At 40.8% G+C, this 108,839-nt stretch overlaps 2 protein-coding genes across 7 annotated transcripts; one reads left to right on the plus strand and one right to left on the minus strand.

Annotated features, from left to right (window-relative positions):
* The first annotated feature begins 326 nt into the window (after positions 1-326).
* RPS6 (ribosomal protein S6) lies at positions 327-6,512 on the plus strand. The gene is made up of 6 exons (XM_060237228.1): positions 327-464; positions 844-975; positions 3,478-3,688; positions 4,697-4,843; positions 5,642-5,799; positions 6,370-6,512. The coding sequence occupies exons 1-6, from the start codon at positions 459-461 to the stop codon at positions 6,463-6,465; spliced, it is 750 nt and encodes a 249-aa protein (XP_060093211.1). The 5' UTR covers positions 327-458; the 3' UTR covers positions 6,466-6,512.
* Positions 6,513-9,762: 3,250 nt separating this feature from the next.
* DENND4C (DENN domain containing 4C) lies at positions 9,763-100,369 on the minus strand. Of its 6 annotated transcripts, none has more exons than XM_060237232.1 (33): positions 100,157-100,369; positions 75,545-75,866; positions 72,578-72,830; positions 71,395-71,464; positions 68,020-68,189; positions 64,454-64,695; positions 58,205-58,271; positions 56,990-57,048; positions 56,532-56,676; positions 54,190-54,365; positions 45,258-45,358; positions 44,020-44,238; positions 42,393-42,538; positions 41,525-41,560; positions 41,025-41,155; positions 40,316-40,448; positions 39,872-40,078; positions 36,385-36,513; positions 35,374-35,518; positions 34,971-35,117; positions 32,774-32,899; positions 30,842-30,985; positions 27,660-28,825; positions 22,916-23,096; positions 20,930-21,039; positions 20,476-20,651; positions 19,661-19,840; positions 17,433-17,628; positions 16,729-16,974; positions 15,206-15,323; positions 13,473-13,623; positions 12,446-12,510; positions 9,763-11,796 (listed from the first exon to the last, which is right to left on the minus strand). In XM_060237232.1, the coding sequence occupies exons 2-33, from the start codon at positions 75,847-75,849 to the stop codon at positions 11,660-11,662; spliced, it is 5,877 nt and encodes a 1,958-aa protein (XP_060093215.1). In that variant the 5' UTR covers positions 75,850-75,866; positions 100,157-100,369; the 3' UTR covers positions 9,763-11,659. The 6 variants fall into 6 exon arrangements, with proteins under 6 accessions (XP_060093215.1, XP_060093216.1, XP_060093214.1 ...); XM_060237233.1 differs by having other exon boundaries at positions 17,433-17,622; positions 30,842-30,988; positions 100,157-100,368; XM_060237231.1 differs by having other exon boundaries at positions 17,433-17,625; positions 30,842-30,988; positions 100,157-100,368.
* Between the last annotated feature and the right edge of the window lie 8,470 nt (positions 100,370-108,839).

Consider the following 108,839-nt stretch of genomic DNA (forward strand, 5'->3'; position numbering starts at 1 on the left):
TGTTGTAAATCATTCTCAGCCACAACTGCTTCCTTCTACTCCAACTTGCTGTATAGCGGCTGCATCAACGAACTACGTTCATACCAGTTTTGAAACGGGTTTAAAACATTTTTACAGTCAAAACCAACTTAAACTAGAAACAGCATAAATTCCCGTTTTTATTTCTACTTCAAGGGAAGCCGCAGCTTTGATCCAAACCGACCCTACTCAACTTTTTACCCCGCTAGTGTCGGAACAAAACAGCGTTCAACGTCAATAGCAAATCTTATCTCCATACAAGAGAATTGCCGCTCTCTCTCTCTCTCGGCTTGCCGCTCTAGTCCTTTTAGTTATGTCTATGGGCCGACGCCAGTCTTGGAAAATCTCACGAGAGCGCTTGCGCCTATGTGACTTCCGGCGGAGCGGAAGCGCGGCCTCTTTCCCGTGGTGGAGCCGAAGCGAGCGGTCTCTTCGGAGCCATGAAGGTAAAATTTTGAGAGTAGAGACTGGCGGCAAATTCTCTCGGCCTTCGCAAATACTGGCGCGGGTAGTTAGAGGAGCTTTGCGCGCAAGGGATGAGGCAGGAATTGGTCGGGGGGACGCCGCCCAGGGGACGGATTGAGCTGGATTCGGGTGCGGGGGGCCGACAACGGGCAAGAGAAATGGAGGCTTCTTGAGCGTTTCTCCGGAGCCGTCTTGTGAAGGAGTGCGCCAAGGCTCCCCCCCCCCCCGGCGTGGTGATACTGAATATTTATGCAGTGTTCATAATAATTTCTAAGCTTGATGGAGGACGCTCTGTTGTTATTACCGCTGGTACTCAGGCTCCTGCTGATCTCTTTTTCCCATCTGTGTGGTTGTTTCTAGCTGAACATATCTTTCCCAGCCACTGGCTGCCAGAAGCTTATTGAAGTCGACGATGAGCGCAAGATCCGCACTTTCTATGAGAAGCGGATGACTGCCGAGGTCTCTGCAGATACTCTGGGTGAGGAATGGAAGGTAGGTGCGGTGTCTAGTGTGGGAGAGGGTACTGTATGATTGAAGTTGTGGTACTCTTGGAATAAACTCGGGGAGGTATTAAATTGAATGGGGAGGGCATGTTCTTGAGGTAGATGCATTCTTTAGCCCCAGAATGGACCAGTTTGGGGAAAAGTTTGCTTGTCAGAACTAGAGGTTTGAATTGACTAAGTCCTGCTTTCCTTGGGCTTAAAGTGTTTCTCGTTATTCTTGCAGAAGTGCCCATTTCTATTTTACTTGTGACCAAAGAGTCAATACCAATAATAGTATGGTGCTGCTAGTAGTATTTAATGTACTGGAATCCCTTTTGTTGTTTGTTTGTTTGTTTGTTTGTTTATTTATTTGAGATTTATATCCCGCCCTTCCCACGAATGGCTCAGGGCAGCTTCCAACAATTAATCAAACATAAAATTTAAACAATTTCAAGTATAAAACAATTAAATATTTAAACAGTTAAAACTTTAAAACAGAATATTTCAATTTCCTGTAAACAGATGGCTGGCCAGTTACATCAGTTGTCATCCTAGCTAGGTATAGGCTAGCCGGAAGAGGGTCGTCTTACAGGCCCTGCGGAACTGCGCCAAGTCCCGCAGGGCCCTCACCTCTTCCGGCAGCTGATTCCACCATACGGGGGCCATAACGGAGAAAGCCCTTTCTCTGGTGGCTTTCAGACGGGCTTCTTTTGGCCCGGGGATAGTGAGGAGATTTTGTGTTCCTGACCTCAGTGCTCTCTGGGGAACATGTGGGGAGAGACGGTCCTTCAGGTAGGCAGGTCCCAGGCCATATAGGGCTTTAAAGGTAATAACCAGCACCTTGTACCGGACTCGGTATATCACTGGAAGCCAGTGCAGAGTCCGGAGACCCAGCCGGATGTGTCCCCACTTTGGGAGACCCAATAGCAGCCGGGCCGCGGCATTCTGCACCAGCTGCAGTTTCCGGGTCTGAGACAAGGGCACCCCCATGTAGAGGGCATTGCAGTAGTCCAACCTTGAGGTGACCGTAGCATGGATCACTGTTGCTAGGTCGTCGCGTTCCAGAAAGGGGGCCAGCTGCCTTGCCCGCCTAAGATGAAAAAATGCGGACTTGGCAGCGGCTGCTATCTGAGCCTCCATCTTTAAGGAAGGCTCCAATAGCACCCCCAAGCTCTTGACCCTGTCCGCCGCCATCAGCGGCGCACCGTCAAAAGCCGGCAGGGGGATCCCCCTCCCCGGGCCGCGGCAACCCAAGCAAAGGACCTCTGTCTTCGTAGGATTTAGCTTCAGCCCACTCAGTCTGAGCCACTCAGCCATGGCCCGTAGTGCCTGGTCAAGATTTTCCGGGGCGCAGACAGGCCGGCCGTCCATCAGTAGATAGAGCTGGGTGTCATCAGCATACTGGTGACACCCCTGCCCATACCTTCGGGCAATCTGGGCAAGAGGCCGCATGTAGATGTTAAATAACATCGGGGAGAGAACCGCCCCTGGGGCACACCACAATCGAGTGTGCACCTCCGGGATAGCTCCCCCCCAATTGCGACCCTTTGTCCCCGACCTTCCAGGAAAGAGGAAAGCCACTCTAAGGCCAACCCCTGAATCCCCGCGTCGGCGAGGCGGCACGTCAGTAGCCGATGGTCGACCATGTCGAACGCAGCCGACAGGTCTAACAACATCAGCACCGCCGAGCCACCCCGATCCAGATGCCGTTGAAGGTCATCCACTAGGGCAACCAACACTGTCTCCGTCCCGTGTCCCGGGCGAAAGCCGGACTGAAATGGGTCAAGGACGGAAGTGTCCTAGAAGTGTTGTCTTCTAGGCAAGTGTTAAAGCAGCAGTGACAACATGTCTTCTGCAATTATAATCCAAATGATATTTATAACATAATTTCCATAAGCATATTTGTGGGAGTACAGACAGAATGAATGAAAAAATGCTTTAAAATGAGCTCTTGAGACATAGGTCAGAGAATCCTGGAACTGGAAGGGGCTTTATGAAGTATCTATTCCAGCCAGCTCCCCAATGCAGGAAAGACCTTAAGGAGGGAGAGCCCTCCCCACAACTGGTCTCACTGTTGAGACATTTGTCTTATTGTGCAACTTCAGTCTGTTCTTCTGCAGCCCATTAGATCTAGTCTTGTCTTCTTATCCAGCAAAGAACAGTGTCTTTACCATCTCCCGTGGGATAGCTCTTCAGGTATTTGAAGAGTGCAGTTCTCAGCCTTCTCCCCAGTCTTTTTTTTCTGGGTGAAGCAAACCCAGTTCCTTCAGTTTGTCTTTTTGGTTCCTGACCATTTTCATTGCCATCCTCTTTACTTGCTACAGTTTGTTTACATCATTTTTGGAAGTGAGGTACTCAGAGTTGCGCACTGTATTTCAGAGAAGTATTGCTAGTGTAATGTGTGTGATTTTTCAGAATTGGATGCTCTGCTCCTAAAATGTTTAGTCTGTGCCTGAGATCCTTTTAATGTGTAGTGCTGCTAAAACAAGATCTGAACTCCTTTATTTAACAGGGATATGTTGTTCGCATTAGTGGTGGCAATGATAAACAGGGCTTCCCCATGAAGCAAGGTGTCCTGACTCACGGACGTGTCCGCCTGCTACTCAGCAAGGGTCACTCATGTTATCGTCCTAGGAGAACTGGAGAACGGAAACGCAAATCTGTTCGGGGCTGCATTGTTGATGCCAACCTTAGTGTCTTGAATCTGGTCATTGTTAAGAAAGGTGAGTGTCTGAAGTTATCTGCTATGGTCTCAAAAGCTTGCTGAAATGATCGCTCCTTGGCTTAAACTAAAATGTCCTACATTTTGCCTAGGGTTAATGGGATGTTCTTGAACGCTCTAGGTTACTTGCATATTGCCAACAATGTATCTCAAGCTTTATAAAGTAACAGAGAAGAAAGGTCCTTCCTTAATAAGCTTACTGTGTGCAGGTGGGGGGTTATTGAAAAGTCCAAGAATTTTATGTTGATGCCAGTATATTCAAAATGTATGTGTGTTCTGGAGTGTAAAGTGCTATTTTTCCATTTGAGGCAGTGTTTACCTTAATTTTGTAATACCTCACCATCTGGAGAACACCCTGGGAATTGTAGCTGTGACCGTGTATATGTCTGAAAAACATACATATGCATAGGAAAATGTCATTTGGGAAGTAAAACTAGTAACATGGCTTGGTGGGTAACCTGTTCTTTCAAAGTTATTAGCAAAAAAAGCATATGTTGTGCATTGGCCAAAAAACTTTCATCCATTCTTTCTTGTGTGATTCAGACATTGATTTGTATCTAGTTTTTACTTGGCAACTGACCTTTTTGTGAAACTTCCCTTGATAGTTGTTGAGCAACTGGAGGATATGCTGGTTTGGGTGTCAGATAGATTACTAATCTCCACTAAGTCATGAAGTTGTTTCACTGATATTAGACTGGCCATTTTCTCTCTGTGAACTACCTAGTAAAAGGAGGCAGAATGGTATAGGGAAGAAACACTTCCTGTAGCTCCTTGGAGGAAGGGCAGGTTAAAAATGTGACACTTGAATTTAAAGTTGCTAAATAGGAGCTTTTATTTGCTAAGAGGCAGAAGCTAATGTGAATAATGAAACTTAGACAGCACAAGGTTTTGCTTACCTTAAGAGAAGACCTGATTTTGTAAACAGTTAAACCTTCTGGGCTAGAGTCCCCAAGATTGAGATATGAGAATGGTGTTTTAATTGAGAATTATACATGCCGCCTTTCAATAGGTGAAAAAGATATTCCTGGACTAACTGATACCACTGTGCCCCGTCGACTTGGTCCAAAAAGAGCCAGCAGAATTCGCAAGCTGTTCAATCTCTCCAAAGAAGATGATGTTCGTCAATATGTTGTGAGAAAACCATTGAACAAGGAGGGTAAGGATATAGAATGTTCTGGTATCTCTATCATGACAGATCCATACAGTAAAATAGTAGTTGGGCAGAGATCTGCTGTCCTTCTAGTGGGCCTGGATTTTTCTATAAAAATTAAGCAATGGGGAGGGGCACAGGGTTTTGATCCCTGTGTAAGACACTGTCTTCAGTGGCTACTCTTGGGACATGTGAGGCAAGAAAAGGATAGAGAGTAATTATTACATGGTGCATCTATTGGGTGGGTGTCTGAGGTGTTGCTCTCAGGTGGCCAGAGTTTTCTGTATATAAGACAGAAGATTATTAAGGAGTGATATAATAGGTTTTCATTGAGTTACACATTAGTCAAGGACATTATGAGGCATTGTCTGAACAGGAATTGACTTTGATTTCAGAAAATTACAGTAAAAGGATGCAGATTTGCTCCTCACGTTCCACGCTAGGCCTTGTTCTAGGCAATCTTGTATTCGAGGTTTCCATGGGCTACATGCTATAAAGGAGCTCCTTTAGTCCTTTCGGATTACCACTATTTTAAATAAACGGGACAACTTGATAATATCATGGGACTTGGGTTTCAAGAGATTGGTTTGAATGTAGCAAGTTATAATGGAAGCATAAGCAAAGACGATGTCAAACTTCCTATCTTTGTGTTAGGAGGAATGCCTAACCTTTAATTTAAGCTTTGGATCAACAACATATATACTTCATGCAAGATTTGGTTTGAAGGATAGAAATGTTGTTATAAATTGCTATGATCTAGGCTTCAGAATAGCTGTTGGTAACACTCTAGTCTGTCTGTCTTAGGCAAAAAACCCAGGACCAAAGCACCCAAGATCCAGCGTTTGGTAACTCCCAGAGTTCTGCAGCACAAGCGCAGGCGTATTGCTCTAAAGAAGCAGCGTACTCAAAAGAACAAGGAAGAAGCTGCTGAATATGCCAAGCTTCTGGCTAAGAGAATGAAGGTATGTTCCTTTTCATATGGAATACATTTTAATAAATCCACATTTTTATTATTAGAGCTGTCAGGGCAGATTCTCTTGATAAAACCCATGAATACAATATTGGAAGTAAGCAATGCCAAGTTCATCCTGATCCAATAAAACCAACCTGAAAAAAAATTTCCTACCATGCTGTTAGAACATGTTTGGATTTTGATGAGCAAGGAACAACTGAAGCCATTTTCTTATGTATGTCACAGAAATGTGCTAAAACTGTTAGCATTTTTCAAAAAAAATTTTTTTTAAGTAGATTATTATCTCTATATGGTAGAGGGCAAGGGGAATGGAACTTAAGTTGAGGATAAGAGAAAAGATTTAGCTAGAGATTCTGCTGTTCACATATCTGCCCACTAAGCTGTGCTGTTTCTTTGGCACTAGCATATTCTCCAGCTGATGCACCAAAGAGAAGCAGTGTTATGAGAAAGTAGAAGCTGAAGCTTTGAGTGTATGACTCCATAAAACGTAGCTGTACTACTTACAATACTATTGTGAAGTGACGCTGTGTGGTGGTGGTCTTTTTGTTTGTTTTTTTAGGAAGCAAAAGAAAAACGACAAGAGCAGATAGCCAAGAGACGTAGACTTTCTTCCCTGAGAGCCTCCACATCTAAATCTGAATCAAGCCAGAAGTGAACAATGAACTTTGGGCATAAAAAGATTAAATAAATCTTTTATGGTGAGCCTGTACTGTCATTTCTTCCTATCAGTTGCGCTTTAAAGAAAACCCCTTTTGATTAAAGAGTATGGGTCTGCAGTAGTTGCTTTTTCCTAATAGAGGGAGAATGGGTCACAGTTCTTCGTTTCTGTAGCCTTTGAGGTCGCTTTTTAGTTGCAACTCTCCTTTGGTTTAGATATTATTTACAGTCCACCTTTCTTACTGGGACTCAAGGCAGGGTTGTACGGAGTGAGTCAATGAGCAACACCTCCTGAGGCAAGATGCTCCTAGCCTCTTGAAAAAGAAAGAGCTGGGTACAACCTGCCTGTTCCGATTCTGTACTACTTGTACTGTCAAGATTTTAATCTGAACAAATGTAAATATGTTACTGATGTACTCGGTAACAGTGTACTAACTGCCAAACCTATTTCTTCCCTATTCCTGATTTTTGCCACCATTGTAATGGTGCCTGTTTCTCAAACTAGGATCCTTGGTGATAAGACGTATAGATGAGCTTCACTTCTCTCATCTAACTTTGAAGGGAGGGGTTGTATTTTTATGTGCATGTATTGGGAGCTTATGCACCTGGAAGTCATGGCAACCTCTGGTGACTGACCCCTACTGGGACATGGATGATATTCAGAGAGGTGGCTGAGTAAAGCTTGCCCCACCTCCCAACTGCTGGTATTCATGGTGGTCTCTCATCCAGGTACTTGCTAGAGGTGGCCCTGCTTAGCTTTTGAGATCCGATGAGTTTGGGCTTGCAAGTTTTACGTATTAGCCACAATTTGCTTCAGGCGGGGTCAGTAGTTTCCCCGCTTCCCTTTAAAAACTCAATACTAGGTTGCCCCTAAACATTGCCCAAGAAAACACTGCCAGAAAAGTTCTGTTTGCACATTTATTATTTAAGGTACATTAACAAATAGTTTCTAAACTACCTAGGGTACCTATACAAAAGTCAACAATAGGAAATAAGAGTGCCCATTTACTTATGTACAAAAAAACCTATAGAACAATGCTCGGTATCAAAAGCACACTGAATTTGTCAACAGTCCATACAACCTTGAAACTTTTATTGCATTAGAAACACAACATTCCCCTCTAACTTTATTCAGTCTCCCCACTCCCCCATTACAATATGCAATTTAAGCTCCCCAGTGGGGAACTGTTGCTTGTAGCAAAAAGAAAAATCATCTTTTTTTATACTTACATCATTGATAATGAAGGACAAGTACACTTTTCTTAAATTTTATAACCAGTAGGATGCATAGCATAGTAGGAACGGAAGTGCACTCAACTGTGCTCTTTGTTATTAGTTTGTAATATGCACTTTTTAAAAGGTCTTAAGGAAGACGTGTAGAAGGCACCATAGGCTTCAAAATGTAGTTCAAAAGAGCTTGTTTCTGAACTGTTACTATATATGAAGACCATAATAGTAATATAGTTTTTTGTACTGAAGGGGTTTGAGTATTTAATACGTGCTTTAGAAGCATCCTGAATCATGTTGCCTTGAAATACTTTGAAGCCAGATATTATACTCTTGATAATGTTAAGTTATATATTCATAAGACCATGGTCATTTAGAGGCTGTCATTATTCATAAGACCATGGTCATTTAGAGGCTGTCATTATAAAAGTATTTTTTTAAAAAAAAAAAGACTGAAAAGCTAAGGTGAATATATTATTAATGCTTGTGGCTATGGAAGACCAAAGCTGTGCTGAACAGAGGGATATAATTCATGTTACTTTTTTTTGTTTGGATTCACGCATACTACCTTTTAGAATTCATTTACAGCAATAAGTTTGTTCCAATCACTACTGTACACAAAGATGCTTTTTTTCTTAAAACTGAATATGCTTACAAGTTCTGTATTGTCCGCACAGATATTTAGAGTTGAACTTGAGTAATTATGCATCATTTCTGCAGTCTAAACCCATTCATTTCAAAAGACTGCGTAGGATTACAGTAAGTGAGCTACAATACACGCAGTGAAATTCTATGTGGCAGCTACTTGGCAAATTAAGGCTACAATCTGACATGCTCTTACCCTCAAGTTATTCTTAAACAATTGCATAGGATCTGGCTACACAAGTACAATTTAAATAATTTTGTAAAGCTTTCTCTTTGTGATTAACACTTACCTTCATTTTGCTCTCCCTTAAATGATAGTAAATAGTTCAGCTGCTTGAGCAAGCTCATGTTATTTGCCTTAGTTTGCTTTGATAGGAGATTCTGGTTCAAGGTTTTAAAAAGTTTCTCAGGGATTAAAATGCCAGGCTGAGAGTCTTTAGATATTTACTGTATTTTGAAATACAGATTCCTAATAATTGCATACCCTATGGATTGTATTCTAAGAACCTCAGACAGAGCTCTGCTCACACAAAGAGGATTTTCCACTGTAATCTCTTCTGAAGGCTTACAATACAGTGGGATGTAGTCCAGGGGACAGCATCTGGAAGTAGGAATATACAGAAATCCAAGATCTCCAGAGTGGAAATGCTTTCTACCAGTTTTAAGAGTCTGACTAAATCATACCTACAGTCTCAAATACTTGATAAATCACAACCACCACATATCCTAGAAGCAAAATCTTTCTGCACATGTAAAATGGGTGGTGTCAGTCTCAACTGAAAAGCAAATCTTTGGAAAGGAAATAACCAATAGTGTCCATCGGTGTAAATGGCAAGCCAACACGACTATGTTCAGATTCTCCCCTACCCCCCAATTGTGAGTAAGAGACAATGTATATTAATTTCACAGTTTTAATTATACTTTTAAAGAAGGTGATATATCTTGCCAGAGTACTTGTACAGGGGACCAAGACATTCAGCCATAAGGATAGTTCCTACCCCAAGAGTTGAGAACAACACTGATGTCACTTGAGCAGTTGGGGACTGGTATGCTGCTCCCTCATATGCCACTGAGATAATTTTAGAAATCCCTGAATGCACAGGAGGAAACCAAGTTACAGTCCTCCCTATGCCATTATCAACTTCTGTTATAACTCCATTTTTGATCCTGCTAATGTAATGGGAAAACAGCCTTTTACACACAGTACAACAATTTTAAAATATTTTGCTTCTTTCTATGATTCATGAGTATGAATTACAGTTGAAACATTTGTCTATAGGTTCAAGAACTAAAGTTACAGGCAACTGCCCTACGAGTTGTTCCTGGTATATCAACTTTCATGCATAAACAATGGAAGTGGCAAGAAGCCTTCTTAAATGAAGTGCTTATTCACCATGATTATGAAAGCACAAACATACAGAAGTGTATTTTCAAGAATTTTATTAATATCATTTTGTTATCTGGGGAAGAAATGTGGAGGTGACATATTTTTAAAAAACAATTCTATAGGCATGTCAGACTTGTCCCCACCCCTGCTTTCAGCAACAGAACAGGAAAAGGAGCATTTAAAGTGACATAACATTGAGACATTGTTTTACTGTGCTTTGTAGAGGTATGGCGTTCACATTAAAAAATTCCTAGTAAATTGAATTTGAAACCTGCTTTAATATCAACAGTTAAAAAGTTTATTTGACTTAAAACACCAAAAATGTGCTCTGTGAAGTGCAAAACTCATCACTGTTGAAAAAACTCAATCACTACTAGAATGTTCAAAATCCTGCTGTGCTGTGTGGTACATGTTCCTCTACTGACACTAGTGAAATGTGAAAGATTACTGTGGACAGAATACACTGGGAACAGGTTTGTTGGATGCTGCAGGTTGGATTTATTTGTTCCATTAGAAGCAGTGCTTTCTTCAAGTGGAAGGCTCCTGGAACAAAACACCTCTGCTAGTGGAACTGATCCACAAAAACCAGCCAGTTCTCTACAAATGCTTCCACGTAGACTAGCTTCATAAGACTGTGTTAAGCCTATTACTGTCATGCTGGAGAGCATCCAAGTTTCACTTTGCAAATGGCAATGGCTTGGCTCCATAGACACAAGAGGCCTTACTGTGCTGCATTCTAGGCCACTATTGCCCCGAGTAGTCATTGCAAAAACATGGGGGCTGTAGAAGGGGAAAGCCAATCATTGCACAAGCAAAATAATCACTGCATGAGCAATGTTTTCCAGATCCATGCCAATATCTACTACAGTCAAGTGAAGTGAGCTGTTAATGCAAGTCATTTTTTGTATTCAAGATCAGTTTAACAAGGGGTATTAAAATCATTAAGACTTAAAATCAGCTTTTTTCACTCTTGTGAGAGTATAAATATATTCATGATAGAATTATTTAACTTGGGCAGTGCAAAAAAGAATTGTCCCACAGGTTAGAAAGATGAGCAGGAACGGGGCATTGAAGCTTCAAGCTTTGCCCCATATATAGATATATATATATGCATATATTTCTTTTACACAAAATGCTAAAAATGTATATGATCAACATTTATTTCACACCATTTTATGTACCCTAGATTAATTTATATTCCCCATTATAGAACTGCCATTCTATAATGAAACTCTTCCATTGTAGAATGGCAACTACCATACAGTTACTCAGGGCAGGAACCCGTCATTGTTTGGGAGAAAACAATATTGTATGTACAGTTTTAAAACTCTCTGAAGTAGTAAACTATGAACAGAGAAAATACTAAGTTTTACAAACAACCAAAAAGGCTGTGGTTTTTGTTACTAACTTGGACAGTGATGGTAAGAAAAGTATTACCTAAGATACAGTTTGGTCTTTTGACCCAAAGGAAAAGATTTTCCATTCACACATCAAATGAACAATAAGTATATATATGTACATGCAAAACACATCCCTCTTTGAACAGGGGTTGCTCCATAAGCAAGAGATTAATTTAAGATGCTCTTAGGTCTATTATAAAATAGCCCACTGCTTTGAGTCTTTATAGAAAGGCATCAAACAAATGCTAGTAGCCATTCTTCTCTCTTAAACTTGAGGCTGAGAAGGGTTAAAAGGACAAAGCAGCACTGAAGGTGGGCAGTCCAGTCAGGACTCATATATTTCACACTCGCATACTGACTTCAATTCATTCCCTGGTACATACATAATCAGCTGCTGTAGAAAAGTGCCACGATGACTCCTGAGCTGGATTGTATATCATAGTTTCAGCTGGGGTTGTGGAGCCTGCATCAAAATCAACATGTTGCCAGCTTTGCCCCTCTCCTCTGTCTTGTTTGCCATATCTCTGTGGACTTTATATGACAGGTGCTCCAAAGCACTTCCTACACCACTCAACACTGCTGCTGGGGGGAGCATCTATCTTCTGCATCTTTTCAACCACTTCGCTTGGTAGGCTTTTATATGCTGCCCTGTATTCATTGTCAAAGGCCTCTGCAAGGAAGGAGAGCCATACTTGAGACAAAACTTTCCAAACAGCCCTAGCTCATGTTTACACCAGTGGAAAAACTGGGAGCACTGAACACCTTGTTTTATAGCTTCTCACAGGGTATCAAAGATCTAGCAATTCTTTCAAATAGCAGATGCTAAAATGCCAAGCATTATCTCTTCTGTTTATTTAAAACGTTTATTAGCTACCTTTCTTCCTTACAGAGTTCAAGGCAGCTTACAACATAAACATAACACATTAATTAAAAACAAAAAAACCACCCAAAATTTAAAATCACAACTCAGGAAAACTTAACCAAATATAGTTCTAAATAAAAGTGTCTTCAACTGCTCCCTAAAGCTTGAAAGTTAAGTGGCTAGCACACCTGCCCCAATAGGTTGTTCCACAATCATGGGGCTGCTAGTAAGAAGTCCCTCTCTCATGTACCCACCAACCAAGCTTCTGTGACTGATGGGACAGCCAAGAGGGCCTCTCCCTGTGATCTCATCTCAGGGGAGTTGTCTCTTTCAAGGTGGAACAGTAACTTGGAAACCCATGAAGAATTAGTTACATATTAGCACAATAAAGCCAAACATTTACCTTAACTCACAAAAGCACACTAGTAGTGTATGTGCACAAATCCATATTGCTTACCAATGTCAATGTTCTCCCTCCCAAGGGACACCAGGGACAGAAAAAGGATCTCTCTGTAAAAACTCCTGTAAAATATTAATTTGGAATTTAAAGCAAAGTCAACATTTTCTGTAAGCAGTGACACAAGTTTCTAGCCACTATACCACATTGGTCTTCACCAATGTTCCCTCTGAGTTAATGTGAGCTAAGTCACAATTTTTAGCCTCCAGCTCACACATGTTTGTCTTAGCTCAGGAAGAATGGCCCTAGAACAAATTAATTTATGCAGCAGCTCACAACTTTAATGCCAGTAGCTTACAAAGTAGAATTTTTGCTCACAAGACTCCATAGCTTAGAGGGAATATTGGCTATGTATCTTTTCCTTTGGGGGATTACTTGCTCACCAGTAGCTTTAGCCTCTATCTCACCCTATTAGTTTTCAGAATTGGCAGCTATTATCTCTGTTGCTCTGTTCTCATTTTGGACCTTCAGTCTCTGCTCCACTACAGCTGATAGATGCCTGAAGTAACCAGCTCTTTAATAGGCATTTGAAAGTACCTGACTGATTGAGACTTCCTCTAATTCCTGTGCCCAGATAAAGGTTTAAGATTCTCAAATATTTCCAATTTTCATTCTATTCAAGTCTCATCTCAAGTGTTCCTTTCAAGCTTGCAGATTCCCTTTGCCACCACTGTGCATGGTAACAGAAGTGCTTAGAGTATTAACAATACTTGAGAAATTTGAACTGTCTCAATTTGAATCCTCACTCACCCATGAAATTCATTGGGTGACCTTGGGCCAGTCATTCTGTCTCAACCTAGCATGCCTCACAAGATTGCTTTAAGAAGAAAATGAAGGGGGGAGAGCTATATGCATCACCTGTAGTTTCCCCTCTCCCCAAAAAGATTGTTGCTGATTCTTGTTTCTCTTTGAGAGTTTGGAACACAAAAAAATAACAGCAGAATGTTTCTTTTGTGCACGATGCTAGGGGATTACAAGACAGCAGCTACCCTTGAGTCTATTTTTCAGATACACCACTCCCTTTTACCTTTGTCGTTTGCCATCACGCTTCTGCTGTTCGAGGAGATTGATGGGTTTAACAACATCATTGTGCTGAATGCTTAGCTTGATATTTTCAACTAAAGTGCTTATTGCTTGCTGCTCTTCTGAAGCTATTGAGGATTTCTTCTCTGTGGAATCTGTAAGAGGAAAATACCAAAGCGCTGGAAAAGACGAGGGGAACAAAGGGATTCTTGGGATCTAGACTGCTGTGCAATGTGTAGCATGTGCAGTAGGTAGTGTTAATATGTTCAGTAGGTGCAACTTCAGCAAGAGAGATGAAACAAGGGGAAAGATGGGAAATAAAAGGGTAGAAGGAAAATACATGGAAGAAATCAAATGGAAATGGGAGGAAACTATTATGACAAGCACTTTGGGTTAGAACCAATAGATGCTTTCTGCTAATGGAGGTGGATGAAGTCTTCAGGGATGAAGTCTTCCCTGAAGCAACATGCTCAGAAGGCCACCAGAGGAGAACACCTCCGCTAACACAATAGATTTATTTTACTATTCATTTATTAATTTAATTTCTATCCTGCTGTTCCCGCAATGTGGGCTCAGGGCAGGTCACATCATTGAAGGTCTCACAACAGACCAAGTTTAAAACCACAATACAATAAAATCACAAAACAATAGTCAGATGACATTACACCCAAATCAGGTTCTGGCTCTGGTCAATTTAAAATATAGGATGATATAGGTCCAATACAATGGGGTCCATGTAATGTCTAGATCCCTGCCAGCACCACTCCAAGCTGGTTTGGCAGGCAGTTGGATCTGTGGAAACCAACTCCTGGATGGCATTGGATGAAGCTCCTGTGCAAATTCCACTACTGGTTGTTCATGTAGCACTGCAAAGTTTGCACTTTAATACCTTTATGCTTTGCCACAGCAGTAACTCTGACATCAATCACTATCAATGCATTTTTACAGATGAAAATGGAAATGGAAATTAGAATGCTCAATGTCAGGTCCAGTCTAACTTTATCTCAAACGGGTGTGAGTCTTAAAAGGTAACTAGTTCATGAATTCAAAACAGTTACAGAAAGGGGAAATGTGAACAACCTGAACAACTAAAAGGTAAAAGAGGGGAACTAAAGAATCTCCTGATCTAATTCCTTTGCATCTCTGGGTATTGCTAAAATGTTCTCCATCTTTGTTCTCAGAAGCTCAGCTGAAAGCTTTTTTGATACAACTACAATGTGCCCCAAACACATACAAAAATGCCTACTGCTCTCCACCGTTTTAAGTAGAAGAAGCTACTTCTAATCAGTTAGGTCTAGACTGAGAAACTTCTGACCCAGATGGCTGCTCTTCCTTCCCATCCTTTCTTATTTCATTAGAATCTCAAGAAAATCCATTTTCATCCTTTAAAAAGTAAAAATTCTAAGTTCTGGTGTTGAAGAGACACAAACTTGGAAACTTCCGATGTCGTATAGCTTAAACTGTTATCAGCATAAGAAATAAGCTTCCTGACTGTCAACTAAACTGGCTGCTTTCCCATGTCACAGCAAGACTATTTCTGGAACAGTGTGTGACATCAGTGCACACAGGACACACTTGCCCTGCTGTGGGTGATCAGTTTGGGAAGAAGTTCGAGCTTCTATCAGATGCTCTTTAAGTGCTACCAAAGAGATAATGCTATTCAGAAGAGAAAAGATTTTCAACAGCATAAGCACTTCCAGTCCATTGGCCCTCTTTCATCATGAACACTTTACTCACTGAGATTTCTCCAGGATATATACAAGGGCTCCCCAGGCTCTTGGTGAAGATTGATGTTGTCCCAAAGTAGCTGGATATACACTAGCTTGCTGTCTTGCGATAAATTGGACAGAGGAAGCTAGATGGGAGGAAACAAACTTTCTTATCAATTTGCCAGCAATTTTGCAACACTAAATTCAACGTGTTAGTGTGGTGTAGTGGTTAAGAATGTTGGGCTATTATCTGGGAGACCTAGGTTTGACTCTACACTCATGCCATGGAAGCTCACTGGGTGACCCTGGTCTAGTCACACTCTCTCAGCCTAACCTCCCTCACAGAATTGTTGTGAGTATGAACTGGAGAAGAGACAAATGATGTAAGTCACTTTGGGTCCCAATTGGGGAGAAAGGCAGGGTATAAACAAATCAACTAAATAAAGATTTCCATTCTGGACTAGTTGAATTACAAGCAATTGCCTCAAAAAAATCAGAATGTACCTTTCAGTTCAATTCAAGCCAAACTCTGAAATGATCTGCATCATGTGCAGTTCATTTATACAAAAGACTGAAGAAACCCACCGACTTATGTTATGACCATTTATTTGGAAGCGTGTCTCCAGAGAAACAAGCCACATCCCTGGTAACTGCATTTCTAAACTGAAACATTATGGACCACCACTTAGGGCCAACCAAACACTACACTGGAAATCCATGTTTGGATTTCTAGACATGTCACTGTACTGTAAAAGAGCAGTTGTGTAAGCCTGAATTTGGAGTAGGACTGTGGCATAAAGGAGGGATTTCATTCTTCTCCAACCTCATATCTTGCTGCTGTAAGTCCTGGGAAGGAATCTGTTTTTCTCCCCTTCCTGGGACTTAAGGCAACTTGGGCAGGGGTCTTCACCAAATTACAAAATGGCATAGAAAGATCCCCTCCCCCTTTACCTATTCTGATTTCTATTTGCCCAGCTCCACAGCTGAAGTTCAGTTGCACATCTGGGGGATCCAAGCATGGATCCCAAGCATCACATGCCCTTAAAGATGGAAAACCATTCCAAAGACACTGTTATTTTCTGACTGATCAAGTTATTTAATGTTAAAGTGGAGGGACAGCATCCAAACTTTGAATGCTATCCTCCAAAGTTAAACAATTTGGTACCTTACTGATCTCTACAGAAGAATCAAGCACATGCTTAGATTTCTTCTCTGGAAGCCATGAGAACCAAAGTCTTTAACTCTGGCTGAATCATGCTCTAAGCTTGTTAGCATCATTAATCTCTAAGCTTGTTCTCATCTTCGATAAATCACCCTTTAAGTTCAATGTCCTTTTCATAACCAACATTCACTTCAGCAATTTTAGAACACTTTTAAGCGATGCCATTTACTGTCATGTGGCTATTCAGTATCACTGGTATTTTCTACATTGGTGCAAACATACACATGCCAACCTCCTCAATGTCTGCCTCAAGACTGCCTCCTCTTTACATAGTCACAAACTTCAATCCATATACCAGAACATAAACTCGGGCCTTGAAGAGAACCTACCTGCATACCCTCATTGCAGTGTTCTGAAGTCAGAATGAGCCCTGGCAAATTACTTGGGAGATCCAAACGCCGGAAATACCATACTAAATTCCAGAAAATAATGGGATGTTGATTGATGAATGTTGAAGCATGGATCACCTGCTCTCCTTCATTCTCCAACAAAGATTCCAACTCTTTTCGGAGTACCAAAGGGCTCAAATAGGGCACAGATACAGGTAAAGGATTTGGCCTTTTTGCTATGGGATCCTGAAGAACATTGGCGATAGTTAGTTTCTCTTATGGTGCCTCTAGGAGCCAGTAAATCACATTACTCTTGGAGCAGAACACAAGCTATAATGCAAATTTGATTGTAAATAGCACTATACTGATTTTCCATATTTTTTCTTTGTAAAGAAAGAGAAAACAGGTACTTACTCAAACAGTAGTTATGTGGTATACTTGGAAACTACGTTATAATTAAAGCTTAAACAAACTGCACAAGGAAATCTCTCAGACATGCCCTTTCTGCATCTAAGGACTTTCCTGTATGCTTATTGCAAAAATCCCTCTTGATTCCTAGGGGCCTCCCCACCCCCCCAAGGATCCTTGCTGTGCTAATGCTCAAAGATGCTCTATACTACAAAGGCTGACTGATGGCACCTACACTAACTACCCATTAGCAAAAAGCGAATTAGATTAACAAGGAAATATTATAAAGAACTTGCCATGGCCTCCTGTAAACTGTTAGGAAGGCTAACTGTTGAAATGCAATGAGATGGCCTCTGCAGGAGATCAATATTTTGCAGGGGGCCACCAACACTGTGGCTCCGAGTCAGAGAAGCTCCTCGCTTGGATGTGTTATTTGCAACTGACAGCTGTGCAAGTCTGAGGTCCCCACTCTCTTCTTCTGCTATCCTGCTGCTTAAACACAGTGCAAAAACATACTAACATTACACACAGGTGGTAAAATATGAACTTCCTCATGCTCACAATGAGAGCCAGTTTGGTGTAGTGGTTAAGTGTGTGAACTCTTATCTGGGAGACCCGGATTTGATTCCCCACTCCTCCACTTCAGCTGCTGGAATGGCCTTGGGTCATCCATAGCTCTTGTGAGAGTTGTCCTTGAAAGGGCAGCTTCTGGGAGAGCTCCCTCCGCCCCACCTACCTCACAGGGTGTTTGTTGTGGGGGAAGAAAATAAAGGAGATTGTAAGCTGCTTTGAGATTCAGAGAGAAGGGTGGGGTATAAATCTGCTGTCTACTATTACAATATCTTGACTAATCTCACTTTATAGAAACCACAGCCCAGCAAATGCCTCAGCTATTCAATGTTGGTCCCAGCCTTGGTCTCTGCACTAATTGAGCTTCTTTTACACTAGAAACACAATTAAACTGGCAGTAGCGAAGAAGGCAAACTTCAGGCCAGGCATTATCAGGAAAAGAAAGGAAAATAAAATGGCTAATATTGTAGAGCCCCTGTATATATTTATGAACATAAGAGCAGTCCCGCTGGATCAGATGAATGGTCCATCTATTCCAGCATTTCACACAGTGGCCAACCAGTTCCTCTGGATGGCCAACCCAAAGCATTGCGACCAAGACCTTCCCCTAATGTTGCTTCCTGCCTCTGGTATTCAGAGATGTAGTGCTTTTGAATGTGGAGGTTCCCCCCAGTCACCAATGCCACTGATAGACCTATCCTCCATGAATATATCTAATGCCCTTTTTTAGGTGGTCTATTCCTGTGGCCATCACTACATCCTCTGGCAACGAATTCAACATTTTAATTACTCTCTGTAAAGAATTATTTCCTTTTGTCTGTCTCGAATCTACTTGGCCATCAGCTTCATTGGATGCCGTCATGTTCTAGTATTTGGGTAGGGGGAGAAAAATGTTTGTCAACTCTCTCCATCTCGTGCATAACTTTATAAACCTCTATCATGTTCCCCCCCCTCCAAAGTCACTTTTTTTTTCTAAACTGAAAAGTCACAGGCTCTTCAGTCTTTCCTCATAGGAAGGTATTGCATTGCAACTCTTAGAAAATAAGGATTCTATGATGTTATATTTGAGACTGAGACGAGACTGCCAATTTAGTGGTACACTGGACATTGTAAACATATTCATTAATATTGAAGAATACACATAGACTTTTTACGACAAATTCTTTATTGTGGAGTGCCTGTTAGTCATGGTTTCTGGATTTTTAAATTGGACTCTATTGTACCGTGTCTCCCCTTACAGTGGACTAAAGAGAACAACCACATACAGCAGAAGTGGACATCTGCACAACAGCACTAGGAGGCAGCATCTTCAACGCACTGTTTGTTGGCCATCCGGAGCAAACTGCCTGGCCACTGTGTGAATTAAGATGCTAGACTAGATGGACCACTGGTCTGATTTATAAGGGTTCTTCTTATGCTGTTTAAAAGTTAGGTATTCTTGAAGAGATTTATTGATTTATTATACTTGTATCCCACCTTATCCCATGGTGGGCTCAGAGCAGCTTACAACATAAATACAATGCAATAAATATATAACTAAAAACTAGTTAATATAAAAACAAGATGGCAACAAATAAATGTACATTGTTCCAGAGAAGTCCAGTATGCTTCCTGTTAGACTTTAGCATCTGTAGGGTAAATACGAGCAATGTTTTGTTAAATATAAGTTTACTAGGGAACCAAATATAGTAGAATAGCCCCATATGCAATACTGAAAAAGCATGGCCAATGGCTGGGGATGATGGGAGTTGTAGGCAATAAAACATCTGGAGAGTTACCGTTGGCCACCCCTGGTATATGGCTTCAAGTCTCCAAAACCTACAGAAACAGTTTTTTATTTTTACATTCCGCTAAGCATGTTACCATTCTAGCATAAGCAACAGTCTTGAATGTCATTCTTATTCCTGAAAAATCAGAGTCCAACAAGTTTTCCCAAACACTAAGATTTCCATACCTTTGCATAGCTATGGTGCTGTTTTCTTCAGCAATGGCTGGGTTGTTTTTTGAGGGTTCTTCAAAACTGATCAGATCAGTTGCAGGGACAGAAACAGGCTTCTGCTCCAGAGAATCAGTGGTTAATGGAATGTTACTGCTGTGTAAACTATCACCAGAGGTACTTGGTTTCAAAAATAAACTAGTAAGATAACAAAAAGAAGGTTAGAATGCATTATTCTGGTTTTTGCCTTATCTAACTGTACTTTCAAACAGACTAGGAACCAATTTATAAGTGTACAGAAGATCATAAAACAAAAGAGGAATGTCAAACCAAAATGAACTACAAGCACTCCCTCATAGCATTGTACAAAATAAAAGCTTATCTACCTTCAGAGACATAACCAGGAGACAAACAACTTAAGTGGCATTACAAAGTTTGAATTCTGTTATCCCAGTTACTACCCAAGTTATCATGCCATTAGCTAAGAACATAAGAGAAACCATGTTGGATCAGGCTAATAGCCCTTCAAGTCCAACACTCTGTCACACAGTGGGCAAAGAAACAGTGCCATAAGAAGGTCCACCAGTGGAGCTAGGACACTAGAAATCCTCCCACTGTTGTGCCCCCCAACCAATAAGAATACAGAGCATCACTTGCCCCAGACAGAAAGTTCCATCTATATCTTGTGGCTGATGGACCTCTGCTCCATATGTTTATCCAATCCCCTCCTGAAGCCATCTATGCAGTTGCTAAAAGTTGCTAATGACAAAACATGCAAATACAAAATCAGCATTTAACAGCAAGCAATGTTGCCTACAGCATAGTCTACCAACCTTGCATATCCACGCAAGTCTTTAAACTCCACATTAAGAAGAGGTAAGAAAGTGCTTTTGCAGAAGGGGCAAGTAGTATTCAGATTAGAGTCATCTGCTGTCCATCCTGCCATGATTTCTTCATCATAAACAAGTCCTCCACATACACGACACTGAGAACAGCTTGACATTAGGACCTGCCAGAAAAAAATTGTACACACAGAAAGAAGCTATTCTGTTTTTTAAAAATAGCAAATTCTACAGAAAACATTTTCAAAAGTAACTGTTTAAAAGATAACACTTCTGTACAGTTTTTTAAAAAATTCCAGGGAAGAATTTGAGATATGTTCAATTTTTTTTAAAAAAAATTTAAGGGCATTCTTAATTTGTATAAAGAAAAATGAAGACTGATACTACCAGATACCAAATGGTTCTTGCAAAATATAAAGTATCTTCTTAAAATGATCAATTTTACCTCCATTGCACAGTTCTGGAAGATACTTGACAAACTGGTGTTCTGGGAAGAGCCATGTTCAGACTTTTCAGAATCCACACCCTTCATACTTCTAGAGAATTGAGCTTCACCTGTATAAAAATACAAGGCAACTACACCTGAAGCTTAGGTAGCAGTAATGAAGACCATGTAAACCTGCCTTAACAACACAGAAATGAGTGCAGCCACCATCTTTGTGAGAGAAACAATCACTTAATTTTAATTGCTTTCATTGTTTAAGATTTAAATGAAACTCTTAATCTCTTGGCCTATTTGTGCTCATAAGACATGATTTTAAAACACACTGAGTGGGACACAGAGAGCATTTTTCAATCTCACTCAGCTCTATTCCTTACCACCACCCCATTCCATTTATCCACGATCCTCTGATCCCCAGCACAGCCAGTTGGGTACTCAAAGGACACTCCTTGATGCCTTTTTCATCAATGGAAAAGATGGTGAAGGAAACTAATTGTTCAGCATTCCTGAAGGGATCCTGCCTGCCAGTTGCAACCATGTGAACTCATGTGTTTTCCTCTCACAAAGAAGCATTTTGGGATGGTTTCATGCCATTTCAAATTAAACAAATTTCTACCATTTCATCTCATTATAAGAGCATGTTTGCTTTCTACATTTTTCATTCACAGGAGCAATCTACTCACTAAGCCTACAAGCCAGCAGCTTGTGAATCTCAGCAAGAGCAACATACCCCAAAATACATTTTGGAGCTTCAGAGACAGTAGACATCCATAGCAGACACACTGCTTATCCAAGCGGAGTTTGCCATGAATGTAAATCAGCAGTCTACAGTTATGCATGAATTTGTATATCAGACAGCATAACACTGCTGAGGAACTACGATCATTATAGGATCACTGTCAGAAGAAAGAAAGATCCCACTTATACTGAACTTGAACAGCACCTAAAAATGTATTTTTGTCATTTTATCGTTTTACATTGTAATTGTAAATGTTTTTGAATTGACTGTCAGCCGCCCTGAGTCCACTTGCGGAGAGGACAGGATAGAAGATTAAAATAATAATAATAATATCCACAACTTTCAGAAGATTACTTTCTGTTTACTTAATGCCAATGTATATAATGTACATTATTTGGACAAGTCCTCTTCCCTCTTCCTGGGGTATATCACTGCAAATACCATGAACAATCAGATCCCACAGTTATTTGAATGAGGAACTCCTCTGAGTCTGTGAGATAATCAGACAATTAAAATCATACCTTGATTTCTATCTACATTTTCAATTCCACTGTTCCTCCAAGGAACTCAGGGTAGCATACATAGTTCTCTTCTCCTCCATTTTATTCTAACAGCTATATTAGGTAGGTTAGACAGAGAGGGAGAGACTGATCTAAGGTCCCTCAGAGCAGTGGCTCCCAAACTTTTTGGCAACAGGGACCAGTTTCATGGAACACAATTTTTCCACAGACTGGGGTTGGGGGGGAGTTTGCTGCCCCAGGCTGTCCCCCTGCCCCCTATGGGGGGGTCTTTAAATGGGGGGGGAGACTAGGGCTGCTTCTGCCACCTCCCTGCTAGGCAGCCTGGTGACAGAAGCAGCCGATTTGCCTCCCTCTCCCATTTAAAGTCTGCACTGCCTCTTTTGTCCGTCCAGGTCCCAGGCAGGCAAAGGGGTAGCAGGGTTGTTCTGCCTTGCTCCGAGGTGGCCTCCCATATAAGGAGAGGCAGCTTTGGAGTGAGGCAACACTGCCTCTTTCATCCACCCAGGCAGGTGAAACAGGTGGTGCTGTGCCTGGTTGCTAACAAGCTACGGACTAGTACCGGTCCGTGGCCCAGGGCTTGGGGATCCCTGCCTCAGAGAGCTTCATGGCCCAGTTAAGGATTAGAACCAAGCCCCTCCCCCAAGTCCAACACTTCAAATTCAACAGACTCTTCCAACTTTTCAAGCAGAGGATGACTCACTGTAGTCCCAACAAAGGCAATGTCCATACCTGTTGGGTAGTGTTGTTTCCCTGCATCTCCACTGCTGCTGCTGCTGCCAAGACTAGTTGTACTCTGTGCAAGTTCACTGGTTGTCAGTCCTGCAATGCCTGGTTTTTGCGACTGATTGACACCTAACATTTGGTCTTCAAAGCCAGCAGGAAAGGTAAAATCAGGTCGACTCCCTTCATCCTTCAATATAAAAAAGACACCAAAAAGTTTTATTTCTCAGTTATCTCCTATTTTGTTGACATTTACTTGTTACTATTGAGAAATACATAAGCAGAGTGTCTTCTGGCAATGGGTAAAAGCGCTTAATAAATTTCAAGTTATACCCAATCAACAACAACAGAAGTTAAAGAAAGCTATCAGTATGCTCCACCCTCGCCCTTGGAATTCCCTCCCCACCCCCCAAGTCTCCCTCCATATTTACAATATCTTACTGTTCTTAGCAACTGCTGCACATTTATGCTAGGTAGGCTAAATGCTTTGCTAACAGCTCAGTTGAAGGGGCATTTTGCTTCATTCTCTGGCTGCCCTTTGTTGTTGTGCCTCTGGCATGACTGATACCACTGATCACATGGTGTTATTTTGTAGACAACTGTATTCATTGTGAGAACTTTGGCTTTCCCCCATTTTGAGCAAATACCAACTTGCTATTGAACCTCAGGTAGTTTTGTTGTTAACTATTAGTCCTGCAGATACATGATCTGTGGCCAAATTTGTGTCATTATAATATCTTTGAGACACTCTCCTGCTACATATTAATATGACAATCTTGAGATTTTACTAGTGCCATAATTTTCCCTTATCAAGTATTCTGTAATTGTTATTGATGTCTGATTTTATTGTATGACAAGTCCTTTGGTTGAAGCAACTTATTGTTAGGAAAGGGCAGGAAAGGACAACTGCCATGAGAGTAGTTGGGAAATTCTTGGACATTTGGGTGAGGTTCGGAGAGGGAAGCAATCTCAGCAGGTTATAATGCCATAGACTCTACCCTCCAAACCACCATTTTCCGCAGCAGAACTGATCTGGAAAGCAGTTGTAATTCTGGGTGATCTGCAGCCCCCACCTGAAGGTTACAACCAAAGGAACAATAAACCATGAACATATATAACTAATACAATTCCAAACGCTGTTTATGAATAATTTGCTAAGCAACCCAAAATACAGATTTACAGAAATTCATATATCACTAGCACAGAATATATCACTAGTACAATTCATAAAGTCTCTTTTAAAGTGCAATGCTTGGAAAATTTTAGTTCACAAAGGGTGATAACAGATGGGCAGTTTGAACCGCCCCAGGGATGGGAGACAGATGGATCAAAAAAGCGTGTAAACATGCGCACATCCCGCACACAGCCTGTCCGGGGCCGGATCAAAGCAGTCTCAGAAAGGTACTATTTACAAGGAAAGGAAACCAAGGGTTGCTTTCTCAACTCTCTGTCGTCATTCCGACAGAGGTGGCCTAGCTTACCCAAATTTATATTTATTTTATTCAGCGACGGTACTTTCAGGCTTTTTAAAAGCAGTTTATGCTAAAGATACTCCTGATTGGGTGATAATAGAAGAACAACATTTAACCCCACTGAAATACCATGAATATATGTGGCTGGAAAGGTCATCTAGACCAAGCTGGCTGTTACAGAGCCCCTTCTTGAAAGAAATAGTAAGTATATGGGATAACAATCGCAAGAGATTGGCCCCTCCTATCTCTTTAATTGCTACCTTTTTGAGGCAACCCTGGTTTGCTCCAGCGGCAAAACAGGGCTCTTATGGTTTTTGGAGCAGAAACTCAATAAAATTTTTGTTTCAATTAATCGTTGGGAGCTCAATTTTGTCAATGGTTGAACTGGGAAAGAAACTAAATTGCCTTCCTTCTTGGTTTGAGTATATTCAGCTAACACACCTTTTAAATTCCCCAATGTTGTTAGCAGCTAAATTATGTCCTAAAACTGAATTTGAACGATTGGTAATGATTTTTAACCAAAACAGTAAACATACTATCTCTAAATTGTATCACATGCTATTGTTAGATCATTTTAGACAGCCACCTTCTTATGCTGTACGTTGGCATAGAGATTGTGATATGATTCTTGATGCAGACCATTGGGATTCTATATGGTCATCAGAAGCTTTTAACACCAATTCACTTAATACTCTGCAGTTAAATTATAAAATACTTTTAAGGTGGTATTATACTCCTATACGTTTAGCATGTATTTTACCAGACTGTTCCTCTTTGTGTTGGAGAGGGTGTGGCCAGAAAGCCTCCTTTTTCCATTGTTGGTGGGAATGTGAGAAAGTCGTAAGTTTCTGGAAATGTATTATCCAAAAGGTGTCAGAAACCACGGGTGTTCGCATTCCATATACTCCAGATTTCATATTATTGTATAACTGGTTAGATTCGAAAATTCCATCTAGGCATCACTCATTGTTGGTAACTCTGCTGACAGCAGCGAAATCTGTCATAGCTACCACATGGAAAAGCCTTAGTTATCTAAGTGTTGATCAATGGTTTTCCAAAATTTGGGACCATATGGCCATGGAAAAAATAGCATCAGGTCTTAATTCTATAGATCCCTACATGGCCCATGAAAAGTTAATTGCAAAATGGTTTCCAATAATTGAGAAGTTAGATAACGATCCTTGCTATGTAAATTCGCTCTTGAAATGTGAGAGTTATAAATTTCTGTTACTATTGTAAATATGGTTAGTTTTGGGCAGGCCTTTTGGTTTTAATTTGAAATATTTGGTTATAAGTTGTCTATCAGTTTCTGAGGATATATGTATACATATATTTAAGAATGATTCTTTTGACTATTTTGTATGTATACAACTCTATTTTATGTTCGTCTTTCTGTGGTGTTGAATAAAAATTTGTGGTTGCTGGGGAACTGCTGTTTGTTTGGTTTGAATGGGCTGAAGGTGATTGTTGCTGATTGATTAGGAGTGGCTGTGTTCCTGGGGCAGACTGAGGTCCCACCCTCTTTGCATTATTAAGCTGTGCCTTGCCAGAGGCACGAGTCGAAGGGCAAAAGTTAAAGGGCTCTTGGCCTGCGGCTCTTAGCCTGTGGGCTGTGTAAGGACCAGGAACTCAGATTCCTATTCTCCTTGTGTTCCCAATAAGGTAAGTAGACCCTCCATGAAGGTAGATTGCCAGTAGGGGGTGGGGGCTTTCCAGTGTTTTGCACTGAGTGTCACATGTATGACTATCTGCCCACAAGACAGAAGTCCTGGGTGTGTGCTCGATGCAAGCAGCTCCTGGTACTCAGGGAACAAGTTCGTACCCTTGAGGCCGAGGTGACTGACCTGGAGAAGCACAGACAGTCAGTTAGGCACTCGGAGAAGACTCGGGATGTATTAGATGAGCCCCACTCTGAACATGGCAGCCCCATTGCTGCCAGGGAGCATGAGGGTCGAGAGGGAACAAGGCACTGTGCTGAGGATAAGGGGAATGCACCCTCAGAAGGGACCTCTTCTTCAGTTGGTGAGCAGATATCCTTTTGCGCCAAGGAACCATCCCTGGGCAGGGAGGAGGGGGTCTTGGTAGTTGGTGATTTGATCCTTAGGCAAGTAGACAGCTGGGTGGCAAAACTGAGTACTGACCATATGGTGACTTGCCTGCCTAGTGTGAAGGTAGCAGACATTACACGTGTTGTAGATAGGCTGATAGACTGTGCTGGGGAGGAGCCAGTGGTCGTGGTGCATGTTGGCACCAATGATGTGGGGAAATGCAGTCGTGAAGTCCTGGAGGAAAAATTTAGGCTGCTAGACAGGAGACTTAAGGCCAGGATCTCCAAGGTAGTCTTCTCAGAAGTGCTACCTGTTCCATGTGCAGTGCTGGAGAGACAGGCACAAATTAGAAGTCTCAATGTGTGGATGAGACAATGGTGTAGGGAGGAAGGGTTTAAGTTTGTTAGGCACTGGGATGCTTTCTGGAACAAGCGGGAGCTGTACAAAAGAGACGGTCTCCATTTGTCCCCAGATGGAACCAAGCTGCTGGCGCTTAAAATCAAAAAGGTGGCTGAGCAGTTTTTAAACTAAATCTTGGGGGAAAGCTGACAGGAGATTAAATGTCTCTGGTTCAGGAAGACTCATCTCAAAGAGATGAAGGGTTAGCTGTTACTTTTCTACCGGGTAATGGATCAGAGTTGTCCACTGAGATGGTGACAAACAGTATGGAGTGTCTGCCAAAGTCTCGAGGCAGCAGGAGAAAGGTTGCGGGCCTAATTTGCCTGGGAAATTATAGATGTTTGTATACAAATGCTAGAAGTATTCGAAATAAAATTGGTGAGTTGGAATGTTTAGTGCTGGGGGAAAACACAGACATTGTGGGAATTTCAGAAACTTGGTGGAATGAGGAGAATCAGTGGGACACGGTGATTCCTGGATATAAGTTATATCGGAAGGATAGGGAGGGAAGGGTTGGAGGTGGGGTGGCTCTGTATGTCAGAGAAGGTATACAGTCCAGTAAGACTGAGGTCAAAGAATTAGATTCCCTTCTAGAAATGCTTTGGGTCGAAATAGAGGGCCCAAAAGGAAATTTAACTATGGGAGTTTGTTATCGCCCACCAAATCAAAAGATAGAGGATGATTATAATATGATGGATGGATTAAAGATAGCGGCTAAACGTAAAAACTATGTCGTAATAGGTGATTTTAACTACCCACAGATTGATATCCCAATTTTGCTATTATAACATAAGATTAAACCACCTGAGAGAAAACATTTAAAAGAAGACTTGCCTCATCATCTGAATAGCTATATGCTGATGCTACAGCTCCCCACATCTTGCTGGCAACATTAGCTGCTTGTTTCATACCAGATTTCAGAACATCTATTTTAGGTCCAGATAAGATGTGATCCAGCTTCAGGCCTGAAAAGCTTGTAACTACCGAACCAAATGCAGCCTGTGGCGAAGAACGGCCCAATCCTGTTAAAGATGTAGACCGTTCTTTTTGAGTCCGTGAAATGGCTAGTTGCTTTGGTCTTCCAGTAAAGGTTTTGGATCGGGAAACAGCTGGACTTTTACGAGCGACATTCTGAACTTGGGGCGGTGGAGTGGAATCTAAAGGTAGGCTTGACCGCCTGTCTAAAGGAGGGCCAAGTGAACTAGGAGAGGCTTTGTCTTGGCTGCTCTCTTTCTTGTGGAGTTCCATGCTGAACGATTTGCTGCCCAAGGGACTTTTCAGATTCATGTAGCTTTCAATTTCATCAGCTAAATTGCGTGCAACTACTGGTGACATTATCTTTTCTTCCTGTTCAGGGGGTTTCGGCTCTACTGTCTCTGTTGCCAGCAAAGATAAAGGGTCCAGGCCCACCTGAACATCTTCCCTTTCGACAGGCCTGACAACACCATAAAGGCTATTTCTTTTGTTCACCATCTCTTTGAGTTCTGTCTGGCTAGTTGTGGACGGAGAGGCATTAAGGGTGTTGGAGTTAACGTCCTCAGCTTTGGCTGCACTATTGTCATGCCCATTTTCAAGCTGTTCATGTCCTTCTTCCAGTTCTTCCAGAACAGGTGGTGACCAAACCTCTGCATCCCAAGCATTTTCATTCTCAGAAGTCCTAGAGGCATCTGAGCCAGAATGGTGCTGATCACCACTTACATTGTCAAAACCTTGGGATTTACTTGTATGGGGCGGTGATGGCTTGGCCCCAGACAGAGCCGCTGTGAGGATCTTTGCATCTGCTCCCATCATTATTGCGACTTCACTGGAGTTCAAGTCTAAGCTGCTTTTCTTCCGCAACATGCCTGCTCTGCTTTCAGTGCTAAAGCTGCAGCTCCTTTCTGAAAAAAGCTTCTGTCTCTTCTTTCCTTTTTCACCAGTTCTCTTGGGAGAAGTATTGTCATCAAACACTAACTCTTCTAGTGGATCCTGAACCACAAACAATGGGCTGGATGGAGTTCCTTTAACAGTAACAAAAAGAGCTGATATACTTACAGAAAACCAAAGTAACAAAGCACAGAAGAATAAATATCTTGAGGAAAGTGTAACATAGGTATATGAAGTAATTCTATAGAGTGCAGGTAACTTATAGAGGTTTTTGATAGTTCTTTGAACTCCTCTGTCTAGCAGACTGCATCTTCGCAGCACTAACACAGAACTTTATTTTCTAGCTAGGAATTTTATGTTCACATGTTACATCTTGATAACATTTATTCCAAAGAATTAACTCAAAAAGTGGTGCATTCCCACTGCAATGATCAGCAGCACTTCAGAAAGCCGTATTTATGATTTTCATAGCCAGAAAATGCACTACAAAAAATAGCTGTATCTGTGCTTACAATCAACCAGAAATAATGGATTATGGCTTGCTGACACAGAAGTCTAAGCATGGCAACTATGAGAGCTATGGCTCAGTAACACAGCATCTGCTTTGCGTGCAGAAGGTCCTAGGCTCAATCCCTGGCACCTAGCTCTCAATCAGTTAAAAGGATCAAGTCTCTGCCTGAGTGCCTGGAGACTTGCCACTCAGAATAGAAAAGAATTACTTTGATAGACTCAAGGTCTTACTCGGTATAGGGCAGCTTCATGTGCTTAATGAATTAAATGACCTATGTTCATTTGGAATTGTTCTACCTGTGTGGCATTTTTTGGGTGTGTGCTGGGTTGTTTTAGCAAGAGCCTCTCCCACTCTTCATTATGGATTCCAAACATCCCCCAAAAGTTATTTGTGTGGATGTTACAGGTCTGCTGCAGACATAAATCAAATTCAACCAAGTAATGACAACAGCGTCTTGAGTATTATGTATAAGCCTTTACATAAAAAGACAGCTGCCATTTGTTTATGGTACTAAGCAAGGACTGATGTTCAGGGAAAATGGCATATTTGCTGTCATGCCTTAGATCAAAAATACTCAGCCTTTCATTTTTCCGAAGTTGGTAAAATGAGTACCCAGCTTGCTGGGGGGAAAGTGTAGATGACTGGGGAAGGCAATGGCAAACCACCCCGTAAAAAGTCTGCCGTGAAAACATTGTGATGTGATGTCACCCCAGAGTCGGAAACGACTGGTGCTTGCACAGGGGACCTTTTCTTTCCTTTCCTTTACTAATCCATTCTGAATAAAGAAACAATCAACATCATCCTACTGGAAGAAACAAGCTTTGCCAAAGTTATCTTAGTAATTGCCAGGCCTCCTTTTAGACAGGAGTGGAGCTCTGGAACCTCTAAATTTTGTTGTGCTCTTTTCTTTTTTACCTCTCCATCCTTCCTAAAAAATACTTGCTTCTGGGCGCCATTGTTCAAATCCCCTGTGAGAATTTTGCTGAACTCTATGATTTGACAAACTTTCTAATATTTTTCCCCACAAAAAATGGGAAAATAACCAAAACGTATCAAGCAGGCAGATGGACATCTACATCATGCCACTGTGGCCATATAGGATAATGTAATTTAAAAAGTATGATGGGAGTAAGGTTTTATTATGACAATTATAATTCAAGAAGCGTGTTAGGGTAGATGCTGAGCTGATATAATTTAACACACCTTCCGGTGATATCAAGGGTGTGTGGCATATGCAAATGAGCTGTGCTAATGAGCTCTGGCATCTCTTTTTCTACGACATGACCCCTGGTAACTGCAATGCTTAACTTCAAAAACTATATTATTTATTTTAAAAATCCACAATGGGAAAGCTATTGGATCAAATGTTCATTCCCTTCAAACATCTGGTATGGGCAGAGGAGCTGGAGAGATTATGTCATGGTGAGAGAAGAGGCATCTTATATCCTCTCAAGAATACTCTCCTTTATTATTTCTCTACCCATTTCCCAGGCTGAACATGGCCACACTGAAGACATGCGTAATGGGCTGCTGTCTGCTGTCATTACATCAGGCATCTCCAGCCACAGTTTTATATCTACAAGCCAGATGTAAATCCAAACTCTATGTTTCAGTGCACTTTCTGCATTCAGTAACTCACCACTGCTGCTCTTCCTGCCACTACTGTCAAAAATACCAGAGGGAACTTTTACAATGCTGCTTCCAGGCTGTACTGGGACTTCTCCTGGGCCATGGGAGTCTGGATTAAGATGCTGTTTTTCAGCAGATTCACTGACACTGCCAACTTCTGCAGAAGGAAAAATATTTTTTGAAAAGTTAATTGATTTACAAATGAAGTGCCTCCAACGTCCTACATTGCCCTCCCCTGAACAAAGAGAAAATTAAACGTACAGTCTATCCAAAAATCAGCTTAAATTTTTAGACAGGATGGAATGTGACATGGTCTCCAGCTTATAAATATGATTAATGTAGTTAAATCAAATTAAAAGTAATGTATGGCTTGCACAAGCAAAAAAAAAATAAAAAAGGAGGCATGAGGAATCCTGGGCAGAGAAGGTCAACAGAAAAATCAAGAAAGAGGAACTTCACACGGGTTCAGACTTGGAGCAACACAACTGTATAGCCTTGCAGCTTTTCCCCTCAGAAAGGACATCTAGCTCCCAGAACAAGACGGTCTTGAGAAACAGTTTTCAGAACAACAGGAAACAAAGGCCTGACCAGTTCCTGCTCCCATCACAGAATGATTGACCAGGCAATTTTGAGTTTTGCTGACCTCATGTTTTGCAAGAGAGCCTGAAAAAAATCTGAGATCATATGAAGATGAGTAGACCAACAGTCATCCACTAAAAAGGAAAAGGGAGAGGCAATACTGTTTACCAGAAGGGGAGAGCGAGCGACCTTTAAGGAGGGTGTAATGATCTCAAAGTGAACTATACAATCGTGAAAATTCTCCAGCTCGACAGAGGAGACCAACAGGGCAATATTCAAGGCAGTAGCCAATAGTCTGGATTCCTGCCTCTTAACAACAATAGCTACTGGTCAGCTTTGGCCACATGATCGAGTGAACCTGATTAAGTGCAGAATGTGAACTTAGTAAGAGGATGCTTAAGATGTAACATCATCCTATTGACTTAAAATATATTTTTTCTTTAAGGACATGGTCTGCTGGTTCTTTCTTCAATGATCTGCTCCCTTCAAGGCAGTGGTCTGATCACCCACTGGTCTTAGAACATGGTTCATAACTAACTTGCAAGAAGTGATTAGCATTTTTAATTTCCCTTACAAGTGCTTCCCCCCCACTCCCAGGAATAATCTTATTAACCTTGCCCACAGTAATTTCCAATTTTTTATCTACTAGAAATAAGTGTGCAGTAAAAGGAAGCACCACATTCCAAGTAGGTACAGCTTTCTTTTTTTTTAAAGGAAGACTACTGGTATCAGATAACCATGAAGAATCTTACTGTGCCTTTAAACCATCTTTTGTAGACTGGTTCAGCATATTATAGGTAGAGAGAAAGAGATCACAATGGCTAAGTTTCACCTTGCTGTGCTACCACTGAATGCACAGACTATTTTCCTGTCTCCCACTGTATCCTGCCTTTCAGCCAAGGAGCACAGAAATACATGGTTCTCCCTTCCACTACTGTTATCTTCACAACTATCTCATGAGATCAGTTAGGCCAGTCATGCTCTCAAAGCCTCAGATCTCTCAGTGAAACTCATGTGTGCAAGTATATTGTCTATGTATCAAATTTCCTTTGAATGATAACAGAAACCACTGCAGAGTCAGAGCCCACCATTATCAGGGCTTGGATCTACCCAAGGATTTCCATGGATGCAGAGAGGATTTTTGCTGATTTATCCATTATGTTGGTCTTGGTGGTTGGGATCCCCTGTACCCCAGGAGCAGCATTTCTGGAGTCTTTTGGAGCTACAGTAGGGGAGGAGGCAAGAAAGTGGTGCTCCACTGGTTAAAAATTTCTTTAGTCATGGAAATTTCCAGTGAATCCAACCCTAGAACTGTATTTGAATATTAAAAATACATATATATAAATTAATCAATATAATATACCTCCAATTAGATCTTCATCTTTAGCAACCAGCTCTTTTTCTGCAAGCATATCTGATGTATGAACACTATCGCCGTCATCCTTTATAAGTTCATCTTTAGAGCCATATCCTTGATCAGACTGACCACCTGTTGAAAAGAATGCAACACATTCTAGCAGCTTTTTCTAATTACAAATTAATAATACAAAACAAACTTGTTTATACATTTTAATTGAAAAAGGAAAAAAAAACTCCAAGAACCAAAGTTGGAAATACCAGTACACAAAATATATACACATACAGAGTATCTTCAGTCTGTTGGAAGAAAAGAACAGCAGCTGAGATTCAAAAGGCTTATTAGAGATCTGATATGCAGAATATTTTTAGCAGGACATCATCGTAAGTTCTAACAGTGGTAAGTTCTCTATAGAGGAATAAATATAATTCCCATTTAAATACAACATGCATCTTCCTATTTCTTTCATATCTCAGATACAAGTTAGTTGTTACCTCACTTGTACAGATATCCCCTCTATACACATGCTCATACACTGCTAAATTAATTTGTTAGAGGCATTTCTGCTGCCTTGTCTCTAGGCCTCTCTTGGCTGCTGGTTCCTGTTACCTCTAGTTCTCATTAGTGTTGATCTCCTTTCGAGTAAGCAGAAACTGAGGCTTCAGTAGCTGCCAATTCTGGCAGCTCCACCTAATCATAAAACCCAAGTAGGCTCAGGAGATTTTTCACTGGAGTCCCTTCATTAAATTCATTAGGTACATAAGGATGTATTGGAATGGTGGTGGGGGGGGGGGAGCATGCAGGCTGAATGACAAGTTCTTAAGTAGTAAAATGCTTATTGCCAATCTTGATCCACTTTTTTCCCCCTGCCATTCAAGAGATAATATGCAACACTAAACGATCAATAATTACACAGGGTCAAAATGGGCTTTTACTATGGCCATCAGCTATTTTTTACAGCATCAAGAGAAACCACCTTTCCCACTCCTGGCTCATCAAGTGACAAAAACCTATAAATGGGAAAATTACCTGGAGCAGTTAACATTCAAGAGCAGAAATAACGCCTACGTGCCTCCAAGGCTTCACGCCACACAAGTCTGCACCCCACACCATGACAGCACCAAGAGACAGCACAGAGCAAGAAGCAGAGCAACAGAGATCAAAGAGAAGGAATCTTTAGTCATCTACTAGACAGCAGGCCATCTACACATCAGAGAGAGAGAGACTCAAACGCTTAAAAAAGAAAGATATCAGAAAGTTTAGTAGAGGAGGGGACAGAAGAGGGAAAATATTTAGATCTACAAGCTACAAAAGCAGGGTGTTTATTGTGGCAGCCATTCTTCAGTATGCTTTAATAAAAGATCTTATGTGCGTCATAATGAACATCTTTAGAAGGCCAAGAGAGTATTTTCATTTAAAGTAATACAGGGAAAATATAAAGTATACTAAAATCTCTTCCTGCAGATATATGTCACACATCAACTTCATGCAAGTTCTCACTGTTTGTGTAGCTTCTTGGTTATTTCACCCTTTCCCAGTTTCATTATCATTCTTTTATGCAAATTTAAATAAGCATAAGCATTTAACCTAAGGGATTAAAGCACAATGCATTCCTCACCAACTTGCGATTTGAACAGCTTGCAGGACTATTAACAGACTATGCATCTGTAGAAGAATGTGCATCATGTCCACCAACTGACAATAAAAGATCATGTTACAGAATTGTGGAATGAGAGAACACAAAGTTACTGGGAATTCAAACTGACCTGAATCTACAGGTCATACTACAGTAATTCCAGTTCACAAGCCCCTTGGCCCCTTTCCAAAACAGTTAATCCATGAAACACAGGGCCACCCTAAGCAGAGTTACACCCCTTTTAAGGCCACAGAAGCAGGGATTCACTCTGTTGGTTCTCTTTCAGGGGCCACAATGTGATTTCCAGACATAGGATAATGCCCCTGACAGACATATGCTGAAAACATGAGTCCAGTGGGTGATTTGCACATGGAATTTGCCTCCCAGTAATCCTGTGAACTGTATCCTTGATTCTGCTGTTCATGGGATTGCCACAGACAAAGCTGCATGTATGAGCCATTTCTCCGCCTCACCATATTCATAGGAAGAACAGATTTCAGGGAAAATCAAGTCAGCAACATATTAGAAAGAGGATGTGCAGTTAGTGAAACCCAGCAGATCTAGTACCTGTGCTAGAGTGATTACCAATGGAATCAAGCCTGACTAAGTCTCTGACGAAGAGTGTGTGATCCCCACTGTTAGCATCATTAGAACTATCCACACTACCATGGCTCACCGTGTCCCCATCACTTCCACCTGCGGTCATCCGAGGAGCTGAAGATGCAAACAACAGCGCATTAGTTGCAAAAAATGGACATTTTGAAAAGTAGTTCTTAGAAGCCTAAAAGATCATCATACTTAATTCTATGATTACATTTTCAATTTCATTTTAGAAATATTTAAGAATTCTCCCCTGCCACGTCCAAAGCTACCTTCATACAATTACACATTTTCCTGCAACAATAAGACAGCTCTCGTATCCTAGCTCTGTAGAAGCTGGGCCTACAGACTTTAGTGACTGCAAAATTACCTGGTACTGAAGGGACCTGTAAATTGCGTGTAGACTTTTTGAGGCATTGTCTAAATTGTGCCATGCCATGCACCATATTCCGCACTTTTGTCCACAGAAAAATGCCACTGCGATTACTGCTAGGCCATGGGCTCTCCAAAGCTGCCTAGAAAAGTGAAATTGCTTATTTCCAGAAACTCAAAATGCTCTATATCCAAGCAAAGTGCATACACACACACACCCCTATACCATGTAGTCTCAGCCATGCTATAGTGCTGTATTATTTTTGTGTTATGATTTACACTTTGAAATTCACATTCTTATATATGAAGATATCTACTTTTTTGTCAGATCCAGAAAAAGACAACCTAGAACTTGGTCAACAGGTTCAAATGCAAAACGTTTAATTGATTACCAGTGTTCCTCAAGCATGAAAAAGCTTGAATAGACAGGATCTAGCCCTTCTCTTGTGCAGTTCTGATGGCCACTTGAGTTGAACAGGGGAAGCAGGTCCAAGAACCTACTCTGCTCCCTTTAGGGCCACCCTGACATTTGAATTCTGGCACTGCCCAGAGAAAAAGCAAATTTTAAAAAAAGCTGGTGAGACACTTTCCATTTAGCTGGAAAGTTCCCCATGTATATGGTAGATTCTGAGACATCTGGGACTCAAGAGGTGACAAACCACTCTGACGGACAGGAGAGTATGGGTTAGGAACAAGCAGTCAGAAAGCCAGCTGGCTAAAAACATTACCCAAGATAGTATCTAACATGGGTCAATCCAGACTCAATAAAAAAGTAAGATCAGACAGCTATTCATGGCTAGCCACAGAGAGATCCAGGCAGGGAGGCCTTTGAGTAGAGGTGGGCAGCAAATCCCCACCCTCCAGCTTTCTAAAACAGTAGCTAAGGAAGATAGACCAGGCAATCCTATGGCTAGGGTAATCTTGGCGCTAGTTCAAGATTATCTCAAACAAAAGCGATGAGCACAACTTAGACATACTTAGTTGACTTTTTTTTCCACATCTCACTTACCTTGTTGTAGTAACCATAGGTGATTGCGTTTGGCTGTATGCCAGCATTTTTCATTTCAAAAAGGACTCTCACAGCCAGAACAGGGTGGCCCCAAAGTCCACAGAGCTGCATTACAACTCTATAGCAAACCTAATAAAAATTGAAGGTTTGTGCAATCAATTTTGGCAAGCACTCTGTAGCAGTTTACATTATGTAAAACAATGGATGTGAAAGGACACAGAAGATGGAACTACACCATACATACATCTCTGTAACCAGTAGAGGGAGTACATGTTAAATCAGAATAATGAGAAAAAATTTCCAAAAGATTTCAGCATCTGCAAGCCAGTTGAGGAGTTACTATTTGTTCTAACTTGAAGAAATTTTGTTCTGGCTTAAAAGATTCTTAAGTCTAATTCTATAAACTGCTGTACTAAAATTAAGTGTTTAGGATTAGAAGCAGATGTTCAGTAACTGCTGTGCCATTTACTTTGCAATAGTAATGTGTCTTACTACCTAAAATTAGCAAAAGCTTAAACATCCTGTAAGTAGGTTAAGACAAAAGACACTGAAGTTCCCAGTACTGTGGAGTACTGAAATTCCCAGTACTGTGGCTGAGTGTGTTTTCTGAGTGTGTTATGGTGCTATATCAACTATGGGAGACGGATTTTCATGAAGTCTATGAACTATGGGAAAAGGATTAGCATGAAGCCATTTTGCATACGGCAAAAATAGCAGCAAGTTTTAGCTGTTACCAACCTGACATCAATTTGAAAGGGGGTAGAAAAAATAAGAAAACTGAGCTCTTCACATCTTGTTATAATGAACATGCGATGTTTGGAAACTCAATATTAATATGTGAAAAGTGAAAATCCCAAAGAAATGTTGAGAACATCAAGATATATCAGTGAATCATGACAGCCAAAAAAAAAGTTGTCTGACTGCCAACATATGAACATTCACAAAAGTGTTTTTATAAGATTGATTGAGAAAATTACAATAGACAAAAACCAGTAGCCTTCCCAAACCTAACCATTTGCTACACGGAAAAGAAAAATGAACTCCACATTCAATATTAGCATATGAAGTATTAATTTCAGCCAGACAACATTATGAAAGAACTGTTTGCTTATTTAAGCATCACTACTGTCTTTTCTCAAAACAGCTACTGTAGGACAGTATACATCTATAGTTTACAGGGCCCTTGCCATAGCAGAAGACTTCCTGCCAGCAACTCCTGCTGTCTGCCATTGCTCTGTCAGTTAGTGGGAGAAAAATAAATTAAGTAATTGCCGTTACGTCACTTCCAGATTCAAGAACACTCAGAAGAGAGATACCACAGAAACTCTACCACAGAGTTTCTGGTGATTCCTAGAGTGGAGTGATGTCACTTTTACATATTCCCTGGAAGTGACTTAATATGGCCATAGTGATGGCATGCCCTCATGTCATCGTCCCTGACTCTTGCCAGTTGCCAACTACAACAGAAACATCTCCATTTGCAAATGTTCTCAAATAACTGTTCCAAGTTCTAGTTTCAAAAGCATACTGGGATCTGGAGGGCCTCATTTCAGGTTTGGGCAGATTATTTTGGTAAACCCAATGCAACAGCAGTTATTATTTAATTACTTCCCAACTTGTCTAACTTGACTCCCTGAACCACACCCAGGTCTATAAGTGTCTACATTTTCCTCTAATTTCTTTTATTTAAAATAGGCTGAGGCAAGATTTAAAAGGGAAAAGAAACTCTCAGCATGAAAGGAAGTTAAGTCCAATGGTATAACTGCAGCTAAGCCTACTAAATTCCCAATGACTGCCCAAGTTGGTGAAAACATTCCAAAAAAAAGCTTTTTAAAAGTTTATAAATTGTTTAAGCTCATTTTCCTGAAATGAAAGATTTCCTAAAAAAAGATGCTAGTCAAAATCTCAAGGATCGTAACCTGGACATATTCTCGGATAGGTATTCAACAGTGGAATTAGCCAGGACAACTACCATCATCTTGAACTACATTGAATTGGTGACTGTGACTAGGAAACATATCACAGTTCTCTACTTCAAGATCACATTTAGAAACCCCAGTACTGAATGAGAGTTATTAAGGTCAAGAGTATGATAATGACTTCAGATAAATCTACTGGGATTTTTTTCATTGTGAAGTTTATTTTACTGTTTCAATATTCTCCTTGTTATTCCTATGTAATTATGATCTTATTTTGGTTTTTCTTTCATACTTATTGCTTGGTTGTATTTTTATACTCAGTGCACTAATGCTATTTGTATTACCATAGCTCTTTATTAAAAATTCTAAAAAAATATTAACAATGAAAAAAAGAGTGTGATAATGAAATCTAGAGTAATGTGATCAATATTTCTGAACACTGGTTCAGGAACCACATCATCTGCCTTGAGTCTCAGTAAGAAAGGCAAACAAAATAAAGGAAATGATTTTTTAAAATATTTTAATTTTCTTCCTCTGGGCTGCTGAAGAAGCAGCAGAATAAGACAGCAAGGTACTGCTAAATAAAAAAATGTGCACAAACTAGCCACTGAGCAAGGTTCATTAATGAATTTGGCTCCTATGTCCCTCCCTTCCTGCACAGTCAACACTGAAGGAAAAATCAGCCAAGATTAAGTCTGGTTATGAGAGACATATGAAGAGAGGCAGATTTAACAAGAATTAGTCCCCATCCACCCCCAGCAGGAATCTTAATCAGCAATTAATTCAGATTTAGAAACCCAGTTTATGGAGGAAGGGCTAACTCCAGTTAAACCATTCATTTGTTCTGCACAGGAAACCACAATGAATCATTAGCCATCATTCCTTGACCATGCTTCCTATGAAAAGTGGGAGGGGACCCTGGGACAGGCCAAATTGCACACATTTTTATGTAGCTCTGCTGTGTGAATGCAGTCTTCAAATAAAAATAATGATAATTTCTGGATTGCTCACTTTAATTAGCTGATTTATTTTGGGGGGGAGAAAAGAACCCTTTTAAAAGTATTCCAAAGCAGAGGAACTTTGCTGGAAATGAAGTCATTTTTGGCAGAAAATAGTAACTGATAATGAAATTAATGAGCAGTAAGCTTAGAACAGAAAAAAGGAAGTACTTCTTCACCCAAAGAGTAATTAACACATGGAATTCGCTGCCGCAAGAAGTGGAAGTGGCTACAAGCATAAACAGCTTCAAGAGGGGATTGAGTAAACATTTGGAACAGCTGCCTATCTGTGGCTATTAGCCACAAGGTAAAGATGGAACACTATGCCTGGGGCAGTGCTTTGTATTCTTGGTGCTTCGGGGTCAACAGTGGGAAGGCTTCTGGAGTTCTGACCCCACTGATTGACCTCCTGATGGCCCCTTGGTTTTGGCCCCTGTGTGACAGAGTGTTGGATTGGATGGGCCATTGGTCTGGTCCAACCTTGCTTCTCTTATGTTCTTATGTATAAAAATCTGCAAATTAATATGCATTTGCATCATTTCATGCAACTCAGCAGCTCTCTGGACTTACCTCATCCAATGGTTCCACATCCATTTTCCTCATTTTGATAAGAACATCATATGCTTGTTGCAGAGCTCTGACTTTGGGATGGGAAACTCTAACATAAGCTGGCAGACAAATGAACCATAAGCTGTAGCAGTGACTGAAAAGGCACTTGGCCCATTGTGCAGGGCTTGTGTAATATCTCTTAGCTAATTTATGAGCTGCTTTTATCTCCTGCAAGATAAGAAAATAACAAAAATTAACAGCAATAATCACCTGGCACAGAACATACCACATTTTTCTTTAGCAAAGCAGCAGAATGCTGTTTTGCATGCATGCTATTTTCAGGCCTTTGCCCTTTAAATATTCACAAGTTGTCAGGTACAAATGTTTTCTCTCTAGGGTGTTGATTATGGCCCTGTATATTACATAGTCATGTAAGATTTAAAAACAACACAACACAAAGCTGACCTGTTTTGTTCTCTTCGCCATAAGCGCTGGACTGTTTGAAATAATACCTCCAGGTGGGTGCCTGTTGAATGAAAGCTTGAGCTCCTGTGGCCTGTCGAAGAACTTAAAATCTAGTCTAGGGAAGTTTTTATAGCTGGAAAAGGAAGACACAAATGTTTGGGAATTAGTCTTCATTACAGTATAGCATACAAAGTATAAACTACTCCATTTCTAAACAAATGAAAGTTGTGTTAGCGCTGTTTTAGAGGCAAGAATGCAACTGTGGTATATAAAATCCAGCCTCCAGAGGGAAAAAGTGTTATTAGACATGCTGAATGTGCCCAGTGACATTTCTGATTCATCCCCTCTGAGTAGCAGACGCTCCAGAAATGCAATTTTCTTCAGCTTTAAATTTGCTTTGCTGTGTGACATTGGGAGTGGGGATGCTGCTTGATCAAGTACAGATCAAGCTTCTTTGGGCATGCCGAGTTAGATCAACAACTCTCAAGAGCAAGGTCACAATATTTTGCAATATTACTTATACACAGAATACTGATTTAGCTCAATATTACCATATGGCATATAGTTCTCCCACATCAAAAAAACCCAACAAAGTCAATTCTTTTCAAAAGCCCAAAATAAGCTTTTTTAAAAAATGTGGAATGCACATGTTTTAATAACTCAGTCCCACCCATTGCTAGACCCCCTCCTTTGTTATTTAGCAGAATACCTGTACTTAGGTGTCCTCTCCTGCCCATCTTCAGGGGGAGGCTCTGGAGGCATTATAAACACTGTGTGTTCACTCTTTTGAGACTCATCAAGCTCGATCAACCGAATATCCTCTGTGGACTCTACATCAGCCTGCAAACACATCATAATCCAATTTTAAATCAAGATGCCTGTAAATTCCGTAACTACATGGGAAGTTCCTATGCTCTAAAGCTCTGTGCTTCTAGACCACAACTGAAGAAAGGTTCTGGAAGCAATGGCAAGCAAAAATAGCAGATCGCAGCTTCAAGACATAATCATTCGGTTACATTGCCTCCATTACCCGTGCCAAGAAAATTACTGGAAAATCAGCACAGTATCATCTTGCAAGGATCTGGCACATTGAGTCAGCATGTCAAAGATCCCAAGACATTTTTTGAACAACCATGATTTGTAGCCCCATAATATCACGATGCATGCTTAAGGAATAGAAAAGTCATAAAATATTCCCATCTTAAGTACCTTATCTCCTTTTTCTGATCCTTTTTCAGGAAAAAGCTAGGAAAAGTAATTAAAACCAGAATTAGAATTCCTTACATAAATAATTTACTGACCACAATGTACTTTTCATTACACTGTTCAAACACTCCCCCCTCCCTCCCCACACACACACTTACTTGCCTAACAACCAGCCTGTTTGGAGCTCACTCCTTCACACACATGCTGCAAGATGCTCAACTAGTAGATATAAGTCTAGGATAAGCCAGAACAGATAGTGTGGGGCAGAAGTTAAGAGTACCACACTTTGAACTTGGGTACCCGGCTTCCTAATCCTCATGATCAATGAAGCTCACAGGATAACCTTGGGCCAGTCGACCTCTCTTAGCCTGACATACTTCACAGGTTTGTTGTTAGGATAAAATGGAGAAGAGATGAATGAGCTTCATGCAGGAAGAGAAGGATAAAATGGATAACTATGGAATCTCTGAATTCAGACATTATAGCACCTAGGCATAGTAGCAGGGGATAAAAGGCGGGGGGGGGGGGGATATACTGTCTAAGCAATACTAAGGTATCCCGTAAGTTCTGCATGAGATTCACAGCACCACTTGCCTACTCCATTCTAACATGTGATCTTCTCTATTAGCAAGAGTGGTTGTTGCATTAAGATTTAGCAACATGTAATATGAAAGTAGAAAGGTTCAGTTTGAGAAATCTTTCTATAAACAAACTAAGCAGTTACCAATTTGCCCTAAGCAATAAAGGTCATCAACTCACATCAAAATGAAGACAAATTCAGAAAGCATCTAACAGAAACAAAAAGCCACAGATCCACAAGAGGCAGAATGTAACACTACCTCAATTTGTTGAAACAGATTTTTTTTTTTACCTTTTCCACACAGTCATCAAAAAAAGCCAAGCCGGTATCTTTGTCACTCACAAAACTGCATTCTTCAATGAAGCGGCTAAATATCTGTGTTTTAGTTAAAGCCGTATAAAATTTTGTGTAGGCACGATCTCTACTTTTTAAAAATCCTAGTTAAAAAAAAAACACACACACACATGATGATTCCTAAAAAGTACTGGCACAAGAGAAAAGATTCACAATTATTTCATTTGTCTATTTAACTTTTTATTGTAACCCTTGGCATTGCTCTGAGAGCTTAGGAAAACAAGTTCTTGTAAGTGTATTTATACTGAAAAACTTGTACACAGATGAGTTCCATGCCATTTCTCCTACTGAAAATATCCTATCTGTAGGCTCTTTCAACACCACAGCAAAAGAATGAAACTGAAAAATGTGATCACAATGTAAACTCTGATGATAAAAGGACTCCCTAAAGCATTCTAGGAAACCTTTGCTTTAATTAAGAACCTTTCTACTCAAACCATAGCAGACTGTGCAACACAACCTGAGGATATGTATGCTTTTGAATGCAAGTAGTGCAAATTTTATTCAATGCAAAAGGGGCTTGGAAGAAATTTCAAGTTAATTGTACTTTTTGCTTTCTCTCATTTTTTTCTGGACTTCCAACTTTTATTACCAGTTAATGAAGCCTGGCACCAAAGTGCACCCTTCACCAAATGCAGAGCATATTTGTGGAACTTTGTAATTTCTATGGCAACACAAACAGAATACCCACATTTGTACAATATTAAATGCAGGTCAGCTTGCTTATAGTGTTAAGCTATGATAATGAAACAGCAATACCATCTCTTTCTTGAATGGTATATTGCCACAGCATTTTTAGGCAAGCAAGGAACCAGAACACAACTCCAACCCTTTTATGTGTGCCTTGTCCCCAAGCTGCTATGATAGAATGTGGTGCAAGAGAAGTTCATCAATATCTCTTGTCCAAATTTAATGACTATGACAAGCCTGTTGGGACCTATATATGGGATATGAGCCCTGCTGTCATTTCATATTAGAGAGACTGAACTCTTGCATGTTCTAGCAATTCCTGATAATGAGCACTCTTTTCAGATTGAGAAGAGGCATAAAACATAGCAATATGGACCAGTATTCTGGCAATACTGTAAAAATTCTGAACTCAGTTCTGCTGTTCCTCTATTAACATTACATACTACAACACCATGTTTCTCTTTCCTTCTCAATGCACTTCCGTGTCCAATGACTAATGTCTCAGCTGTCATATTACACTCTGTACCATTCCCTGTGAATAACCAATGCCTGACCACACACCATGTCCTGCAAATAAACCAGTGTTGCTTATTTCAGGCCTAATCTCACAGGAGTTCTTCTCTGAACAGAAACAAGAACCAGCATGGTTTCATTTCATTTTATTCGATTTATATCCCGCCCTCCCCACCGAGCTCTCAGAGCAATGCCAAGGTGGTAGCCACTACTTGTGTGTTGTTTTTCTTTCCCACAAGCCACTATGGTGAAAGCTTAAAGCTAATGACTGTATGCATTTTATGGCACGACTTGTACTGTTTTTAACAAATAATCTCAGAGTTCTGTTACAACCAGAATCACCTGTATCTTTGAGACTCACCTTGAAGATCAAACAGAGAATCTGCAGCAGTAGCTTTATTCGAAGGTGCCTGTGTGATTGGTTTAAGGAACGTTCTGTACCCTTTTAAGATAGATGCCATGAAACGCAGAAAAGCTTCCTGAATCTCCATCTCAAATTGGGTCATTTTCTTCTGCCAGGAGAAATCTGCCTCTATAGGTGTCATCTCAACTGCTGAGCCTTCTTGTGTCTTTCTGTGAACTGGGATACCGAGAGGTAGGAGAAAAGAAACTGAATTAAAGAACTTTTTTTTTAAAGTACAGCTATTGGAAGAGATTTAAAGAAGAGGTTTTCAGATGTGCTCAGCTTTCACAGAATGCTCAAGCACATAAGTGTTAATATTTATTTATTTATTTATCTATCAGATTTATATTCCGCCCTCCCCTGACAGGCTCAGGGAGGCTAACAACAGTTTAAAAACATTAGCAAACATATTAAAATTAGATCTATAAAAACATTTCCATATTGACAGTGCACTTCACACAAGTAAAAAATTATTTCCACAATTACACAACCTGACAGGCATAACCTATACCATTATGAATTTCAATTTTACTAATAGCCTCCAGTCTCATCTCTGACATTCAGCTACTATCTCACACACATTACAAACTGAAATATTATGTTTCCTCAATCAATGCGGTTATCAGCTTTGCAAACTGGCATCACTGTATCCCTCTCAATCACACAGTAAAAGAAAATCTGTTTTTAAAACACTATCCTGATGCTTCCTGACATAACGATGGGGAAAGGGTAATGACCATGGAACAAAAATTTACTACAAACCCAATTTGCTTCGAATCAGCAGTCTTACATTCCAAAGAAACCTCCTGTAAGTAAGATGCAATTAGGGATGCCAGCCTCCAGGTAGGACCTGGGGAATCTCCCAGAATTACAGCTTATCTCCAAACTAAAAAGATCAATTCCCCTGGAGAAAATGGATGCTTTGGAGGATGGACTCTATAACACTGTACCCTACTGAGGTGACTAACTTCCCATCCTCAAATCTCCAGGAGTTTCCCAATATGGGCCTGTGACAACCCTATCCATCAATCTCCTGCTGGTAGCCAGAGATAGGGGTGAGTGGGCTGGCAACCCTAGATACAGCACAAACTTCTCATACTAAAGGGGGGGACAAACAGGTTAACTTCAAAAGTCCCCCCATATTAATTTTCATCTTTTGCATAGATCAGTTTTCCCTCTCCTCTCCTGTATTTTACCTAATGCCAGTTGTGGATGCAATTTCTTTAAGGTGCTGAGTAGACCTTTGCATGGCTTCTTAGGAAGCTGTTTCCAGTTCATGCTCTTCTTATCATCTGATCTAAATAATTAAATGAAACATACACAAAAATCAAAAGGGAGCCAACAATGCTTAAAGAAAAAGCAAAAGTGGGTTTCTTTGCCTCCTTCTACCCCACCCCCAATATATGTGGGGGGACCCAAAATGAAACACTAAGCAAAGTTATCTTAATTGAACTACAACAGCTTTGTTTAGGTTTGATCTAGATATTATTCCAGCAGCAAATAATTTGACTCACATTTCACTGCATCCGGTTCTACAATTTAGTTTTGTTTTCTTCAGTGAAAAGCGGTTTAGTTAAACATAGTTACACATTGTAAGACATACTGTTTTACAGCTTTACTGAAATTCAAGAATCAATAAAAATAAAATTCAAAGACGTGTGTATGTATATGTGTGTATAAAAAGCAATATTTATATACATGAAGTACTGGCAAATATACTATGAGAACTGCAATACAAGTAAAGGTCCAGCATAGTGCTGGGTACACTTGTTATGATGCATATTTGCATACTGCTCCTTACAGGATGATTCTATGCACTCTGTCAAAATGATGTGTCCATCCATCATGTACATGCACAATACACGGCTGCCCAAATGCGACAATACAAGCTTTAATCACTGTTGTATGAAACAAACCCAATTTGCTTCAAAACAGATATGCTACACAAAGCTTGTGCTTCTGTATGAAAATATAGGAACAACTCCTCTCTATGCAAGAATGAAACTGGGACTGAAAGATGGGATGTGTGTTTAGAAGGACAGAACTACCACACAACTGAAGTGTTACTTATCTGGGAGAGCAACTAAACAACTGCTTGTTTCACAAGCCAAAGCAAGGTCTACCTTAAGGCAAGGTAGAATCTTGATAGCTAAGAATGGGATCCCTTCTCTCTCCACCCCTTGCAATGGAAGTAGGGGGTTAGGTCCAATAATTCCCTTGCACTCAGGAGAGCCCTTGGAAAGCAGAGGGACATCTTCAGACCCAATTCAAAGATTACAGGAATAAATATAACATCTTGTTTCTGTCACAGCACTGAAGGTGTTTAAAAACTGCCCATCTGTTTTGTTTCATGACATTAATATAGCGGCCTTCCTACTGTTAAAAGAAGATATTGGCATGCTTCCAAACAGGGCCGGCTTGCCCACTAGGCAAACTAGTTATTTTCCTTGGGCGCTGGCAGGGCAAGGGTGATGAGTTCAGCCTCCCTCCTAGGCAAATGCCTAGTTTGCCTGCTCCCCAGCCTCCTCCTCACTCCCCCACCAGGTCTATTTCAACGCCCAGGAACAGGCGGTCGAACGCCATGTTCCTGAGCTATATAAAGGTGCCCCCGTGCAGCACACTCACTGTCAGTGCTGGGGCAGGCCAGCAGCAGAGAGAAGGGTGGCCTGAAAGCCTGAAAGGGTGGCCGTGCCGCTGCCTTCTCCCCACTTCCTGGATGGGAAGGAAGTGGGGAGGCAGCAGCGGCAGCAAGGGGAGGTGCGGCACTGTGAGTTTGCCTAGGGTGTTATGCACCCTAGAGCCGGTCCTGCTTCCAAAAACATAACACAAAACAATGAAGATGGCATCAATCTAAGGTATTCAACAACCATTCCTACTTGACTGCACCTACTAGTGTTTATAGGCTGTATGACTAGCATAAATCTTCCAAACCACCATTAAAAAAAAATGTAATTAATGCAAAAACTTCCAAATAGTAACATGTGCAATCTTTCTATATTGTAGGCACAGAAATGATAACAGGGGCTATACTCCAATGTAAAAACAAGCCTTAACAACTCTGGCCTCCATTCTTTAAAGGATTTGGTGATGAACCTTGTGATGAACCTGTATTCAAAGCCTCAAAATAAACAATGTCTTGGGGGGGGGGGGGAACCCGTGCAATTAATCTCTGATTGGCACAGTGACAGTCTGTGGGCCTACATATGCCCCCTTATTGCTCTCCCCTCCCTTTGTGGTTGGTACAAAACCTTCCGGGTTTGATCAAACTTTTATTCACCATAATGTCCAAATGTAGTCACCTGAACTGGGATCAAACCAAAATTCAAAATCCAAGATGACGTGGAATAATCCAGTTCCCTACGAGACAGATGCATCTGGACAGCCTTGCGAACAACAGCTTGACCAATCCAGAAAGGGATCACACAAACATCAGCACAGCAACAAGCTGTGTTCTGTGTCTGACAGAAGTTTAATTGGTTTGTTGTGACATCTGAATGCTTCCAATTAGCCCAGCAATATTGGGAGGGGGAGGGATGTATCAAGGCCAGAACAAGACCTGCATCTCCCTAAACCAGAGATTTATTCATAGAGCCATAATACTAACTTGAAAGCAACATTAATGCTATAAATAACAACGAAAAAGGATGAGAATGGTTGGCCTGTAATCCCAATCAGATTTCCATACCAACAGTTTCTCATTGTCACTTCTCCTAATTGACTCTGGAGACAGATAATGAAGAGAATGTCTAGTGAATAAAAGCTATTCAACATTATTCTGGCAGTCAGTAATGATTCTATCACTACACTATAATATCGCCACTAGCAACACACACAGAAAGCCCTCTTATCTGTGACAAGTACTGTGCCTGTGACAGTGCCTTGTTCTTCTGAGAACGCTATCCTCCCCACTTCCTAAGGGAAAGGTCTTCTTTGCAATCATTTCTTTATACACAATAGATAATCAAAAGCAATGGGTTTGCATTAACGCAGAGTCCATGTACTGAGATGCATTGGCACATCTATGCCATGCTTCTAAATGTAGCAAAAGGTATACCATTTGTATTTTCACACAAACCACATTGCTTTCCTACTGTATCAAGCACAAATTCACATATTAAGCAATATTATTAGAAAAACACTCCTGAGTTTTCCTATCCTGGGGCTTCCTACAAAGCATTTCCTTTTTCTTTTTTTTTAAACTGACAAAGCATTTCCAAAGACCACGGGCCAGTGTGACAAACTGACACATAACACCAAACTAAGATCTTGCATTGTATTAATAAGCCCTGTGATTCTGCACTCCCCCTCACCCAATCAATTCATGATTTCCTATTTAGTGCAAACAATTTGTCACTGCATTAAAACTGGGAGACTGGAATTTGTACTGTACCACCAAAGTTATGGTTTGAGCACTGCCTGAAACCAGGACGGCTTTTACACGGGGACAATTCCTCATTGTGCTATCAGCAGGAAGACAGACTCCACACAGGAGATTCATGTTACCCTTCTTGTGTTCGCCATTTCTCCTCCCCTTGTGGCCAAAGTTCTTTTTGCCTTCTTTTTAAGTAGGTGCACTGATATAGGAATAATCTGCTATATGGATAGGCCTACTGCTGTGTTTTTTTTAAACTGGCAAAAAGCCTACTGGCAATGACAGAGAAATGCGATGTTAGTGGAGAAGGTGTGGAAATCTCCACCTTCCAATCCATAGGGAACCCCTAATCCACTTTGAGTCCACTCTTCCCAGAAAAATTGTTGCAAAGTGGGTTAGGGAAGGCACACAGCAAAGCAGAGAGAACACCATGGAAGGCAAATGGCATGCCAGTGTTCTGCATCAAAAAATCCTCAAACCACTACAAGTTCTTTTAAGGGAGGAAGAGGCACAGAGCAAAACTTCTCTGTAGAAGCAACCCAGAATTACAAACCAGTTTCAAACCATGATTTCAATCCTGGGAAGGAAAAAACTATACAGCTTGCTGTTTTGGATGCAACAGCACTCTTTTCTTCATAAACCCATCATTGTTTCCAGCTGCATTGGGGGGGGGGGGGGGAGAGACAGGGAGCCAACAAGCACAGTCCTTGTTAGTATAGTGCTAAATCCTCCCAGAGCACTACTAATGGTTTTAGGCCACCTGCTTCCAGTAAATTTTTGCTGTGAAGAAGCAAAGTTATTCCACATGGGGGGAAAAAACCCACAAATTCCAGGTAATTCTTCTCCATAACCATTTTTCTGAGGGGTGGTGTAGACATACCTTATTCTGAAATATATGTTTCGTTCAGGATATTTGACAAACAGATTTTTTTGCAACAGCAGTAAGAGAAGTAATGTTTTCATTTTTAATACCATGTATAAAGTACACATTTATAGCGGAGCCAATATGCGCAGTGTGAATAGATACAGTATATTTTGAGGAATTTCTTTTCACAAAAAACATATGCTTTGGAGCAGTTTAAAACAAAACATTCCACAGATCAAGAAATCACCATAGAAATGTATCTGCTACAGTATGTAGACAGTTTTATTTCAGAGGACATTTGGGAAAGGGTAAACTGCTTTGGAAGATTTGGCAGTATTTATTCTGTGTGGTGGTCTTTATCATATTAACAGATTGTTATATTGTTAATGTTCTGTTTTTAATGTATTTGCAACTTGTTTTGTTAGAGCCCTGAGTCTAAAGAGATAAGGAAGGATGGAGATCTGTACACACCCACAAATTTGGCTATTGTAAATAAAGGCAAGGGTCCTGTCAGATGTCATTTTATCTTCTGTCTGCAAAAAAAGAAAACTATAAATGAAATTATCAAATCACATTCCCCCTGAAATAATCCTAGGAAGAAATCCAGAGATGGTCTTAGGATCATGAACTACTTTCTTCTCCTTGCAAGTAGCAAGAAATATGTTACAGATGCAGAAAAACATTTTTTTAAATATGCAGAATCTCCTCAATTGTGGGAGAGTGTTGCAGTTAGAATTCAAGGAGGGCTTAAGTTCAAACTCTGCCACCACCACACATCATCATACAGCCATCCTCTATTTATGACTCAGTCCTTCTGCAGGTAGCCCTATGGCAGACAAGGGGACAGGCTACGCTATCTATGCTTTCAAAAATCCACTGTCAGTGTTAATCAGGCCATAACAGTGTAGCAAGTAGATAAGACTTGTGTGCAAGATACAGTTTATTTTTGTCATCCTGTCACATATGACATTTTTCTTTTCTGGATCCCCAATCAAGCAGATCTCTACTTACATTTCCATAGCAAGTCACACCAGAGTTCTACTGGGGCTTTATGTAAAGCAAAATGGGTATCTCTTGCTTTAAAAACAAACAACTCCCCCCACAACCATATTTACCTGAAAGGAAGATGACCCCTCCAAAATTATATACCAAAGGGTGTTTTAAAAACAAGTATATGCCTGTAATTTGTCCATGCATTTTAAATGATCCCTATTTTTCTTGACGGTTCTCCTGGTTTTGTTTTGTTTTTTAAACTAGCTTTCCTTTCAGATAGTTCTGGGTGAAAATCAGAACAAGCATGGCACTCTGAGCAACCACCAGAAAGGAAGCCTAATGTGGTTCTAGCCCTTGAAGATGCTCATTTCATTCACAGACAACAGCAATTAGCAAAGGAGTCAAGCAAAACAACTAACATGGAACACAGCATAAACCCAAGTCCTGCTAAACATTTATAACCATACACTGAATGTAATGGACAGAGCCTACCTTATTTAACGTTTACAGTTCAGTGTATATATGGACTGTGTTTCTGTCAAACACTACCACCCAAAACAATATACAACATTTTAAAAACCACTTTCTAAGATTACAATATTTCCCTAAGGTTTTTTTTACCTCTACGCTGCCATTGTATGAAGGTCTGACACCAAGAAAGGAAGTTTAAAAACATACACAGGAGGGATGGAAATAGGTGCTGAAATGCACCTAATGGAAATGCAATGAAACAAACTTAAAGTTAAAAAACACATGGCCGCTTTGGCAGAGTTTTGCAGGTTTTATCACAGAATCATGCACTGCCTTTTGTCCTATCATGCAGGGCTCCTTAATCTTGTGATTCTACTCTCAGAGGAGATTCTTTCTAAAATTAAAGATCACCAGTCCCCGGGGTATATATTTCTAAAATACAAGGCCGTACATTATTCACCCTGATTTTAAAGTAATTTTATGCTTCCAGTTCAAAGTCCTGCATGTGAGCAAGCAGCTATGTCTCAACTATTTGAGAACAAGCCTAAGCAGGTCTATTCAGAAGCAAGTCTCAGACTCCCAAGAAAATGTTCTTAGGACTGGACTCAGCAGCAGGAAATTAAAAGATTATTTTCAATACTAAGGCCAGTACATTTGTTATTCAACCTATAAGATGAAACTGGAAGCAGACTTCAGGCTGGTACACTGTTACTAATTCTTGGTCTTCTCAATGAAGGAAGAACACAACTTGTGCACTGGGAGATTCTGGACTACCTAAACATAAACTCACACAGAGCTTGCAAGAGTTTTCCTGTAAAACTTGGAATATAAATTTAAACAAACATAGACTCTCCCTGTAAATGGATTTCCTTAGCCTCTGTTGACAGCAGCAAAAGGGGGAAAAGCACCAGTCCAAAGTGTGCTCTTGACCTAACCTTGGGAAAGACTCTTGAATGCAACTCAAGTCTGGATGAATTAAGATTTACACTGTACTGAAGTAGCTCATTCATACTGTACAAACGAGAACTAAAAAAAGAGGGAACAGAATTTCACCTTTTACATTTCACTAGGATTGCTCTTTCAGCAGTGCAGCGATGTAATTCTTGACTAATGCACTCTCTCGCTCTCATTGTACATTTAGGAGGCCAAAGGGTATCTCTTAACTGATTGCAGTTCATAAAAGTTTCTAGAGAATTTGAGTTTTACTGGAATGCTTTATTGCTAGGATGTAAAGAGGAATGTGGGGAGCTGCACAAATGCCCCTGCCCCTCAACTTGCAAAAGATAGTGCCATCTACATGCAACACTGACCTCAAGATGAGAATGGTGTAACATGTTATTCTAAGTTCTGTCAGCTGCCACTGAACAGAACTTAGAAGTGTTAATTCATCCAAAATTCAGCAACTCAATTAGTATATGAAACCAATCACTATGTGCTGAAACCAATCACTCTGATTTTAAAATATTTACATTGGATATGTACTTGTTTCTGAGTTCAGCTCTGAGTTACAGCCTTTCACAGTCAGGGACCCACATACTTGAAACCCTCCCCCAGTATGAAGCCAGGTGGCAGTTTTATTCATTCTAGACTCTGTCCTTTAAACAGATGAGAACAGAAGAAGAAGACGACAACAAAGAAGACTGCAGATTTATAGCCCACCCTTCTCTCTGAATCAGAGACTCAAAGCGGCTTACAATCCTGTATAATCAAACCTATTCTGTCTAATTTTTATGGATTGCCTGAAGCGAAGTTAGTTTTTTTTCTACTATCTGACCAATGTTCCCATATCACAAAACTAGTTGCAAAGTACCTTTTGGCTGTCATAACAATCAGGGAGCAAAAGACTAGCTTCCCTTCTTGATGTTTGACTGGTTTTTATAGCTGAAACTCCATGTAAATTTGCTATGCTGTACTTTTTATTTCTATGCCAATAACAATATTTGGAATTTGGCTTACAATCCCCTATATCTTCTCCCTGCACAAGAGACACCCTGGGAGGTGGGTGAGGCTGAGAAGGCTCTCACAGCAGCTGCCCTTTCAAGGACAACTCCTGCAATAGCTATGGCTGACACAAGGCCATTCCAGCAGCTGTAAGTGGAGGAGTGGGGAATCAAACCCAGTTCCCACAGATAAGAGTCCACCCACTTAACCACTGCACCAAACTGGCTCTGACCAAACAGCTGTGACTCAGCTGTGGGATTCTTCTGTGGCTGTCCCTGTGCTGCAGAACAGCCCTCCCGAAGTTGTCAAGAACTGTGGCCTGCCCTTGTGGCCTTCAAAAAACTACATAAATCCAATTGTAAGATAAGGAGATAGAACAATAATATTTTTTCTAATTGTTTTGTCTCATTTTATTAGTGCAATTGTTTTAAATGCAGTTGTAAGGTGCCTTCAGGTCCCACTTGGAAAAAAGGCAGCTTATGGGATGAATCTGGTGATCTGTAAGAGGAACAAGTTTTTTTCCATACTCCTCTTTCCCCAGCAATCTCTTCCAACTGTTTGAAAGCTGATTCCTAGGGTCATGGAACCTGTGTGGACAGACAGCCAAGCAGGCTGGGAGCCTGCAGTGAGGAGAGGTGAACATAGAATGAAGTCCCTCCTCCCTGTTTCCTCATGTCACTGTAGTCCCCTTATTAGCGTGAGCTAGCTCACAGGTTTTTAGTCTCCAGCTCACATATTTTTGTCTTGGCTCAGCAAGGATGACCCCAGAGCACACTAATTTATGCAGTAGTTCACAACTTTAATGCCAGTAGCTCACAAAGTAGAATTTTTGCTCACAAGACTCTGCAGCTTAGAGGGAACATTGCTTGTAAATACTTAGAATAAGAAAATTAATCTGAACTCCTTCTCCCACCTCTCTGGGAATAGTAAGAGGAGCTCTAAAGAAAGGCAGGAACAAGGAACAGGGATGGCCCAATTAGAAGGGTTCCGATGGGGGTGCTTTCAATAATGGTACATTCAATAATGCACTCTCAATCCACTTAATCTCTGCAACTTGATTGGTACTCCCACCATCTGACCAAAACTATAATTTAGGCCAGCTACCATTGCCTGTTGAAACATCATGGGAGATGTTAGATTATTTATGTTTTAAAACCATTTTGTTTTTAAGTGCTTAAATTGCTTAACTGTTTCTATATCATTGGTTTCATTGTGTCTTTTCATGTTGTGTGCCATCCTGAGCCCATTTGTGGGGTACAGCAGGATAAAAATAAAATGTACAGGAAAACCTACTTGCAAACAATTGCTAAAGTGAGCTGTACAGTGGATCATTCAACATGTTTGAAAGCAGCCTCAGTTCAGTGGGCTCTTGATCTATTAGAAATGCCAGGGAACGGATAAAATGGTTACATACAAATTTACATTAAAACTTTAACGCACACATAAAAACAGAGGATATAAACAAAATTTTAAAACTAAAACTTACATGTACACCATGTTTGTGTCTAAGTCAATGCAAACAACATCTTGTGGAGGGTCATACAAATCAAAGTACCGTGAGTCAACTCCAACTATAAATGGCAGGGGAGCACTGAGCACCGTTGCCAGAGACAAAGGACAGAGAGGGATGTAGGGACATTGCCACTGAAATGGAAAGATCATCTGAAGGAAAAATGAAATGAAACCTTGGTATTAACAAGACAACAGAAACTGCATAACATTAATTAATGCTTATAAACATGGAACATCACATCAAGAGCACCAGCAGTTCTTTTGTTCTGTAGAGCTTTGAGTTATACAGTAGACAATTCAAAACACTGCAGTAAAGTCTAATCAGTATATTGCTCAAGAGCAAAATGGTGGAAGCTCTAGAAGTATCAAAAAGCAAGACTTTTTTTCCCTCTGTGAGTTCTTTTTTACTGTGCATTCTTACAGAACTGCAAAAGTTTCAGGTCAACAAAGGACCATCTAAATAGAAATAACTAAAATATATAGTATATACCAGGGGTGGCCAACGGTAGCTCTCCAGATGTTTTTTTGCCTACAACTCCCATCAGCCCCAGCTATTGGCCATGCTGGCTGGGTCTGATGGGAGTTGTAGGCAAAAAAAATCTGGAGAGCTACCGTTGGCCACCCCTGGTATATACAACTAGTGAAGAAAGCCTTAAAACAAAAGCAGAAAGCTTAATTATGTTGTTATTAAAAGGCACAATTTTTATTTAGAAAATATCTACAGTTAGTGTGCTGTACAGCCAATTTTAGAAGTCAAAAAGAAGACTAACTTGTAGGCTTAAAAATTAACCAATTACAGACACATAGAGAAATAACAAAACAGAAATGTAATCTCTTATCGCTACCCCTTTTGGCTATTGTAATGAAATGAACTGGAGGGTTTTTCTTTATAACCAACACAGTTCTACATCATTGGTCAAATTTGCTTACAGTCAAACTGATGCAATACAATAAAGTTTTAGCTTATTCTTAAAATTAATTTATATTTTGTATTTATATTGTTGACTGATTTTATCTGTTATTGTCGTACCATGATACTGTATCATGCTCTGTAAGCCACCCTGAGCCTGCCTTGGCGGGGAGGGCAGGGTATAAATAAAAACTTATTATTATTATTATTAAAGTTTGTTTGTAAAACTTTTTTTTAATCGGATTGTGCTATATTTTTAGACAATAGGTAGAGAGGTTCAATGGGGTTTTATTTTTACATTTTAAATTGTGATTCATATGTTATGCTAAGCCCAAGCAAAGGTGGGATTTCAATGTTTAAATTAAAAAACAGGATTATCCTATAACAGCACTATGATATGGTAAACTAGATTTTGGAAGCCAGAAGAGGTCAGGTTCAGACTCCGATTCCATTAGCAGCATAAGTGAAACTGCACAGCCCTACACAGGGAGAAGTGAACCAATGTAAAGATTAATTCCTTCAAGAGTGCCCAACGTACAGAAAATCAGATAAAAGTGTTATCATGCAAGTGTTTGAAGATTTTGTTTATAACTAGCATGTGCTTATAGTCTATCATATAAAAAGATCTTATTTTTAAATTTGCTGTTGACATTAACACACCCGCACCAAGGATTGAACTTTGTCATCAGTTTCCTTAGTACAATGATCCTTCCACTGACATCTGCATAAGAGAATCTTGCATCTGTGGAAGAGTCTGTGTGCTAGTACAACTCATTAGAACTGACAGAATGGATGGAACACTATGGGTATTTTTGACTCATAATACATTTGAGAATTGAAATGTACCATTTCAATTACTTTCACTGTCCAGGTTTTCAATACTCCAATTTTGCAGATGTTAAAAAAGGACCAGTTGCCTCTATGCGCTCTTATGCTATTCTTCTTAAGAGAGAAAATAATTCCTTAACAGCAAACAAACAAACAAACAAAACCTCTTTCAAGGTAACATCCCTGACAAGGCAAGGTAATAGTCAATCCTACTTTTCAAGGCAGGAAAATTGGACAAAGTTGTTTCTCCAAGAGTGCTTCATGTACCCACAGATGGGTAAGAATTATTATGACCTAGCTCTTTACCTATTTCTCTCAGAAGTATCCCTTTTACTATGAAATGAATGGAGCACTGTCACAATGAAAATTTTAAGTAGAAAAGAAGAGACTGAAAATAGGACAAAGGACACAAGTCGTTCAGATTACATGCAGAGGTTTACAGTTCCTGCCATTCAAAACTTTTAGCCAAAATAAAGGAAAAATATTTTAGGGTAGAAGCAGAACACCTACTGAAAAGGTACAGGACACTACAGAGACTGCAGAAGCTAAAAGGCTAAAAGAGAACACAGCACACTTACGGCTACCACAGCTTCAGCTACTCCAGTCAGCACAGCGGGCCGGAGAGAGTGGAGTAGGATCTTGCCCTCTAGTAACACAAACAGCAGCAGAGTAGCACAATTTTCTGGTCCAAGATTCATCAGCAGTGTGCTGAAGTTTGCACCGCTAGAATGAGAAAGCAAAAGACTGAGGACTGCCCTGGCCATTAAACATAACTTAACAAAACAGAACACAAACATACTGGATATCAACACACACAACCTCAGCTTATCCCTTTCTATAGGAATTGTAGGGCAAGCATCTTCTTGTGCTGTCACTGTTACAGTTGTATTATATAAGCAGGCAGAGCTGTCCAGCCTAGTAAATATAGCTGGATGGATCAATCAGTTCCGTTTAGTCTGGTCAGGTCTCTGAGATAAGCCTTAACAGTATATTCAATCAACGGCATCCTTAGCATATTTATAATATTTACTATTACCTGAGTGGTAAAGGTGTAGAAACTGGTTGAGACAGTATTAATGCATCGTGCGCAGAAAGCTGCAAAATGGTAAACACCAACATTAGTTTTCATCCAGGACAGTCAAGATTCTGTTGTACACTAGACCCTTAAACCCCAGATTTGTTATTGCAATTATTTTTTTCATTAAACAGCCAGGAGTTGAACACCACACAAGCACTGCCAGCAACAGCAGTAGTACTAGCAGCAGCTGCATTTTTACAGGTTTGGATCTACCAGAGGATTTCCATGGATGAAAATGAGGCAGTTCTTGGGGGAAGAGGCTGTCCCTCTGAAGAAGCTTTTCAGAAGCAATCAGGGGGAGGCAAGGAAGCTGTGCTGCCCAGACGGATATCCTTCCATCCAGGCCACAGTGTGCAAGAATGTTTATGGTAATGCAAGTCACCACAGCTGTCTCCATACTGCAGAGCAGAGAGAGGAAAGAAAGGACTGAGACAGTGGCCCCTTTCAAACAACCTTTGTAATCTGTTTTAGAAGCCAGTTGCTAATGGATTTTTTGTGTCATTTCAGACACAACCGTTTTAGTAACTGGCTGCTAGCAAATTTTATTTACTTTTTCATACAAAGCCTCTTGTGTCTGGTTTAGCAAAGTGGAGTTGAGCCATTTTTTGAATAAACTGTACAGTCTTTTTAAAAAACGGTTCTAAGTTGAGCGCTATAGTGTTAGACCAAAATAACACTTCAGTGCTGTAGCGAGTGAGATGCCTTGCAGCAAAAAAGGAAGGGGAAAAACAGGGGCACTGTTTGAAATGGCCAGATTATTTCCAAGATGGTTTATTAATGGAATAAAATTCACTATATGAAGCCTCCATTCCTGTAACAATTTACATGGAACTGGGCCAACGATAGGTAACATCCAGTTTAGAACGGGCCATAAACATAAACATGGTAAGTGCCCTTTGTAGTTTAGATTTAAATTGCAGAATTCCTACTTCACAGTTCAGTTACTATATCTCTTGAATGACAAACACTGGCATACCCTTTCCCCACCCCGAAAATTCGACTTCATCAGGTACACAGAAAAGAGGCGTAGCGTTGTTACAAGTTTCCATGGTGATGCCTTAAATGTGTAATGGCACAGAATAAAAAAGCAGCAGTAGATATGACTGAAAAACAAAACTGTATTACACAAAGAAAAGGGCAATCTCATTAAGTTGTACTGAACAGTCCACTTACCTGTACAAGGATTCTTGGTCTTTGAGGAGAAGGAAAAGGTATGTTGTGCATAAAGTGGGATATGTGTCTGAAAAGTCATTTTAAAAAAATTGATTGCATAATTTGCATAATTAGCAACTACAAATTTAAACACTTATTAGATCATTTGTATTTTTAAACACCACATCAAAAAGTGCCACACACCCTGCAATGATAGCATTAGACAAATTATGGTCACAATAAAAGTTTTACACTTCAGTTCATTCTAGATTTGGAAGTGTTGTAACTATCAACATACTTGCTTTCCCAGTGATAGATATTTAAGATGCTGAACTTCAGTAGACTTGGTGAGAACAGCATTGTCAATATATACAAACTGTCCAACTCACATTACATGTAATGCACCAGGCATTAACATCTGGACAGCTGCAAGATGAAAACGCTTTTATTTCAGTTGTCGAATATGTATTTATTATTTCTATTTACATCATTTATAGTCCACCTTTCTCACTTGGACTCAAGGGTGATTACACAGAGTGAGTCAATATAATCAACAAGATGGAGTATTCAATAAGCAATACAATGGCCTTAGGGTCGCAGAACCAATCAGGAACCTAAAAGAGAACTGAAGCAGAGCCTAAGTGTTATGATAACAAAAATTACATAGTAGGATTATCCCAGCTTCAGTTAGCTAACACAGAAGTATAGACCACAGTCCCTAAATATTAATCTTAAGTAACGTTGAGAAACATTTAGTCCAGTGCAACTCTATTGCCTGCATAGAAAAGTTCTCTGGAATAATTCAGTTTTGCATAGCTTGCAAAAAGCCAAGAGAGTGGGAGCCTTCCTGACCTCCCCAGGCAGGACATTCCATAAGGTGGGGGCCACAACGGAGAAGGCATGTGTATGGGCAGTTCTTGGTTTTGCCCCTTTGCAGTTCGGCACCTGCAGAATATCTTATTCAGATGTACTAAGTTGTTGTGACAGTGCATGGGGGGGAGAGACTGCTTACACAAATGATAGTCCAAGGACATGAAGGACAAGGTGATGGCCAATACCTTAACTTGAGTCTGGTAATGGATCGGTAGCCAGTGGAGTGACTGTCAAATGGGAGTATTACGTATGCTCCATCTAGTTCCCAATAACAGCAGAGCTGCAGTGTTCTGCACCAACTGAAGTTTCCAAATTCTGAATTTAATTAAGGCATTTTTAGAAGGAAGTCCTGCATTATCATGTGTCTTCTCCAAGAACCAGTTTGGTGTAGTGGTTAAGAGAACAAACTCTTCTATGGGAGAACTGGGTTTGTTTCCCCACTCCACACATGCAGCTGCTGATGTTCTCAAAAGAGCTCTCTCAGCCCCACCTACCTCACAGGGTAGCTGTTGTGGGAGGGGAAGGAAAAGTAGATTGTAAGCCACTATGAGTGAAGGGCCGGTATAAATCCAATCTCTTCACTTCTTCCTTTAGCACATATTCCAAGAATTGCTCAGCACGCCGACAATTTGTGTTTCTGAGCAAGAATCATAGAATCACAGAGTTAGAAGGGACCTCCACGGTCATCTAGTCCAACCCCCTGCACAATGCAGGAAACCCACAAATACCTTCCCCTAAATTCACAGGATCTTCATCGTTGTCAGAATAGAAAGACTGTTCTTGTCCTGGAAAGCAAGTGAGTAAGACTCAGCTGCTTCTCAAAACTGACAGTAGAGGAAGTGGGGGAATACCAAAAGTCTCCAATGATGGCAAAAAAGAAAGGGGCCAACAAAACTATGAAAAACATACATGTAAAGAACCTCATGAAGAAAAGGGTTCTACCTGGTTATATTTAATCAGGGAAACAGAGCAGAGAGATGAGATCTAACAACCTATCAGCTATAACAACTTTTCAAAATGCTGAACAACCTCTTCTAAACAAATACTGAAACAGTGTGCTCAGTTAAATAGAGTCACATAGGTTTACAGCGTTTAGTTCTTGTAGATTTTTTTGCTCTATTTTGAAATAATCATGGTTATTTTTCTAACACCATGACATGATGGTGAAGAATTAGCTGCTAGCTAGCAATTTGCCTCTTCCTGCCTGGTGCCACATTTTTTTAAAAAAACCCTACAGTATCACAATTCATATTTTCTTTCTCTACCTACTCAGAAGACAGCATGACCTGAATATATTGCCTGCTAACTTCTACATAGTGAAGATGATTGTAGAGTATTACATAAAAGGGGGAGGCATTGTAAAAAGCACAAAACTACTAAAAACATACTAGGTAATACTGTCCAAAAATGCTTCAGCCTTTTGATTGTCAGGATAGTAATACTGTTACATTCACATACAAGTGAATGCAAGATTTTGGTAAGAACTCTGCATAATGTTATAAACACAGACACACACTTTCCCACATCCTGCCTCTGGGAATTTCCCACTACTTGTACAATACGCTGTCAATATAACAGCAGTCAAAACAATAACAAATCTTTTGAAAAACTGGAGTGAAAAAGTAGGGTTGGCTAAATATTATTTACAGATGTTAAAAGCTGTTTAAATGTGTATGTTAGTAATTGTCTATGGTCTCCGAAGAAGGGGAAATAAATTTAATTGTCTTTCAGACCCCTGATTCCAAGAGTATTTTAAAGTTGTTATCCCATTTTCTACATCCTAGTTTAAACCTGAATACCTTACATGTGTGTATGGAGCTGACTTCCCATTTCCACAGCTAACGTATGCAAAGGCAAAGAACAGATTAGACATGATATAATCAGATTAGCGTATGGTTTTCTTTCATCTCAAATCCTTCACAAATATTTAGTTTTGTAAATACTGCCAGGGCAGAAATATTTGGCAATGCCAAAACTGGCAGCATCTTCTCTTTATCTTGGCTCCTGAGAGGTCACTATATGTATTCTTGGCTTTTCGTACCCTTCCTGAGTAAACCTACATTACTAAACCACCTTTAACTAAAGTACTCTGCTAGCATACAATTCACTTTGCAAATACATTTCTAGCTTAAAATCGAACCTCTTATCCTCCCTCTCTGACTCAGCATTTTAAAAGTTTAACAAAAGTCATTCCATGTGCCATACAGAAGGTTGCAAGTCTCCAAGTGATAGCTGGAGATCCCCTGGAATTACAGTGAGTCTCCAGGTTACAGAGATCAGTTGCTCTGGATACAATGGATGCTTTGGAGGGTGGACTCTATGGCATTATACCTTGCTAAGGCCACGCCTCTCCCCAGGCTCCCCTCAAAAAAAAAAATTTCTTGACCCAGAGCTGGCAGGCTTGTCAATTTAAAGCCTATAAATTCTCAAAATGCCAGAATGAATGCATATATTTGTTGGAAGTGAAATCATAAGTAACCATGCCTGACAAATTTGGTGGCCTGTTTATACATGCACATTTAATACCTATCCTTTAACTTCTTGAAGTTGCAAGGGAAAGGTAACATCCACTTATTTAGATGCCATAAACAAGTTAAAAACACTAAAGGATATCACAGAAATAACTTCTGTTCATACAAGTGTACATGAAAGTTGTGTTTCTATCCTGTTTTAAACTATATTAATTTGTACTGTTATTTTTATGCCAATAAAGGCTGACTTGACTTAACAAGTTAAAGCACCTCGGTTGACATATAACTCTGCATGTATGAAAAACTCTTTATATGTGTACTTCAGGAATTCTGAAGGTCTCTTCTCTTATTTTTGGTATCAACAGTATACCAATACAAGTGAACCAGTGCAGCGCCATTCATACATCCAGCTCTCTCTCTCTCTCTTTATGTATAGCTTCTAACCCAATGCTTTCTAGATTCTGCATCACTGAGCTCCTGATGAACTGTAACAGAAAGAAACTAATGGCATGACTGTTTTCCTTCTGTACTCAGTCAGGGGCTCTCAAAAGGGGTTCAGTCAGATACCTAAATTTGGGTTTCAAAATGTTATTTCAAAGTATTTTAAACTTGCAATAGCAGTCAAAATGCAGATTATGATTAACCTCCCAGTTACTCAAAGTAAAAGACTTTGTGGGAAGGGTCTGGAACAGGTGGCACAATCTAGTAAAAATGCTTCAATTCAACTGAAAGACACCAAGGGTGATATCCTAAACAAGTATATGAAAAAAGAATTTGCTCCCAGGAAAGTGTTATTAGGATTTCAGTGTAAGGCAGGTTTTCCTTTCCTACTGAAGTAAATGGGACTGAAAATGTTTTATTTTGGCTGGATCCTCCCCATTACTTTTAACAACTGAATTTGTTATCCAAAACCCATCTCTTCTTCCACTTGAATGATTCAGTTATCTAGTTTTCAATATTTTCTTTAAGCAATACGCTACAATGTTTAACGTATACTTCTGTGGAAGAAGAAAGACTTTTAAGATGAAAGGAAACCCAACCAGGGGCCAGGAAGGCCCCCCGAGTGTATCATTTCACAGAATATGCAAAACATAAATGTTCAGGAGGGCATTTTTACAAAGGAAGTCCAATGCAATAGCAAAGGAAGTCGTTACTATAAAGGATGTTATGAGGGTTTGTAGCTCAGTGATAAGAGCATCTGCTTGGCATGCAGAAAGTTCATTTCAAGGTGCTGGTTCTCGCCTTTAAAGTCCTATATGGCCAGTCACCTTAGGGACCGCCTTTCCCCACATGTTCCCTGGAGAGCACTTCAGTCAGGGTCACAAAATCTGCTCTCAATCCATGGCCTTAAAGACGCCAGGCTCATGACAACTAGACTTTTCTGTTGTAGCCCCAAGCTGGTTGAATGAGGTTAGGGTCCTGCAAGAGCTCACACAGTTCCGCAGGGCCTGTAAGATGGCGCGCTTCCACCAGGCATTTGTAAATTAAGATCACAGGCTACAACAGACTCTGAAACAACTAGACCACCTTGAACATGAACTTAAGATCGGTCTTTCTATAGAACACCCAGCTGGAAAACAGAATAGGAAAACTCAAAAGATTATTATAGCACTTGAAATGGTTTGGTTTTTATATCTTAATCTGATTTTATGTTCCATGTATTTACATGAGTGTGTAAGCCGCCCTGAGCCTGCCTTCACAGGGGAGGGATATAAATTGAATAAAATAAAAAATAAAACGGTCCCCAGGTTCAGTTCCCAGCATCTCCAATTTTTTGTATCACCTATCTTGTTTACTGCAATGTCCTCTACCTTTGTAAGCCCCTTTCTTCATGATGGTATGTCATGACTTAGACAATTTTGTTTGCATTGTTTTCCAGTTTTGTATTTCTATTGGTACTGTATTGTTTACTGAAGTTCTTCGCTGTCTAATTGAATTGATTTTCATATTTTGTAATCCATCTTGAGTCTCAGTGAGAAAGGCAGGCTATAAATGATGGGGGGGGGGGGGGGAGGGACAATGATGAAATCCACTCAAGTATTTATCAAAACACTGTATCTCCAAAGCTTTAGTCCTATAGGAGCCACATAAAGTAAATATTAGCTCCTGTCCATACAAGATAACACTTAATGCTTAAAACTGCCCTGTGAAGCTTACATTCGTTTTAAATGCCATGCCTCTCTATTAATTTTCTCAATATCTTAAAGGAGCTAAATTATGGACAGTAAGAGGAAGGGAAGCTGAATACATATTGGCATGAAAAGGGGAACGATTCATTGCAGGTGCTGAAGCAGATGGTTCTTCTATATTTCCTACTCACATTTTCAGTTAGTTCATACACACTTGAGGGCAGAAAGCAAAAGGAAGATGGCAACTAGAAGGATAGTGTTTTCAGTCCAGAGAATGTGCAGTGGCACTGCTATTGCTATGGTGATGGCAACCTCATCTAGGTAGACTGGCTACTCCAGAAGCAGCATCCTCCTGTCTGTCCTTCAAGCAGAAAAGCAGCAAAATGCACAAAGCCGGAAAACAACTAGATTGGCTCCTTTCATAATCTGAGGCCAAAAGTACAGGGGGACACAGAAGAAAAAGTGCATAATGAACCCTCCTACAAATTCCGCTGCTTTTGCTTTGGGACCCCAGCCCATGCTATCCCATATGCAGATTTGTTAAACAGCTTGCTTTTATTGTACGAGTGTCAATAAATAAGTGCACAAAAGCTGAGAAGCAAAATGAATCACTCAGGTGCCATAAATCCATCAGATCACAAGCAGAACAAAAGCCAGATACTTTTTCCAACAACAATTCATGGCACGTACCACACATGGTAAAAAATAAGCAAAAAAAGAATACATTACCATAATTGCTCACTTTTGGAGCCACAACTACAAAAAACAAGATGCTGCTTGGGAAAACTCTCACTTACTTTTCAATGGGAAGAGGATGAGGTCCAGACACAGACAGCTTGTAGATGAACATAAGGAATTTTCTGAAGGCCTCAAAGAAAGGCCAGTGTGACAGTAGGCAGATGCACTTGTTGGAATTTATGGACTTGGAGGTAACCACTTTTCTTTCTACAGCAGTCAAGAGGCCCAACTGCATGTGCTGCTTCTCTGTTAGCAGCTCTTGTGAATAAGGCTCATAAAACTGGATAGCAGCACCATACACCTAGCATAATGGGGGAGAAAGACGTGAATGGTGGTAGAGGCACAAAAGTACTTATCTCAAGGGGGGGGGGAGGAGAAGGAGAGCAGGGACAACAGCAGACTCATCAAGTTTTCCTTAGCCCTCTTGTATCTCTATTTTTCCCCCGTTCACAGCAAGACTGCTCAGAAGAGATTGCTTTAAAACATTCTACTGCTACCTTTCCACTCAATCTGAGGCCACAAGGCAGCAAATACAAAAACATTAGAACATTTGAACAATTAAAACACAGTTAAAATATAAAAATATAAAATTAAATTAAAAGCACATAAACATTGCTAGGAGGAGGGTCAATAACTATTATTAGGATATTCCAGACAGAACAAAACGTCTTCACCTGCTGGCAAATGATGCTGATAGAGGGAGACTGGCAAAACTCCTCAGAGAGGGAGTTTTCAAAATTTTGATGCTATGACAGAGAAGGCTCTTTCTTGGGTTGCCACCAACTAGCCTCAGGTGGTGGGGCAACTCAAGCGGGCATCCAAGAATGACCAGAGTGAGCAGGTAAGTTTGCATGGAGGAAAGAGGTCCTTAAGATATGTTGGCCCAGCACCTGAAGCCAGAGTAGGTGGAACAAGACTGAAGTAATGTGGTTCCCATGGCCCACCCCAGTCAACCAGACCTGCTGTGTACCAAATGTAGCTTCCAGACATCCTTCAAGGGCAGCTCCATGAAGAACACATTGCAGTAATTTAATCTAGACCTTTCCAGGCCATACATCATAGTCGCAAGATATTTTTTGTCCCTGAAGGATTGCAGCTGGCTCAGCAGCTAAAGCTGCTGAAAGACACCCTGGCCACCATTGCAAGCAGGAAGTCTGGGTCCAAGAACACTCCCAAGCTATGAACTTGATCCTTTAGGGGGAATGCAACCCCATCAAAACAAGGGATAACCCATTTCCCAGGTCAGACCTACCCCCACCTGTAACATGTCTGATTTGTTAGTATTAAGTTTCATGGCCTAGATGAGTTCCACAAACCAGCAATTCTAGATCTTACAAAGACACAGCTTGAGTCCTAACATCTGATATCAGCCATACACCAAGTCTGAATGCTGAAGGCATGGAGAACAGTCTCAGTGCCTGTTCCAAACTTTTTTTTTAGGTTCTGAGAGGTTTACTAAAGTCAGACCACATATATCTTCCAGCTTACATAGCTTTTTCTCATTTAGACTAGAATGTAGTGGTCTACAGAATACATTTAGTTGATCTAAAGTTTCTTTTCAGAACAGCTGCAAAAGCATAACAACACTTGAACCAGTGGTACTGACTTTGCAGTTCACACATAGCCACATTCACAAGTACCATCAAAAGAGCTACATGACTACTGTACACCCTACATGCCTCTCTGTATAACTCTAACCTTTAGAGTAGTTATAGCCAGATTTTGTGTATCAGAAGTGAGGGAAAGGGCTTATGACACAAAATATTGCACAAACTTTTCAAGCACTCCACACCCCTTTTATAAAGTTGGATGTTTAAAAGAGTGCTTCCCTATGCTAATAGTTCCCTTCATGTTGAGCTCTAGCATTGCAAGACATGGAATCGCCAGAACTTTCCTCCATGCTAAGTTTCTACTTGTAGGGAGCTTCATTTCATGGGTTAGTAATCATTGGAGATATGCCCCATTTAGCCACCTCATTCATTAGAAGACATCTGAGGTTCACAGCAATAGTGCTCAGTGGGCTCTGCAGAGAAAGAATGGACAAAGTGCCTGTTTCTGAAAGTCTGCTTGCTTGAATCTGGCCAGCAGCTGCAGGATCCTATTCTGTCTCATGCTGGAGAGAGAACAAGGAGAAGATGAAAGGGCACTCAGTCTTCCCACTGCAGAACCTGTTCTGGTCAAGCCAAGAGTGTTCTGAAGAGAAGCTCAGAGCTAGGCTATCTCAGAGCAGGCCCCTGCAGTGGAAAGCCAATGGGGAGTGCATATGCACTCATTTCCCTGTCTTCTCTCTCCCAGGCATGAGGCCTGCAGCTCAAGTTATATAAGAACATAAGAGAAGTCCATGTTGGATCAGGCCACTGTCCCATCAAATCCAACACTCTGCCATTTGAGAGCCAGTTTGGTGTAGTGGTTAAGTGCGCGGACTCTTATCTGGGAGAACCGGGTTTGATTCCCCACTCCTCCACTTGCACCTGCTGAGATGGCCTTGGGTCAGCCATAGCTTTCATAGAAGCTGTCCTTGAAAGGGCAGCTGCTGTAAAAGCACTCTCAGCCCCATCTACCTCACAGGGTGTTTGTTGTGGGGGGGGGGGGGGGAAGGTAGAGGAGATTGTGACCGCTCTGAGACTCTGAGATTCAGAGTATAGGGTGGGATATAAATTCAAATCTTCATACAGTGGCCAAAAATCAGATAACACCAGGAGGTCCACCAATGGGGCAAGAACTTCAGAAGCCCTCCTGGTATTGCCCCTCAAGCACCAAGAATACAGAACATCCCTGCTCCAGACTTCAGTGTTCCCTCTATACCTTGTGGCTAATAGCCACTAATCACCACTGACGGACCTCTGCTCCAAAGCCCTGTCTTGTGCCAGGAAAAAAGCAAGAAAGCAAAGGGAGAAGAAAAAAGTATTCAGGCTTCTCACTGGCCTTTTGAGGCACCCACCAACACTGCGTACCCTCTCTTCATAAAAAGGCTCTACAATCTTTTATTGTGCCTTTGTTTCTTTTCACTCTTCCTTCAGCTCAAAGGAGAGAGTGAGACTGCCCAGGTGTCCAGAAGAAAGGAAACTGGCCAGGGAGAAAGGGGACTAAAACAACCACCACCTCCTTCCACTGTAGCCAACTTACTCTTTTCCTGAGTAGCTTTCCACAGTGGTGGTAGTTTTACTCTCTCTTTTCTGTGGCCAGCTTGATCTCCTGCCTGCTGCCTTAGTGCTGGTCCTGCACTAAGAGCCTGAAGGCTGCGGAAAAGGGTGGGGGATGGGATTGCTAGAGAAGAAGGGCCCTTTACTTTCATCCCTGGCACAAGGCTCACAGCAGCTCACAGCTTATCTGTCCCCTCATCCCTGTAGCAGCGATTTCAAGGTGGGGAAATGGGGAATGGTGTTCAGAATAGCCACATACAGCAAGTGAAAGAGCCACAGGGGGTTCCCAAGCTACTGAGTGAATTGGTATGAACTGAACTGACTACATCAAACATATTCTGGTGTATGTTACAACAACGTAATTCACAGTGCTAAAACCCAACAGGTCAATATAACTGCAAAATAATATTTCTGCAATAGGCAGTCTGTAGTTATATAAGATACAACATACTAAAATAGAATGCTGTGTAGCTCAAATGTACCTTTTCAGCAGATGAAGCAGTAAGAACAAACGTCGAGAATACAGGTAGTGGATATTTGGTTTGAGGGTCCCAACATTCAATAGTAGCTCCCATTGGAAGACAGAACAGAGGTACAGATTCTGACAAAGGGAATGACTCATAATCATCTTCTGGATATCTGAATATTAAGCCTTTTTAAAAGAAAAAAAATCCATCCTTTACAAAAACAGAGTTTGCAATAAATAAAAAAATAAAATAAAAAACACACAATCCTGGACAGAGAACTGTGTAGCACCAGGAGGTAAATCTCATAAATCCATCCTAGGTAACAAGATCTGAAGCACTTTCGCAAAACCAAATTTAAAATTTGCTTTTACAGTAGCTCAAAAGGCTTCACATTATAGACTTCTAAATTAAAATAGGGCTTTAAGTGATAAAGTTTCAGGTAATATTTGTCTAAGATGTTTAAAACTATATTTTACAAATATAGTTCCAAAGAAGAAAGTGAACACTTGCAGCTAGTAACATAAGAGGTGCTCTGCTGGATCAGAACACTGATCAACCTAATCAAACAACCTATTTCACACAGGTGCCTTGGAGACCCAACAGACAGGGCACAGAGGCCAAAGCCATCTCATCATATTGCCTCTTATCACTGGCATTTTGGTGTTTACTAGATTTGTTTGTGGAGGTTCCCTTTAGTCATCATAGCTACTACTGATGGATCTGTCTTCCATGATTCAGTATAATCTCCCTTTTGTCAGGGATGCTCTAGGTTGATCCTGCATTGAGAAGGGGGCTGGACTAGGTAGTCTGTATGGCCCTTCTAATTTTGTGATTTAGAACCGCATTTGATTCTCCACTGCTCCATTTGCAGCTCCTGGAATGGCCTTGGGTCAGCCATAGCTCTCGCAAGAGTTGTCCTTGGAAGGGCAGCTTTTGTGAGAGCGCTCCCAGCCCCACCCACCTCACAGGGTGACTGTTGTGGGGGGGAGAAGATAAAGGAGATTGCAAGCCGCTCTGAGACTCTGATTCAGAGAGAAGGGTGGGGTATAAATCTATGGTCTTCTTCTTTTCCCTACTCTTCCCCCTTTTCCTTCATACCAACTGATTTGAGGATACTTATTTTACCTCCCGGGATGAAGAGTACCAGGTTGTGCTCCTTTATACACCATCTACTAATTGCTGTTGTATTGTAGAATTGTTTTTAAATTTTAACTCTATGGATTTTTTAATGAATGTTATCTGCTCTGAGTGCTCTTATACAGGGGAGGGTGGGCTATAAATATAATAAATGAATCAAGGAGGTCTTCTATCAACTCTTTCTTTAGCAAAACTAAACATTAACACATGCACCATACTTGCCCAGCTACTTCATACACTCAGTATATTTAGATAGTATGCAGGGGTGGCCAACGGTAGCTCTCCAGATGTTTTTTGCCTACAAGTTCCATCAGCCTCAGCCATTGGCCTGGTGTACCAAACTGGGGCTGCCGGGAGTTGTATGCAAAAAACATTTGGAGAGCTACCGTTGGCCACCCCTGGTATATAGATTTCCAAGGTTTTCTCACATAAACACATGAAGTCTTTTAGTACGTCAGACCACTGGCTTATCAAGGTCAGTACTCTGTACTCTGACTGATGGCAGCTCTCCAGTGTCTCAAGTCCAAGCCTTTTACATCACCTACAGCAAGTTCCATTTTATAGAGATGCCAAGGACTGAACTTAGGACCTTCAGCATTCAAAGCAGATAGCCACTGAGCCACAACTTATTTCCCTTTCTCCAAGGCTACCTTCAAAACTGTTTACTTCCCTCCCTATATTTACCCAGGTAAGGAACTCACCACTGCATACGTTGTGCTTTCTAATCAGTCCACCAGATCAACTTACATGACTTTCTGTCTATATTGTCACTTCCAATCACATGCTATGCCTCAAACAGAACTCCATAGTTTGTTCCCATATCTCAACACCTATCCAGTTCCACACATACACCAATTTGCCAGGTGGTCTCTTTAAGCATATGGATCAGCAGCAGAGGCCCTCACTTTATGTTGGTATCATTAGCATCTTGATACCAGTGCTCCTGGGGAGGGGCAAGTATAGCCATGGGAACAGCCATAATGGGAAAGGAAGGAGGCTGAGACACAGGAGGGCTCGCTCTCCTTCCAGCCCATCCCAACGATGGCAGGTATGGGGCCAAGCAGAAGTACTCCTCTCTGTCCTTGATGCTGTGCAATGCCAGGTCCATAAATAATAAGACTGCAGTCCTATGAGACTACCTGCTTGCGCAGAAAATGGACCTGGCCTGCGTGACTGAGACCTGGGTGCAAGACGGGGAGACAGCAGCTCTCCCTCAAGTAGCTCCCCCCGGGTTCTCGGTCCACCACCATGCACGGACTAGCGGGCGGGGGGAGGAGTGGTGCTCTTCATACAGGTGCTCCCGGCCCCAGAGATTAACAGCACTGAGTGTACAGGTCTAGCGTGGGATGTTGGGGAGAGTTTGGTTAGCTGGCTGGTGTACCAAACGCCTAACGCACCAGCCAGTGCCCTGCCATCAACACCAGAAAGAAAGCTTAACTTTGTGGCCCAGATTGCGTCTGCGACCTCACACTCAGCCCAATTATTTAGTACAATTCAGTCCTTGACTGCCCTACCGCAAGGCAGATCAAATGCTAGGCAACTGGAAATCGGCTGCAAGGCTTTTGCAAGTTTTTTCACAGATAAGGTCTCATCACTCCGTCACAACCTCCCCACCACACTTGAAACAGTAAATGAACTTGAGGCTCCGAGCATGTCTTCAGGTCCATTTCTGAATCACTTTGACCCACTCAGCCTGGAGGAAGTTGACAGGATTCTCATTTCTGTGCGCCCTACAACTTGCGTTTTGGATCCATGCCCATCTTGGCTAATAAAAGCTTGCCGGATGGCGTTATGTGATCCACTTCAATCCATTGTCAACAGATCTCTTTATTGTTTTAATATTGCTTTTGTTTACAGTCTATTTTATGCTGTTAGCAGCCTTGAGTCTGTATAGAATGGGCGGCATATAAATATAACGTAAATAAAATAAATAAAATCTTTGGGACAGTAAACCCAGACTGACTTTCTTGGTTTCGCCTTCATAATGCTGTGCACATGCCAATAGGCTTCTGCCATGATATAATGAGCCTTGGATTTCTAATGCTGCAAAGCTCATTTTGACTTACATATATAGATAAGCTTTTGTTTAATAAAACTATGGATGGATCCAGGGTGGAATGATAAGTGGTCTTTGATACGAAATAATGCCAATTCATTTGCTTAAGAGACAGATTTAATACATTGTAAAATGACTTAAAATAAGCTGAAACATCTGCTAATATAGTTTCAGTTTATGAAAATTAAATCCCTTACCAGCTTTATATGCAATTGAGTTAGAAGCTGGAACAGACTTCTTATAACAAAGGTATACACTGGAGCCCCACTGTAAAGACACAAATTAAGTCATATCATAATTGGAGAACACATACTGAACACTACACAATAACTCCTTATATTTTTTTAACCTTCTACTGCTAAAACCATCTAATGTTCCAAATATCTGGTTTACACATGCAAGCTAGTTACTTATCAGAGAATCAGTGAAATAATTTAACTGAAAAAACCACTGCTTGTCCTTTAATGACTTATTTACACATGCATGTCACCATGTGATGCTCAAGCCCTTAAGAGATAAGAATATGGAAAAACTGTGGGTATCACAAAGGCAAACCAATTTGATTCTGCACAATGGCTATACCACAAGAGAGGTGAACCTGAGGTCTTGTAATGATAATAACCTAGATACATTCTCACCTTTGGAAGCACATGCTCTCCACACATATACTTTTTGGGAAGTGGCATGAATATTCCCTACCACTTCAGTTCGCTAGCCTCATTCAGATATCTGGGGCCACAAAAAGAGACAATTTTATTGAGGACTATACTGGGCAGGGGGGTGGGGGAGAGAAGAACACTTCTATGAGTTGGATCCTGCAGGGAATTGCCACTAATGGAAGGGGAGGCAGATCTGCATGCATTCCCCCTCCTGCTCCAGACCTGACTTTCCGCTTCCTTCCTATCTTGCGGGAACAGCATGGGGGGAGAGCAGCACTTTGGACTGCAGGTGGAAGGTGGAGCTGAGGACTGTCTGTTTCCAGCATATATAAAACAAAAACGTGAAGACATTTTTAAACAACATACTGCCCACACCGAAGGAAGAAAGTCTTTTTTAAAAGTTGACTTTTCATTTCCATTTAAATAAGCCATAATGAAGAAGGAAATGTGGCTTTTGATCAACACCACAGTCCAGCCTCAAAAATTCAGCACTCCCCACTCCCAGTTCTTTGTGAGAATTAGTTGGCGCTCTCTTCAATATGGTCCTGGCAGCAGAACCAGAGGAAGGAAAAAACAGAGTTGTGGAAACTAAAGTGACACAAACTGTACTCTGAATTAAGTATGCTAGGTAAGAGTGCAACAGACACATCTTTGACATTTTTCAACATCCGTAATAAGCCCTGAAAAGGGCAATGTTTTAAAATTAACATATTCTTCTCACCATGCCACAATTCAAATTCTTATCAACTTTGCAAAAAGTATGAGGAGGAGTTTCTCCTTTGCTGGTTACAATAACACAGATGTCGGTAACAGCCAAGGAGTTTTGGGGTCGCACAGGAGGAGCTCGCCGGTAGGTGATAAAGATTCGCTGAGAAGAGGCTGAACTGTTATTGACATTAGCACAGCGACCATAGGGAGTAGCCTGGATCACTTCACAGCCTGGCATTAAACGCTCCTTCCCTTCATATAAAACTCTGCAGGTGGGAAGGAAAAGTGGGACACAGGAACATTTCACACACAAAATATTATGCTATTAATCAATGAATGGTACAACAAACCTCACTCAAAAGCAACTCTTTCATGTAAAGGACAAAGATCCTCAAAATGAGGAATTCTAAACACTGGATACTTTTATCCCTATAGTTTAAAACAAGTTTGTTTACAAAGCTACCAACAAACAGGGCAATTGTTTCATTGTGAGAGTGGACATATACTAACAATGCTTACACCTGCTGTGGTTTGTCCTTTTACATTCCTATATAGCATAGCAAGAACACAACACTACACATACTGAAGTATTTTAAAAATGGGGGAGGTTTTGGCAAAAAGTTGGGAGAAGCAAGTCAGTTTTGCCACATTTGTTTCTTGCTGAGGGCTCTGTTACATTGGACTTCTACTTAAAGTTAATCATCCTATATTTCTAATCATAAACTTAAAAAAAAAATCCCACCTGCTTAATGGAATTGTAGGCAGGCAGATGGAGCTCAGTAATGTAGCTGCAAGCATTTTTTATTAACACATTTAAACAAAAATGATCCTGAGACAAAATTATTCTTTTAAAAACAGCTTTGCAGTTGTGTACAGTAAATGCGATAATGAAATTAATTAGCAGAAAGACAGTGTAACTTTGTTAGAACATCACAGCCTGGGGATGATGTACCCTCTAGACCACACAAAGTAATCAAGATCAGACCTGCAAGAACACACAGCCATCCCATTTCCAGATGTGTGCTAGAACTTGCTATAGTACTACTGTTCTAATAATCCAGTTCTAAATATAATCACGTGTACATCCACTATTGCAGCAGGTAGCATTACACTTATGTCCAATACAAACATGCTAGTATGATCTGCCAACATCAAGTCTATCAAATTAGTTCTATAAGAACATAAGAGAAGCCATGTTGGATCAGGCCAATGGCCCATCCAGTCCAACACTCTGTGTCACACAGTGGCCCAAAAAAATTATATATACACACACACACACTGTGGCTAATAGCCACAGATGGACCTCTGCTCCATATTTTTATCTAACCCCCTCTTGAAGGTGGCTATGCTTATAGCTGCCACCACCTCCTGTGGCAGTGAATTCCTTTGGGTGAAGAAGTACTTCCTTTTATCTGTTTTTACCTGATTGCTCAGCAATTTCATCGAATGCCCACAAGTTCTTGTATTGTAAGAAAGGGAGAAAAGAACTTCTTTCTCTGCTTTCTCCATCCCATGCATAATCTTGTAAACCTCTATCATGTCACCCTGCAGTCGACGTTTCTCCAAGCTAAAGAGCCCCAAGCGTTTTAACCTTTCTTCATAGGGAAAGTGTTCCAACCCTTTAATCATTCTAGTTGCCCTTTTCTGGACTTTTTCCAATGCTACAATATCCTTTTTGAGATGCGGTGACCAGAATTACACACAGTATTCCAAATGAGCCTGCACCATCGATTTATACAGGGGCATTATGATATGGGCTGATTTGTTCTCAATTCCCTTCCTAATAATTCCCAGCATGGCGTTGGCCTTTTTTATTGCAATTGCACACTGTCTTGACATTTTCAGTGAGTTATCTATCACGACCCCAAGATCTCTCTCTTGGTCAGTCTCTGCCAGTTCACAAACCATCAACCTGTATTTGTAGCTGGGATTCTTGGCCCCAATGTGCATTACTTTGCACTTGGCCACATTAAACCTCATCTGACACATTGACGCCTACTCACCCAGCCTCAACAGATCCCTTTGGAGTGCCTCACAATCCTCTCTGGTTCTCACCACCCTGAACAATTTAGTGTCATCTGCAAACTCGGCCACTTCACTGCTCACTCCCAACTCCAAATCGTTTATGAACAAGTTAAAGAGCATGGGACCCAGTACTGAGCCCTGCAACACCCCACTGCTTACCGTCCTCCACTGCGAAAACTACAATATCCACAGCTATTAATAGGAATGAATGGAACAGAACCCTGCCTAGCTGCCTTGAAAGTCCTTTTACCACATTAGAAAGGGCTGTGCAAGCTGGTATTCATAACATTCTTTGAGCCAACACAGCCACACAGACCCATAGCATCTGAGTAGAATACAGGAACTGACAGCTGCGGGTTGGAGGTGAGATCAGATAAAATAAAGAGGCATAAAGCTACACCGCATCCCCTCAGCACGTATCTGCCCGATAACAGCAGACTACTCCAAGATCAAAACTAAAACCAGTGGAGTGTACTGCTAATCAGAATATTTCATAGAACTTCATGCATCAGAAACATCAATGCAGGGCTAATTTGTAATAGCAAGAGCACAAAATAACCACAGTAAGGTATTTTCCACCATCAATTGACACCTATATTGACTGAATATCTGAGATCCCAAGACAAGTTTCTTTTCATGTAAACCACAACTAACTTGCATCCCTGCTCTCTTCAGTTTGTTCTGACTTTTTCATTTACTTCCATCCACGATGGGCCCTGAACACTCAAAAAGTGGTCCAGTTTGGCAATGGAAGGGATTACATTTAAAATCACCACCGGCATTTCCTTCAGACACTCACAATTTGGATTAGAACAGATTACTAAAACTCCCACTATTACAGATTAGAACATTTTAAACACCACCTTAACTCTTCCCTGTGATGCATTTTCAAACAGATTCTTTTCTACCTCACCATGACCTTACTGCCTATAAAATAAATTAAAAACCAACTCACCCAATATCAGTAAGAGGTGGTTTCTCCCTTCCCCTCTTGTAGCAAAGAAAAAGCTCTGGGCTTTTAAGACTCCCATAGTTCAAGTTGGCTTGAAGTGCTGTGGGTGTTGATTCAACACAAGTGTAACCTTCAGGAACTGTTTCACCTGCTGATTTAATAATGATAGCAAGATCTGTGATTGGAGCCTTTGGGCCAATCGACTTTGTTTCCAAGCGATTTACTTCCTGATCCAGAAGTGTTGATGTATCAGTGAGTCCTGCCACTACAAAGTAGTCGGCCACTCTTGGGCCTTTATCCTCTATCATAGCTGGGGCTGGTATTCCTAGGAAAGAATAAAAACAAATATCAGATTAACACACATAGTTTCCAACAGAGTCAGTAGGTCACCTCCATAAGCAGACATAAAGACAGGAGAGATTCCTTTACATGAATCAACCTTTCCAGAATGCTGATTAAATCTACCACTGTGTACTAAGCAAACATGGTAACAGATTTGTCTTGCAGTGCTCAAAAGATGACAAATGTACACATATAAACTAATGAAATTTGGCTTTATGTCTTCTTCATCCCAAAGGAATGCAGAGAAGATACAGACAGACGTTTGATAGAACTCCTGGAACTTTCCTATCTCCTTACATTCTAGTCTCTATAAAAAGGAATGCAATTTATTTTTCTGAAAGCAATGTTAAACTGCAATCTAAAAATATTTTTAACACTGGCCAAGTTGTATAACTCATGCCAGCTACAAAGCTCGATTTTCCAATGGCAGACTGCTGAATTTTTTTTATTTATTTCAGAGCAATCATTTCAGGTGAATAATGCATAATACTTTTTTCCTCATCTGGAAATGAAATGTGAACAGCATTGAATCCATCACCACAGACCACTCACTATATGGTGATAGCCAGCTAAGGCTGCCAGACCCCCCAGTAGAGACAAGGGACCCCGTTCTGCCAGGCTCCACTGCCGATCAGCTGGCTGCAAAAGAGCAAGGCCCAGCATATCTATGTGACTTCCAATGTGACCCAGAAGTGATGTCACCACATTGGTAACACTCTGGTATTTGGGCAAAAACTCCTTGGTAGAAGCCAAATTTACCATAGAGTTTCCCCCCCAAATACCAGAATGCTGCCCCAACACTGTTGTGTGATGACGTAAGGGAGGGGGAGAGAAGCAAACCACTATACCAGTCCCAATCCAAGCTTTGGAGTACAGTGATCTCGCATATCAAATACCTACTATGCCTTAAATAGAAAGAATGCTATAATGATTAAGTATATCCATTAGATATCTATCCTAGATAACTCAGAAGCCACTATTTCCATCTTTCTCTGAACTTTATCCAAAGATCTCAGAAAGCTACATCTAGGATCCACCATTTCCTCTTCTGCTCTTTCCCTTCATGACAATATCTGCACCTCAGAGATACCGTATGATACCCTTTAAACTACTTTTCAATAGTTAAAATATTCTTTAATAGTTTCGTTATTTTTCCACAGTTTTGGTTTGTGTCTTTAATCTTGTTCTGTGGAACTCTTTGGCTTATCACCCTTTAAATTAGAGCAGCACAGAATTATTAGGAGGAAGTTTTTATGCAAGCAACTCGGGAAAGGCTTGCTCTGCAGAGAGTTTGTTTTTCTTCATGTAATACTAGAATTGGAGAATACCTGGTGAATAGGCAAATCCCACAGTTGGTTTGGCAGCAGTCTGTACCATTAAAAAAACAGCAAAGAAGAACATGAGACTACTGAAGTTTTAGAAGGCATAAAATTCTGACTGAATGAATGACATAAACTCCATGCCTCCATCTTGCTATTGACAGTTAAAATATTTCTCCCTTCTCTCTATTTATGGCTAAAATGTTACATTTTTCATTGCAAAAATCCTAACAATTTTGTTCACTTCTATCACCTAGCCAGAAAGAGAACAGTATCAATTCATGTCTTTCTGCCTGTGCTTGGGATGCCTCACTAGAAGAACATTTATTTCCTGGTGTAGAGAAAGAAACGTTGAGACTCACTGTAATATAGCAGGATAATAGGTCCCTTGGCAGCAACACTTCTGAATTCTTGATATACTATTCACACATGCTATGTTCTCCACACAGCTGCTCTGAACAAAACCACCAAGTGTGCAGGGCTGATATCACACTCTTTGGCACCCTTCTGGTACAGTGCTGATTGTGTTTTATATTGCAGCCCTGATAATGCCATGGAGAAAAAACTGTGTGTAATGGGAGAACATCTGCCAGTTCAAGACAACAACTTCTCATAAGACCCAGGTTAAATTCCAGTTGTGCAGAAGTGTCCTTAAACTTACTTTAAAAAAACAAATTCCAGTATTCACAACAATTAGTATTTGTCTTGCCTGTAGTTTAAAATGTAAGTTGCTGTTTTGCCATCATTCAATCTTAAAGAACTCCCTGCTAGTTCAGCCCAAAGCCTTCTGAGCAGGGATAATTACAGTAAGAAATTCACATTCTGAAGACGTGCCTGGTTCTGCTTCTTTTTGGTTATTTTTTCACAATATGATGTTCAATAATTACAAATTTGTTTATAAATAGTAATAATTGGATGCTGTCAAGTCACAACGGAATGATGGCAAACCCGGGATCATAGGGTTTTCAAGGCAAGAGACCAGCATGGTTGCCCATTGCCTTCTTTTGCATCGCAATCCCAGTCTTCCTTAGTGGTCTCCCAGCCAAATTTTAACCTTGGCCAACCCAGCTTAGCTTTCACGCTCTGGTGAGATTGGGGTAGTCAGGGCTATTCAAGCTGTTAACACATTTATAATATATTATAATATAATAATCACTTGCTGATCTGCCAAAACCAGCTTCCATAATAAATGGTAACCAAGAACCACTGTTTTTTTCAAATCAACTGAAGGATAATTTTTAAAACTCTCTTTCCAGACTATTACAACACACAGTCATAGCCGCTTGTTTATCATGTTTGATTAAAAGAACATATACTCCAACTTTTATAAAAGGAAATTAGATAACACCTGTCCTAAGTTAAAACACAGATATTAACTCCTCATAGCAGAGACAAAAACCTGGTGAGCCCTGTTTCCATGGGGTCTGCAGTCTCTCACAAAACAATGAAACATGAAATATGCAACATAATATATAATATTTGTATTAAATACTGACTACCCATATTAACAAACACCACTTATATAAAATCCCAACCAAAAAAGATAACTATTTCTATTGGTAAAGGAAATACTGTCTCTTCTAAACCACAGCTGGATGAAAATCAAACACTGTCATACCATCATGAACTCCTATGTTCTAGAAATCTCTGGTGATAAATATCAGTTGCTGGCTTGAGGTAGATGCTGTAAGCGATACTGATATGAGACAAAGTTGTATCATTAATCTTCACCTAAGGCAACAAATAGCTTCTTCTGGACCCTGCCAATGGCTCTGATCCCTAAGCAAGAAATGCTCATTTTTGCACATCACAGGTTTTTGTTCCAGGGAGTGCTCCTTTGCCAAAACAATGGTGCAGAAAAGTTATGCTTGTTTGCTCACAAGTCGATGTACATGCCTTCTATATCACCATTTTCATTACAGGAAGGGCGAGAGATTCATTACCAACAGGGATAAAACAGATACCATGCATCCCATTATGATTATTGTTATTTCAATTTACTGGATTACCTCATCTCAGTCTAAGCCAGTTGTGTGTGATGTATAACGAGTAAAAACAGTACATTAATTAGCAAGCATCCTCTCATAATCTTCAGTACATTGCGGTGGTTTCATGATCCAGGGTTAAAGTACGAGACACCATATTCAACTAAATGTAGCCTATCCCAGTTTGAGAACTTCTTCATGTAGTGAGGGGAAGCAGGGAAGAAGCAGCAGTGAGCCAGAGCAAGGGAGTGATGGGAGGGAGGCTGCAAGTACAATGCTTACTCTGGATCTCACTGCATGCTCATGTGTACCTTGGGAGGGTGAAGAACAACAGCATCCAAAACACCACATATAGCTGCAGGAAGTCACAATACTTCAGCTGCAAAACAGAATTCGATGCTTGCAGCCTGCAGCAACGCTGCTAGGCTGCAGTAGCAAGGTTTGCCTCCCTGGAAGGGAAAGGAGGATCTACAGCCCGTTTGGGCATGTATTTGAGGGGGCGGGGCCAGGCCATTGTAATGGCCAGACCTCCGTTCCCTGCTTCAGTCTCAACGACAATCGGCCCTCCCACCCGCCCTGTTTGTTATGTAAGCAATTGCTGGTCATCTCATGTTTGGGGGGCCGGGTAGGAATTTTTTGCTTCCCAGCTGATTGGCAGTTGCTGGGGTGTGTTTTTTGCCTACCCTACATAGCAAAACAGTGGATTTGGCTATCGGGAGGTGCTGTTAAATAGGTTGGTCACTTTAGTTTGACAGGTTTTTCTGGATTAGGGTACTATGCGGCTACGGGAGGACCATGGGGAATTTGGGGTCTGGCATGATCATCCTTGGGGTTTGATGGCCTGGGGTAGGGAGAATGCAGACTGTCCCGGAGGCTCAACTAGAGGGTACCTTCCATTGAGACGTGCGTCTGGTGGTTGGGCCCTCTGGGGCGTGCCTCCCAGCTGGGCTGGCCTGGCGAGAGCTGCGTCACACAGCTCCAGCTGGGGGCTGGGTCTCTTGCACACAAACGGCAGGGGAGTGGTCTGTTGAGACCCCTAGTCCTGACCAGGCCGCAGTTTGGGTGCCCTTGCCGTTTTATTATGATGATTAATAAAGTGGCCCATTATTTATACCAATGCATTGTGTCCGACTCTTCATTCTGACTTGGGGGGCAATATATCTAATTCCACAATGTGAAATCCAGTACAGTGGAAATATAATCATCATCATATATAATAATTCCCTAATGGTGGTGGCAAAATGGAGCACTTCCATTGGCAAATGGGTGCATTCAACAAACCATTGACCTATCATGCATCAGTCACCACCTCTGGGTTCCCACTGGCTGACTCCTGTCACCTACCTCCTGCAGGCCTGGGAACACTGAACAAACCACCAAAGCAGGTAAGAGACAGATACATCTCAGATGCTTCTCTGTCTTTTCCATCAACTGGCCTCAGAAATGGCTGCCACTCTACTGCAGCCGCAGGACATGTTTCCTCAGAAGCCATGGTGGCTGTCTCTTTCTTGTAATTCTCTCCCACCTCCCCTCAGCCTCACCCCTGGACAGATGAGGATTGGGCTGCTGGGGAAGCTGCTAGCCAGAGGCTGCTAGGCAGTAAAGGGAGAGCACCCTCAGCTGAATATAATGTCATAGGGTCCACCCTCCAAAGCAGTTATTTTCTCCAAGATGGGGAGAGAGATCTTTCTAGGGCCCGTTGTATTTTTCTTCACAACTGGCCTTATTCCTAGTATAATAATATACCCTAAGAATTGGGAAATCAAAATTGCTGAATCAAATACTATGATATAGCCAATAAACCTATCAGGAAGACAATGTTTTAATTAAGATGAGAGTTAATCTCATCAAGGCGGTGTTTTTTTTTTAATTTCACAGATTTCCATCTCTTCGTACATACAAGCCACCAAGTCACAAGACAGGTTTCAGCTGAAAGTCTTGGCACATGAATCTTATATGTCAGCACAATACTAAAGATGTTTCTCCACAGTTTCATTCAATTTCTGTTGCAATAAAAACATACAAACTCTGAAAGATACAGTTGACCTCTTTGTTTTTAAAATACATTTTAGGTTGACTTCACACAGTTTCCATAATACATTTTTACCAGCATGCACACACACAAGGCTCTTCAGGAAGAAGAAGAAAATTGCAATATTTTGTTTGGATATGAACTGGCGGGCAGTGGCCCAAAGAATTTTCTTCAAATCTCTACTAGGAACACTAACCTGGATTGATCTCAGAAGCTAAGCACTGTCAGCCCTGGCTCTTATTTGGATGGGAGACCTCCAAGGAATACCAGGGTCATGATGTGGAGGCAGCAATGGCAAGCCACCTCTGGATATTTCTTGCCTTGAAAAGCCTACAGGGTCACCATAAGTCAGCTGTGACTTTATGGTAATTTCCACGATCACATTAGGAACATACTTGGAAAATAATGCTTTCACTGTGAAGCCCATATAAGCAAAGTTAGCGCCTGCATTCATACAAAGCCCAAAAGCTGAAAGTATTTTCAAGTGCTCATTTCACTTCATTTCTACACAGCAACACTATATGCACATACTTTCTCCTAACTGCTAGAGGACTATGTTAAACAAATCACAGAGATGGACTATTTTGAAGCTTACCAACTTCAAGACATATCTCTTTTTACAAGAGCCTTTTCTCCACTCAGGAATTCTGTAGTCCTTCACGTAATTACTCAGCACATCTAAACTCTTTAGACCGATACTCCAGCACTTTATGAAACACAGATTTTTCACACCAGAAGTCTTGAAATTAAACCTCAAACCAGAAAGCACATTCAGGATGTCATTAGTATTTTCATCTGAAACAAAAGTAGTAATAATATTTTAGCCCAATAATGTACAAGTCAGCAGAGATAAAATAGCAACTGAGGACAGCCATCTCAGTTTTCATCAGGTCTGTAGCCTCAGTAGGGCCCACAGGGCCCCAACCTACCACTTAAACACAGGGGGCAGTGCCCTAGCCCCACCACTTACCACCCCTGACTTCTGCCAGTGGGTGGGAACCCTGGAGCTCCCTCCCTCGCCTTTCCAAGCCAGTCAGAGAAGCTGGGAAGTCACAAGTCAAAAGGTCAAGTCTTGAGACATCAGTGGTTTCCCAGGACATGCTTCCCTGGCAGGCTGTCCAACAGATCACTGCTTTTGCACTCACATCCTTCCCCCAGACACACGTCAAGAGAGTTCAGGAATACCAGAGAATTCAGCCAGGCTGCTTGCCTTGTGCCTTCTTCCAAGTGCAGCCCCCCACAGTCCCATTCCCTTGCCTTGGCCTGTGGAACTCCTCCCCATATAAGCTGCCACCTCCCATGTGGCCCCCACAGACCACCAAGCTTTTCGGCAGAGCTCTGAAGTGCCCTCTCAGGTCCCCAAGGTGGCAGCTTCACAAGGTGCCATCCCTCCGGCTTCTCCCAATGGACAAAAGCAGCCTGGGGGGTGCTCCTCTGGGCCACCAGCCCTCCCCCGGTGGGCAGCTATTTTCTCCCTTCTGGATGTGGCCTCTCTTCTCTTCCACAGCCCGAAACAGGTCTGCCTTCACCAGGGGGCGGGGAGGTCCCTCACCCTTAACCAGTGGCCATGGCTAAAAATTATACTCGACATTCCAAAAAGGGGAGGGGCAAGGGACAAAAGGTTAGCAAAGGGTAAAGAGGCTGATCAGAAGGGAGGTGTGGGCAAGCTCAGCCAATGTGAGGTGAGAGGGAGCAGGGCTGGAACTGGTGCAGTTTTCTGGTTAATCATCTGCCCAGGTGAACATGATATTCTGGGTGAGCTGGGCAGGGCTGGATGCGATTTGCGCATTGCTTGCATACATTTGAATAGAATGTGCACATGTTAGTTTCCTTTTAGTTAGTGTTGGGTTTTCTTTTGGTTGTGACATCATTTTGTGCCCAGCAGCTCCCACAACTTCAGGAGAAGGAAGAGGAGATTGGATTTATACCCTGTCCTTCACTACCTGAAAGAGTCTCAGAGCAGTTTACAATCTCCTTTCTCTTCCCCTCACTACAACAGACACTCTGTGAGGTAGGTGGGGCTGAGAGTTCTCACAGAGGCTGCTCGTTCCTGAACAACTCTTGACAGAGTTATGACTGACCCAAGGTCACTCCAGCAGTTGCATGTGAAGGAGTGGGGAATTCAAGTAATTACAGATACTTAAGATTGCTCTTTGACTTTTCGAGGCCTCATTCGCAGGAGAGATAGGCGTATAATCAGCCTCTATCCCTTCCTCTGAGCTAGCTGCTCGTTGTTATGGTTAAAATTAGCCAGTGGTATTGAAAGCTCACTTACTTGCCAAGTAGAATTGCCACACTACAAGTAGAAAGGCGATATATCAAAAGCTTACTGAAAGGAACGAAAGAAAGCAGTCGGGCGTTCATCTTTTTCTGCTGCGCCAGCTATCTAGGCAGCAGAGCCTTGGGACATGCAAGAAGCACAGGAGCAGCCGCCGCTGCACCCCTAGCTTCTAGCAAAAGTCCCATGCCGAAGAAAACCCCTCCAGGGTCTTCCTATTGAGGCGCCACGTGTGTGACGCCCCTCCAACCGCCTGATTCAAAGGTGCCGCAGGAGGACAATCTGCGAACACCCCTGAAGTCAAGATAACGAAACGGGTTTTGTCCGTTTCTTTTGCTTTGCACCTTCACCCCAAGAAATCTCAACTAAATCTTAAGGCAATGGGCTGGATCCAAAAAGGAGAGCTTGCATAAAAAGAAGAGTGTTATGAGTTCAACCTACTAACAAAAAGACATCATGTAAATTTCCCTTCAGCAAGATCGCCTAGACCATTTTTCCAAACTATGTCAAAGAATTTAGAGGGGCTCACCTTGATCTATATCCTGTGCAGACTAGGTATTATGAGCAGAACTATAGGTTTTAACATAAACAAAAGAACCACTTTTTAAATGTTACTTCCATAAGTTAACATCTCTCTTGATCTGAAATTTTTCTGTACAGATCAACCATAGTAGTATTTTTACTTGCATCTTACAGAACTTTTAAAAAAAAATAAATGAGAACTATTATTTATTGAGTTAACATCTTAGAAATGAAACCAATCTAAAAATGATTCAGGCATCTGGAAGCAAAATTATATGGAATGAAGCAAGAAGAGGGAAGGGACAAATGTACTCAAAAGCCAGCTGTAACCATAGCAGAAATTAACAAATGTAAAATGAAATACATTTTTCAAGATAACTGAGAATGCAATCTGATCTATCCCAACTCCCAAACAGATTTTTTCCAACTATGCATGGCAGTTAAAACCTGTCTTGCTTCTACTTGACTATTATTCTCATTTTAGTAAAATGTTTATATGAGTCAGACTGATTTCCAATGAATCATCACATTCAGAATTTGTCTTGGCACAGCCATACAGCAAAGAAAAAACCATTGTAACATGTACAAGCCCCATCTGTGTTGGATCCTATGGCTCCATTCCACTCAAGATGGCACTTTCATCCAATATACCGTAAGCAATCTTCCATTGACACAAAAAGCTCATCCTACCAGTGTTAAGATGCTGTCAAGCATGCGGTTTCAATGACGAGTCAGGTTTGATATAAAACTACGTTTATTGATAGACCGATACTTTCAGTGTAACAGATTCTTGAGAGTGATGTTAAAGATACATTGATACAATACTTTTAAGGCATACTTCAAAAGGATTCCAAAAGGTGGGGGTGAGGGATGCACTCTCACACATAAACTATCATAAATGTCTACATTCTCATGGCGTTATCAGGACTCCGTCCTTGCTTTCCCCAGATGTGCCACACTCCCTAACAGGAATGTATGGGAAGGTGCTGATTACTCTTTCTCAAATTAGTTTCGTTTCTCTCTACTTCTACTTTGCAAGCAATAAAGTAGGTAGAGGGAGAGGGAAAGAATAACAAAGTTAACAGACCTTGGTCCTCCATGATATTTCACAGGCCAGCTTTATGGAGGACCCTAAAACAATCAATTACCAATGGAATTCTACCAGGCTTGACTGATGCAGCATTCCTAAATAGCAGCTGTCCCTTGCAGCAACCCAAAACATTCAACCTATTTTACAACAATCTGCTTCTCATGCCTGCCCATCAACAAAATCAAAGTGCAAGAAGGGGAAAATGAGGAAAGATGTCAGAATGCTCTACCAGTCCGATTGCTGTAATAACCAGATATAGTGAGAACTAGTCAAGGAATGCAAGCAAGCTTTTTTACAGGTACTGCTATCAACTCACTTTTCAACTGAAAGGGAAAAACACATATCCTATATACATTCTATTCATTCATGAGTAAACTGACATTTTTTTATCAGACATAGGGCATTTTACACACAGAGATTAGTTCCGCTGGGAAATTAATCAACCAGAAAATCAATATTAACCAATATGTCATCTTAATAATGGCTATCTACAGTGCAGTTCCCCAGTAACAAAGGAGGGGGAGAGAAGAGGACTAATCTAAAACCCCCACTCCAATTAAACCATTTCCAGTCTAGCAACAGCACATCTTCAATCCGTCAAGCCAGTCATGGGTTCCAGTCAATTAAATAATTCCATTCCTATTCTGTGTTCCCAACTTCACAGTTCTCGTCAATAGACAACTGAGTGACATTCACAGAATTCCAGGCAATTTTTAATGTATCAGACAGATGCACCAAAAGACTTCAGTAATATGCACATAGTACAGTGTTACTATGTTTTTGTTGTGTTAGCCACTATGCTCCAACAACAAGGAGGACAAAAAAGTTCAGCTTCTGAATATAAATATGATAACCATGTTCTTGGCCTCGCTTTTACTCCAGCATACAAAAGTCTGCTCAATACAGACTGGCTATTGTTCTGGGGATAATAATTCCAGATGGGTGACCACATTAACATGTAGCAGCAGAGTAAAAAAGGAGTCTAGTGGCACTTCAAATACTAACACATTTATTCCAGCATAAGCTTTTGCAAGTCAGAACTCCTTTGCATCCAGTGCTGGGACTAGAGATGTAAAATTTTCAGAAATTTTGAAACCATGGCAAAAAACAGTTTTTCCAATTTTTTTCAGGAAGAAAAAGAACTCTAGGGGGGAAATTTAGATATATGGAATACTTACTGTCCTGTCAAACCTGAACTAATTTCATTGTTTTAACAGCATAAAATGCATTGTTTATTACTTACCAATCATATAAAATTGCAACATCTCACATATTTATAGACATTAAAAGTTATAAATGCCTTATATAAGCAAAATTTTCTATAAGCAAAATTGCAAATATACCCAGTACTTTAGAGAAAACTGCAAAATGATGCATCCTATGCTATTCTTAACATACATGTGTTAATTTTTGCTGTCTCGTTAGAAAAAGTTCAGTGCTCAGTGGAACTTTCAGAATTTTTCTCTGAAGCTGTAGTACAGTTTCTATTCTATGTCCTTCTGATTGTTTCTTCCCTCCCACAAAGTAAGACAAGGTAAGACACAGTGGTCTGAAGAAGAGGTGAGAAGCCCAACCACAATTTCAACCATGTCAGGTCAAAAGGACTACAGAACATATGCAACAGTTGAAAAGCAATGAAAGCATTGCATGCTGCCCTCATAAGATTACGGATCCTTCTAGGTGCCGAAATGCATCTTGTATTTATGTTACAACATGCTCACCATTTCTTTGAAAGCATTTAACTCACTCTAAAAAGGAAATATTTCATAGGAGTGTCTCCCGCCCCCCGCCTTGTACTTCCTAAAATTTCAATTTTTCTATTGGAAACATTGAAAAAAGAACCTTGGGGGAAAACTGTCCCCCTCAAAAAAAAATCCTTTTCTTTCTCAGGACTTCTTATCCAGACCTTCTTATCCCATCTTCAGTTGGGATTAGAATGTGCTAAGCAAAAGACAGCCTTCATGACAAATTTTCTTCATTTAACATTTCAAGGTTATTATAAAGTGTGACAGTTGTTGGAACACCAAAAGCAAGCAACTCCTACTATGCTGTAAAAACTATGAGCATGGAGAAAAGTGAGAATACAAGCTTCTATTTTTTAAACGGAAACAACTAACTCTTAACAAAAGCAGTTAAGACACAATTGCAAATCATCCTGTTACCATTTTCTGTCTACATGTCAAAGGAAAACCTTATCAAGTGCCAGATGGTAAGGACAGGTCATCCCCATCATATGCTTTTGACCGTTTCTATGATAAACAGTAAAAATATCCTTACTACGCAGAACAAATACATCGCTGAAGAATTCATACTAAAATATGAATAATTAATTCCCCAGGAAGTAAGAAAAACCTTCCACAATCAGAAGTAGAGATGCCTTAAAACAGTTTCAGACACAAAAGTCACTTTGATCCCTCTTGTAAAAAAAGATTAACATTATAAAAATTGAAAACTTTATATATTGTTATTCAGCTGAGATAAACTCTAAAACAGATAGAAATTATCCAACAGAACAAAAATACCAAGTATTTAGAAGACTGTTATAATAAAGCATACTTTCTTATGCTTACTTGAAATGCATCCTTAACTCTCCCATAGATTCAGGAGTTTAGTGGAAGGAGAGAGGGTTTCATCTGTCAAAATCATTGAACAAGTTTCTTGTTCATGATAACAGTGTAATTCAGGCAGCTACAGGAAATAATTCTTCCTATAATATTGTCCCATAAGTCTATTTTTCACCTTTAAAAATATGTTTAAGATTCATTCAAATTACGAAAGGTACTTTGGCTTCCCAAAAATCCACAGTGACATGCTGGTTATTACTGTCAAATAAAAAGAAGGGAAATCAGTTTCCCAGGATTTTTAACACCGCAATGAGCTAAATGAAAAATTAATCACTGTTTATTTCAAAAACTGTTAACTTGCAAAATAAATATGCTACATTTAATTTGTTTTTAAATTTTGTAAGGTAATATAAAGGTAAAGGTAGTCCCCTGTGAAGTACCAAGTCATTACCAACTCATGGGGTGATGTCACATCATGATGTTTTCTTGGCAGACTTTTTTTATGGGGTGGTTTGTCATTGTCTTCCCCAGTCATCTACACGTTACCCCCAGCAAGCTCATTTTATTGACTTTAGAAGGATGAAAGGTTGAGTCAACCTTGGAGTCGGCTACCTGAACCCAGCTTCTGCCGGGATTGAACTCAGTCGTGAGTAGAGCTTGGACTGCAGTACTGATGGCAGTACAAGATGGTAAGTCTGATCTAAAAAGCATTAGAAGAAAAAGAGAGAGAGGCTGCCTCCTATAATACCACTTGACTTAAGGGTTGTTGTGTTTGGCTTTAACTCCCCTCTTATTTCCTGCTGGTCAAGTAGTCCCATTTGCTTATGATTGCTATGAAGCAACTTGTTTCTCTGATTCAGCCACCTGCTTTCCTTTTTCCTTTACAGCCTGCTATTAGCAAAAAGCTTCTCTCTCTCTCAACCCCCCCCCCCCCTTATCACAAAATTAAATAAAAATATTTCTTTGGCTAGGTCAAAGATATCTTAGATGGAGAGGAATAGTGGTTCTGTAGTAGAGCATCTGCTTGGTAAGCAGAAGGTTTCCGGTTCAGTTCCCGGCATCTCCAGCTAAAAAGGGTCCAGGCAAGTAGGCGTGAAAAACCTCAGCTTGAGACCCTGGAGAGCCGCTGCCAGTCTGAGCAGACAATACTGACTTTGATGGACTGAGGGTCTGATTCAGTATAAGGCAGCTTCATATGTTCATATGTTAGCTGGAGGTAAATTTCATTTAAATAAGAATCAGTGCCGCCACCCAGAAAATACCATCCCCCAAAAAATGTTTCTACTTATCAATGTTTTGGGTCTGCCACCTGTATTCAGGGAGGCAGTGAAACAAGGAGAGATTCACCAGACAACCTCCCTTATGGATGAATTCTTTGGTTTCACAGAAGCATTTAATAACTGAAGTGTATTTATTTCTTATATTCCACAAACAATTCTCTCATGGTGGCGGAGCTTCTGAATTATTTGTCTAGATAAAAAAGAGAATCGTTACAATATTTGATTTTCTTACAAATATTTTGCGGAATTATCACTAGTAACTTGATCCTCCTAAGTCACCACTGACTTCTAGCACTTAATCTCTTTGGATGAGCAAGATGATTGTTTCTCACCAAGAAAAGCAGACTACAAATGGTTCCTGGACACACAACCTCTCCCACCCTTGAGGTAGCATCTGGTGCCTTGGTTTACTACAAGCTGGGTTACATAAAGAGGGCTGGTAGACATCTAGAATGGCATTGGCAAAACAAAAGCAAAAAACACTCAGAATGTGACAATATATTTTATAGTTCACTGGAAGACATATGAGGTGACAATGACAGTGCCCAGCTCAATTGTTTAAGACATTTGCTGACCAGAGAACACTTTTACAAAGGTTTCCTTTCCCCATGAGAAAATCTCTCAAGTACATTCTGACTAGTTTGTTAGCTGTAGATATTTCTGGATGACTCCTCCTGCTCCAGACCCCTTTCAGTCTGGCTTCAGATTGGACTATTCAGATGGTGATGATGGATTTGGTTGAAGATATACATTTGACTTTAGACAAGGGCTATGCATCTGTTGTTTTTATTGGATTTCTCAGTAGCCTTTGACACTGGATAGTGACATCTTGTTGAAGCTTTTGGAGGTAGAAGTAGGGGCTAAGGGAAATATTTTGGATTGGTTAAATCAATTCCTTATTAACCACAATAACAAAAGGTTGCTGTTGGAGACCAATGGTCATCAGTGTGGGAAGCGTCCGGTGGGGTTCCATAGGGCTCAGTTTTATTCCCCCTGCTATTTAATATCTAATGAGCAATCATTCACAGACTTGGAGTAAGTTATTGTCAATATGTTTATTGTTTTATCCAAAGCTCCAACAAGCAGGGTTGCCAGTTCTGGGGTTGGAAATCCTTGGTGATTTTGAGGGTGGTGTACAATCCCATAGAGCCAGTTTGGTGTAGTGGTTAAGTATGTGGACTCCTATCTGGGAGAACCAGGTTTGATTCCCCACTCCTCTACTTGCAGCTGCTGGAATGGCCTTGCGTTAGCCATAGCTCTCATAGGAATTGTCCTTGAAAGGGCAGCTTCTGTGAGAGTCCTCCCACCCACCACACAGGGTGTCTGTTGTAGGGGGAGAAGATATAGGACATTGTAAGCCGCTCTAAGTCTCTGATTCAGAGAGAAGGGTGGGGTATAAATCTCCAATTCTTCTTCTTTCTAAGTACATATATGAACATATGAAGCTGCCTTATACGGAATCAGACCCTTGGACCCTTTGTCCATCAAGTCAGTACTGTCTACTCAGACTGGCAGCGGCTCTCCAGGGTCTCAAGTTGAGGTTTTTCACACCTATTTGCCTGGACCTTTTTAGTTGGAGATGCCGGGAATTGAACCGGGGACCTTCTGCTTACCAAGCAGATGCTCTACTACTGAGCCACCATCCCTCCCCAATGAAACCATTTTCTCCAAATGAACTGATTTCTGCAATCTGGAGATCAGTTATAATCCCATGGAATCTCCAGCCACCAGCTGAAGGTTTGCAAGGATAGTTCTAAACTACTGCTGATTGCTGTGGTTTAAGTAAGGGTGAACAAACTGAAATACAGTCCTGACAAGATGGAGAAGGTGGAGGTCTTGAAGAACATTAAGCTCAGGCCCAAAGTAAAAACTGGATTTAGTCGTTCATTTGGCAACAAATGAGACCACCCCCACAAAAAATAATGAGAGCTGGTGTTGTGAAATAATTGCATTTCTTTTCTCATTTTGCAAACTTCATACCACAGTAAAGTGAAAAATGTCAACTTTTATTATTTTTTGGTGAGGGATACTAAGCTCTCCTCAAGGTGTCAAGGGACAACATGGACCTGCATACCTGCAGGACAGCCTTTCTCACTCTGCTCTGCCAATTTCATTCATCTGAACAAAGCCTTCTGAGGGTGCCACCCAAACAAATTAGTAAGACAGTCCATATACTGCCCCTTCATACACAAAGGGTTTAGATTCACAATATAATGGAACAGTCTAGGAGGACACATTTATTTATTTATTTTATTATTATTTTAGTTTTAAATATTTATTGTGAATCAAACAAAAGTTACAAACAAGAACCAAAAACACAGCAAAGAAAGAGAAAGAAAAACAATGTACACATAAACACCATACCCACCCACCACCTACCACCACATATAAAAGGAGCTTTGAGGGCATTTTAAAATATCAATTCTAATGTCTCATCTCAAATCCCAAGCTTTTTGCCCATATATACACTGGTTCCCAAGTTTTTATACATTCTTGCCAGTTTCCATCTCTCAACCTTATGGTCAAAATATCCATTTCAGCAGATTCTAATAATTTAAATAAAAATTCTTCCTTATCCGGAATTTGGGGGGATTTCCAATATTTCGCGAAGAGTATTCTAGCGGTTGTGATCATATACATCAGTAGTTTTTTTCCCCCCCGGGCTACGTTTTCTCTACATATACTCAGTAAATAAAGTTCAGGAGAGTGTTTAATCCTTTTCTTTAGAACCTTTTGGATCCATATGTTTATTTGTGCCCAAAATTTCTTAGCAAGTTCACACTTCCACCAAATATGGTAGAGTGTCCCTTTGACCTTTTTGCATTTCCAGCACTTATTATTATAAGTTGGATTCATTTTGGCTAATCTTGCGGGGGGTAAGGTACCATCTATACATCATTTTATACAGATTTTCTTTAAAAACTGTCGATTTAGTCAATTTAATATTATATTTCCAAATTTTTTCCCATTCTTCTAATTCAATGGAGTAGCCAAAGTCCTGTAGCCATCTTATCCAACTTTCTTTAACCGTTTCAGTTTGCATCTCAATCTCTAGTAGCCAGCTATAAATTTTAGAGATAAGTTTTTTGGGCTCATATATCATAGTATCGAATTCATTTACTTCCGCATCTTTGGGGAAACCCAAACCTTTATCAGATTGGTACATCGACTTGACTTGACATCTAAGACAGTCCATAGTAAGACAGTCCATATACTGCCCCTTCATACACAAAGGGTTTAGATTCACAATATAATGGAACAGTCAAGGAGGACACATTTATAAGGGGATGTGATTGTAGTCTTCGCAGCATTTTTTTATGTTTCTTTTCATCCTTTTACTGCACTGTCTTCTTTTATAACCCACTGTCTGCATTTGTATGATATGTTATGCCTTAGAGAGTTTTCTCTTTACGTTGTTCAACAACTCTTGTTCTTGTCTATTCTGTAGTATAGTTTTATTGTTTTTTCTACATTATATTCTATGTCATGCTTTAAAAGCAATTTGGCAATACTACTGTAAAGCAGAGTGGCAATTTTTTAAGTAAAAGCAAAAAAGACCAAACATGCTGTCAAGGAAGGAGGGGCATGAAATGAACACTATCCCTATCAACAAAAGTGATGCAACCATGGTCACCATGGTAAAAATGACCTTCTCTCCCAGACTGAAAGTGTTTGCTTTAACATCCTTTGATCGTGGATTGCAAGCTAATGGAATGCATGATGCATGTCATTTGCCAGGAAACAAGTTCTGAAGTTGGTATTTGACCCCACCACAAACTACTTGAAATTTTGCAATATTACAGATACACAATAGACATCCTTGAACAGAACCCAAACAAGACATTTTGCATCTGCTGCACTAAAAGTTAGTTGCCTAGTATTTTTTTTCAAGAGCTAGCTAAAAAAAAAATCATTTATTTGTTCCTAATTTCTCTTGTTTGCCACCTTTGCAAGCACATCACCTATGCATAAATATATATTTACTGCCTTAGTTCTGAACATACTGTATGAACGCTTGAAGCTGTTGTACTGTATCAGGCCACAGGTTTATCTGACGCAGTATCATTTACTCAGAGGTAACACTGGCTACCAAACAGAACCCTTTCCTAGGCCCACACTGCCTGGACTGGTGCGCATAGAAGATGTAGTCTACTACTGGTCCACGTCAGCTCCCTGCTGTGTGAACAATTCCTACTAATTTATTTATCTGTTTACTTTTCCAGATTTACTATTAAGTATAAAATGTTGGCAATTGTAATGCTAACTCTTGTTCCAGACTTTGAAGAGCTATGTCACTGGTTTTTAGTGAAACAAAAACCTGTAGCAAATTAGCTGACTTCCAAAGGGTTACACCATAATGAATGCAATGTTACATGCATGATGCCATAAGAATATGCACATATAAATTTAAGGATGCATTGCATGGAATGGCATCCCACTGGCATAGTTTGTCAACTTGCTACAATCAAAAAATTCTTTACCAGTCAGTGCAAGAACTAGAAAATAGGGATGCACATAAACTGCATTTTTGCAATTCGGTTCATGGTTTGTGGCTGAACCACAGACCAAACCATGAACCAATACACAGGTTCACAAACTGAACGAGTTCATATTACCTTGTGAGCCATTAAAACCCCTGCTTTCTGCCACTTTTGGAGCCATTTAAGTGATATTCGTGAACTGAAGAACTGCCAAGAACTTCCACAAATTTCAATACTCTTTGCGAAGAGCATTAAAATTTGTGGAAGTTCTTGGCAGCTCTTCAGTTCACGAATATCACTTTGCAAACCACAAATCGCCAAAATTCATGATGAACTTTAGTTCGTGAACCAGTTCATAGCCATCCCTTCTTAAAGCGAAGTGCCTCACCAGCAAATTTAGTAGCATAAAGCATTTCAGAACTTGATACAAATCAGTAGAGACAAAGAAAGATAAGCAAAGCCAGATCTGTGCCTTCTAAACTGTCCTGAAGGTATCCAGATATGTCAGGTACCTCAGCCACTCAAAGCAATAGAATAGCCACTAAGAAGCAATAGAATAATGTGATTTCATACATAAGGCTTTGTCTGCTTTTAAACATTAAAAATATAAAGAATGGCAAGCTTAATGAGTCAAGCCAGAAACTGAAAGACTACACAAACTCTTTAGAACCAGCAATTACAGACAATTTAAGACTTAAACATGACCAATGTGTTCAAATGAAGTTTTAATAAACATGCAATCTGACTTTCTGCAAATGTATCTTTGCTACTTCAACAGCAGAATGCTGTATTTCAACACAAGTATACTATTGCACAGAAAATAAATGTTATACTACAAATTAGTTATTCACTTGTCAATGCAGCTTCAAACACATCAGTGAAGGGGCATAACCAACACAACCCTAATTTGCTCTATACAGGATTATGAAATTATGGCTACATACCAGTTACCTAACCGCTAGTCATTGTTAGTTATTCAAGATATTGACAAAGCATCTTATATGGTTCATAATGGGGCTGTTCAGACGCACAGTATAATCAGTTGTCGCTGTTGTTTCATACCGGATTAAAAGTGGCTGATCAAACAGCAACATCTGCCTCCCGATATTAACTCATAGTAGCCCCCTCACAATCCTTCTCGGAGTATTTTGTTACCTGCTCCTTTGAGTTCTCCAGTTTCACCTCATAGTTTCCCGCCTGGATAGTTCACAACCAACTTCCGAATGTCTGAAGGCTGTCCCAGAGCAAAAGGAGCCTCAGACATCCGGTTTACGGTCGCCATTTTTTTTTTTTACTACTTAGTGATATGCGCATAACTGCATAACCACATGTTTTAACCTATGTGCATGTGCGCATAATGTGCACAAGAGTATAAAAGTGGAAGAAAAAAAGAACTGCATGGTGCCGTCGTGTGGACAGCAGAAGACGATTTCACCACAGAGTGATTCGAATTGATCGATAATATCCGGAACAAAGATATTTGGAACAGAACCGGGTCAGTTTAACATGGACTCAACACACTGTGTGAACAGGGCCAATATACCTTAGATCACCCTGTTTAATAGTTTACAGACTGAATTAGTGCACAGATGGAACATTTATAGATTACTAAACAACATACCCACAGTGCCTATGTTACCTGGTGCCTTTTGCATGGTGCAAGAGCAGTGCGCCATGCAACCCCTTTCCTCCATTACAAAGATGACACAATCCATCATGTAAAACGTCCACTTCACAAGGAAAGGATCCCTCAGAAAAGAGGAGAGGCAGAGAGAGAGAGACAAATAACTGGCCATATGACATTCTTCTCCTTTTGTATTTTTTTATCTGTGTGCGTGTGCCTGCACCTGGAAGTCATGTCGACCTCTGGTGACTGGCCCCTACAGGGAGCCTGGAGAATATTCAGAGAGGTGGCTGAATAAAGCCTGCCCCTGTCCTCCTGACTTGGTATTTCAAGGAGATCCCCCGTCCAAGTACTAACCAGATATTATATTAAACTAAGATATTATATTAGACTCATGCGCCCTTTCAGCAATATCCAATTGTACATTTTATTCGGAAGTAAACTAATGGTTTTCAACAGTTAGATCTCCTGCGCTCTCTCTCTCTGTCTATAAATGTCAGTCTGGAAGACATGGGTTATTTCCATACAGGGTTTTTTTTTTCACTTACGTGTATTATCTAACACAACATTTGTTTTCACATTTTAATTGAACTAAAATATTAAGATTGTACTGTGGAAATGTATGCCAATATTGTACTGCTCAAAAATCTTAGTTCTTCCACTTGTAAGAAAATGCTTTGATGTAAACAATAACATTATTTAGAGCTAAACCAGATACAACTTCAAAATCTCTTGCAGGATGGGAAATATGCCACAAGATAGGAGGAGGGTAGATGTTAGAGACAGCCTCTGTCCCAGGGAAGATACTGAAGCAGATTTTAAAGGGATCAGTCTGAGAGCATCTAAAGGACTTCATGATTTGGAGAAAACAGCATGGACTTGTCGCCAACAGGTCCTTCCAGACCAATCTCATTTCCTTCTTTGATCAAGTGATGTGCTTACTGGATCAAGGGAAAGCCACTGATGTTGTTTACCTGGATTTCAGTAAAGCTTTTGACAGGGTTCCCCATGATGTTAAGATGGGTAAACTAGAGCACTGTTTGGGATAGTTAGGTGGATAAGACTTCTTGGAAATCTGCACTCGAAGAGAAATTGTCAATGGCATTTCACCTGAATGGAGCGAAGTGTCCAGCGGGGTGCCAGAGGGCTCAGTTCTGGACCCAGTGCTTTTCGATACTTTTATCAATGATGAGGATGTGCAGGGGCAACTCATTAAATTTGCAGATGATACCAAACTGGGAGGAGCAGCAAACACACCAGAAGGCGGAAATAGAATCCAACAAGATCTGAATACACTGGAAAAGTGGGCAGATGTGAACAAGATAAGATGTTAACAAGGATAAGTGCCAAGTTCTACATCTGGATAACAAAAAAGGGGAACATGCATACTGGATGGAGAATATACTTCTGGATAGCAGTGTGTGTGAAGATCTTGGGGTACAGGTGGACTGTAATGGTGTGATGGGAGCAACAAAAAAGGCTAACATGATCTTGGGGTGTTTCAACAGAGGCATGACATCCAAATCACAAGAGGTCATAGTCCCGCAGTACACTGCATTGGTCAGGTCACACCTGGAGTATTGTGTGCAGCTCTAGAGGCCTCATTACAAAAAGGTTGTGGACAGAATGGAACAGGTACAGAGGAGAGTGATTAGGATGATCAGGGGTCTGGAGACCAACAAGCCCTATGAGGAAAGGCTAAGGGACTTGGGAATGTTCAGTCTGAAGAAGAGGAGGTAGAGGGGGGACATGACTGCTCTCTTCAAGTATCTAAAGCAGGGGTGTCAAACATGCAGTTTGGGGGCCAAATCAGGCCCCTGGAAAGCTCCTATCAGGCCCTAGAGCAACTGGCTGTCATCTGCTTCCTTCTCTCTATATCTTGCTTCCTTCTGCATAACAGGTTGCTTTGCAGGGCTTGCTCAATTGCACAGGAGCTACAGAGCAAAACCTCTATTTTCTCCATTGGCTGAGGCTCCTCCCTTGGGGAGCAAGGGGGGAGTAATAGCTTGCTTTGCCAGGCTCTCTCAATTGCACAGCAGAACTACTTAGTCAAGCCTCTCTTCCTTCTATTAGCTGAGGCTCCTCCCCCTTCCCAGTCTCCTGGGGAAGGAAGGAAAGAGCCAGAGCTTCCTTTGCCCAATTCCCTGGATCCCATGGGAAAAATAAAAGAAAGCATCTTTAAGACCAATGAGTGCTAATGTTTTAAGTTTTAAAAATATATATTTGTGCTTGTGTTCTTTATAAAATGTATATCTCTGCTACCTAATCTTAAATAGGTACACACAAGGCCTGGCCCGACATGGCTCGGCCCAACCTGATATGGCCTGGCCAACAAGGTCGCATTTATGTCAGATCCGGCCCTCATAACAAACAAGTTCATCACCCCTGATCTAAAGGGCTATCAGAGGGGAACAAGGAGGAGCTGCTCCTGTTGGTAGCAGAGGATAGGACTTGCAATAATGGGTTTAAATTCAGGGCTGGATATTAGGAAAAATGTTTTTACAGTACCAGTTGTTCAACAGTGGAATCAGCTACTTAGGGATGTGGTGAGCTCCCACTGGCAGTCTTTAAGCAATGACTGGACAAACACTTGTCAGGGATGCTCTGGCTGATCCTGTATTCAGCAGGGTGTTAGACTATATGGCCTGTATGGCCCCTTCCAATTCCATGATTCTATTATTCTATGACAACTGTGATAGTTCCAAGCAGGCCCCCCAACTGCATAGAGAGAGGGTCTGATGCAGCAAAACTGGTCCGCAGATTAATGATGCCAAACTTTCCCTGTGTCCATTTTCTTCCTCTTTTCTATATCTTTCCATAATCACTAGAGGTCACTTCTGGTATTGGAGCCTAGCTACAGAGAAAAATCATGGGCAAAATGATGGTTCTGTCTTCCTCACCTCTACAGCCTACTTGTTGTTTTGATGTATGACTGGGCCAGTGTCATAACTGAACACACAGACCTCTCACCGTCAGATCTAATTTGGTTCCTTGTAAGAACATGATGCTTTATCACAGCCCCTTAAATTTTTAGTCTTAAACTTAATGTTCATTTCTCTATCTTGTGTCTAGTCTAGTTCCTATTTTGGCTTATGCGTGGGCAGCCGACACCAGTTTGTTTTAAACCACAGTGCAACGATTAAAGATAGTCAGTATTCTTAATCCCAGAGGAGCAGTCACATTTATTGACTGCCATCAAAAAGAATCTCGTGACAGCTTAGAACCTAACAAATTTATTACAGCGTAGGTGAACTACAGTCAACATCAGATGCATGAAGCACTACTCATACTAGGCTGAATATGTATTATACATATTCATTGTTCTAGGTCTGGATCTTCCACTTTCCCAAACTACTAACAGGCCTAGCTGTCTCCCTCATGCTAACTAGCTACTGAAGTACTCCATTAACCTGGTCAGCATGCACCTTAATTCATCCAGAATTGCAGCCAACAAATCTGTAAATAAGAGACAAGGAGCACTAACATCAAGTACAGTTAGTAGATAAGGTAAGGCAACTAGATCTTCAGTGAACGATCACCACGAGCCAACATCCCCACATTTTCTGAAGTAAACTGGAACATTATGCAACGCTGCCAAGATGTGCCTCAAGGTACTGTTAAGTGCACGTGTAACAACAGTAGTCCACATAACCAAGTCCCCAGACGCATACTGTAAATAGAAACTCTGAACGACATGGAAAAATACACTTTCAAGAACTATTCTTGCTGATGCCATTTTAAACCTGCTTGTTAAAATACAACTGAGACGCAGATATATTCATGCGCATCATAGTAACTAGCGTATTGTTGTTTTTTTTAGAAACAGTGATTAGGATTTCTTGCACAACTTCCTGCAAGAGTTAAGGGGATTCACACAGGAGCTAAAGGGAGGGGCTAGAGAAAGAGAAACAAAGCAGATAAGGTAGAAAGCACCCAGAACTTTACCTCAACACCTGCCGCCTGTATCTTGTGCTGGCATTCAAGGAGGTCCCCTTTCAACTAACTAATCTTCCATCTGCTGGCCACAGAGCAACCCAAGAGGTGGAGGGCGGGAGAGAGGGAAAGAGAAACAAACTCTAAGTATGACTTTCACCAGGCATTCAGATTCAGCTGGATAATTAAAACTTTGCTTACTTGCACCAGGAAGATTTTGACCATAAAAGAGTCTAGAGTCTATAATTAGCAGCCATATTCCTTACTACCGTGCACAGATGATGACTGCAGAGAAGGATCACAAAGATCTATAAGATTAGCTTGTAGGAATAACCATTTGTCCATATGTCACTTTGCATAAGAACAATACCACTGATATTACACATAAATATTTGTGGGAGGGAGGCAGGCATCAAACCACTACAAGGTGAGGCCTCTTCTCAGTGACTTTCTCTTTCCCAACCACCACACAGAAAACCTGGACAGGTAAGGACATGTGTAGGGAGGAGAAAGCCACTCACAAGAAGTGTGAAGAGATTAAGGCTCCAGTACAAGTATACCTGGGAATAAAACTCACTGAACATAGTGGGGCTTACTCCTGAGTAGACATGCAGACGATTATGCAATAAGACAGCAACGGTCTACACACGCATATTTGGGGATCAAGTCCTCCTGCACTCGTTTGGGCCGATTTCTGCACAGGAGTGGGCTGTAAAACCCAGTCTCCACCCCTCCAAAAGCTTCCAAAAACACTTCCCTGGAGAGGACGGGTCAGGCATTTCACTTGCAATAAATCAACGCAGCACTCCTCATTTAAAAACAAAACCGATCCGGCAACCCCCAAACGCTGAGGGGAGGAGAAAGTAGGTGGGGAGAAAAGGTTAGAGGCAAAGTGCGTGTTTAGTAAATAACTATCGTTGCCGTCTGTCCATCCTCTCCTTGCCCCCAGCTTTGCTTCTCCCGGCATGCCGAAGCCGGGTTTACCTGTTCCCGAACCCGGGGGGCAGGAGGTCGGAGGCAAGGCACAGAAAGAGAAGAGCAAACGCAGGCACGGGGCGGAAAGCACGACAAGCCACCACCAGAGCAGCCAGGCGACTCCCTGTTTACTTGCCTGTCACCCCCCCCCCCACACACACACACACCTTTCCCCCTCCGGGTGACTCACCTGCAGTGTGGGAGCCAAACGAGGGGCTCCTTCTCCTCACGTAAACTCAGGGGACGTTCTGACCGCCGCCTTGGCCTCAGCCTCCCCAGCGCCTCAAGAGCAACCAGCTTGGCCTCGGCGGCTCTTCCTTGGAAGAGAGGAAGCGGCCACCATGTTCCTTTCACCCCCGCAAGCGGCTGGAGGCGGATCCAAGGCCCGCCCAGGAGGCGGTGGGGGCGGCAGGACTGAGGGGAAAGGGAGGGGAGCCGCCAAAAGCCCGTGAGCGCATTCACCAGGAGGCGCTCGAGAGTTAGCAGCGCCTTCTCCGCCCAGGCGGCTCGCGGTGACAGAAAAGCCTGCTCGCGCAGAGAGAGTTTCCGCAAGCGTTCCTTCTTGAATGTTATCTCAGGAGGGAAACTGCCTTCTCACGCTTACTTGGGAAGACTGGAGTGCGTATCATTTGCTTCAGAATAAACATCAGTAGGATCTTGCTGCAAAGAGGTTTCAAACCCCCTCCCCTTCTGTATATGATAGAGCACAGCATCCAACATTTGCTTCTTTGGTGACTCACACAAGAAAAGAAGAAAAGATAATCCAGCAAACGAGGGTCTGCATCTTTGAGAAACAATCTGGTTTGGTTTAAATGTATCTTTATTTGCCTTTCAGTTTGAGACTGCTGTTGTATAGCTTAGGCTGTATTATTCTGTGTTTTTGTGCCATTAAGTCATTTCCGATTTTTGGCAACCCAGACCTCCAAAGTGCCCTATCATTAATAGCTTGGGTGCTTCAAACTGGAGGCCATGGCTTCCTTTATTGAGTTGATCCATTTCATGTTTGGCCTTCCTCTTTTCCTTCTGCCTTCCATTGTTCCTAGCATTATTGTCTTTTCCAATGAGTCTTATCTTCTCATGAGGTGACCAAAGTACAATAGACACAGTTTAATTCTTATGCTTCTAGGAAGAATTCCGGCTTGGTTTAATCTTGAACCCAGTACTGATAAACTCAGTCTTAAGGCTGTGACAAACTGCAGACTGCGTCTCACACAACAGTCTCAGTAGCATCTTCTTTATACCCCTTTGGGGTTTTTTGCTGAACTGTCAATCCATAGAGGAGTTCTGGTGAGTGCAAAAGCTTCCTTGCTTCTAAGTCCTAAAAAAGTATTATTCTATGGTTACGTTTCAGTTTTTTTCTGAAATACCAGCACAGCAACCTAGAGTTTTAACCTTTCCAAACCATAACTGGTTTTAACCAACAGAAAACAGCCTTTTTATGCCTGTTGTCTCAGAATGCTGTTCTAAGACATCCAAACCATGTAAAGTTAAGATGGGAAAGATGTAGTGGCATACAGAACTTGCAAAGAGTCTTTTGTTGTGGCCAGTCTGGAGGGGAAGGGAATAGAACACTTACTTTTAAAGACTGTGTTACAGCAATTAAATCCACACAATATGTAAGACTAGAGGAGGACAATATAGCAAGCCACAAAACCTCCAAGAAATCCATGATCTAGTATGGGTTCTAGCCAAGCGATCAAGGTTCTCTGATTCTGAAGCCTCCAGCAATCAACCAGTTAGGAGTCCAAGGGTATGATGCAGTGAGCCACACAAAAACCTTCCAAGATCTACATTCTAATGCCTATTAGAATTCTAATGCCTATTCTGGATAGTATAGAGCTGGCAGAGATGATATGGGTAGATTTTGTAATGGAGATGTAGTGATATCTTTCTAGGGGAGTGCATTCCTACATTCAACCCCTGAAAGATCTTACTTCACACACACACTTACTATAACAAGTTTCATTTTCATATCTCACTGTTCAATTTAGATAATTATGGTGTAAACGCAGAAGTTCACAAATGGAATGCCACACAGGCAGGGGAAACCAAAGGCACTTATTCAGGCAATAATATATTCAGCCTTTATAAAGACATTAACACAGAAATCTCTGTTCAAGATACATTTGGCCAGTTGTCAAAAATCCTTGACTTTCATTCATTGTTATTTCATTCAGTCAACCAATTCTGTAACTACAGAGTTCATAGGAACTCTCACTCGACAGACTCACCATTGCCTTTTTTATGACTCCTGCTCCTGAGACACATGAGAGCAGGGCTTTTTTTGAGCAGGAATGCAGTTCCAGCTGGCTTAGTGTCAGGGGGTGTGGCCCAATAGGCAAATGAACTCCTGTGAAACAATGGTGACATCAGGGGTGTGGCCTAATATGCAAACGAGTTCCTGCTGGACTTTTTCTTTTAAAAAGCCCTGCACAAGAAGCCTATGTTATGCTTTGTAGTGAAAAGCAGATTGTAGTGAAACATGCAATGGTTAACTTGCTGGAAATGTGTTGGAGAGTTTTATAAAGCACACATTGTTTTAAACTAAATTGAAAAGAAGAAGTTCTTTTCTTAATTTGGAGATTGTTTTACAGGTACACTGCAATTACTAGAACTGACATGACTGCAGTATAGAATGTATATCTAAACAGCATATTTTGGCAAAAACTGTAAATGGAAAAGGCTGTTACTATATCCTGGGATAATCTTACCCTCATCCAGCCCTACAGACTGTGGAAATCTGATGTGACTTCCTACACTTCCAACTGGAATATCAGCCATCATCTTTGCTGAGATCTCTGATTCAGCCTGCTCTATACACCTGTTAGTCAGCTTTGTGACATAAGAAGATGCTGCAGATGCATACCCACACCCATTCCTTACTTCCAGCAATTTAGCTCTACCTTCACATAGATAGTGAGCCATGAGAATTCTTTGCCTGTTGCCTCACCTGTCTTTTCCTTGCACGTCAGTATCATAAAGTTACCATGCAGTAATATCCATCCTAAAAGCCAGGCTCTGTTTTTTTTTTTTTAATTACAACTCTGTGTATGTATCAATAATTAATCTGGGCTCAGTACAAACTGGGACTCTATTGCTTGATTCCAACATATAATACAATCTCACAAGTCATAAAGAGCATTCTGATTTTATTTCTGAAAAGATATTAAAAGACCATATCACAGTAATAAGCTTGCAGACCAGACTACCACCCCACAACTGTATGGTCTGCCCTGGTAAAATATGACTATTTTCCTGCCTATACTTGGGCCCCAGGCCTAGTTAAAGTGGTAGCTTACAAGTTACTCTTGTAAAGTGGTAGCTTACAAGTTACTAGTTAAAGTGGTAGCTTACAAGTTTCAGTCACTCTGAAACTCCAGAGAACCCTAGAGTTTCTCAGCACTTTACCTCACTGAGAATATTAATAATAGCAGACAAGCCTTCTTAAAAGACAGACCCCTCCTCCCTTTCTATTGCCGGTCAGTTGCTGTGGACATGTTCAAAGGAGCCCTCTTCATCTGGATGCAAACCAGCCTTCACAGGATCTGGATAACACCCTGCTTGATCTACTTTTATATGCCCAGAATGCACTTCATATTATATTCAACTTCATATTACTTTAAAAAGAATTTAAGGGCCTGTTTAGATGTTATCTCTGCAAATGAGGAAATGTGAGGTCGCAAGCATGCATTTGCTGAGATTGTAGCAGGTAAATAACGGAACCCCACACATTGCTTGGTATGAAACGATTTTACTCTGACATCAAAGCAAAACATAGTTGGCATAAGCCCCAAAATGACTAAGTTAAAGTTGAGAACTTGTGACTGACTCAAGATCACATCAGCAGGTGCATGTGAAGGAGTGGGGAATCAAACCCAATTCTCCCAGGTAGGAGTCTGCACACTTAACCACTCTACATTCCCCACTATCCACTGTTTCCCTCAGCAGATATAAATTCCCACCTTAATCATGAAAAGTGCACAGGACTGGGAACACCATTTCCCTTGTCATGTCTTCTTTGGTCTTGTGCCTGGCTATATTGTGCTAATTCTTCTTACACAATTCCTTTGAATCAGAATGTGGCATGTCCTCTTGCTGTTACTATATCCTCTTACAGCATAACCTCTTGCTGAAGGCAATTATTTTAGAGTTGTTTTGGAATACTGGCTCTAAATTTTGTGGTTGTACTAGAAAAACATCATGCTGTGACTGACGTCTGAAAAATTAGCAAAACTGTGACCCGTTTTGTCTTCAGAGTATATGATGTCATTCATTCAAGCATTTCCTTCATCCTCACTGGAATTTTGCCATTCATTGTGTTTAGACCTCTTTGACTGACATGTTTAGACCTCTTTGACTGACATGATAACATTACAACTTGTTTTAGCCTCTGTATCCAAAGCTGCTAAAACATCCATGCCACATTAACTCTGAGACTAGACTACTGTAATACACTATACATCGGTCTCCCCTCAAAATCATTTCAGCAAGTCCAACTGGTACAGAATGCCATGGCTCAGTTATTATGGGGAGCTAGACAGAGTTAGGATTGCTATTGCTAAGCTAACCCCCAGGTGGGCCCTGGAGATCTCCTGGAATTACAATAAATTTCCTGACTACAGAAATAAATTTACCTGTAAGGAATGGTTGCTTTAGAGTGTGGACTGTATAGCATTATCCACCCCTTTCCCAAATTCTGAGCTCCCCAGACTCTATCCCAAACCTCTCAAAATTTCTCAACCTGAAGCTGGCAACACTACAGAGTATGCATATAACTACTATTCTTCAGACAGTCCATTGACTGCCCATTTGTTACTACACTCAGTTTAAGGCAGGTCTTTTTTTTTTTTTAGCAGGAATGCACAAGAATGTAGTTCTGGCTGGCTTGGCCAGGGCTCTGGCTCAAAAAAAGGTCTCATTTGTTCCAGACTTCTACAATCCCAATGCACTAGGCAGCCACACACTCCCAGACCATGTAATCCATCCTCTCTGCCACCTCGAGCCTCCAAATGACTTGCTAAGAGAGCAGAGCAACCCACAAGCACCCTCTCCCAGGACAAATAGGGCCTGCTGTTACCCTCTCCGCCACCCATGGCTCTCTCACTCTCTGGCCATGTTTTGGGGGGAGGGGCGAAACAAGTTCTTTAATTGGGCTGTGTGAGAACACACACATCCATGAAATGCGGCTGATGGCACTGTATTGTTCTGTGTCAATATGTGGAAAGTAACCTACTGAACAGGTGACATCACTTCCAGTGATCTCAAGAGGTGTGGCATAATATGCAAATGAGTTCCTGCTGTGCTTTTACAGCAAAATAGCGCCCTATTTAAGGTATTGGCTATCATATATAAAGCCCTTCATGGCCTTCGTCCCTCTTATCCGCAGGACTGCCTCTCCCCTTATCTTCCACCACAACGGCTTTACTCATGTCATCAGGGCTTTCTGCAGGTGCCAACCTGCAAATGGGCAAAATGAACAACTGCCCGTATATGTAATAGGGTTGCACTGTAAAAAATTGTTCACAAACTAACTTGAATAAACAGTTAAGGACTGTGGTCTATACTGCTGTGTACAGCTTACTGTAAGTAGGATCCTATTATGTAATTTTGCACCTTTTATATGTCAATACTTATGCTATGTTTTGTCTTTTAGATTTCTCATTTGTTCCAGACTTCTACAATCCCAATGCACTGTTTACTAAATATCCCATTTGACTTCCTCTATATAATCTACCTTGAGTCCCTGTGAGAGAGGCAGACTATAAAAGTTTGGTGTAGTGGTTAAATGCATTAACTCTTATCTGGAAGAACAGGGTTTGATTCCCCACTCCTCCACTAGCAGCTGCTGGAATGCCCTGGTGTCAGCCATAGCTTTCACAAAGCTGTCCTTGAAAGAGCAGCTTCAGGGAGAGCTTTCTCAGCCCCACCTACCTCACAAGGTGTCTGTTGTTAGGAGAGGAGAAGATAAAGGAGATTCCAAGCCGCTCTGAGATTCAGAGTGTAGGGTGGAGTATAAATCCAATCTTCTTCTTTGTAGCATAAATATATAAAAATTAGATGCATAGAGCAGCAAGTGTGCTTGTTCTTTTTACAGACTTGATATTGGGGAACTCAAAATACCATCAGAAAAGAAAATCATAACTAGTTATTTTACTAGGGTTAACATAGTATTACTAAGCAGTACATAATGGAACAAATCATATTCAAGGTGACCATTGTGTACATATCTTATGGCAGTATTCTGTGACATTCATTCCAGTGGACATCCCTTTACTTTGAAAAAGATATTGGACCCTGAAGCCTAGTATAACAAACAGGCTGGACTAAATAGCAAATAGCAAACCTTTATTGGCATAAAACAGATTTAGCAGTAAAATAGCAATATAGATAATATAAAATCCTAGATTATAGAGGGAGCTATAATACATAAAATAAGTAATATATATATATGAGTTGAGTTTAGCCAAATTAAATAATTAAAACAAATAAAATGTGGTCATTCCAGAACCATTCTCTGTCTTATTTCCATGGCCTGTTGGAGAAATCTAGCCACCATTAAAGTTACCTCAGCGCAAGTGTCATTTAAAAGTTTGTGGACTTTGCCTGAATCAGCACAGCCCAACATATCTGCTAAGATATCTTTCAAGTATATACAACAAATATCATCATAAAGAGGACAGTTCAGTAATACACGGGAAATAGTTTCAATACACTTGGAATTACAAAGACACTGTCTATTAGAGTACTCAATCCTATTAAATCTACCAAATAGGATAGCAGATGGTAATGCATTACATCTCGTTAACGAGAACGCACGCCGTTGCTGTGGAGCTTGCAGAGAGGAGAAATACGACTCTAATTTCCCTACTGAGAGAGGAAGTTCGAAATTCAGCGGGGAGCAGGACTTGTTGGCCAGGCTATATAATGTTTGCATTTCAATATCTAGAATTCTGAGCTTAAGTTTCAAAAAAGCTTCTTTTAAGGATAGCATAAGAAGTGAATCTAAATCAATGCCCATAGATTTTATTTTCCTCTCAATAAATACTAGCCAATTTGACAAATTAGATTCTGAGAGCAGTTGATATAGAAGGCTCTCTGAGTCAGAGTGGAAATGTAGCCGTAGCCAGTATTTAAGTGACATTAGCCATGCTTGTGTTTCCACAAGATTCGTCCCTGTTTCTAAACACAAAACTGCATATGGTACGCACTTTGGGAATCCCAGAATTTTCCGTAGGAATTTTGATTGGACACCTTCAATGTTATTATCCAAGGCTGTGATCCACACTGGGACCCCCTATAAAAGCTGCGGTATCACTTTAGCCTTAAAGATTTTTAGCGCAGCTGGGATAAACTGATTGCCTGTGCTGTAAAAGAAGCACTGGATAGCTGCAACACTAACATTGACTGACTTAATTATACAGTTACGATGATTAGTCCAAAGTGTGTTATATTGAAAATGAATTCCTAGGTATTTGTAGTATTTTACTTGTTCTCTTTGCCGCCTATTGACCATTTAGTTGGTTTCCAAGATTTGGAAAAAACAACAATTTTAGATTTGTCATAGTTCAATAGGAGCTTATTGTTGTTAAGGAAGGTGATACAGCGAACAAGCAAACACTTTAATCCAATTCTGGAACAAGATAGTAAGACTGTATCGTCCACATATAACAGTAAGGGAACATGTCTGGCACCAAGTTTTAGACTATGATGGTCAGTATCTGACAAAAAGGGAGCAAGATCATTAAGAAAGAGGTTAAACAAAAAGGGGGCCAACACACAACCTTGTTTAACCCCCTTTCTTAATGGGATTTTTGACGTAAGATTGCCTGATAAAGAGCATTTGACTTGACAAAAGTTGAAAGTATATAATTTTTTAATGAGCATAAGGAGTCTTTTATCAATACTTGTTTGTTCCAGTTTATCCCACAACAGGTCTCCGTCAATTGAATCAAATGCTCCCTTTAAGTCTAAAAAGGCTACATACAATTTCATCTTTTTCCCAATAGTGTATTTGGAAATTAGATGGGACAAAGTATTACAATGATTGAGAGTAGTTTTGCCTTTACAAAAACCCAGCTGTTCCGGACCAAGAATTTTTTCTCTTGTCATCCATTGTTCAAGTTTCCTCAGCAGATACTTAGAATATAATTTACCAATGGTGGATAGGAGACTAATCGGCCTGTAATTATTTGGAATGGCGGGATCTCCTTTTTTATAAATTGGAACCACTACTGAATTAAGCCAGGCTTTAGGAATTATGCCAGTTCTGTCAATACTAGTAAAAAGAGATGCGAGCGGAGTAGCCCACCAATCTGGATCTAACTTTAGGATTTCAGAGGGAATAACATCTGGTCCTGCTGCTTTACCTGATTTCAACTGCAAAATTAGATCTTTAACTTCATCAGAAGTCACAGAGGGCCACTCCGGAAGATCTACCTGAGAAAGTTCAAAAGATAGTTTACTTTGGGAAAACATAGAGAAGAAATATTGGTACCAGACAGACAGACAGACAGACAGACACATAAACACAATTTTATTAAATTCATAGGGTAATAGGGAAAGGGAATGGGACAAGGATATGGAGAAGTAATACCATACATACATATATACTGCAATATTCTACCTTTTCTCATTTCTTCGAGCCACATTAAACTTCTAGTTTCTTCTGCTTAGAATTGCATAACTTGAACAATTATATGTTTAGCATTTCTGTCCAATACTTCAGACATAATATTAAGCAAAAACATTTCTGGTTTGAATGGCAATGTCAACACCAACATTTTCTGTAACAACTCCAGTATCTATTCACTCTTTTACAGGATCACCACATATGTAAAAAGCACCTTCATTATTTTTACATTTCCAACATTTTT

The sequence above is a fragment of the Heteronotia binoei genome, chromosome 4, assembly GCF_032191835.1.
Source record: "Heteronotia binoei isolate CCM8104 ecotype False Entrance Well chromosome 4, APGP_CSIRO_Hbin_v1, whole genome shotgun sequence".
Classification (NCBI taxonomy): domain Eukaryota; kingdom Metazoa; phylum Chordata; class Lepidosauria; order Squamata; family Gekkonidae; genus Heteronotia; species Heteronotia binoei.

Excerpts from the sequence above, each read along its gene's own strand:
- RPS6 (XM_060237228.1), top strand. Across the intron at positions 4,844-5,641 it reads AAAACCATTGAACAAGGAGG|GCAAAAAACCCAGGACCAAA; the intron begins GTAAGGATATAG and ends TGTCTGTCTTAG. Across the intron at positions 5,800-6,369 it reads TTCTGGCTAAGAGAATGAAG|GAAGCAAAAGAAAAACGACA; the intron begins GTATGTTCCTTT and ends TTGTTTTTTTAG.
- DENND4C (XM_060237229.1), bottom strand. The coding sequence starts at position 75,849 with ATGATAGAGGATAAAGGCCCAAGAGTGGCCGACTACTTTGTAGTGGCA. Across the intron at positions 40,079-40,315 it reads TGGCGAAGAGAACAAAACAG|GAGATAAAAGCAGCTCATAA; the intron begins GTCAGCTTTGTG and ends CTTATCTTGCAG. Across the intron at positions 28,826-30,841 it reads TGGCAGGAAGAGCAGCAGTG|GAACTCCATCCAGCCCATTG; the intron begins GTGAGTTACTGA and ends TTACTGTTAAAG.